General features: G+C 36.4%; 6 protein-coding genes, 2 long non-coding RNA genes and 5 pseudogenes across 12 annotated transcripts; 6 read left to right on the top strand and 7 right to left on the bottom strand.

Annotated features, from left to right (window-relative positions):
- Window positions 1-3,144: 3,144 nt before the first annotated feature.
- On the top strand, window positions 3,145-6,199 carry LOC143627810 (alpha-(1,4)-fucosyltransferase-like). The gene is made up of 3 exons (XM_077097543.1): window positions 3,145-3,749; window positions 4,480-4,653; window positions 5,435-6,199. Exons 1-3 carry the CDS (start codon window positions 3,246-3,248, stop codon window positions 6,002-6,004), a joined length of 1,248 nt encoding a protein of 415 aa, XP_076953658.1. The 5' UTR covers window positions 3,145-3,245; the 3' UTR covers window positions 6,005-6,199.
- Window positions 6,200-6,838: 639 nt separating this feature from the next.
- LOC143627809 (BTB/POZ domain-containing protein At1g21780-like) lies at window positions 6,839-8,266 on the bottom strand (annotated as a pseudogene). The gene is made up of 4 exons (XR_013152650.1): window positions 8,167-8,266; window positions 7,994-8,083; window positions 7,538-7,653; window positions 6,839-7,459 (listed from the first exon to the last, which is right to left on the bottom strand). The product of XR_013152650.1 is annotated as a BTB/POZ domain-containing protein At1g21780-like (transcript).
- Window positions 8,267-12,056: 3,790 nt separating this feature from the next.
- LOC143627807 (chlorophyllide a oxygenase, chloroplastic-like) lies at window positions 12,057-15,433 on the bottom strand. The gene is made up of 8 exons (XM_077097542.1): window positions 15,279-15,433; window positions 15,095-15,199; window positions 14,381-14,656; window positions 13,628-13,775; window positions 13,378-13,562; window positions 12,737-12,849; window positions 12,357-12,651; window positions 12,057-12,267 (listed from the first exon to the last, which is right to left on the bottom strand). Exons 1-8 carry the CDS (start codon window positions 15,294-15,296, stop codon window positions 12,103-12,105), a joined length of 1,305 nt encoding a protein of 434 aa, XP_076953657.1. The 5' UTR covers window positions 15,297-15,433; the 3' UTR covers window positions 12,057-12,102.
- A 1,861-nt stretch (window positions 15,434-17,294) lies between these two features.
- Window positions 17,295-26,279, bottom strand: LOC143627848 (sister chromatid cohesion protein PDS5 homolog B-like; annotated as a pseudogene). Its single transcript, XR_013152655.1, has 23 exons — window positions 26,053-26,279; window positions 25,804-25,982; window positions 25,519-25,654; window positions 25,186-25,407; window positions 24,876-25,092; window positions 24,648-24,793; window positions 24,406-24,560; window positions 24,093-24,318; window positions 23,700-23,891; window positions 23,444-23,623; window positions 23,192-23,334; window positions 22,969-23,095; window positions 21,599-21,748; window positions 21,440-21,508; window positions 21,182-21,318; window positions 20,867-20,984; window positions 19,775-19,912; window positions 19,509-19,702; window positions 18,351-18,498; window positions 18,138-18,275; window positions 17,877-18,063; window positions 17,746-17,805; window positions 17,295-17,618 (listed from the first exon to the last, which is right to left on the bottom strand). The product of XR_013152655.1 is annotated as a sister chromatid cohesion protein PDS5 homolog B-like (transcript).
- Window positions 26,280-45,340: 19,061 nt separating this feature from the next.
- Window positions 45,341-50,724, top strand: LOC143627868 (cycloartenol Synthase-like; annotated as a pseudogene).
- Window positions 50,725-53,735: 3,011 nt separating this feature from the next.
- LOC143627867 (NAD kinase 2, chloroplastic-like) lies at window positions 53,736-59,394 on the bottom strand. The gene is made up of 8 exons (XM_077097586.1): window positions 59,191-59,394; window positions 56,959-58,653; window positions 56,753-56,874; window positions 55,795-55,936; window positions 55,498-55,722; window positions 55,337-55,411; window positions 54,388-54,489; window positions 53,736-54,312 (listed from the first exon to the last, which is right to left on the bottom strand). Exons 1-8 carry the CDS (start codon window positions 59,392-59,394, stop codon window positions 54,109-54,111), a joined length of 2,769 nt encoding a protein of 922 aa, XP_076953701.1. The 3' UTR covers window positions 53,736-54,108.
- Window positions 59,395-62,230: 2,836 nt separating this feature from the next.
- On the top strand, window positions 62,231-62,928 carry LOC143627806 (uncharacterized). Its single transcript, XR_013152649.1, has 3 exons — window positions 62,231-62,380; window positions 62,639-62,797; window positions 62,885-62,928. It is a non-coding gene; the product is annotated as an uncharacterized LOC143627806 (long non-coding RNA).
- A 178-nt stretch (window positions 62,929-63,106) lies between these two features.
- On the top strand, window positions 63,107-63,772 carry LOC143627805 (uncharacterized). Its single transcript, XR_013152648.1, has 3 exons — window positions 63,107-63,171; window positions 63,257-63,343; window positions 63,590-63,772. It is a non-coding gene; the product is annotated as an uncharacterized LOC143627805 (long non-coding RNA).
- A 2,359-nt stretch (window positions 63,773-66,131) lies between these two features.
- On the top strand, window positions 66,132-68,488 carry LOC143627847 (uncharacterized). Its single transcript, XM_077097569.1, has 5 exons — window positions 66,132-66,611; window positions 66,895-67,353; window positions 67,447-67,824; window positions 67,899-67,966; window positions 68,098-68,488. Exons 1-5 carry the CDS (start codon window positions 66,132-66,134, stop codon window positions 68,309-68,311), a joined length of 1,599 nt encoding a protein of 532 aa, XP_076953684.1. The 3' UTR covers window positions 68,312-68,488.
- Window positions 68,489-68,700: 212 nt separating this feature from the next.
- Window positions 68,701-69,845, bottom strand: LOC143627804 (putative membrane protein At4g09580; annotated as a pseudogene). Its single transcript, XR_013152647.1, has 4 exons — window positions 69,581-69,845; window positions 69,166-69,433; window positions 68,901-69,071; window positions 68,701-68,833 (listed from the first exon to the last, which is right to left on the bottom strand). The product of XR_013152647.1 is annotated as a putative membrane protein At4g09580 (transcript).
- Window positions 69,846-80,005: 10,160 nt separating this feature from the next.
- On the top strand, window positions 80,006-97,551 carry LOC143627803 (receptor homology region, transmembrane domain- and RING domain-containing protein 2-like; annotated as a pseudogene). Its single transcript, XR_013152646.1, has 4 exons — window positions 80,006-80,072; window positions 94,820-95,044; window positions 95,815-96,211; window positions 96,982-97,551. The product of XR_013152646.1 is annotated as a receptor homology region, transmembrane domain- and RING domain-containing protein 2-like (transcript).
- A 306-nt stretch (window positions 97,552-97,857) lies between these two features.
- Window positions 97,858-100,942, bottom strand: LOC143627866 (uncharacterized). The gene is made up of 4 exons (XM_077097585.1): window positions 99,420-100,942; window positions 99,144-99,337; window positions 98,831-99,054; window positions 97,858-98,738 (listed from the first exon to the last, which is right to left on the bottom strand). Exons 1-4 carry the CDS (start codon window positions 100,936-100,938, stop codon window positions 98,060-98,062), a joined length of 2,616 nt encoding a protein of 871 aa, XP_076953700.1. The 5' UTR covers window positions 100,939-100,942; the 3' UTR covers window positions 97,858-98,059.
- A 4,342-nt stretch (window positions 100,943-105,284) lies between these two features.
- LOC143627865 (V-type proton ATPase subunit B 2-like) lies at window positions 105,285-108,235 on the bottom strand. Its single transcript, XM_077097584.1, has 14 exons — window positions 108,101-108,235; window positions 107,940-107,995; window positions 107,764-107,862; window positions 107,630-107,689; window positions 107,437-107,548; window positions 107,142-107,350; window positions 106,927-107,058; window positions 106,699-106,836; window positions 106,466-106,616; window positions 106,304-106,386; window positions 106,183-106,230; window positions 106,047-106,100; window positions 105,898-105,981; window positions 105,285-105,756 (listed from the first exon to the last, which is right to left on the bottom strand). Exons 1-14 carry the CDS (start codon window positions 108,156-108,158, stop codon window positions 105,571-105,573), a joined length of 1,470 nt encoding a protein of 489 aa, XP_076953699.1. The 5' UTR covers window positions 108,159-108,235; the 3' UTR covers window positions 105,285-105,570.
- Window positions 108,236-111,359: the final 3,124 nt, after the last annotated feature.

The raw sequence follows: 111,359 nt of genomic DNA, 5'->3' as shown, positions 1-111,359 counted from the left end.
TCGTCCACTGTTAACAATGTGCATTTAGTTTTTAAAAGATGATGAGCATTAGAAAATACACTATTCATTTTTATGTTATATACATCAACAGTCATTTTAAAAGTTAACTACACTTGTAATCGGTACGTAATTATGCAAACCAAAGTCACGTGTTCATTTTGGCTTGTGTATCCAACTTTGTCGAGCGTTGATTTGTATTTAGGTGTTACACTTTAACTTTATATATAATACGCTAGAGAATTGTGTTATACTTACTTTCGATAGTGTAATGAAAAGTTTTGATGCAAAAATGAAGATATATACGTAAAACGAGCATTACAACTTATTCTTTATATCGTAAACAATAAAACATAAATTGTAATACGATGTTTAAGGATATGGTTGGTAGAAACAACAAACACAACATAGCATGTTCTTTAATTCAATCATAAGCTAACTTTCATATAATTATGTCTCCAAGTTATACTACCTTTCTAAGCAAGCATTAACAACAATTTACGTGTAGACACATGTTGTTAAAGGCTAAACATTCTGTGAGTTGATAAAGTCTAAAAGTTGTTCTCGCCTTATTAAATTAGCAACTAGTTTTAACAAGGTAACGCAAGGTTTGGTCAAATTTCATTAGTGTATATATGATCACAAGAAGAAAAGAAATTTAACCTGCATTTCATTGTGCATGTTCATTGTAGTGGCGTAACGTAGCAATCAAAATTGATTGTGGGTGTGGGCTGAATTATTGATGAATTTATGGTTGGCCATTTTTGTTTGTTTTTTGAAGGAGAGTCCATAATAAGGAGGGACCTGCACATTTTTTTTCTCGTGTGTTATTGACTTATTGGGGTAAAAGTAATAAAACGAAAATTATATATTTTATTCTCTTGACGAGAAAGGGTTTGGTATGAATGGCGTAACCATGAATTTCTTTTGGGTATACAAAATATTTATATTCGAATGTGTATCATCTCATTTAATTTTTTTTTTTGTTTGGCTTTTGCCGGATATTCCACTCAGTTTCTTCAGAAATGTTAGAAAATAAAGATTCAAGTTTTATTTAAACCTTATTCACTAAAAATGAACATTTAAACTTAATTCACAAGCAAGTTTTCATCTCAATAAGTAATCAACATTCAACAAAGCTGTGAATCCGAGACTAACTAGCTCACTTGATAGAGATTTTTACCTTTTAGTGGAAAGTCTTAAGTTCTAATAAGATGTTCACTCCTAATAACTAGCAATCAAATATCTTCAAATAAATTATGGATAAGAAAATGGTTAAAAAATTACCTAAAATTGTGGATGTTCGTCTGTCTGGGGCAGTTCTTGGGGACTCAAGAGGGTTGTTTGAGGGTAGTAGTTGCAGTCAAGGCGTGGCAGTCGCAGGAGGAGTGTCCACAGTTACCAAAGACAATATACAGTTAAGCTGGTTGCTATGGGGTACGGAAGGGGGAGGAACGGGGCGCGGAGGGCGCGGAACACCGCTGTGGGGCACTGTCGGTGGGGGCGCGGAGGGAAGAACGGTCGTCTGGACGACGGGCGCGGAAGGGAGGGTGGCGGGCCCTCTCTTTCTTCATCTCTCAAATACACACATACATATATATGCATATATATATATATATATATATATATATATATATATATATATATATATATATATTGGGGGCGTCCAAGAGGCATTAAACCATAGTCGGACAGGCTTCGATGCCCCGTTTTTATGAGAAGATAACGTGGCGTTGACGTGACACAGTAGGGGGGCATCGAAGGGGGAAAGGCCCCACTCAATTCCTAGCTAGTAGTGTATAATTTTCAACAAATACACTAATGTCCCTAATGATTTTAGTGGCGTATAATTTCTAACAAATACACTAATGTCCCTAATAATTTTAGTAACAGGCCAGTAACATTTTTTGTAACAAACAGTTATAATGTTATATAATAGTCCCATAGCCCATGGCAATAGGTTCGATCCAAATTTGAAATTTCCCAGAGTTTCAGTGTTGAGTAGACTCTTTCCCCTAACTCTATGGCAGTCTATGCCTCTATCCTTCCTTGTTTGTCACCTTTATAATTTCAAACGTAATTTAATACCATGTGCCACTAGCTATTTAATGGATTTAGATTTTTATTATAACCATTTAGGTATCATTGAAGTTAAGAGTATATGTTGTTACACTTTATATCTATTTGTTTATAATGTGTATAAGTTATTCAGTGTATTAACTATCTCTCCTACTTTGTTTTTAAAATACAGCTAATGGGTTAGACTAAATATTAATTTTAAGTTTTTAACTCAAGAAAATTATGTAATGTTTAAAATATATGATTAATGATTAAGCCTGAAAAATATATTTTAGTTTAAAGTGAAATTTGTTTTATATAAACTAAAACACAAACGCTAAAGCTTTTTTAGTCATGAGGGAAATATTTTAACAAAAATCTATCTATACTATTAAAACAATTCTTTCGTATGTTATTGAATTAGAGTAGCTAACTAGGATGTCAACTAATACTATTATCATTTATAGAATTACTAATAAAGTTACAAATATAACTTTAAATGTTGGATTAAATGAAGTTTTTACATATTTAAGAATTATAAAATTTTATTTATCATTATTTATATCTTATGAATCCATAAAGTATATTATTACGTACATTATTAAATTTAACTTTTTTATTATATTTTTTAACCACTTGTGTATTACACGGATTATATGGTAATACTTAATCATAACAATACATCAAGTTACATGATTATTTGTTCCCAAACCAACATATATAAATTTTACTGAACCTATATCCAATTTTTATCCCCTACTGACCAAAAATCTTGTATTCTCATCTAAAGGTTATCTTACGGCCATCAAATCTCAACCATCTTAACTATAACCTATTAAAATAATTCCATAGAAAAATAAAAATAATAAATAAATCCCTCGTTTCTTTTCGTAAAGTTTGATATAAATTGAAAAATGAAAATAGTTAATACTTTATACAATAACTAATTTAAAAGTTTGTTACTCATAATATTCAGTTACGCGATGGTTGATGTTACCACTTACCAAATCTTCCTTTCCTGAACTTAGAAATGAAGCTTTACTTATTATCCATTTGCTTCAATCTCTACACTGCAAACTTTAATTCAATTCATCACCGATCTCAGCTACCCTTTTCCACTAAACCCCCAAATTCACCTTTTATTATTCCAATTATTAATCAAATCCAAACATTAAATTTCAAATCTCATAATGCTCGTGAATCTGAAACCCTTGAATTCAATCACCATAGCCACCATGTTAGCTTTCTCACTCCTCATCTTCTTCTGCTACATCCTCTTCAATTTCCCATCTGCAGCCACCACATCTTCCATCCCAATTGCCACTAGTCAACCCAAAAGTCAACTGCAATACACACATCTTCAATCGGACCGAGAACCGTTCCAGAAACTGTCGGCTGCGTTCCAAAAGTGGGATTCGCAAGTGGGTTGTGTTCGGTTTAAGCAAAAACATGTGGGTTTGGTGAAAAAGAGGCTGAATTTGTCGTCTTTGCAAGTGCTTGGTGGTGATGGTGAATGTGGTGAGTTGAAGATGAGTCATGTGGGTGTGTTGATCAAAGGGTGGACTTGGATTCCGGATAATTTGGATAATTTGTATTCGTGTCGATGCGGGTTGAGCTGTCTGTGGACCAAATCTTCGGTGCTTCTTGATAAACCGGATGCGCTGTTCTTCGAGACCACCACGCCGCCGTCTCGGGTATTATACTTAACCTTTCAGTTTTATTGTTTTGAATCAGATTTGGTTATAGATATGATCATTTATGTTCTTGTTGTTATTAGCTATGAGCCTATGTATGATACCTTCTTAGTTTTGGTGTGCAAATCTGAATATCTTGTGGATGCATTGTTTAGTTGATATTAAGTTATGAACTCTAAATTTAGTGGAAAGGCGCGTGAGGCTCTTACGAAAACAAAAAACGGCGCGTCTCATTAGTTCTTAGGTCAAAATTAGGATCTGTAGGAGGTTTACGTGCCAAAGAGATGAAGAAATTATGAAAGTTTACTCGATAAATAAGTGGACGTGCAATACGAATGAGAGGGACACAGTCACACAACTTCTGGTTGTAAATAAAGCTTATTTGGTTGTCCATGGACGTGTGCCTTACGTTTGTGATGCGTGTGCCTCATGCTTTTATAGATCAAGGTTCCAAAGGGTTTTATAATCATGAAATTAGAACACATCTTTCTTATGTATGACTGCTACTCGTTTTTGTTTCTGCCCTTAGACACAAATTTAAGTTCTTTTGATGGATTTCTTGTAGATAAATCTTTTGTTCGGTTTGCCATATGAGTTTGTATAATTGATTCCTTGCAAGAATAGGTTCCTGATATTGTGACAAGGGGATTAAGTTGGGAGTTTAATGATTTTAGACTTTTATTTAATATAACATCACATCATTTACATGTACTTTTATTTAAAATTTTAGAGACGCACTGGAGATCCACTTCGCGTGTACATGGATCTTGAGGCTGGCAGAAAGCGATTCGGTTATGAAGATATTTACATCAGTTATCACGCCAAAGATGATGTTCAGTCAACTTATGCTGGTGGCCTCTTTCATAATAACCGCAATTATCATCTTTCTCCCTTTAAAAACAATGTAAGTCACCCTAGCACATTCTTTAATATGCATAGTTAGATGTAAATGACAGTTTCGACCCAATCGAATATAAATGGATTGATTCGGGTTATGATAATCTCTAATAGGTTAAAGAAAAAACATTAGCTCAAAAGAAATTGGGTCAGTAGGTGAAAAGCCCACATGCAAAAAACCATCTTTTATCTAAAAATTTTACACAAAAGGTGTTTCGGGTTGACCCAATCTGGCCCGTTTAGCCTGTACCATAAACTGCCTGTTTTGACCCAACCCGTAATCCAAAGCTTCCAACTGCTGATTTTATCCAAAACTTTAAACAATTCATACAAAAGGTATTTTGTGTCAGCTCAATCTGGCCCATTTTGGAATTACGATAAATGGCCCGTATTGACCAGACCTGTTATCTAAGCCTTCTAATCTATGCGAAAACTTCAAAAATTTTCATACAAAAGGTGTGTCAGGTCGGCCCATTTTGACCCGACTCGTTATCCAAACCTTCCAGCCTGCCGAGTTTATCCAAAATAATTTAAAAGGTGTTTCGTGCTGACCCAATGTGGCTCGTTTTGACCTGAACCGTGATCCAAACCTTCCAGCCTGTTGATTTTTACAAAAATTTAAAGTTTTGTACAAAAGGTGTTTCAGGTCAACCCAATTCAGCCCATTTTGGAATGTACCATAAATGGCCCGTTATGACCCTACCCACTACCAAACCTTCAAAACCGTTGATTTTACCAACTCTAGTAACTATAATAATCATAAGTGTTTAATGGGTCACATTTACCAGGATACCCTCGTGTATTGGTCTTCATCACGATGCCTGCCTCAAAGAAACCAGCTTGCAAAACGCATACTCAGCTTATTGCCACATCACTCGTTTGGTAAATGTTTAAACAACATGGGCGGTCTAGATATGGCCCTGTCTCTATACCCCAAGTGCACTAAAGACCCGAACGCATCTCCCCAATGGTGGGACCATCTACACTGCGCCATGTCACACTACAAATTTGTTTTAGCAATTGAAAATACATACACCGAGAGTTATGTAACTGAGAAGCTGTTTTACGCCTTGGATTCAGGCGCAGTCCCAATATATTTTGGTGCACCAAATGTAATGGATTTCGTACCGCCACATTCGATTATTGATGGCACAAAATTTAAGTCAATGGAGGAACTGGCTGATTATGTTAAAGCGGTTGCTAATGATCCAGTGGCTTATGCAGAATATCATGCTTGGAGAAGGTGTGGTGTGTTGGGTAACTATGGGTACACACGGGCCGCCAGCCTGGACACGTTGCCATGTCGCCTGTGTGAGGCGGTTAGCAGACGAGGTGGCAGAGATAGTAGAGCTTCTTGATGGTTGTATGTGATTGAGTGGTGAGATGGTTCATATATGGGCTATATTTGGTTCCACAATTTTTTAGGAAGAAAATATCAGGTCATAAGAGTTAGATGGGAGGTAAATCTTGATTTGTGAAGCATTCAGTTTTGAATATATTTGGGATGTTGAAATTTGTGTTATATAGAAGTTTATGTAGATCGTTATACAAAAGTTGAGGATGCCAAAGCATTTCTTGTTCGTGGTCGTGAAGCGACTTTTGGTTTCTTGTTCTTCGAGTTCTTTCAATATTTACCATGTAAACTTAAAAAGGCAAATACTATAAGAAAATCAACCTGATTTGCAAGTCTCTTAACAATTTTTGCACTAAATTCGTTATACATGTTAAATTTGAATAAATTCTGGAATTTTATTTTTTTAGAACAATTTAAACTGGGTCAATTCAAATTGTTTTAAAAAAACAACCAGGTGGGTAAGAAAAACAATTGTAAGTTATTTATTATTATTTTTATTTTTTAAAAACTCAACTTGAAACTACTTCAAATTTCATACTACTGTTTCTCTTTACTCTTTAAAAATTAAAACACTAATATAAAGTTTTATATTATAATTTTTTTATTGGGTAAATATGATATTAGCCTATTAGGTCATGTTTCCAGGAAATGTAAAACCTTGATTATATAGAAATCAGAAGACACTGGTTTATAAGGGGACAAAACAAAATATGCTAAAGTTCACAACAATATAGCATACCAAAGTTTATGTTGTCAAGCTGACAATTTATACACTGCTTCAACTTTAGAAACTAAACACACATATATACATACGCCCATTTCATACCGTAACCTGGAGTAACCGCCAAAACTCTTAAGCCTGTTTCCAAACAGTAAGCACCTCCTGAAACATCTCCTGTATCAACTCTCTCTCAGCACTCCGAAAAAAGTCATTAACTTCATCTCTAATATCATATATCTTCCCGAAGTCAAACAAGTAAGTCAAACACCCCTTCTTCAGCTTCTCAAGCTGGTAAAGCCATGCTTCTTGCAGCCTCTCAAGAACATTGCCCGTGTTTATATCCTCCAACAAACTCTCCTCACATAAATCTTTCAAACCTGAAATTGCATACTTGTTTGCAGCTCCTAACAACACGAGTCGGTGCTTCCAAAAGTCTTCTTGCACAATGGTTCCATATAAATAAGAAAGGAGCAACGTGCATGACTCAAGTGACATGTCTTGAATATTAATGGTGGAGGATTCTTTCTCTTGGAGGTTATGAAGAAACATGCTGTGGAAAACCGGAGAACTTGCAGAGAGAATTGTTTTATGAGCTTTTAGGGTTCCGTCACACGTGTTGATGGTGACATCAGCATCGATTGAGTCGTGGAGCATGCGTGAAAGACAACGAAGAATGCTTTCGTTTGCTGATGACCTCAGCATTCCATCATTTGGCCATACTGAGCTTGCTTCTTCACCCTGCAGGGTCCATTTTCATTACGTTTTTAGGGTTCCGCCAATAACAACCATGAAATGATATCAAATCAAGATGCTTACATTTAGTTGATAAATCTGCAAATCCAGAAACTCGACATCAATGACGAAACGACCATGGAAAGTTGAATCAACGGGCCACACAAAGTCTTCACTCATCCGAAGAAGTCTTTCATGAACTGCAACATTAATAATTAATAATAAACTAAAAACAGGAATCAATCTGCAGTAAAATAAACGAATGTTGGAAATCAGGCCCAAGAACACGAACATCTCAATTAAGATCGACCCTTCTAGTTTATTATTATAATTTTTGGCACACTTACAATGACCCCTAGCCTGTCTACTTATACCAAAATAAGCCAATACTAATCCAGCTCAAACTAAGCATAAGCTTAACATACTCACAGTCAACATTCCCAACTTCTAGACGTTCAAAAACTAGATAAACTTGCAAAACATTTAAAAACTAAACAAATAAATATAAGTAATGAAAATTAGAAGTAAAATATGAATTACTGGGAGAGATATAGGGTCGGCGATTGGTTCCGAGATGGTTCAGGAAACAGACGGATATACAAATACCGATTCTTCTCCACTGATAATTGCCTGAATCAATCCATTATTATTATTATTATTATTATTAGGAATATATATGTTGAGAATTAATTAATACAAATACAAATAAATACCAGTTCCAGATGCCGATTTTGAAAGGTTCGGATCGTTTAAGAGTACAAGGTCCGAAATTGTCGATCCTCTGGATATCGTCTCTACCTTTGTATCCACCATCGCCACCGCTTTCAACGCTTCCTGTTTTGTCTTCCACCACCACCCACTCGCAGTGCTGCTGACTATCAAATGCAATAAAATAACTTTTTTAAACCTTTTTTTTTTGTCTTTATTAAAAGGTTAGTTATATTCAACCACCACCCCTATTTTGTGTTAACAAGTGTATACGTCTCGTATAGGGGCTATATGAGTTGTATAGTCCATGCATAATTGACAAGCGTACTTTATGACAGCTTTTTCAGTCTATACGAGCCGTATAGCCCCTATACAAGTCGTATACGATCCTTGTACACTGAGGCACACTCTAACACATTATGGCATAATTCTGTCATATACGGCTCGTATACCCTTATACAACTCGTATAGAGGCACCTGGTGTTTGAATAACCCTTGTGGTGTCGGAATAATCTAGGAGATTAAAAATTATTATTTACTCTTTTTCTTCTATAATACGTAGATATTTAGGAAGACTTCAATGGTAAGTAAGTTGTAAATTTCTCGTTAAATATTCAAATCACTAGTTTTTTTATATTTTTTTTATTTTCTTTTTTTAAGCCATTTAATTTTAATAGGTGCTCAAAGTGAGACATAATACAATTACCATATTAGGAATATTTTGTGATTATTTTTTTTCAAATTAATTTGAAGTACCTACAGACCGATCATGGATACTTTTTGTTTGGTGCCAGTGTATTTCCGGTGCTCATAGTTTTAGTAACTCATTATTAGAAATTTTCGTCTCAGGTTTGGTTGAATCATATAATAAAGGCAGTCTTTATAAAAGTACATTGTAATTAAGAAATGGCATAAACAAAGGTAATAGGTCTGAGGTCTCTTGCTGATCAGCTTCGATAATTCAGCCAACTATTGTTTGTTCAGCATTTAGGTAAAGAGTTGGGGAATTGTGTTGTTGGGGAAATAACAAAATGGTTTTTTATTTCTAAATTGTTAAAAATATTTGCTTTATTGTTAAAAAAAATTGGCTTGTTTAAATCGGAATTGAGATTATTGATTTGATTGGTTAACTTTAACAATAACTTTTTAATTAGTACAAGTTTTATAATAAAATTTAGTTAGTAAATTTTCATGAGCAACTGTTTAAAAAATTTTATTTTCATAAAACCAATGGGATTAATCCTTAAAAAAGAATGGGTTTGTTCGAAATTATCGTGCATTATACAAAATGAAAAATATAGCAACAACCTATTTTATTAAACCAACTATTAACATGTAAGAAGCCATATTGAAAGTAAGACATGGAAAAAGGACTCAATTTCACAAATATTTGCCTCGAGCCCTAGGATCATCTTAAATCCTATTATATCCAATAATGAAGGTACCAATAAGCTTAACCGAAAGATAGTAGTGTAATAAGAAACGCTCAGTCTCCACAAAGCTACTCGGTTCCAACACACTAAATTAAGGTCTCTTGAAGTTTGGATTAGCTTTCGGATGTTGAAGATGAGTTAAAGTAGGCATCACAATGTATTCTACAACGTATGACTCGCCAAATCCAAGTTACATTTGGACCATTTCGTTTAATATGATTTTCACAAGATGGTGTAAAACAACATGTACAAAAAGTAGGCGTGGTTATGCCATCATAATTCATAACCACAATCACGGTCATGACCCTAAAGTCTAAAACTTTAAATTTTGACCCAAAGACCCAACTTTAATTATACAAAAGGTAGCACCATATCTTAACATGCTCAGATACATTTCTAACAAATTTTTGGATGGCTATAGTTGAGGTCTGTACAAGGATATTCAAAATTAATTTTAAACACTTTAAAATCCCAACCAAAGATCTAAATGCATGAATTTTGAGAAACCATACATAATAGGTTTTAGAAAAAGCAATCTTGAAGCATATGTTCAAGAAGATAAAGAGAAGTATTACATGCAACCTTTTCATGACAAAATAAATAAAATACAAACATGCATATACGGGTCATGATTGCCACCAACGAATGTTTATAGTTTACAAGAACAACATAAAGAGAGAGTATTACACGCGACCTTTTTCATGTAATGTTGGAAGCCACACCTCTTCCAAATTTTCGGCTAGAAAGGGTAATAACAGAACTAATTATATATTATATTGTTCTCAATGAATTTAACTGCTACTATGTTCAATATTCACGTTGGATCAATCTAAGGAGAGATCTGGACCCTTTAAAGTCCAAAAAATCCTTCTAGAAGCAGCAGTTACTTTCAGTTTTGCTTGCCATCGTTCTATCACATACACAGTGACACACCATTGGAATTCATTATTTCCATCGGATCTTCTCCTCAGACTTGAGTTCCATGATGTAGTCGGTGCATTTTTAGGGCTTCGGTGTTCCTGGAAATCACGCATGGCATGAGGCTTATCTGTTTGTTGCTTTGTTGAATTTACTCTACATGCATGTGAATCACATGCTTTAATGCAACTGAACTATTTGTATGCCTATCCCTATTTCTATTTATTTTAAAGTGATTAATTCATTTTTCTTTTAATCTGTGTTTCATTATAACTTTTTTTTGCAGTCAAGGCAAGCAAGCAACAAGTGAAGACTGTTTAATGCAATGCATTTGTTCCTAATGGCAGGAGGTTTAACTTCAACCACTTTATGTGGTATTAACCTTTATCTAATACTAGAACTTCGACCCTCATAATGGCATGTTACAAGCTTCATCTATTCTCTTACAACATCTGGACTGAGTATACTTGACTAATTGTTTAAGAATTGCTAGAACTTACCAACATATGATAATTATTATTTTCTCAGGTAGTCAGGTTCACCAAGTCTGATGTGAAGGGCATTCGGACTAACCTGGCAATATTCTTTTTATTTTTTTCTTACTTGGCTTAACATATATATATATTTTTATCCTGATAGTATAGTTCATTTTACAATGATATTATGACATGCAGAATATATGCAATTTACATTATATTATTTTTAACCTTGCAGCTTCCACCAAAGAAGATACTTACAACACGCTGATGAAAGTATATGCATGCATGTTATTGAAGAGGTATGTCTTTCTTTGTGTAAACATAGCAACTAGATTCATTCATATATGGGATTATGATCAGATTTGGTATTTCGTGTACGGTTCAACAGCTTTTTGAATTTTGGTTCGGACAAAAATGAGTTATAAGCAAATTGAGTTCAGGTCATGACGGGTTACAGGCAAAATGAGTTTTGGTCAAATTTGAAAAAATATCAATTTTGTTTCGGTTCAGAGATCGAAAACTTCAACCGGTCAAAACGTGTTTGGGTCCAAACATGTTATTATATGCAAAATAAGCTTTAAGTCATTTAAAAAGGGTCATTTTTTTTTTACCAATTTTACACATGTTGATGACTAAACATTCTTTAACTGCAATTAATACTTAAATACTTTTATTAAGCCCACGAGAGGTAGAGGACAATGATATTTACAAACTTTTCTCCAATGATATGTGTCTACATCCCCTCCAAAGGTACATATATGTTACAATCTTGATAATAAATTTAATAGATATGCTGTTAACTTTGGATAATATGCTGTTAACTTTAGAGAATTTGATAAACCAATTATGGATTGTTATATCATGAAGTCATAAGTTAAACGAGCTGTGTTTGTATCTTAAATAGATGTTTTGGTTTAGAATGCGAAGACAATTAGTTTTACAATCTTTGGTCCACAAAAATGTTTTTGGTTTAGAATGCGAAGAATCTATCTATACTTACTTTTATTTTACAAGCTTTGGTCCACAAAAATCATCACCCTGTGATGCAGGACCATGAATCCATTAACCAAAACCACATCAAAGGGTTAAATCCACTTCAATAATATGTGGTTCATTTGCTAAAGGGTAATTGCTTAACACCTTTCTCCACAGCATTTCTCCATAACCTGTATCTTACTCCTAACTTGTCATATGATACCGGCCAGTTCCACACATTCGCCCCATTGATCATCCTATCCTGTTGCCCGAGCACAAGCCTTAAATCCTCATTCAGAACCTGTAATATTAAATTCATTAATTGAATCTTCATTTGGATATGTACCAAATGTTATTCGTTTAAGGTTGTCAGTGACTCAGTGATGTTACCTTTTCAGCAAAATGTCTCCATAGGTGATGAATAAAAGGAATGTGTTGCAAAATAGGAGCAAAATCAAGTGACATTCGGTATAATAATCTAGTCTTGTTTCTTGTTGATGGTAAGCACACGTGTAGTTGGTGAAGATGTGTTGAACATTGTTTGGTGCTTTGTCCCTCTAGTTTTCCCGGTTTTGAAATCCCAATGGTTGATAAAACCATACAAGGTGGTCTGAATTCCATATCGATTGGATACGGGTCCCAGTATCCTTGAAGCCCGGATTCAGGGGTCAAAAACTTTACGAAACTATAACACATGGATAAAGTCAGTTAACTGTTAACCGAAGTGTAGAGTGTTGAAGATTGTTATAATGTGAAGGTGGAAATAATACCTTGGAACATTCCAACCCTTTGCAAATGTGGAAGTGTGAGTGAAAGGCGCGTGTGCAAGATCTAAAAGGTTATCAAGAAGCAGTCCGTGCTCCACTGGCAGTTCCATGACAATCTGTATTTCCCAATAAGCATGATGACATTATAAACATTAATATAATCAATAGCATAAGAGTAAATTACAAATTTTGTCCTTAATGTATTATACAAATTACGAGGTGTGTCCTTTAAATGCAAAAATTACACCAAGTGTCCTTTGTTTTAAAAAGTTATCACGTTTTATGTCCTTTCCACTAAATAGAAGTTAACTTTTGAAGTTAGTTTGATTAAAATGACCATTATGTCCTTACCCCTTAAAGGACAATATGGGTAATTCTCACTGAAGTAAATAAAATAATAAAAAACAAAACAAAAAGCATCAGTGAGAGTTGCACGTTTCATTCTTTAAGAGGTAAGTGCAAAATGGCCAGTTTCATCAAACTAACCTAAAAGTTAACTTCTGTTAGTGGAAAGGACAAGTGTGACAACTTTTCAAAACAAAGGACACTCGGTGTAATTTTCGCACTTAAAGGGCACGTTTCTAAATTTGAATAATACATAAAATTTTGTAATTTACTCTTTAGTACAAACATTTGTAACAGACCTCAGCATGTATTTGGAATCCACGAGGTGGTTGTAGTGAAGGAATAATGGGAGAAGAAGGCTCGTTTCCGGGCCATATCCATATCATGCGCTCATGTTCAATGCATGGAAGTGACTTTATCTTCACGTTTACAAATTTTGTAGACGGCATTTTCTCACATGTCCCATCTGTAGAGTACTCCCACCCTGAAGAACAAAAATTATATTAATATACTAAAAGAACATATATTGTATTTTTTTTAAATTCTTACCATGGTAAGGACACTGCACACGACCCTCACTCACTGAGCCCAAGTCAAGAGGGCATGCTCTATGTGCGCATGTGTTCTTTACACATCCCGGTTTTCCATCTTTCCCACGAAATAACACCCACGGTTCTTCAAAGCACTCGATAGGTATCTAAGACAATCAAACGATACTACTCAAATAAGAACGGTTTTGTCTAAAAACAGGTTGGCTCTTTGATTCCTAACAGCCAGTATATGTGAGTATATCTAGACATGTAAACGACAATGAACTGTTCAGTAGACGTGCGTTTATATAAGAAACAAACATGAACAGAAGTTTGTATTAAGTTAAACGAAAGAACATGAACAAATGTCTCGTTCGTTCATTTATGTTCATGAACGTCCGTTCGTTAAGTTCGTTTATGTTTGTTATTTTATGTTTGTTTACGTTCGTTAATATACTCAATTAATTTTCTTTGACCCATTACAATTTAGCCTAGTTTAGTAACTCTTTAGAAACAACACTTTGTTGTTCACATTTACTAATTAGTTTTAACTCAGTTATGTCAATTCATCTATGTTCAGTTATGTTCGTTTGTTTATACTGTTATCGAACAAACATAAATGAACATGTTCATTTTTTAACGATCAAACACGAACAAGAAAACTCTGTTCGTTTAGTCGTACGTGTCTGATTGTTTGTTCGATTAAAGTTAAATGAACACAAACATGCTCCGTTCGGTTCATTACAAGCCTATCTATAACTAACTGGCTTACCAAAGTGTCATCTTTGAGGTCACTGGAGAAAGCAACAGGGTACCTGAAGTTCTTCAAATGAGAATGATAACATTTGACCGGACCCGACACACTTATGCTTTTTCTTTGAGCTTTACTTTCAGCAGTTTCAAACGTTGGAGTATAACTAGCAGGAGGTAGAGTTGTAGTGTCTGGTGTTGTTGACTTTTTGTCCTCCAAAAGTGTGTCATTGACCAAGGTTTCCATGTATGCTATCTTATCTAAAGCTGCACTAACCCTTGCTTCTGATATGTGCACCTACAATTTATGTGGATCCACAACATGAATATATATTTATAATAAAAAAATATGTGTATTCTGTTGGTTAATCATCGATCTCGCTAAAGTTTCGTTAGTTTATTAAAAGAATAGTTAAACTCGGTTAGAAAGTTCAGTTAGTAAAGTTAGGGCGTAAAGTTTAATTAGTAACAGCTAGTATGTTAATACGTAAATGTTGTAAATTATACCAGTACATCGGACAATTTAGGAACAGACGCACCGATTCAACTGTAACTTCCGGTAGGGGTATAAATACCAGCACCAACCACTGTTGTAATTTATCAGTTCATTCAACAAAGTTTAATATTCAATTTCTTTCTTGTTAACTGTTGTTATTTACATATTAATCGTTGCGTTAATCGATCATAAGGCCTTGATATTCATGTCGATTCATATACATATTGCATGTCTGCTCACCTGTTTATGTGCTTGTGCAAGCTCTTGTTGTAACTCTGCTAGATCTTTCTTCAATGTCCCAATGGACTTGTACTCACGGGCAAGAGGATTTAGAACATCTACAACCTGCAAAAGAGATCCAAGTTACAACTGGCAATTTTTTTATAACTTTTAATCAAATTCGATAGGCTGAAACTTCAGTAACCTTATCATGAAGAAGCATGATTGTAAGAAGGTCTTGCCGTCACAATATTGTAGATCATATCTAGCGACTTCAAGTGCTTGATTAACATCCAAAAACTTGTTGTTACTTTGTGGAACTAATTTAGACCTTGGATCTTCAATGTTAAAGACACTATTCCATGAGTTTTTATTGTCATCAAATTCACTCTCTTCCGCGCCGTTTGATGCAGCAGAAAATACCACGAATCTTCCTTTGAAACCCTGGTAAATTTGAAGAGTCAGTCAGTCAGTCATAGTATAGTAATTAAGCCCTAGATATGTATGTAGCAAATAGAAGGTGATAGATTAGTGGATTGATCATAAATAAATTGGTTGTTGAAGCAGAAGGTTGGTTAAATATAATATAAAAAACAAGTGTAAAATGATTGGAAGTGGTACCTTAGTAGTGGTGGTGGTGAATTTGGATAGAGATACAGAGAGCTCCGGCAGCAATGGCGGCCATAGAGTCCGTCCGATTGTGATTGGCATTCTCGTTTCATTTCTAGTGGTTGGAGTTGGAGGAGATATTTGTGGCTGTGGGGACGTACGTTACGCTCATTTCTAGCCACATCCCTCTAAAAGATATTATTTTTTTCACTTTCTTTCTTTTTAAAATTTTCAACAAAGCTTTGGCCTTTCTATACATAATAAAACTTTCATATTCTACACCATAACAACGGTGCAGAAATGACATGAGTTTAGGCAACCGCGGGGTCTTTATGCGTAGAGAATTAATTTCCTGCATGAGGAGAATGAACAAAGAACGAGCGAATATGTGAGTGGATGGAGCGACACTATGAACTGGTGTAGAGGTTCTAGGATTTCGAGACCACCACGCTGGTGGGGTAGGGAGTGAGGATGGATTAGACATATATAGCACATAGCCTTATAATCAACCAAACACATAGGTAAACAATAAATTGAAGATTAAAAAAATGTTAAACTAAAACTTTAAAATAATATTGGTTGGGTGTCCATAAAAAAATATTGATGATGTGTAATATGGCTATTTGGACGTTTAGAACTAGATGTTAAAGCTGTTAGAATTATAATCATGGTTGTAAAAATCGTGCCTAGGCGTCGAGTAATCATTAGTTGGTAGTTGGTACCCAATCGACTAGTTATTGATTAATTGCTATTTTGGTCCAAATTAAAAGTTTTATATATAAAATTTGGTATTATATGTATATTTGAAAATTTACATATAAATTTTAATCTGATTAATTCCTATTAATCTCGATTAGTCGCTAACCCTACTCCATCGCTCATCTAGCGAGTTCTATAACGCTAATTATAACAAGTGGAAGTATGTGTACATACTAAGATTAAAATGTCTACCGGACTGGACCTACTAATCTCAATTAGTCGTTAGTCCTTACTCCATCGCTCATTTAGCAAGTTCTATAACGCTAATTATAGTAAGTGGAAGCATGTGTACATACTAAGATTAAAGTGTCAACCGGAGCAAGATTAAAGTGTCAACCGGACTGGACCGGAGCTCTTACATGTAAGTAACATCTTAGAAATTTCACAAATTAACTCTGTATATAGTAACGGAATAACCAATTCAAAGCTAGATAACTAAATCAATTGAAAATTTTTGATTTTTTTTTAAGATTTATATAATCGTCTATATGTAGTTAGGCATGTGATGAAACCGAATAACCGAATTATGTTTACGTAAAAACCAAATTATAGATTTCTATATCTTTAAATTATAAACCCAAATATTTTAGTCAAAACATATTATAATTATATTTATAATAAAGTAGTTACCATTTACCAAAATGATATTAGTCCAAATTTATTATAATTGGTCAAAAAATTTTTGGCCCAAAAATTTCAAAAACCGAACAGTTTAAGAAAACTAAAATACCAAAATTTGGGTTTTTGATTCGGTTTACTAAAACGGGAAGTCTCATAACAGAAACTATTTAAACAAAATCTAACTAGCTAATGGGATTCGGGAAAGATATCACATGTCATGATAACCTGTAAGTTGCTATGGACATTGAAGTTGACCGGTGAGGGTCAAAGGAAAGTGAGATTCCAAATTGCACATATTATCAACCAGCAAACTAGCAAAGTCTTACGAGATTTCACACGTGTCCATACAAGCATACGCATCTAACATGTAAAACGACTGCCCTAAGAATCTACTCAAAAACATAATTACACAACTCTTAACCTCAACACGAGCCACGTCAGTATACAGTTGACACTGGTTAAAAAGCCTCATTCCTTATAAGATATATGTTAAAAGCATAATCATCTCCTTTCTAAATACATAGCTAGCTTGGCATTTTTCTTTGCAAGATATTCCCTGCATCCCATTCATCAAACCAGAGTTACATCATAATCACATCATAACATGCATGCATTCAAGAAAAGCACATAATATCATATAGCCACATCATTCAAAATAATCAGTCACAAATTAATAATATTACCCTTGTGAAGTAATGATCAAAAATCCCAGTCACCAAGTGAGGAAGATGAAGGTTTTTCAGCTACAAGATTAAACAAATACATGAATCAGAAAGCTACTACACTTGTTCTTGATAATCTTAATGAAACTCACCACCGCATGTAATTGATTCTGGAGAAGTGAAATCCTGATTCTCTTTTTCACCAGATTCAATTTGCTTTGGAATTTCATGTGAGTTTTGTTTGTGTGCATTTGGCGTCTTGCTTCTTTTGTGCAATTGACCATCATCAAATAAATTATCCTCTACACTTTTCCGGGCGTTCTTAGTAGTTCTAGCACACTAACGTGTACAAATATTGTTAAAATAATATTATTTGCACCAACAAAAGATTTGAGAATAAATTTGTAACTTGCCTCTTCTAGCTTCATAGTACTTTTTCTATAAAGCAGTGCAGGAAGTAAGATACTAGTAGGGGTGTGTGGCACGGGCATTCCACTATTTTTGTTTTCAACAAGATACTTGGATCCCAAGTTAGCCAATACATGCAACCTCTGCAAGATACTAGAATCATGAATCCTTATCATGATAAATTAGCAAATAATGCAAAGAAAAAGGCTAAAACTTACAGAGGTTTTGTCAACATCAACTGCATCTTCAGCCATCTTGATAGCATTAAATATATTATGCAAGTCAGAAACAACTGTATTGATTCGACCCGTATCACCGTCTACAAAAGACGGGTTGAGTAGTGCATCGATGGTAAAAGCAATTGGGCTGAAAAACAGAAGGGGTGTGTTAGTTGTGGAAACAAGTGGGTTGGATAACAGGTCAAAACCAGGTCTTGTCAAACAGGTGCTTTTGGTACATTTTGAAAAACTTTTGTTCAAATTCAATTAAAAACTTACATGGATTGTCCATGTGGTATGTTCAAATTTTGGTTTTGGTCCCCAAGTTCGAGAAACTACATGCTTAGACCAAAACTATGCATGAATGTAATATGTTTGGTCCCTGAAGTGGATGCCCGTAATTTTTGTTAAGTGCGTATGAAATGACCAAAATACCCTTGAAATATTAAAAAAAAAAGAAACAATCCTGATCGGCATGTTTGGTCCCCAAGTTCGAGAAACTACATGCTTAGACCAAAACTATGCATGAATGTAATATGTTTGGTCCCTGAAGTGGATGCCCGTAATTTTTGTTAAGTGCGTATGAAATGACCAAAATACCCTTGGAATATTAAAAAAAAAAGAAACAATCCTGATCGGCATGTTTCATTATAAATAATTTGTCATGTGGGGCCCACCACTAATATATATACTTATTATCTTACTAAAAAAAGAGGTGAGCACTGAAACTTGGATTTATTTACTTTTTATTTAAAAAAATTGAAGGGTATTTTGGTCATTTCACACGCACTTAACAGAAAGCGTTGACAGATATCCATTTTAAGGACGAAACACGTCATATTCGTGGATAGATTTGGTCCAATCGTGTAATTTCTCAAACTTTGGGACCAAAACAAAAATTTGGACATACTATAGGGACCATTCTTGTAACTTTTTCTTTAATTAATTTGTGTTATATATTAATACAAAAACGATATTACTTCTATAGCATTCTAACTTTATTTAAATAAAATGATTTAAGAGGTCACACGAGTTAAAAATTCACTTTGACCCTTTTAGCTTAATATTTTTGATTTAGCAATTTGACCCGTTAAAATAAAACATTGCCAAATTTGAACCACTGATTAGTAAATAAAACATATCAACCTGTTAACTTACCTGAAAAAAGAACCAAAATTCTCTTCATTTTCAGAATCTTGTGAAGGAAAACCAGTATCATGGGCAAGAAGGTGAATTAAAAACATCACTGAGCATACTGGATTATCAATTGCATCACGCTTTACAGTTTTAGTCCGGGCCACTTTAGCTTCTACGTGACGACTTTTAATAATTTCCTCCATATAATTTAGTGACTAAAAAGAAAATGGTATTAAAAATAAAACATGAAAAAACAAAAAAACAAATTAATCACAGATTTAACATACATCATCTTTTGGTGAACCCTCCAATGAATCAGAAGCAGCCAATGCAAAAGCGCATGCGTATTTGCAATGAAGAACGTTATTTTTTAAAAGCTTAAATGTTTTCTTAAGAAACGACTTCCGTACCAAAGAAGAATGATCCTGAAAAGAGGCAACTTTGATGATATCATATTTCTTTCATACTGATTATTTATATTTTAATTTGTATATAAAATAAGAAGAGAATTCAGCTACGCCCCTAAAAAATTGCAAAATATTATACACACACACACAAAAAAAATATTATAAAAAACGTTAGTTATTAAGAGTTCCTTAAGTTTCTTAAATAATTTAATAAGAGTTTTGTAATGAGACTCATCCTATATATATACACATATACATATATATATATGTGTGTGTGTGTGTGTGTAAGGGTAGGTTGGCTTTGGATCAAATACAAATTAAATTAGCGTGCTAACTGTGAGAATCAAGTAGTGTAATTATATATACAACATAGTGTAATTGTAGTGTAATTACAATTACACTACTTCGTACGACTCACTAAAGATAGTTTTCTACGAAGAGTAAGAATAGATCTAGGCCCTTGGATCTAGGATCTAGTGGCTGAGACTAGTAGTTTCCAAAATACCAAATAGTTTCCTAGGATCTAAGATTTAGGCTACTTAGTTTCCTAACTTCAAATTTTATGCCCTTCTTACCATTCATAGGAAACTTTGTTTTTTTTATTTTAACCCTTTTCAATGTGTGTGTGTGTGTGTGCGCGCGTGTGTGCGTACCCAAAGCAAACTTAAAATATCATATATGGCCTTAAAAACTAGTTGAAATATCATACCCATATTTAACCTTAATAATGATTTGAATTAAAGCATGTCTGAGTTTTAGAAAATAAGGGTAAAATGGTCATTTCTTAACTTGTTTCTAGTGAAATGGGTAAATTTGAGATTTTAACTAGTTTTTAAGGGGCATATATGATACTTTAAGTTTAGACTGGGTGTGCGTGTGTGTGTGTGTGATATTTTGGAAGATTTAGGGGTTAAATATTTAACCTTGCCGTATAAAATTCTTAAAAAAACAAAACAATAAAAAGATTCCAACCTTGGCTACCAAGACTGTTTGATGGTAAATATCTGCAGGAATATGTGGATCCCATAATTGGGACAGGTGGAGAACAGATGTAGCTGCAGCTAATCTGAGATGATCTTTGTCATTTTTACTGTATTACACAAGCATGGATTAGACAAAAACTGGCATTTTCCATTTATGCACTATTAAATGGTTAGATGCATGTGGTTCATGTTGTATACAAGTAAAAATTTCAGAAATTCCAATAATATGAATATATCTACTAACTAAACTCAAATATATACTCAAAATTAGACCATTTCAACTTTGCTTCAAAAAGACCCATACCTAATGAGTGTGCCTTTGGAAATCTCACCCCTTGAAAGCATTGGTGATATAATGCCAAGTAATTCATCTATTTGACGAGTGACACCTGTGCGCTGATTAGGCAAAAAGCTTTTGACGAGTGTTTTAAGCCCAAATATCTGAAAAAGGAAACATTCAAAAGCCAACTTTATAAAGCTACAAGAATATACCTAAAAATGTATTGCGCAACACATAAATAATTCCCATAACATGGTCAAAAGGTCAAACAATGCTGCACACCTTCAATTTGCAAGAAGTACTGGAATCGGATGCAAGACCGGATGAACCTTGAATGTTTGACCTTCCAACCTAATGATAGAATTCAGGTGATATTTTATACCATGTTTATAGATAAAATGATTAGAAAAAAGGTAATACAACAAACAAAAATAAAAATACCTCTTTCACTAGAAAGATATTGTCAAAAATATAGCGAGTGATCTCAACAGCATGGGTTTCAAATGCAGAAATAGAATGCTGAGCCATGCAACCCAAAGACTGTAAAACCGTAGGGGTATGCTGCCCACTTTCAAGAGCATCCACAAGTGTCTAGAACAATAAGATATTGTAGAGTGTATGAATTTATAATAAAGAATAACATATGCAATAAGTCTTAATTTCACTCGTAATCTAATTGATTGTAGACTGTGACATATAAAAAATAAAGTAGCTAGGGGCGCACTTGATTAAAATGGGGAAAAAAAGAATACTAGAGAATGCGATGAGCATTCCTTTGTTGTTGGTATTATTACCTTTCTTATTAATCTTATTAATGCTATCTGGTTCATACAGCTAATTGTCATATTGTCACATATATAAATACATATACAAACACACATTTTAGATGAAATTATGAATATTTATGAACAAATACTATGCATAATTATTAATAAGTATATATATTAACACAACAAATATGCAAATATTAAAGTTATATATATTAATATAACTTACATACATGCATACAGTGTAATATACTTGGATATTTCTAAACATTAAAACTATATATAAAGATTAATATTAATATTGATGTAAATATAAGAAATATTTACTATTAGGATATTAGATATGTATGTGTGTATGTGCAATTATGTATATGTATATGTATATGTATATGCATATGCATATGCATATGCATATGCATATGCATATGTAACGACATTATTAATAAATACAAATATTATTCAAATTATAGAATATAGATTACATACTAAAATTAAATATATTAAAATAATATATATAGATACATACTAAAATAATATATATATATATATATATATTAATATATTACATATCATAATTACTAAAATATATATTTTTTAATGACAAACTTTTTACCACAATAATTTCACCATACCTTGCACTTGCAAGGATTTGAACCCATCACCACACTTGTGAGAGGACAAACACCATACCACTAGACCAATTGGTCATGGGTAATTATTAAAATATATGTGTATATCATATATGTTATTTGTAAAAAGAAGGGTTTGTTGAGCTCAAAGTCTCCATTGGAAGAGAGAGGCCTCTCTATCTCCCGAGATAAAGTAAGGTTTGCCCTCGCCTCATCCTGCCAAGATCATACCTTACAAAAGATAGATAATAAAAAAGTACAAATGTAAAAAAAAAATGATTTGTTAACAAATAAATTTATAAAGAGTTTTACATTTATACTTTTTTATTTTTATCTACAGATCCTTACACTCAACACGTCCAGCCAAGCACCCCCTTAAAAGAAAAAGAAAAAAATAAGGCTAATATAATTAAACCTTGCTCAGGTATGAGAAAGTGAACTGTTGAGAAGTAGCAATTAATTCAGTGATTGCAGAGATTGCAAGCTTCGCCTGAGCACGAGTTCCATTTAAGCAGATCCTCTCTAAGAACGGGTAGATAACACTACACATAACATATTGCATGTTTAACTTCAAGTCAAGAAAACATAGTGCCACAAAAAGATAACATTAGGATTGGCTAAAGTCAATAGTGGATTACCTGAGGTCAACAGAAATATGAGGTCAAGCTTTAACTAACATTTGAAGCAGCTCATTACAAAATGGTGATTTCTCTTCTAACAACAGTGTGCAGAATTGCTCCTCGGAACCTCTCAGAAGTAGCGGGAAAACGGTAACAATAATCTAAATAAAAAAACATAAAGTTCAGTTAGTTTAAAACATAAGGCAGAGTTTTGCTAGTTTAATTATTTGAATATTAATTGATGCATTTTATACACATTGAATCCCATACCATAAGAAGTGGCACACAAGCCTTCTTTAAATTGCTCTGTCCAAATTTGTCTTCAGAAAGATGATCAAGTATACATCTCACGTGATCTGAACTGAAGATATTTAGCGAACATTTCGTGGCAAGTGATTGTAGAAATTCAAAATCGGTACGCATGTCCTTAATCTTCCTGACAAAAGTATCCTTTATACAGAGAAAAAATATAAAATATATATTTACACTTTTATTAAACAATAATTTATTGAGCAGAAACAAATACTGCTTACGTGATGATTTGTGAACTTTCATACTTCGGTTCATTCATAATATCTTTGATTGTGTTTAAAAGGTCAACATCTTTCACCAAATGTAACTTATTAAAGCACTCTTCTGCTTTGACTTTCACAGGGAAGCATTCTGACATTTTTGCAAACAACTTTTTGATTATTTCTTCCTCTTTCCCAAATACATTCTGCTGAACGAGAGACATTATTAGACACTACATACACTGAACAAGAAAAGAGTTCTCTATGATCATACTAACAGACAAGAAACTATTAAAAGAGTTCTCTATGATCACAATAACAGAAACGAAACTATTAAACTTGACTTTTTGATATATATGTGATGCTATACTGTTTAATAATGCAGCATAAAATAAACATTTTAAAACCTTTGCTTTTGTCTGAATATCCAGGTAATTCTGAATCCCAGATTGCAACCTTCTTTTCTGACACAAAACAGCGGTTAGTGCCTTCTCATGAGCGGGGGTAAAAATGCCATTCTTGTGAGCTGATTCCGAATGTGAAAACAGAAAAATCCAGTGCCTACTTCTCTCCTCAACCGAAAGTGAAACAGGAAACAAATCCTCTTCAAGCACATGTTCTATGTTCTGAACGCTGAGAAACACATTTTACAAAAAGTTACGGTATGTAAACAATAATACTTATGACAAACATTATGTGACAATCATTTAATAAACATACCCAAACTCTGTGTCGCTGTCATAGCAAAGTTACAGAATACCACATAGGATTTCTTCAAAGTCAACACTCAGTTGAAATATGCCTTCAGAACATTTAATGCAATAATCATGATAGACGCCTAATAGCATTTGCATTACTTTCTTTCCAACAAATACCTTCATAAAAAGAAACAAATGAAAATAAGTTGTAAGAAAAACTAATCAGAAATTATTAATTAATATACGTTGGTTATAAATAAAAACCTTTTTATCACGCAATCTTTTAGCAGCTTGAGCTATCATTTCAGACGGTACCGGTCAGAAATTAGACTTTGCAAGATCACACACCACAGCAACTGCTTGTGTTCTCACTTTATCATCAAAGTCCAAAAGGCGATCTTCAAGGGCAGCTAAGAGAAAACATAAAAAAATAAATATTTACATAAATTACCAAAATACAATGTTAAAAAAACAGTTAACTTGCTAACTTACACAGAACCACAGTAGATTCCTCTCCTGGTGGATTGATTAAATAAAATGATTTAGCACATAATACCGCAATAAGCCTAACTGCAGCTGATTTATCAGAAAATCTATTTATAAATTCCATAAAAAGATTGTGGTTTTCTTGTGCAATATGATGTCCGGGAATTGAAAAAAGTTTTCCAACACACTTGATAGCTGCTATTCGAACATCAACCTGATCAGTCTGTAAATTATATAATAAATTTAAAAAAACAAATAAATTGATAAACTCAGACGTAATAATTTGAGTTTGCAAAGCAGAAAGAGAAAGGCTTACCAATAATTCTTGAGTTAAGTTTGGTACAACATCAATAAGCATTTCTGGAGCACACTGAATGATTTCATATATGATAGCATGATATGATCCTTTGAGCTCACTGTTAACACTGTCTCGATCGAAAATACAACGGTTAAGAAAACGACGAATAGACGGTAAAAGGGCCTCTTTGCAATTGTCAATAACAGAAACTGCCAGCTGCAAAGAAGCTGGAGATGTGTCCTGAAAAACGGGAGTAAATGATTGACTATTGAACAAAATTATACCAGCAAAACTTTACAATAATAAGACAATGAGTGAATAAAGCATGTGTATCTAATAGTAGCAAGTTACCTTTTTGTCCTTTAAAAGATTACGCAAAATTACTTCTGTAAGTGCTTGAAAAAGTTTCTCCTCTAAACCTTTCTCCTTTAAAATAGATGACATTATCGATGACATTGCACCAAATACATTTGAAGAATGTTCTTTCCTGCAAAGCAACCCTTACTATGACTTCAACAATATAAATAATGATTAATTTGCGTACTGCAAACTTACAATCAAGCAAAACACACAAATAAAGCATATGAAATATGAATAAAAAGGACTTCAACTCATATATGATAGCACTGTTGATACCTTATCACACCAAAGAATATATTGAACATCTTCGGGACTAAATCTTCACATGTATCCAACATTCGCAACCAAATTTTGAATTTTTCAAAAGCCTCCAATATCTCTACCCTCCTTGAGTAATATGGACTTTTTGCATCAGAAAGCTCCCCAAACGTACCCAATAAGAGTTGAAAGATGCTCTGAAAAACATGATTAAACATCAGATACGTCAATAAAACACTGAAAATGCATTTAAGTCAAACCATTTACCCTGAAATCTGCAACACTAAAACCAGGTTCTGGAGCAAGAATCCTAAGTATTTCACATACACAGATGAAACCAAATGCCTCACATCTATGTCCTTGTGCTGCAGCAAGCCATGTTTGAATATAGAATCGCTCAAGGGCTTTACAACAGGCTTTAGTAGAGCTGTTTGTGCTTTTAACTCTGGCAATGCATTTGCTGCTGGCTGCCAAAAACCAAGATACACGTAACGTTAAAGAATTAAAGAGCCATTTTTCATAACAGAAAAGTAAGTATCATCACAGTTTCTTTCAACTTGCTACTCATGATGTAAGTAACTATTTGCAAACGAGCCAAGCCGAGCCCGACCTCGACTAGGCTCGAGCCCAGCTCCTTTAACTTACACAGAGCTCGAGCTCGACTCATTTCAATCTCTATTTCTAAAGCTCAAGCTCGGTTCATGAGAAGTTTTTCAAACTCGAGTTCGGCTCGTTTACAATATATTAATTAAGTTTTATTTATTAATTAATTATTAATAAATAACTTTGACGGTGCGGTGCGCTCATATAATGTATATATGTGTGAACCCTCAGGTGGGCAAAAGTGAAATTACACTAATTTTGACGTTATTTCACCTCGTGAAAATAACGTTAAAAGTGGTGAAAGGTTAATCAGGCATCATGTGGTGGCATTGATAGCCGAAAGACAAGGGTACATTCACCAATTGGACACCCCGATGTCCAAACTCCAGATGGTTGAGTGTTATGTGCCTTATGTCCAAGGCTTGATGCAAAACTACTATCGAGCCGTGGGTCTCACCGGAAGCAACCTCTCTATTCCTATGAGTAGAGGTAAGGCTGTCTACATCTTACCCTTCTCAGACACTACCATAGTTTTGCTATTGGTGGGATTTACTGAGTACGATGACGATGATAATTAATATATGTAGTGTTATGAAAAAATAGCTAAATAATATATATTGTCATATATGAAGTTATTATAATTGAAAAATATATATATATATATAACAATAATTACAAATGTAATTATTAATTAATATGCATAGTGTTACGAAAAAATAGCTAAATAATATATATTGTTATATATGAAGTTATTATAATTGAAAATATATATATATGTATATGTGTGTGTGTGTGTGTATATAATTACAAATATTTACATATAAGTTAAAAAAATGATAGGCTCGTTTAGGCTCGCGAGAGGTCAATAAGTGAAGCTCGGGCTCATTTAAGCTCAGCTCGATTGAGCTTTTTCACGAGCCGATCTCAAGTAGCTCGCGAGCAGCTCAGCTCGTTTGCACCCCTAAAGTTAACTAAACCAAGCCTAATTCGGTCATGTATCAACAATATCATTCAAAATATGAAAGATTCTCAACATAACTATAACAATTTGTTAAAGGTCAAGGTTTTTCATTATATCATTTCTCACAACAAAAACCACCAATAAAACCAACTGCATGTACAATCCACTGAACCAATTAACACCATAAACCCTAAAACTAACAACAAAACACACTGTCTTAGTTCAACGCGTCTACATTTCATAGCGAAAACTCAAATTAGGGTTTCAGTAAATATACACCTGTAAAAACTCGAATTAGAAGAATATAGACCTAATTATAAGTTAAATTTACAGAAAGAGGCTCTGCATGCAGGTATATACCACAGATTATGTTTATACATTGTGTTACATGTTATGATCATTGTGTTTATTGTGTTTTACAAATTATGTTTAACTAAAAGTGTGTTTTAACATATTTTTATTCTATTGTGTTTCAACATTGTGTCTCTTAAAAATAATATTATGTACAAATCAATTATTCGCATTTAAAAAACACAAATCAATTAATCATATTTGAAAAACACAATAGTCCACAACACAATCAACTTTCTCCATTGTTCATTCACAAATTGTTCTCCTTATATATGTAGCAAACATGCACCCCCATAAGAAATTGTGTTGTTTACAACGTAAAACACAATCTAACTCTTCAAATGTTATCATTTACACCATAAAACACAATCAATTTCTTCCCATCTGTCCACGTAACAAACACATCGAAACCAATTTATAAAGTCGATCTTACCAACTTCTCACTATCTTCACGGATCTGGAAGCTCCGGCTGTCGTCGAGGGTTGCAAATCGGTTGTTTTGAGGACGAGAAAGTGACCTGCGGCGGTGAAGAATGTGAACAGAACCATATCAAGAAAATTAGTGCTGAGGAACGAGAGACTTATTTGAAAGTATTCCGTCGAAGATTAGATCAATGAATTGGTGGTAAGCAACCAGTGGTGTGAGTGGTGGTTATCGGCCTACGGAACCGGAGATAAACGGAGGAAAGTCGGTAGTAAACAATAGTGGACATTGGATAGCTGTGACTAGTCAAGAAAGATTAACGAAAGTGAACACGGCTCTCGTATATCTAAGTTACCCGCATCAAGAGGTAAAATACTTAACCTGGAATATAATTAGGAATTTTATTATACAAGAATGTATCAATATTAATCATATGATGATCGGGATTGTTTGGATATTAATACGGTTAAGTTACCATTTGTATTAGCTATCAATCCTTATGCGTATATTATTAATTATAGGAGGCAGAGAGCAACTGAAAAAGGATTCGCATGCAGGATCCTCTAGATGCCCAGGAGGCAGAGAGCAACTAAAAAAGGATTCGCATGCAGGATCCTCTCGATGCCCCGGTGAGTTCATATGACTCTTCGTATATTTTATATAACTTAATCATAAGATTATATAGGTAATAAAAATTTGCGTAAACATGATTTTAAATGCATGAGTAATAATAAATGATATTATGATAATAAATTGGAAAAATATAATTATTGCCACGGGAGTAACCTGGTGGGGGTTAAATCACAATTATGTGATAAATATGCCACAGATGTAACATGGTGGGAGTCATATCACCATAGTGTGATAATTATTGCTACGGTTGTAACGTGGTGGAGGAATATATCACTATTATGTGATAAAAATAAATTCAAATATTAAATAATAACTTCCCATGGGAAGAATATGGTGGTTGATTGTTGGCTAAAATCGTGATGTGAAAACAACATTATATTTCGATAAATGAACTCACTTAGCTTTACTAATATTATCGTAAATAATGTTTTTCAGGTAAATCACCGGTACATTAATAGAAAAGTTTGTTCAAGCCTTGGCACGTTGAAAGGTCGAACATTATGTTATAACCCATGTTTGAATGTATAAATTATGGGTTCGTTAAATAAGTTTGATGATGTAACTTACTCAACATATCGGATTTATATATAATGTGAATTTTGAATATAATTGTTTTGTTACATTATTTTAATAAAAGGCTTCCGTTGTTTGAAAAAAATAATAAAAATCTGGGGCCGGTTTGGAATATATTATTAAAATATAATATAAAAAAGCCTTTTAAAAATAAGGTGTTACATTATAAAACCCTAAATTATTACCAGCCCCCATATCTATATCCCACGAAATTCTTATTCCCCCATTGTCGGTTTCTTCAATTTCTTCAAGTTCTTCAAGCCTTCGTTGAATTTCAAGCTTCAAGACCCTTTGACCTCGATTATCTCTTGTTCCATTTATCGTTCGGGTAAGTTGTCTTCTGTGTTTTTGTGTATTTTCATCCACTTAACAAAATCCCTCAATCAATTTCAGTGATTGAGGGAGTTTCGGTGGTTAATTGCTTTCTGATCCGTTTTAGGGCATATTGGTCAACAACTTTGACCAATTGATTTCAAACACTTCTGGTCGGAACCGGCTTTCGGTCCAGAAGACTTTTATTTTTGTAACAAGATTTTAAGGCTACTGACCAAAACCTAACTTCCTAATCGCTGTTCGGATTTTGGTCAGTACCAGCTCGCTTAAACGTTTAATTTAACATAACCGGAGTTCTAGACGTCCGTTTGGAACAATTCCAGCGGAAATTAGTTCGGTTTTTCTCATATTTACTTATATCAAAGTTTCAGGTTCATTTGGTTTACTTTGTTCGATGCATTAGTGGAAGATCCGTTTATTTTTAATCGTTTATTATTGTTTTTATTCGCTTACCTACGAATCAAGGTGAGTTTGATCATTCCCCTTTATTTTACTGTTTTAAAACATTTTGGGGACATATGCGTACCTATTCATATTTTCTATCATATATATATATATACACACGCAAACTTGCAAACATAATTATTGTGTATATATCAATTAAATGTTATTTGCTATTTGCTTATGTGTTTACATTCTATCAAGTCTCGGAGAGGTCCATTTGAAGTGTAGCATGTCAGCATGACCATACGCCGTCTTAGTAACCTGAGCCCGATTTGCTTGGCAATGGTAAACCGACAATCACAGTCATTCATTGTAGCCAATGCCCGTTTCGCAAGGCAACGGCTAAATGACACACTATCATGTTTATGGTTTGTTTGTGGCTTGATTGATTATACTCACATATGTTTGTTTGCGCATTTAAAATTTATCACCTATTATATATATACTATTATTATTTATGAAAATTGGTGATCATCTCACTCAACATTTGTTGTTGACAAACTTTATTCCATTTTCTACGCATATGCAGGTTGCCATTTGAATTGAAGTTTGAAGTGATAGACATCTAAAAAAGAACATAGGGAACTTAATGAAGACTTTCTTTATTTAAATCTTGATTGGATTATTTATTTAAATTATTTGTTTGTGTTGTGAATATTCGTGCACTGTAAATTGAAATAATTAATTTAATAGATATTGTCATTTATTTATGATAGTACCTTTGAGCTGTCAACAATCGGCTCGCGCCCCGACATTTCCGCCTCAGGTTGGGTTGTGTCAGTAATGGTGGTAGGAGCTGGGTAAAGGTGATACTCGTTGATAGATGTAACTGGGTTTTTTCAATTCACAGGGTTTTAATTATCTTTTTTAGTAAACTTGGGTTTAATTTTTTATAGACAAAAATGTCATCTTTCCTAGACTTTCTAGGAAAAACAAACTTTTTGTTTGAACTTACCCTTGCTTATTAATTCATAGCCCAAAATTAAATTCCCATGGTCTTACAGTATACAACTTCATAAAAAAATTTAGGAAAAACAGGTGGTTTACATCTCTTGCTTGGGTTGTCTCCACCGTTGGGCCGGCCCTGCTTAGTAGGTTAACAATTTGATCAAGTCTGGTATGACTTTCTATCGTCTTAAACTCACAAGGACCATTAGTTCTATTCTATCAACTCGCAAGCCATTTTATGCTAGTCGCTTTCACACAACTAGTCAAGTTCATTTATTTCGTTAATAGTCTTTTCGTATAGAGTAGTTGTTAGACAACTTGTTGGTGAAAAATGTTTTAGTATCCATAGCTTTTGTCGACTAGTTTAATTTATTACATAGCAATGTTAACACAATAAATACAACCTTTTTTTATTGTTATTTCTTACACCATGGACTCATTTCACTTATATATGATTCTCCATAAATTCTGGTGAGTTATATCATGCCATTTATACAAAATTGGTTGTTCACTTGTTCTAACTATTAGAGAACTAGCAAGAAGTTCTTTTGTACTCATAACCACCTCAAATCATGCGTTAGGCATGATGTATCATAATCTCAAATTTAGTGTGACCTATGAAGTACCCCATTATGTGAGTTGGAGAACTGGTGTGAGTTTTGTTAGTATTACTAGTTTCACAACTACCTTTAAACATATTTCGTATTTAATCACAAGCTAGAGTTATCATTTTCATAACTAGCCAATATTGATTAGCCTAATAATATACAACTACAATTTATAGTTCTATCCTTTGTGATGATCACTTAACACTAAGCAATCATTAACATATTTTTCAAGAAAGTATCAATTATACCTTTTATACAAATACATTACAAGTTCGTATATATTAAGTTGCGTCAAACACTCAAACTAATGAAAAAGTCAAATGCCGAAGAGGATTGAAAAGCATATTGAAAACCACACACACCCTCCACATTATACGAGTGCTAAGAGCTCTAGTCCATGATCATATTTGAAACATCCATTTGATTGAGATTACATATGTGCATGCCAACATCTAAGTACACAGCTCGTGTAAATATGCAACTTATATTGTATGCAACCCGTGTTCATGAAATGAAGACACGCTATCCTCAGGATCAAACCACACATAATCCATGTTCATTGACGTGAGGTCGAAGACTCACTCAAAAATAAACCAATTACAACTAAAGAGATAGCGGTAAATGGGTATCGAACACAAGGAGTTTGTGAAAAATGTGTTAACAAGTAGCTTTAACAGAAAATAGAATTAAACTAAAATTGTATAAAAGTAAATTCAGATTTGATTGTTTGATTTTTAAATTAACTAAAATAAAATAAAACACTTGCAAAACAACTATTGAGATTTGTAAACAAATTAAACGAAAGCGATCATCTTAGATTTCAGGTTTAAATCAACACTAATGTTCATGCTTACTAGAAAGAACCACCTAGACATAGTTCATGTTTGTTTACTTGTTTGTGATAAAAGGGGACCAAGTACTTGGATTAACAAAATGCAAGGTTGTTACCCGATAATCAATTGACTAATGTTTAACCCTAATTCTTCCCAAGATATCTCAATTGCCAATGACACCAAGAACGTATGGTTTAAATTATGATCAAACACAAGCAACAATTTACAAACAATTAATCAAACACTATAACTGTGACATTCGTCAATTTCGGGTCTTGTTTGTATTCGTTTTTGTATTTGTTTATTATGTAAACCGACCCGATTTGTAAACCGAAGCTTATATTATAATCAAAATGATGGATTTATGTTACAATATTGTTTCACACTTGTTGGGTCTTGAAAACATCCTATTTTTATTTTTATTTTTATTTTTATTTTTATTTATTTATTTATTTTTTGTTGTTTTGTGTTTTTGTCTTGATCCATTTTGCATGAAAATTCTTGTGTCTCACACCTATATTTGACCAACAACATTACCCTATATATACACCACATTTCCTCTTCGTTTTCCCTTGCTACAACTCAAAAAAAAAAAACTCTCTCAAACATTAAAGATTCAAGGTTATCTTCTTAAGTGTTCTTGAAGGTTTTTAGTCTTTCATCTTAATTAGTTTATGTAGCCTTATTAATACTTGTTTATGGTTGTGCAACATACATATAATATACACCCCTTGTTTACCTTTGGTAGTTACTTCTCCGATTTCGGTCGGTGAGGTTTCGGACCTCATAAGGCAAGGCTTCATGGAGGACTTCGTGTCCTTGATATATATACATCTATATAACTTGTTCATAAATATTAATCTTGCTTATTTTTGTTTGTTGGTCATCTTTACAAGTTCCATGGTTATGGGTTTTTAAGAGTCTATGCTTCGGTTTAACCGTAAATAGCTTTAAACCGTAAACCGAACTTTGTTACTAGTTTTGTTAAATAATTGTTTAAACATACTTATTGTTATATCTAAGTTTCTAAAATCATTTTTACAAATTCTATGGTTATGGGTTTGTAGAACCTCGGTCTTAACCCGAAACACGATCCGAACCGAAAACCAAACTTTTGTTTAAAGACTTTATTGTTAACTTTTGGTTGTAAAACTTAAAGTATTTTTATTTGTACATTATTATACAAGTTCTTTAGTGTTTGGACATGTGGAAACCATCTATGAACTTGTTGTGAGATGGAAACCGAACCAAACCGATTCTTACTCGCTTAAGACACACAAGTGTGTTTTTTTTAGCCATCAAGACTTGTATATTTCTTTAAAAATAGTTACAAATTTATTTTTAAATATTTTTTTGAGTACTTGGAAATGTTGGATCCAACTTGATCTCATAACAAAGTTTGGACCGACAAAACCGAACACTCGCTTAACGTGCGTGGTTAGTTCTAAAACAATGGAACTACATACTTGGTTAAGTCTTATTAAATTTTATTGAGTTATCTCATAACATTCAATATTTTGGAAAGTTGACTTTGGGTTTGACCAATTATCAAGACCCGAACCGACAACCCGAACACTCGATAAAAAAAACCGTTTTAGTATCTTTATTCCAAAGGGATTTATATTCTTGCATTTTACCCACCTTATTACTTAACATAGGTTGAGTAAATATTAAGGTTAGATACTTTAACCCGGTTTCGAGCAAACTTACATTTTTAAAGGGTTATTATTATAAATTCTTAAATAGTTACATTTTAAAACCTTGAACTTTAATTATTTACATTTCTCAACATTTATTTTGTTTAAAGACCTTCAAGACAACCTTTCTAAATTCAAGACTTCTTTTCTTTTTAGGCATTGTGCGTTAAACTCGTCGTTCCGACAAATCTCCAAATTATCATCTTTCAAGTTTACTACTTGAAGGTGAGTACTTCATACCCCATTTTCCATCTTTTATTTTGGGGGTGACATTTCATACTTATTCAACAAAATGCTTTATATTTGAATTTTAAACCAAAAACGTAGTTGTATACTTTACATAAATAATTGTTCGATTTGGTGTTCTATGCTTATATGCCTATGTGTTTATCGCTTTTGGTTGGTGGAACTATAAAATCCTAGACTATTTGGCATCCCCTTATAGCAAGGTGTCATTAACGTAATGCAATTAACGATAACTATAAAATCTTAGACTATTTGGCATCCCCTTATAGCTAGGTGTCGCTAATGTGTTTAGCGATATCTATTTATCCAAATTACCACTTTTATTTATCGTTTCGTATGCAAGTTTTGTGGCTATCTTTATTATATACTAATATGATTAAACTTATGAATTTCTCACCAACCTTTGTGTTGACAAACTTTATTTTATGAAATGTTGCAGGTTTGCATCTTGGTTGATTTATGATTGTGAAGAAAACGACATCAAAGACCTTAGGATATTAGTAAAAATGAACAATATCAAATTTGCCATATTTTGTGATATCTTGTTTATGGTTATTTTATGGATAATTGTTATGTGACATTTTCGATGTTGTGAAATGAAATAAGTTTATTTAATACTGTCACTTTAATTAGTGTCTTGTGCTTATGGACAATCGTTACACCTCGGCATGTTCCGCCGCCTTTGGTCGGGGTGTGACAATAACAACTCACAAACATTGCAAAGTCATTATTCTAGAAATCAAAGCATAACATAGTGTATCAATTAAACCCTACATCCAAGATGATCACCAAGAGGGATTAGCCACTCATGGTTTGAGAAATCATCATCATATCAATTGTATGAAACATCCAATGAATTAAAAGGCACAAAAACAATGATTACCAATTACCAAATAATGTTCTTCACTCCCAGCAATCCTTCTCTCATGTTTCTTGATCCAAAAGATCATGAAAAGGTCAGCCAAAACGGCCAATTAAAACCAAATCAATCGGCTGTTACGAGCGGACCGTGGGCCACGGTCCCAACCGTGGGCCACGGTCCTGACCTTCTTCCACGGTATGGTGTAATCTGCTAGAATTTCTTCAGGTGGACCGTGGTCCACGGTCTGCACCGTGGGCCATGGTGAAGCTAGTTCAGGTTTCTTGTTTTCTTCATAATTTCCTCGTTCTAGCTCCGTTTCCTTCACCGTATTCACCTATGATCTTGTTGTTTCGTACTTTTCCTCTTTAAACCTACAATCACATGATATAGTGTAGTAATCCAAGTCCTTAAAATTAAACATAAACGCACATGATTTAACTAAAATTACTACATTTAAGGGTGGTTCCATGATCCACCTATCATTCATCCTCCCATACATGACTCATGCTACATATTAAGATTATTTATGGGCTTGTACAGAGCAAGCTGCAAGGCATGCCCAAATAGTCTTGCAGATGCAAGACCCAAGTACATTTTTATCCAACAATATTCTAGCAACATTAAATTTTACCCCCCCCCCCCCCGTTTTTTTTCAATTCATGTGTGTGATTAGATTATCAGTATACAACTAACTAAGGAGATATTACTATGTAAGATATGTATAATTTGAGTTAAGTTTTGTGATTGAGGTAGATGGTAATCAGGTGTGTTGAATACATCTTGTCACACTGTTAAAGACGCTTAACAATATTCAATTATCCTTTAAAATTGCTTTTCTTTTTGTTGGGTTTCAGTGGTGATCAGTCAAAAATTTATTATTAAACCCGGTTCAATAATATGTGACAAATAATAATTAATCTTATTAATTAATAAATGCGCAGCAAAATATAAACGAGTAATCAACACCAAAACAAAACCCGACAGTATCCGGTTACAAACGATACGAGCACAGACTAAATAATATATATATATATATATAACTAGGTTTTGATATGTGTCTACTTTGCTTATTATGATATCTTCTTGTTCCAGTATATCCCATATATAGTGAAACTTACTTAGAATATGCTTGGCCCTGTGATGAGATCTGAGCTCTTTGGCTTGAGCAATGGCTCCTGTGTTATCACAGATTACGTCGATCGGTTTCCGAAAACTTGGAACCAGGTCGAGGTGGGCTATGAATTTCTTCATCCAAGCAAATTTTGAGCGAGAAACATCTCGGTCATTCTAGAAAGCTAGCATCAGTGTAACACCTTACAGTGAGCTCCTCTTACACTCCTCCAAACACTAAGAACATATCCTTTAGACATGGGAACAGCTCTTTTCTTGGAGTTATCCGTTGAGAAGCATTCCATTACCTTGTCTATGTAAGTACTTTGACTCAGCCCTAGAAGCCACTTAGACCTATCTCGGTAGATCTTTATTCCAAGAATATAAGCAGCTTCACTAAGATCTTTCATTGCGAAACAAGATCCCAACCAGTTCTTAACTTCTTTAAGATAGGAATGTTGTTTCCAATTATCATAATATCATCCACATATAGGATGATGAATGATATAGTGCTCCCACTAGCCTTTCTATGACACAAGACTCAATTTCATTCTGACAAAACCAAACTCTTTGATTTTCTAATTAAAACAAAGATTACATCTGCGAGATGCTTGTTTAAGTCCATAAATGGACTTATTCAGTTTGAACACCTTGATCGATTTGATCATAGCAATGGACGAGAAGGTTCCACCAAAGTCAACACCTTGAGTTTGAGTGAAGCTTTTCGTTACTAGCAGTGCTTTATAGGTATATATTCCATGCATGTTGGTTTTCGTTTTGAAAGTACACTTGCTCCCTACTGCCCCACATTCGGGGGGTAGCTCAACCAAGTTCCAGACTTGATTGTCACGCATAGAATCTTCAATCCTAACCCTCACACCCATATACAGTGGTAAGTACAAGAAGGCTTCAGTATACACTGATCCTATCCTTGATAAGATTATTGCATTGGAGGAATCAAATGCCAAGTGGGATGATCGAGAAAAGGTGTTGTGTTTGGATAATGAAGAGAGGCCGACAGATGTAACGCCCGTAAATTTTCGTTCAAAGGATCTATGTGTTGTAGAGTTTGTATTTTTACCGAGACTCGATCTGGCCTTCCTCGGGAACCTCTTTGTCTTTATTGTAAGCCTATTTATTTAACGTTTATTTCAAGACATCATAATTTATAAGTGGAAGGGACTAGATGTAAAATTTTTATAACACAAACCCTAACTTGCTTCCATCCTCCTAATTTTCGATCGACAGCCATAGGGGTGTCTCATCCTCGATTTTCGTGCAGGTTCTAGCCTTTCTCCAGACTCCCGAGTCTAATTCAAGGTTGGTCCTACCTTAATATAAGTCTTTTTCACCATTAAACCTGTCAAACCCCAACCTAAGGCAGAAATGCCGGGGCGCGATCCGATTGCTCACAGCTTGAAGATACTATCATACATAAAAGGTGACAATATCTAATTAATTATTTTATTGAAAGAATACACACAATATCCAAATACAACAAATAATTTAAATACATGAATGTAATATCAAATAATGATTATCTTGTTTATATCCTAAGGTCTTGTCTAAGTGTCCAACTTCAATCTTCAATACAAAGCAATCTGCATATGCGTAGAAAATGGAGTTTGTCAACAACACATGTTGAGTGAGATGATCACCAATTTTGACACAACAAATAGTTATATAATAAATAAATAATAAATAATAAGTGTTAAAAGCGCAAACCAATCTATGCGGTAATAATCAATCAAACTTTAACAAACCATGTATATAACCCAATCGTGCTTGTGTGCCAACAAATTGTTGCCAAGCGAATCGGACATTGATTACAATGACTAAAATTGTCGTTTTACCTTCGCCAAGAGAATCGGGCTTCAGTTACTAAGGCAGTCGTATGATCATACTAATGAGAACCCTATACAAAGGGGATATGTTGGACCTCTCCGAATGTTGTCAAGTAAACAATTAAACATGTAGAAATTAGCAAATAGCATTCAACTGATATTCATACAATGATTATGTTTGTGAGTTTGTGTATATATATAGGATAGAAAATATGAGTAAGTACGCATATGTCCCCAAAATGTTTGAAAACAGTGTATAAAAAGGGGAATGATCAAACTCACCTTAGACCAATGATAAGTGATTAGTAAATGCGATTAAACGAGCTATGGAATAAGAGAATCGTCCACCGAACGATGAACGGAACAAGAGATAATTGAGGTCAAAGGGTCTTGATCATCAAAGTCAAACCGTATATGAAAGAACTTGAACAAAATTTATGAAATTGATAAAGGGGAAGGATAATTTTGTGGGAGAGGATGGTGGCAGATCTTTTCAGTAGTTTTTAGGGTTTAGAGGTTTGTTTTGATTAAGTATTATGGGTTATAACTTGTTTATGAAGTAATTCACCCGATTAGGAAACGAAATAAGCTATTTAATCAGAGAATCTAGTACAATAACTAACAAAATTTGGCTTGGACACCAATAAAACGAAATTGAACCAGCTATAACATTTCTTGGAGTTTAAGTTTCGTTAATTTAATCAAAAATACGAAAGGTTTCTAAGGGCTATTTGGCATAACTGAAAGTTATGAAATTATAAAATAAGTTAAATACCAATGTACAAGTTTTAAATAGTTTGAAAGATCTGAATTGCATTGTTGAATTAGTTTAAACAAATACGAAAAATACGAAATGTTACAAAACCCTTGTTGAACATGTTAGGGTTGACTTTTGATTATAACAGTTTCTGACAGATTCGTACTCGTTTATTGTTCGGTCGGTAATTCGATGAAAATTTATTGTTTTTGATCGATTCTTGTTTACTTAATGTTCTACTTTTAGTGTAGCTTCCATAAATCTATAATTTATAATTTTTGGTCGAGATTTGAATGGTTTTATGATTTTATAAAAACATGTGTCAAAGGTGATGCGGGGTGACGGATTCTGGTGTGTCTTCCCGACATCATAACTCTTCTTTGACAAGTCTAAATTGGTTGATTCCACTTCTGAAAGTTCATATTTTGAGTTAAAATTACAACCCAATTGGAATCGTTTAATTTGGTTTGGTAATTATTTTTAAACAAATAAAACATTTTTGCTGCGCACTGAAATACCTGCACGTACCCTTCTATGTTGGAGGAATTTTTATTATTTTTGTGTCCACTAAAAAAATATAATAAAAATAACTTTATAACCCTAAGACATTTATGAAACTCTAGTAAAAATTTCATAATTTAATTCTATGTTTTTCCTATGTAATAAAATACATCTTTGCATGTTAAAATCTGCATGTTATACTCGTTATTGATCGATACGATCGTTTTAGGCTTAACCGGTGGCTGTCCAATTGTGTTCTTGTCGGGGCTGTTTAAAGTGAGGTTTTGCTCCGTCATCTTCCTAGGTATGTCATATGTGTTATACTTTAGTATCGTGAGCTATGAAGCTCATTTAATTGATCAATTGTCGATAGATTGAAAACTAGGATTTCGGTTGTCTAGATTTTTAAATGTTGCGTCTAGCGCGTTGTTTGAAGGAATTAACAATCAATTCGGATGTTGAAGCCTCGGTATGATTTACGGGCTGTGAAAAACTATATTTTTATGTTAATGGGGCTGAATTGGTTGTCGATTGCTCAAACGGGTCGGTACAACGCAAAATCGCATTTATTTGATAGTTGGTGCGTTGTGCTTGCGAGTTACCAACCCATCCAACTCGTGAAGTTTCGTGTGGACTTGTTGGCTGTAATTTTATTAAATTTGGTCTACACGGGGCTGAGTTGGTTGTTAACAGCATAAACAACTCATAAACGCGCATATTCGTTCAACTAGCAACTCCCGCGGGTATTTTGGGAATCCTTTGCCACCGAGATTAGCTAAGGGAGGTTTTGGTAAATACAAGGCCCCTGGGGCTGTTGTAATTGAACTTGGTAAGGCCGAGGCTTTAGGTAAATCAAACCATGGTAGAACGTCTCATAGGATAAACAAGTCGGTTCGGTTCCGTTAGTAATCTTTGCGTGTAATCCGACAGGCGTTTGAGTCGTGGGAATACTTAGGGACTCTCTAGCTCGTTGTGATTGGGTGCCCCGTATCAGGTGAGTTCATGATGCCCCTTTTTAACTCTTTTTACGTTTTGGGTTGGCATACACACCTTATTACAAGCATTACTCGATTTTATTTGTTTAAAACTATTTGGATGGCGCTTCATAGCCTTATTATTATTTGTGAATTTATGAAACTAGGTATGAACTATATTTTATGCCTTAGTATAGTTTAGACGTGCCTTGGGTCTTAAATTCCTTAAGGTGATATATATACATTACTAGTGGTCTAGGCTCGAGAATCTTATTAGGCCTAGTATTAATTGAATACGAGTAGACCTACTTACTTTGGTTCTTATTTTGTACTGACGTATATACATTACCTTATAGCCTATGATGGTTGATATTATTTAGTTCCTTAAGACTAGATTTATGTGAATAGGCTTATTGATGTGTGTGTGCATGATGATTATAGCCGGGTCTAATATATTACTCAGGTTTTTAAATCCCGCGACGGAGAGGCCCGTGTGGCGTAGTCATCATTTAGGTGGGTCAAATATATTACTCGGGTTTTTAAATCCTGTGGTGGAGAGGCCCGTCGTATGTTAAACCGTGATCGGGTCAAATATATTACTCGGGTTATACTCTTGGTGGAAAGGCTTGTATCACGTGTTTGGATGTGTAAGTCGTGACCGAGTCAAATATATTACTCGGGTTTGACTCGTGGTGGAGAGGCTCGTGTCACGTGCTTATGTCTTACCGCGTCTGGGTCAAATATATTACTCGAGTCTTGACTCGTGGTGGAGAGGCCCGTGTACGTGTGTTCGATCATGAATGTATTATTTGGTGATATTTATTTATTTATTTGCTTATTATTCCCCTACTGTTTTAGATCTATAACCTTTGAAATAAATTATGAATATTGTTTATGAAAACTTAAACTCACTCAGCTCTAGCTGACTTTGTGTGTATGTTAGATTGATTTTCAGGTTGAGAAGTAGGGAACTACCGCTTGGACGTGCTCGAGACTACTCGGACGGTTGAAGGCATATCTAGTCGGAGAATTATAACACAAATTGTTTTCTTTTCATTTGTTACTTTAAACATTTAAATTTTTGGTTTTGGACACTTTTCCTGGTGTTTTTGCGATTTTGACATTTATTATTCCGCTGTTTATTACTCTGAACTGATTTTAATAAGATGAACTTGTTTGGGTTTTTAAATTTTTGAGAATTTTTGGATATTATGACCAACTGTAGGATTCCCGGGTTCGGGGTCTTACAACAGAGCTCTCATTGATAGTCAACAAAGGACAATTGAAGTTCTCTAAAAGCGAGTGGACAGTGAGTAGATGTTATTGACTGATCAATCATTGTCACTCGCTCGACAACATGATGAAGCTATAAGGCTGAAGTCAAGAATCTCCTATCTTGAAAGTGACTTTTCGTCCACATCTTGCATTGAAACAAGATTGAAGAATGACTTAGAGAAGGAGATTGATAGGCTGTTGCTTGAGACTGAACGTCTAGAGGCTAGGATTGCCCTACTTAAGGGTGATCAAGGATCTTCAAGGAAAGCTGGCATTCTTATAGCTGAGAATTCAGAACTTGGGTCTGAGGTCGACAGATTGAAAGCAAGGTTGGCAGAGCAGGATCGTTTGAATGAAGCTCAGGTAAAACTGAATGAAGATTTGGCCAACAAATACCTTGCAGCCTCTGAGATCATGAAGTTGACAGATCAAGATATCAATGATCTGAAGGACTGTTTAAGGTCCGTCTTTGGAGGTTGGGTGAACTCTGATGATGAAGATGAAGGAAATAAAAGAAAGAAAGGACAGTCTGTCACGCCTAGTCCCGGAATTGGTGTTAGCTGTAGTGGTGCTAGTATCAACGTTACTAGTAGTGATGCGTTAGTGGTTGGCACGATTGTTGGTGCCAGTGTTAGTGGTTCAGGAAGTTTTCCTGTTGAAACTCTGACTGTTGGAGTGTCTGAAGCTGGTGGTGATGAGGATGAAGAGGATGTTATGGATAGTTTTGATGAAGATTCGGAAGGTGATGATGATGACTCGGATAATAATGATGGTGGAAATAATGGTAGTGGTGTTGGTGGTGGCAGTGGAGTAGACAAACAAACTACTCCACACGATGATATGCAACGTGATGATCCTATGACTGGTGATGCTGCTCAGAAAACAAGAGAAATGGATGCAGGTTTTGATGATGAGTTCGATCTATTTTTGAGGTTGATGAACTAGCAGGTACCTTTTCTCTAGTTTAAGAAGGCTTTGATGATGATGGAATAAACTAATCTTCGGATCCGGACACGCCAGTTCGTGATGTTAGAGCTTTGGATCAAGAGCCTGCTACAGTTATTGCTCTTCATGCTGCTGAAGCTTCTCAAGTGCCAAAGCCTAGAAAAGGTGGTACAACATCGGCAAAAATGCCAGAATCAGATGCTGAAACTACCCGTACCATGATTCTCTCACATTCTCTACTGATGCTGAAACTACCCGTACCATGATTCTCTCACATTCTCTACTGCAAATGGCATGATGACAGCAAATCATGGGCTATCAGACTTGCGAATGGAGATCTTACCTACATGCACTACTCGAAAATGCATTTATTGTCTCAACTTGACATGAATTATTTTCAAAGAATCATGGGTGAGGGTGCTTATGAAGATGAACTGAAGGGCTGGTTTAAGAGATTTTTGAACAAAGAATGGAAGGATGATTACCCCAATTTCAAGCTTAACAAGGGGAAATCTTGCTTGCATCCAACCAAAGTTGATCCAGTCACCGGGAAGAGAAGAACAACATGGAGGTACAAGATGCCGAAAGATCATGGGCAACCAATCTATCATGGAGAACCGTTTGCGCCCAACATGCTTTATAACTTCATTGACTGGGAAATCGACAACAACACCAGGGAGGTAATCATTCACTGTGAGATCATGCATACGCTCCGCTTCATTGATGAGCATGAGTTAGCGGGTCTCGGCAAGGAGGATTTGTTGAAACTTTACAATTCTCTTTTGTCCACAGTTGAAGACGTTCAAAGGGACAACAATGACAAGATAATTGAGAAGTTCAACAAGTTTGTTCGTTATCTTGTTGGCAATCAACTATTTGATTATGAATCCCCCTTTGAGTACCAGACAAACTGAGAACGAAAGCTAAAGATATTACTAAAGACTAGAGGGAGATTGTTAGGCCTAATGTTGTTGTTTAGACTTTTGTATTATTTCGATTATGTCACGATGTATTTTATTAGCTTTCAGTTCGCGTATGTATGTTTGAGTCCGAGACCATGTACTTTGAGCACATCGGGTTGTAAATAATGAAGTATATGCATGCCATGCTTCTCCTATAAACAGGGAAGCATGGACATGCATCAAAAAACCCCTTTGCAAATCCTATCTATAACTTTCTACCAACTTTCTCTACTCCCTTTCTTTCTTTCCTCTTACGAAAATAAACAAACACTCTCAAGTTCCGAGATCTCGGTTACACCAAAGTTATTTTCGCTAGGTGGGTGTGAGATTGATCCAAGAACATAGTTATTTGATCCGGTTTGAGGACCTACAATCATTTCACATTAACAAAAAATTAGGGGAAAACATTCAAACAAATGATTAATATAGCTTGGTCCTAAAATCGTCATTGCGGTAGGTTATGAGGAGAGAAGAATCCTACGAATCATGCTATAGGTGTTAACCAGTCATGTTAATGGGTTGATGGGTTGAACCTCACAATCCCATAAATTTTACACGAAAGAAATGATTGTGCCAACATACGAATCTAAACATAGCATATGCATTCATGGGTTGACACAAACAAAATCATTCAACATCTAAAATTTCATTGCATATTAATAATTTAAATTTATAACCAAAAATAAAAATGAGTATAAAATATTTCTCTCTTTTAACTTCTGAACTTTGATCCATAAACACGTTAAAAAATACGATAAAAATAAACAAGTCAGCATATGAACCCTCAAGGTTAACCCAAATTTATTTTTGGTTTTAATTTTTATTATGTTACATTTTAGGTTTACTCTGTTTACAATTTAAAACCGATACCAACCGAGTTTGGGTCGGTTCGCCATTGCAATGCTTGAAGTGTGTTTTTTGTTGGCTCACTGCGAGTTTTGTTTTTGCTCTTTAAATATGTTATTTTTTGTTTTTTTAATATGTTATTTTTTGTATTTGGACGTTGGCGAATTCATTTTTTTGTTTAGTTTCATCGTCATAACCCGATACCGACTGAATTTGCGATGGTTTGCTGCGCTACGTCATGGGTGATTTGTTTCTATTTTAAATATGTTAATTTCTTGTATTTGCCGTTGACGAATTTAACTTTCTAATTTAGTTCCAGTGTCAACATGCAGTCGGCTGGCAGCGTTTACTTTTTTGGGTTTAGCGTTGTTAGTATTACGAACCTAACAAATACCAACCGAATTCACATCACTTCGGGTTTATACCTGGTTAATATGTAATACAAATGGTTAATAGTAACAGGGCATAAAGGAGAATCTATTTAAAATTAAGTTAAGTTACTGGGCCATTAAAAAGAAAAGTAAACATAAATTTTAGAAGAAGAAGAAAGACAGTAAGATAGAAATTGAGAAGAACACTAGTTGATCATCAGCTGACAGCGGTGACACCGGTCATGCGCCAACACTCACCAATAAATGTATGGTCTCACACGTAGCCCTTATTAATTTCTCTTCCAACAGTCGGTAATCAAATGCATGCCTGCAAATTATTAATTTGCTACCATACTTCAACAAGTATTTTAATAACTATATATATAGCGATTGAGCTCTCATGGGAATCTTGCAATTTTTTATATAGTTATTAATAGTAGTGAATATAGATATAATGTGGAAACTGAAGATAGCACAAGGAGGGAGTCTGTTGCTTCATTCGGTAAATGATCACCTGGGCCGCCAATATTGGGAGTTTGATCCGACGCTAGGCTCTCCTGAGGAACTCGCCGAAATTGAGAAACACCGAAGGACTTTCCATGACAATCGCTTCGAAAAGAAACACAGTTCCGATCTGCTTATGCGCACTCAGGTGCGTACATTTTAACTTCTAGTTGACTACTAAAGGTGTTTGCTCAATTCAAACATGAAAATTATGGATCTAACCTTATATCAAAATCACTTAAAATAACTTACTTGCATACAATACACTTTAGTATATATTAAACATGCATGTTTTAGATTTGTTATTACACTTTTGTTATATTGTCAGTTATCCTTTTCTTTTATTGACAACCTGTAGTTTACAAAGGGTGTTGTTTTCCCACCAAAAGTGAATATAAAAGATGATGAAGGTGTCACAGAGGATATAGTAACAAATGTCTTAAATAGAGCTATTGGTTTTCATTCAACCCTTCAGGCAGATGATGGGCATTGGCCCGGAGACTTTGGAGGCCCTATGTTTTTACTGCCTGCTTTGGTTAGGCCGCTTATCCTTATAAATCTAGAAACTATTTCATCGATCAACATATTAATAATGACAATGCTTAATGACTCAGGTATTTACTCTAACCATTACTGGCACACTGAATGATGTTTTATCCAAAGAGCATATACGAGAGATACGTCGTTATATTTACAATCATCAGGCATGTATCGATCTCCTATGTTTTTCGTTATATGGTTTCAAGAGTTATTGAGATTGTAATCGTACTCGTGCAGAATGAAGATGGCGGTTGGGGTCTGCACATAGAGGGTCATAGCACCATGTTTGGTAGTGCTTTGAACTATGTTACATTGAGATTGCTTGGTGAAGGAGCCAGTGATGGAGGAGGGGCGATGGAAACGGGGCGGAAGTGGATTTTGGACCATGGTGGTGCCACTTGCATAACCTCATGGGGAAAGTTCTGGCTCTCGGTATAATTAATATTTAACTGTTCTTTGATCTTGTTTATTTGATTAATCTATGTTACCTATATGTTTATTAAATGATCTCTGTTAATAATAGGTACTTGGTGTATTTGAGTGGTCTGGAAATAATCCTATCCCCCCTGAGATGTGGATCCTTCCATATTTTCTTCCGGTGCATCCTGGTGAGTGATTCATATTCATCGTTGTTATTAATATTTAGTAGCTTTACAAAAACTGTAGCACCCCAACCTGACTAGGGTTTGCGTACCACATACACAATATAGGAAAGAACTTACAAAATGATCAACTCTATTACATTTACTAATTCAATTGTTTTCTTAAAATCTCAAGCACTCTTCCATGTTCTCTTCTAAAACATTTCAGGTAGGATGTGGTGTCATTGTAGAATGGTGTATCTTCCCATGTCATACTTATACGGGACGAGGTTTGTTGGACCTATCACTTCCACAGTTCTAGCCTTAAGAAACGAGTTGTTTACCACCCCCTATGATGATATAGATTGGAATGATGCAAGAAACCAAATAACATATTTTATGTTTTTCTCGAAAAAGTCCCTTGACGATTTTTACACACATAAAATCAACATACTTTATGTTTTCAACATAAAAGTCCCTTAACATATTAAATTTAAAAGGAAAAAGAAATAGCTCTCGATTATGATTGGATGTAATCATGAAAACATTATTTAACAAATTACATTATAATAGCGATAAAAGTTCATTTGTTTTATAACTTTTTAACGATTTTAAATTTATGCAAACCATTTTATAAGTTTTTACTTTTTTATTTTATTGCGAGTAACGTCATCAACACTCATTTATTTTATTATAGTGTTTTGTAAAACTATTTGTTATTATTGACTTACTGAATTAAAAAATGAAAAGAAAAGACGAACATTAATATATTCAATTCTTACCTGATGTGGTATTAACAAGTAATAAAAAAAATTACACTTTTGATCAAATTTAGCATGTGGAGGACTTTAATAGTTTAAAGTAAAAAAAAAAGGCATGTTGGTTCTTAATGTGCTTACGCGATAAGCGGTTAATCGCTTATTCAATGTGTGAACAGATTTCTCGATTACCTTATAGATGCCCCTCCCCCCCCCCCCCCCCCGGGAGGGCATTTCGCTGATGTTCTAACATCAGGGATCATGTGTAAGGGATTTTTGTGAGAAAATTAATACAGTAAGTAAAGTATGTTACTATTGGTTTCTTATATGCAGGAAGATCTCTACTACCCACACCCATTCATCCAGGACATACTTTGGGTAACTCTTAATAAGTTTGTGGAGCCTGTACTAATGAGATGGCCCGGGAAGAAGTTGAGAGAGAAGGCTCTTCGCACCGTAATGGAACATATTCATTACGAGGATGATAATACTCGCTATATCTGCTTAGGGCCAGCTAACAAGGTGAGGAACTTCGACATGCATGTATAAAGTCGCGGGTGGGTTCATAATTTATATATATCCAAAGGATTCTCTCTTTAAGCCTTAATCACTTATTCAGGTGCTAATATGCTTTGCTGTTGGGTAGAAGACCCAAACTCAGAGGCTTTCAAGTTGCACCTTCCAAGAATACCTGATTATTTGTGGCTTGCTGAAGATGGCATGAAAATGCAGGTCTTGAGATGACACTTTACCATCTTACATTCGGTTAATATGTTGCGCTTTTGTCACTGATTAACTGTTGACCTCTGCTTGTCTTTACATCATATATACCACATCTGCATAATCATCCTATGCAGGGTTATAATGGTAGTCAACTATGGGATACTTCATTTGCTGTTCAAGCAATTATTTCTACCAATCTCATCGATGAATTTAGTTCGACACTGAAAAAAGCACACATCTTTATAAAGAAGTCACAGGTGAGACTCACAGTTTCACTTATTATAAGCTTTTGTGGTGTTTGCTTCATGTTTAACTATTTTCCTTCTATGCATAAAGGTGTTGGATAACAGCTCTGGCGATCTTGATTATTGGTATCGTCATGTATCAAAAGATGGTTGGCCTTTCTCAACTGCAGACAGTGGATGGGCCATTTCAGATTGTACTGCAGAAGGGCTAAAGGTAAATGCTTATCATAAATTTAAGTTTTGATCAGTTTGTTAACTAAACACAGTTATTTGTTTTTTATTAGGTTGTACTTTTGCTTTCAATGTTGCCGCCAGAAATCGTTGGTCAGCCATTGGAAGCAAAACAGTTGTATGATGCGGTCAATGTTATCCTATCATTGCAGGTAATCCTTGATGGGAATGTTTTTAATATAACAAAGTAAACAAACAAATGAGTATTGTCCTCACCCCCCCCCCCCCCCCAAAAAAAAAAAAAAGAACACTCTTTTCCAAAAATCGAGTTAAAATGTAGTTCATTACTTTTACAGTTTGCAACAGTGTTAAACGTCCGATGTATCATTGCAGAACTCTAATGGTGGTTTTGCAACATATGAACTGACAAGATCTTACAGATGGTTAGAGGTATTGGATGTTTGACTGTAATGACATAGATATCCTCACAACATAATTTAATTTGTCTTTACAATCCCACTTTCAGTTGTTTAATCCTGCTGAAACTTTTGGTAGCATTACTATCGAGTACCCGTAAGACATTAAAACCTCTTTTCTACTTTCTAAAAAAAGTGTGGATGTTGCTTCAAGTTTACCAACACGTATGATATTTTAGAGACGTGGAGTGTACCTCATCTGCAATTCAAGCTCTGGTGGCATTTAAAAGATTGTACCCTGGCCACAGGAGAGAAGAAGTACAACATTGTATCGATAAAGCTGTTGCATTTATTGAATCGATCCAAGCATCAGATGGATCATGGTCTGTTTTCCATCTTATTATTGCAACTGCATATGGTTTGTTTATTGTAACCCCACCACAGACCCTACAAGTAGCGTTGGCGCTGTGAGTGAGGTTTTATTTGGTACGTTTGTTTGTTTGTTTATTAGAGCATTTTGTGATATCTTCATTAGGTATGGCTCATGGGCAATTTGCTTCACCAATGGGACATGGTTTGGAGTCAAAGGGTTGGTGGCTGCTGGAAAGGATTTTTCTAACTGCCCGAGCATTCGCAAGGCTTGTGACTTTTTGTTGTCGAAACAACTTGCTTCGGGTGGATGGGGAGAGAGCTACCTCTCTTGTCAGAACAAGGTCAAAACTGGATTTTAGCATTTATGTTTGACTAGTTTATCATGTGTTGATGTTTTCTATACAGGCGTATACCAATATTGAAGGAAATCGCTCTCATATAGTAAATACAGCGTGGGCTATGATGGCTCTCATTGAAGCTGACCAAGTATGCATCCTAAGTCAAATGCCAATCATTAGCCATCACATGGTCCTCTTAAGGATGATGCTATAGATACACCCCCCCCCCCCCCCCTAATCTACACACCAGCATGATTTTCACATCATATGGGCCATATGCGGTTATACTACCTTTATGACTTTTACAAACCAAAGCAAACCTATACATCATGCAGCCCGTATGACTTCTGACACACCACACCAGTGTCACATAAGTCAGTTTTAATAAAGTTGTGCGAGTCCGTATAATATTATGCATAACACCCTCTACGGGCTTGTATGACCATTTTCGGCATATCATGCGGGTCTCAGTATGATTGTCAATGGTGCACAGGTAGTATGTCAGTGGTGTGAATGTAGCTCCGTCCGTTTCTTAAACAAGTTGACATCATGGCAGCCCGTATAAAGTTAGAATAAAATTAAATATTTTATAAGGTCAACCTGTTTACAACTTAATCACAACCCATGAACCTGTTCACAACCCACCAAATATATATACACGAGTTGTGTTTGGGCTAATACATAATTTTTCTAACAAACTATGTTAACCTGTGCAAGAAGTTATTCAAATCCCAAGAAATAACTTATACTTATCTTGTACTAGTAGACCTTACGTAAAATAAAGCTTTCTAACAAATTACATTAGTAAATTAAGAGAAATTAGTAGAAATTTGCACGCATGAACGTGTCTCATAAGTTGTTCAAATTCCATTTTCCAGGCCAAAAGAGATCCAACGCCGTTGCACTCTGCAGCACGAGTGCTGATTAATTCTCAGATGGAAAATGGAGATTTCCCACAACAGGTAATCAGTCTCATTTTGTTATTTTGCGCGATATTTAAGAGAAGACAGAACACGATATTTATTTTGATTATGTTCAATTCTTATGTATTCGATTCTATTAAAAAAATATATATGCAGGAGATCATGGGGGTCTTCAACAGGAACTGCATGATCATGTATGCTGCATACAGAAACATCTTCCCTATATGGGCATTGGGTGAATACCGCTGCCGTGTACTTCAGGCGTGATCATAGGTTTAAATCTTATAGTAAATAAAAAATGTTTCAAATGCTCTCCTTTAGTGAAACTTTTAAACACTAATGTTTTAAGCAACGGAACTGAACGGATGGTTCTATAAAAAACTAAAAAGGAAATATTTCTGTATCAGATAATTGCTTTATGTAATTGGTATCTTGTTTTTGTTGTCATACAGATGTGAATAACCAAATACACAATCTAAACTGAAATCTAGCTTTCTGCCTTCAGACAAAAACTAACTATCAAAGGGTAAAATAGACATTTCGCATGAAAAATAAGGATAAACATTCGATCTATTAAATATAGTCTGGTCCTAAAGTGACCATTGCTACAGGTTACAAGGAGAGACAAATCCTCTAGTGGTGTTAAACTGGTCGTGTTTGTGGGTTAATGGGTCGAATCTGACACAAACTGGAAAATCTTACACGAACCCAATGATTGTGTCAAACACATGAACCTAAATACAACATTTGTATTTGTGGGTTGACACAAACTAAGTTGTTTAACTTGAATATTAAATTTCGTTTTTGCATATTAACATAGTTATCAAATGCGATACGCGCACTTAAGGCGCATAGGCCTTGCCAAGGGCCTAGACGCAAGGGCAAAAAAGCAAGGACCTGAGAAAAAAAATGAAAAGCACAATAATGGAAAAAAAGTAAATAAAATTATATTACGTATTACAAAAATTGAATAAGATATTTAAATACCCAAAATTATCCAATACCAAAAACTTGAATAGCATTGTTTAAATACCAAAAATTATCCAAGAAATAGTGAGTATAAGATGAAAGAACTTAATTGTTGCTACTGTGACACACTGTCATGTCACAGTAGCGAATCTTAAACAAAATTTCAGGGATATGTCAAAAATTATTTTTACCATGCATTCATGTAAATTCAAGGGGTACCCTAATTTTTGTTAAGGGGTATCCCGATACATAAAACAGTAAAAAAGAGGAAAAAATTACGCTTCGGCAGTGAGGAGTAGCCCAGGCTACCCCTGGGCTCCATGTATGTCTGATTGTCCGCGTGTGATAGAGAAAAAAGCAGTACTGTACCACATTAGAATAAACAAGAAAAAATTATTTCTACTAACCTTTGTTGGGCCCTATTTGTTTCGTAGTCTTTTGTACTATTTCATATTGTTACGATGTAATTTATTAGCTTTTGGTTTCATTTATGTATGTTTGGGCTTGAGACTATGTACTTTGAGCCCATTGGGCCGATATAATGAAAGTATACATGGCATACCTTCACTATAAATAGTGAAGGTATGCACATGCAAAACAACCTATTGTCAATCTTAGCATACTTCCTCACCAACTCTGTCCCTCTTCTACCTTTTTACCATTCTTGGAAATAAACCAAGCATCACAAGATCTGAGATCTCGGTTCTCTACTAGTGATTTCTGCTAGCTAGTAGTTGAGATTGATCCAAGAACATAGCTGTTTGATCCCGTATCAAGGACCTACAATTGGTATCAGAGCTTTCGGCTCTACTAGTTGAGGTTCTTGGGTCACAAGTTTGGAGTTTGCTCTTGTTTGAGTGCTGGTGAAGTGTGCTTTTATACAACAAAGATTATTCAAGTGTTGTATGTGGGTTTTCGGGCTTAAAAGGGTGTTTGTAAGCTTGAAAAGTGTTTAAAAGTTGTGTTTGAAGGTGCTGAGTTGTTTTTCAGGTTTCTCATTGTGTTTGAAGCTGAAAATCTGGATAAAGGTGTGTTTGGATAAGTTTCGTACGTAAAAGGTAGAATTCGAGATTCTGGAAATTCAAATCGAATCAAGTTTCTGGAAATTCAAATCGAATCGAGTTTGTGGAAATTCTAATCGAATCGAAGTTTGAAACAAACTGAATCGAGTTCTGAAACCAATCGAATCGAGTTTCAATAATCAATTCATTTTATAGTAGTAAATTATGTAAAGTTGGTAGAATTTTTACACGTAAGCGTTTCTCATAAGTTATTCAAACTCCAACTTTTTTCAAGCCAAAAGAGATCCAACGCCGTTACACGCTGCAGCACGTGTGCTGATTAACTCTCAAATGGAAAATGGAGATTTCCCGCAACAGGTAAATCAGGCCTATGGCATTTTCATTTTGCTAGACGCTATATTTAAGAGAACACAATCTTACAGTGACTATGTTCGATACTTAAGTATTTAATACTCACAAAAGAATATATATTTGTAGGAGATGATAACAGGAACTGCATGATCGCATTTGCTGCATACAGAAACATTTTCCCTATTTGGGCGTTGGGAGACTACCGTTGTCGAGTAGTTCAGGCGCGATCACAAATTAATCTTAGATTTAAATCTTTTAGAATAAAGGAGGCTTTAAATACTCTCCTTTAGTGAAACCTTTCAACACTAATGTTTTAAGCAACTTTTTTTTTTCTTTTTGACAAACTGTGTTGAGCAACTGAACTGGTGGTTCTGTAAAAAACTAAAACTGAGATTTCTGTATCAAATAACTGCTTCTGTATAATTGGTATTTTGTTTTTGTTTTCTTAAATATAAATAATTAAATACACATTCTAAACTGAAAACTAGCTTTCTGCCTTTAAAGAAATACTAGGTAAAGGTAAAATAGCCATCTCACATTACAGGAAAAATTCAAACAAATGACTAAATATAGCTTGGCCCTAAAAATGGTCACTGGGAAAGGTTATGAGAAGAGAAGAATCATACAAATCATGCTATAGCTGTTGAACGGGTCATGTTCTTGGTTTGACGGGTCGAATGACAAACCCGGAAATTTTATACAAACCTGATGATTGTGTCAGCACATGAATCTAAACACGACATGTGTATTCACAAGTTGACACAAACAAAGTCGTTTAACTTAATTTAATTTGTTAACTTTTTGCAGATTAATACCTTAGATTTATAACCAAAAATACAAATGTGTATGAAACAAATACCATCTCTTTTTTAGCTTTTAAATTTTGGCACAATATAAACACATTTAAAAATGATAAAAATAAACATGTCAACCTGTGAACCCTCTACGTTGAACCGAATTTTGCTTGAAGGTGTTTGTTGGTTTGACTCGAAGTTTACTCCAAGGCCCCGAACCCATTTAGATTAACCAAGACCCGTGAATTTAGTGTTAGATTCGTGGCTACTTTGAAATTCACCCTTATCTTAAACCATTCGCTATCACTCTGTTTTCAGGCACATTTGTGTACATCTACTTAAATGAGCATTATTCTTTCTAAATAAGGCATGCATACGGTAACGGTTATACATTTATAATCACTTACATCTTGTACTGTATAAATTCTAGACTCCATCTATATTTGTGTTGACTGACCTGTATAATATGTACACTACATTTACAAGCAATTTGGTAAAAAATATTCTGAATGGAATCATAGGGCCTTCTGATCTAGCCTTTCATTCCAATTCAGGCAGCGAATCAAACTGCGAAACCAATCACCCGTTTGGTCAAACTTGTTGACCGTTGGAAGCGGATGCTGACTCATGCATATACGCACCGAGTCTCCTCTCGATAGCTGCTGCCTTCTTTTCCCATCAAATGACACCCAAGCATTACTTCGTGCATCCTCCGGTATCTGCCATTAAAACAACCAAAATGTCATATTGCCAATCTTTTATAATAAAGTCAAACCGCGTGCGAGTTGGCTCACCTTTAATTCAAGACGCGCAGAATCAGGAAGTATAACGGGCCTAAATGAGAGCGAATGCGGACAAATCGGTGTAAAAAGCATGCACGGAACATTTGGATGAACCTGCATTCAAACAAAAATAAATAAATAAATAAATAAATAAAGAGTAAATTACGCTTTCGGTCCCTATGGTTTGGCATGTCTAACCCTTTTAAGTCCAAAAAGAAAATCTTTCAGCATATCATGGCCTAAGGTTTTAATTTTATGGGAAAGGTTAAAATACAAAGGGATACAAAAATGAGAAGTGTGAGAAGGATTTGTGACCACACAAAAAACCCCTCAAAAAAAATTCAACAAATAATAATAAAAAAATCATAACTCAAAATATAAATAGAAAACTAAATTTAAAAAACAAAAAAGTTTCCCCCGTCATTCCCGTTCAAAAAAAACGCCGAAAAGACACAATGACAAAAATGAACAAAAGACGCAATTATAACTAAAAAAAGACACAATAGATCGCAAAATATAACATTGATATAACACAATATCAAGAAAAAAGACACAATCAATGAAGACAATAAACACAATACACAATGATAAACAAAAAGACACAAAGATCTTTTTCCCTCAACATTGTTTTTTTAGAACGAGGAAGACGGTGGAAACATTTTTGTGTTTACTTTTTTTGTTTTTAATTAAATTTTGAGTTATGATTTTATCAATTTTTTTAAGGTTTTTTTGTGTGGCTACAAATCCTTCTCATTTTTGCCCCCCTTTGTAGAATAACTTGACCCTAAAATTTATAACCCTTTTTGAAGTGAAAGTTATGAAATTTAAAACTCAAGCCACGATATGTTAAAAGATTCCTTTTTGGACTAAAAGATTTAAACATACCAGACCACACGGACCAAAAGCATAATGTACTCAAAAAAATAAATAAAACGACCAAACAATATCTTTTTTAGCATACCATGGAACCACCTGCGGCTGTAGAGTAAGCTGTACTCCCTGTAGGTGTTGCTACTATGACACCATCACCTTGTACCTATTCGGTCAAATATATTATAGGTCAAACGGATCGGATCTGACGTGGTAGATGACAGATCATCAGACCATGATTCAACAACTCACCTTGGTAATAAGACGGTCATGTTCATAGCACTCAATTTTGGAAAGATACGGGTTGGAACCACGGTCAACCACAACCTCATTCAAAACATCAAACACTTTTCCGGGCATTGCTTTCCCATCTCTAAATATCTCGCAACGAAGACGCATTCTAAGAGTTATATAAACTCCTTCTAATGTGCTGTTTCCATGAATGACCCGTTTCAGATCTTGGTTATAGTCTTCAAACTGTACCACATAAATCTATTAACATATAAAAAATGGTCTTTTTAGTTGCATTAAGTCAAGCAAGATGCTTACAGCATGAGAAGTGAGAAAACCAAGTGATCCAAGATTGAATGATACAACAGGGGGGACTGCACCCCGAAACAAGTTTGAAGCGTGTAGAATAACACCGTCTCCACCCAAACATGCAATCAGATCTACCCTCTCATGAAGATCACTATATAAAGGTGATGAAATGGCAGGTCAGGTTATGGGTTCAGTACAAAACGAGATATTTTATATACAGGTCAAGTCAGGTTAATTGACCCGGAAGGCTGGAACACTTTTTGCCCAAATTTTTAAGTTTTCTACATAAATTTTATAATATAATTGAAAATTTTATGTTATTTTCATGATTTAGAAGGTTTTATGTATTAAAAATACACTTTTGGAAACTTTGACATGTTTTCTTTTTAGCTAACTTTTGTTACATGAGAGTTGTTTAAAAAGCTCACGGCTCTCTTGAATTTCTCTTGTTTGAAATGGCCATCTCTAATTGTATGATGAAAATACCTAGTATCTTGACTGTAGAAGGTCTGTACGAACCCGAAGCCTGGTATTCTTGCAAAAACATGACGGACCTCAGGTTCAAAAGTATAACCCATAATTTACTATATATAAATTATAAATTTTGTAGCTTATTAATTTGCATTGTGTGTATGTTACAATTAATACCTTTTTCTTTGTATGTGTGTGTGCATACACACGTAAAATTATAAAATTAAGTTTTAGGAAAAAAAACAAGCTCGCTTAACAAGCCACGAGCTGAGCCCGAGTTCAACATTTCAGCTAGTTAAGATAAACTATGCGAGCCTGCCAGCCCGGCTCGGTTTGTAAACTAGCTGAGCCCAAGCCTAACCTGGCTCGGCTCGGCTCATTTACAGCCCTGTGTTGCTTTTACCGGTTAGAGAGAAACTTAGCCCAAATCGACCCGTTAGAAGTAAGTGGGTCAAAATTGCAATATCTAATTTATATCATGAAAAAATATAAATACCTAGTATCTTGACTGTAAAAGGTCTGTACAAACCCGAACCCGGGTATTCTTGCAAAAACATCATGAACCTCGGGTTCCACAAGAACATTCATATTCTCTTGGTGATACAAGAAAGAGGCAATCTGTGTTTCAATCGATACATTCTTAGGATTAATATTATAAAGTTTACCTTTCAAAAAAAATATTACGATGGAAATCAAATATACCTCTTTAGCTTGTTCCATTAACTCTTCACCAAGCTTCTTTAACAGTAACACAGTTTTAGGTGATGATTTCCACATCAGCATCTGCTGTTGAGTACTAGGATGAGTGAAAGCCAATGAAGATTCAGTTACTTTCTCTCTAGTACAAGAAAATCCATCTGTTCTCACTAAAAACATCTCTGCTTTCTTTCTTGATTGCACTCTCACAACACCAGTTGTTGAAGCACACATGTTTCCCTCAACCGAGTCCCCATCTTCATTGGTTAACCCCTGTAAACTATCCGTTTGTGTGACACCTACCACGTGCTTGTCTGCATCATTAAATTCCGTCAAACTGGAATTTGCATGATCACGATTAGCATTGTGTACATTGATATTAGATAAGCTTAAACTTCCATTGCTTGCTGAACCATTTGTTGAATAACTTGACTCATGATTGTTGATGTTGAAAACCGACCCGTTGTAATTAAGTGTCTTGCTTGATTTCATTTGTTTCTCCAATCTTTTGCGTTCGAAAGTGAAATATGTCGAAGGGGAACATGTTTTATTATTAAAAAACATGGACATTTCTTTTCTGGAGAAAACATTGCAGGGTGGTAACTGGGATTTAATAGGATTAACATTGAAATCTTGATCATCATCAATATTATTCAACGTTTCAGTATAAGCCCCGTTACTGCTTTTATAATCGTTACTTGTGGTTAAAGATTCTTCATTATCTTCTTCCGTCACTACTGATGAAATTTGTGGCTTCTTTTCTGAAAATTTATTGTTATTTGGAGAACTGAACCGAGACATGTATTGTCTCCATCTAGAAACCATTGCAGACGTTCTCCAAACGCCTTCTTTACTATGAAGATAAACCGGTTTCTTCATTGAGTCGGTAACCAAGTTTGAAAATATCTCAACCTGCTCGGTTGACGGTGCAGTCCCCACCTCAACCGGAAGCTTGATCAGGTCAATCTTCCCAGACGATACTGCATCTTGCAATGCAGTTTCATAAAAGACATCATTCACGGTTTCTGCTCGAAGGTCAACAATCGTTTTAAACCCATTATCAACCAACCACTTTAAACTTTCCTCAGTCAACTGACTACCTCTCCAAAATGCAACTTCAGAATCACTCGGTTCAATATCTTCTTTTGAAGTAGATAAATAAACCGGATTCCAGTTAGCAAACAACGATTGAGGCGGGTAGTCATCTCCACGAGGAAGACCCGAGTCATAACAAACGTTTTTCAAACGTTGAAGCTTCCTCCAGACGACTCGGCTTCTAGAATCATCCGGAGTCAAAAAGATTTCAAGAGCAATGTGTAAACTTTCACAATACCGTTTCATTTCACGTCTGAAAATAGCTAGTGGTGGAAGGTTATCTTCCATCCTATCTACATCTGTGACATTAAATGATTTCATGACCGATGATCTGCCGGATAACAGATCTTCACGTCCTTTATTCAACAGGCAGATCATGCAACCAAGAACCGAGACTATCTTGTCTTCAAGTAATGGTTTATCTTCTGAAGGGAAAGCATACGAAACACTGCATTCGCCCGTAAGCGGATTGCATAACGTGTCCATTAACGCATTGTGCAGGCTTTCGGCGGCTCTGAAAATTCTACAGTATGCTTCGACTTCAGCTATGTCACCCGGAAGCGGGCCCACCCAAGGTAGTTGTGTCAAATTGTGAGATTGGTATGTCTAGAAAATTACAAACAAAGTGTTAAGAGCTTAATATTAGTTGAGGGTCGTTTAGTCATCTTTGGTGCAGATTGAAATGGGTCGGGTTGGATTGACATGACACGGTTTTTATAAATAATTCGTGTGCCAAATATGACTGTAATAATCATATCATTCCATGAGAATAATTTGTGTATCCTTTTATTAAATATTATTTAAATCCGTCCGATCTAAGAGATATAACACATAACCTAAATCGGCCCTTCGAATGACCTAAAGTCTAAACAGCAAATAGCTGGGTTCTTTTTTTTTTTTTTTTTTGAAAGTTAGGAATTCAAAAATCATAAAATAAAAGCATCCAATTCCAATTATAATAAAGAGGTAGTGGGCAGCTAAATAGCAAAACCAATCCTACTGTATTATTGTGTGTCTTTTAAAGCAATATTATTTTAATCCGTTTGACCTAAGAGATATAACACAAAAATCATATTATTTCAACAATTATTGTTATTATAATTATTATGTTTAATGATTAATAAAATTAGGTAAAAGTGACACCTGAGAATCCAAGCCAATATTGACGGATAACGGATTAGAAAGCTCGGCACCGGCAGCAGCGACGACACTGATACGACGTCGTACAGGCAAGCGCCACCTGGCAATGAAACTAGTGGATGGCTGAAGGTGATGGGGGCTGCGTAGAATGGAAGCAGCTGTTCGATTCATGTCTACGATGAGAGAGTGGCAGGAACATGACGCCATGCCACACCAAAGAAATGGGAGGTGTGTGTGGATTGAGAAAATTAGCAAGTGTGGATAATAACAAGATGGTACGTGTTTTGTTGTGATATTTTGACATTTTGGTTCGTGGATTTTTCAGTTATCTCCATTTCTAATCTAGTGTTCTCCTGTTTTGATGCTGACAAGTGGACAAGGGTTAGCCTGCCAGACAAGTTTCAACATATCTCCTATGGCACAACGCTCTATAACTTAGTTACTATATTATTTAACCCATGTTATCGGACACCGAACCGGATAGGTTATCGGTCGGACCGTTCACGCTCAAAAATTCTGGAAAAAAATGTTAAGTGAAAATATATATAAAAATTCCATTATAAACCGGTTGAATCGGTCCGGTTCTACGGCTTGACCGGTGAACCAGTTTGGATTGTCCGGTTTTTTGAGAAATGAGTGAACTAAATCGAACCGGACCGGTCGGGTGACTGAATCCTAGTCCGACCGGTCCGGTTTTAAAAACAATTTTTAACGGCAATTTGGATCATCGACATTGACTCATCTGATGGTCTTCATTCTCTGAGTATGGAACCTTCAGGTACTAGGCTGGCATGCTTCTAGATGAAAGCTCGTACGACAGTCTTGACTCGAAGACCCTTTCAGAGGGAAACCAAAAATCACATAACTAAACCTGGAGCCTTTATTTTTAAATGTATATACACAAGGTGCTAAAAATATTTATATATTCTAAAATGTGTGTTTATATTGAAAACGTATAGATATAGATGTTTTTTAAGTGGTGCTTTAAAGATATAATAAGTGAAAGAAAAGGAGATTACTACGTAGCTATGTGCCTGTTTTAAGTATCTTTATCAAAGCAATATGTGTTTAATTTTTTAAGGCGGGATAACTATAGTTCTCTATTTCAAATTTGTTTTTTTATTGAATGGTTGTTTCCACAATTCGAACAATTATGGTAATTTTGTTTTGTTTATTCTCACAATTATCAACGATTTATGAGGAAAAATATTATATATAAGGGCCCATGTTTTAGTTCTCGCTCGGGACACCTGAGTCTTGGAGATGACCAATAACACATAAAGTCTCATATGATCCAGTAACTAGTCAAACATACTGAAATCACAAAACCCAACATGGGATTCAATAATATGCGAATATCAAGTAAACTCTCATGTGATCTAGTAAACACCAACATGCTAAAATCACATTAAAAACTATGTAATTTAATCATACCATAGCTATGTACGCACCCATATAGTTAAGTCATAAAATTATTTCAGAGGACATGTAACATTCATATGAAAAGATGTATGGTGATAACCAAGCTTTCCACAGGTCTACTCCAAACTCCATAGATGTTCACATAACAAGATTATAATGGTGATCAGTGAAAAGTATTTTCTTAGTTAAGTGGTGAAGAGTGAACAACAATATAGCATTAAGATGGCATCAACATAAGATCGCTGAGTGAAAAGTACGGCCGAGAATCTTATTTAAGACCATCACATTCTCGTCCTCACTACAACCAAATACCAAACAATGGTTTTTTTTTATTTCGAAGTGTGTAATGGTTTTCTTTTAAGCCCGTCCATATATGTTTATATAATTTCCAAACATTTCTATTAAAGAAATATAAAAAGAAAAAAAGGCAACGAAAGAAGAAGGTTGTTAACTTCGTCTATGGTAAGGATTTACACTTGTTTTAAAACTACTTTATTTATTTTAAGACTTTAAAGAAGCTTCTTATGGAAATATTCAATTCGTTTTAAGTCTTTAAACCAAATGAAATTTACCCACAAGGCCACCAGTCTCCATCGAAAAGATTTTATTACTTTAAATTTTTTGAATTGGTCCTCACTTCCAGAAGATGTTCATTTTATTCTTGAGTGAAAGGATGTTTTATAACATATAAAAAGTTAAATTAAATTAAACTATATGTTAAATTTCCACTCCCATAATTTCACCAATCTATAAGTTAAATTTCAAAATTTTAAAATGAAAAAGTAAACCTTCTTGAATCCGGGCAACGCTTTAAGTAATATTAAACAATATAAAAATCATACAACGAAATGTTAAAACCTTTTGCTTTTTAAAATTCGAATGTTAAAACCTTTTTAAAAGCTTTATTCCCTTTTAACACAATGACTAAATAAAGTCAATTATAAAAGTATTGTGTATAACAAATCATTATATACGCCATCAAATTAGTCGCAAAGTATTAAACTTTAGGCAATGAACAAGTCAAATGATAATACAAAATGATACCTAAACAACTGACTTTTATTGGGTAATAAAAGAATTTGTTGACTATTTCTGGAATACATAACTTCTTTCAATTTAAATAAGTAAAAAGAAAATTGGTGACTACAATCAAAATTACAAATGCATCGTTTTTACTTTTATATAGTATATTTGATATAGAGATGAAATCGGAACTATACTGGACCACCGGTACCGAACCAGTAATGGAAAATCCCGAAACTGAAAATGAGTGGAAATGTAAACTGAATACTGTACCGAATGTGTTGCTTCGGTACCAGTCTTTATCGCTATCATCGAAAATACTATAACCGAAAACATGAAACAACGAATACTGGTATCAATACCCATGGTGTACGCACGGTATCAGTTTGGTTCTTGTACATGTACTTGGCTAAAATCCTCATCCCTAATTTGATATTTGCTTTTTATGTGTTACACTGTTACATGTGCATTTTTAAAGTCTTTTGAGGTTTTCCCTGTTATCAACAGAAAGATATTGTTATAAGTATTTGGTTAGGTGGTGGTTTAGTTATGGGAACATATATATAAAGCATACAAAGTCCCTGCTAATTAGCAAACTTATCCTCCTTCCATCAAGTGAATACAATGGCTTCTTCCACATCTTCATTTGCTTCCATCTCTACCATACTAATTGTTGTTGTGTTCATGTTTTCGATGGCTAAATCAGACTTCGATTTCAATATGCCACCTATCAACTCTCCTTTCTTAGGTAAATCATCCCTCTTGTGGTAAAATTAATTCAACCATTGTTTGTATACATATTAACAAACAAATAAACAAGCGTACCCTGTATGATCCCACTAATACAGAGTATCGGTAGGACCCAAAGAATATGTCATGAGCGCAAACCTTACCTCTATCTCAGCGGATAGATAGACTGGTCCAAACACCTTTTTATTTGTCGTTTTTACCTGTAGAGTATATTTTGTATACATACTAATCAAGATATATGCATATGTTTGAATAGATGATTTTTGTGGCAAAGTCAACTGTGGAAAAGGAAACTGCTCAGCAGATGGCACTAAACCGTTCGGTTTTGTCTGCAAGTGTGATCCAGGATGGCGCAGAACTCGGTCCAAAGATGATGACGATGACCATGACTTCCTTCCATGTGTCATTCCCAACTGTAAGATCAACCGTTAAATGCAACTAAATAGGTGCTGACATCATAAGTTCATAACTGACCTTAATATATATGTTGTTGGTTTATTAGGTACTCTTGACTACTCGTGCATGCCAGCTCCTCCCCCGAGCCCTAATAATAATTCTCTCTTTGATCGTAATCCACTTACTCGCTGATTTCGTGAATTACAGCAGAGTTTATGTTTTTTAGGCTGTTTTTATTGATGCTTATACGTTTATATGGCTTAATTTAGCTTGTACTGGACATACTGTGGAGAAGGTAAATGCAACCAGGATAATACATATAAGCATAATGTGACTGCAACCCAGGATACACGAATCTCATGAACGTCTCCCATTTTCCGTGCTTCAGCAGTTGTACGATTAACCAACCGTTAATTCTTTACAAATATATAACCCATATTTGTTAGATCTTTGAATAAACGTTTGAATCTTGAAACAGGTGCAATTGGAAACGATTGCAATAAACTTGGAGTACGGTTGGCAGACACGTCGTCGCCAAGTGGCTCGTCTGGTGATCACAATCAAGGTGAGACAACTGGCTATGTTTTCATAACTGAACGAGTTCTTTTTACTGGTCCACTAGTGGGACCGGTTTTAAAAACTGTATGAAGTCATAAATAATATATAAATATAAAGATAAATCTGAAAACATTAGGAACTAGTCAAGGATTGGCTAATTCTTCAACCTCTATGAAAATTACATGTGAACTGGAAACTATATATTATATAAAAAGTCAAACATTTTTGTTGACTTTGACTTTTGGTTTTGCAGGCAACAGATTTCTTCCTGGAGGGTTTCATTGGGTTGGAATAATAGCGATGTCTGTAGTCATGGCTCTATGGAAATAGGAAACGTGTTTGGTTTGCTGATTGTTTCGTTTGAGAGGTCTTGTTGGTATTTGTTTTGATTTATATATGTACATGTAGATGTATCTATTATTGTTTGTGTACAAAAATAAAATCTTTTGTATGTAGAAATCTTGGTAAATGTTTCTTAGAATCAATAAATGATAAGTGATCAACCCAGAAGAATATAACCAAACTAATTCACTAAGGGAGGCCGTACCCTTGCACAGTTGCACGGGTAGCATAACCGCTTGGGTACACCGCCACCACCCTTGCGAATACTAATTTCGGGTTTAAGACATGGGTTGTGTTCACTAAATGGTTTGAAGAATGTAGCCGGTATCCAATGGATTTATCATCGTTTAATAATTAAGAAAAAAATAGTTATTGTTACCTATCTAATATATACCTCATTTAAACCATTTTACTTCAACAATTCAAATGTTTTTATCAAATTTACATACACACAAACAACATGGATGATTTTTGAAAATTATTATTTCCATCTGACAATTACGATGGTGTATTCTTCACTGATAGTAGCCTTTCATTTCACTGTGATATTGTCAAACAAATCGAAGATTATAATGAGGATTTTGTGTGTGTGTGTGTTTTCATATTTTGATGTTTTTTATTTAATTATGCTATGTTTAATTTAATGAAAGTTTTTCTTTATTTATGTTTATAGATGCATATTAGTTTTAGTTAAAAAAATGTTCATGAACCATCCATTTACGTTTGATTAAATCTTAACGGATGACAAGGTCTCGTTCAGTTTGATTTGTTTACAACCCTAACAATGCAATTATTATTTAATGTTTTTCTAATATAAAAAAATAAATGGATAAATGTGATTGGCTAAAGAAACATATGACCTCACCTCTCCTTTCCCAACACTCGCTATTGCGCTAACGCTGCACCTTTGGCACCCTCTTTGTTAGACTATGCATTATGGGCGCCTTCAAGGGGGGAGAAAAGGCGCCGTTGGAGTTGGAACACCGTTAGGGGGCGCGGTGGAGGCGGGCACGGAGGGGGGCCGGGCATGAGGACGACCGGCGCCATTGGTAAAGCTCTCTCTCTCCTCTCTCTCACATACACACATACATATATATTGGGGCGCCCAAAGGGTATTAAACCATAGCGGGACGGGCTTCGATGCCCCGGCTTTTTACGAGGCGATGATGTGGCGCTGTGGAGGGCCTTCGATGCCCCTCACCATAGCATACAGCCTTAAGGCTCTATGCTATGATGGTGAGGGGCTTCGAAGCCCCTCCACAGCGCCACTTGCGCACTGGGGGCATCGAAGCCCATAATGCCCCTCTATGGTGGGGGGCTTCAAAGCCCGACCTTTTTTTTTCATAAAACAAAAAAACCAATAGAATCATATATAATACAATAATTAAAAAAATACAATAATACTAAAATACAAAATAAAAATCCTACAAATAAAAATATAACTAATGCTCGTAGTCCTCGTCCTCGCCCACCACATACAACTCGGATCCCACGGGTTTTGGTTTGGGTTCGGTGTTGAGCTTGAGCTTGTGTTCGGGTTTGGGTTTGGGTTCGAGCTAGGATTCATGATTTTGTGTGAAGATGAAAGTTATGAAGATTGTTAAATTTGGTGTGAAGATGAAAGTTGTTTGAGTAAAATTGAGAAAAAAGTTTGAATTTATATAGAAATGTTAATTACTCCCTCCATAGAAATGTCATGGTTTGAAAAACACACAAGTTTAAGATGGATTGAATGATTACTTTTTTTGCATACCAAATGACAATAATGCATTTGAAAATTGGGTCCATCAATATTGTTTATTAATACTAGTTTTGTTTGATTATGGGTAAATTTGGAAATTAGCTAATAAAGTTTGAAAATGGACATTTGTAATGAGACAAATAAAAAAAGAAGTATGGACACTTCTAATGAGACGGAGTGAGTATAATTTTTTTTTAAACGGCTCTATTTTTAACCATTAGGGTGAGCCCCCCGCCCTTTCCGCGCCCGCCTTGAAGGTGCCCCCGGCGGTGTTCCCCCGTTCCTTCCTCGCCCCGTTCCTCCCCTTCCGCCATAGCACGCAGCCTAAGGGATGTAATGGTGTGTGGCGGCGCTCTCTTTACTGAACTTGCAGGTAAAAGAACCAATACTCCAGGGACTTAACCCGTAACCCAGAAAATATAAAGGGACGATTGATCTAATTAAATTCTGAAAACCCTAACAAGCTAAAACCCTTTGGCTCTTCTACACGCCAGTTGCAGAGAGAGATAATTATCACAGTGAAAACAAAGCTACAAGACAACACACAAATGGCATAACACAACACAATGGTTTGTTTAATATGCAGAAGTTTTTATCCCACATTTTAACACCACCTCGACCTGTCCTTATCCCTTCAAGGTTTTATTTTAATCCAAACACCACCAATTCCACATTTTGCTCTCTAGGGTTTACCAAACAGAATACACTTACAATGCCGTCAGCCGCCGCCACCACCGCCGGTATGGCTACTGCTGTAGGCTGTAGAGGCCCTAAAACTTTTAATAGTAGTAGTAATAGTAATACATGTCCGAATTCGACTCGGTTTGTGTCTAGTTCTACTTACACGTGTCGTAGTTGCCGGTGTGTTATGGCTCCGTCTAGGGCTTGGGCTGTGTTAAAGGAGAATAGAATTGGGGGTAAGGTAGCTTGGTTACATACCTCTGCTTTTCCTGATAATGAGGTTTCGGCTTCGGCGACGAGGTCTGAGGATAATAGTAGTGGTGATGATGGTAATGATAAGTCTGTGAAACTGAATAGGAGACATAGGGGTTTTGGTGGCAGCGGTGGTGCTCCGCAGTTCGGAAACCCGGATTTGCTGACGATTCCGGGCGTGGGCCTGAGAAATTTGAGGAAATTGGTCGAGAATGGTATAGGAGGTGTAGCTGAGCTCAAGCAAATCTATAAGGACAAGGTACTTTTTTATTCTTTTAGATAATGTAATTTATGGGTATGTTTGCTGCAGTGTATTGTAATTTATATGAAAAAGATGCCTGCTACTTGATGAATATTCTATGGGTTGCTTATAGGAGATGGTTGATGTTGTTTGGAAAACAAGGGTATTTAAGTAATTCTACAGTTGGCTTATGCTTCAAAATCATGTTACATATATGGTCATTGACTTATTCAAGTAGAGTCACAGCAGAATATCTTTTCAAGATTATTAATATGTTGGTTTTCTTTTTCCTTGTCTTTAGTTTTTTGGGGAATCAAGTCAGAAGATGGTGGAGTTTTTGAGAGGCTCAGTTGGCATCATACACAGAAACCATGCTGAAAGTATAACCACATTTATCAAAGAGAGTGTGGATGAAGAACTTAAAGATGACCGTGTCACCACTGCACCACAAAAGAAACGACTTACATTCTGTGTTGAAGGGAATATTAGTGTGGGAAAGACGACTTTCTTGCAGAGAATTGCCAATGAAACTCTTGAACTTCAAGATCTTGTTGAGATTGTTCCTGAACCCATTGGCAAGTGGCAAGATATTGGGCCTGATCACTTTAACATATTAAATGCTTTTTATGCCGAGCCAGAAAGGTATGCATACACGTTTCAAAACTATGTGTTTGTTACACGAGTTATGCAGGAGAAGGAGTCGTCTAGTGGAATTAAGCCTCTCAGATTAATGGAGAGAAGTGTTTTTAGTGATAGGATGGTATGCATTAAGTTTTAAGCTTTTAAAGCATTATTGAAGTTTGTTATAACTATGAAATCTATAAATTGACTTTTTTTTTTGTGTTCAATAAAGGTTTTTGTGAGAGCGGTACATGAAGCCAAGTGGATGAACGAAATGGAAATTAGCATCTACGATTCGTGGTTTGATCCGGTTGTTTCATCTCTTCCGGGTCTTATTCCAGATGCTTTTATATATCTCCGGGCCAGCCCGGATACATGCCATAAACGAATGATGCTTCGTAAGAGATCAGAGGAAGGTGGGGTCAGCCTTGATTATCTTCGTGATCTGCATGAAAAGCATGAAAGTTGGCTTTTTCCGTCTCAAAGTGGAGATCATGGAACTCTATCTGTTAGCAGCGCTCTTGGTCACATGGATGGTTCTTTACATCCTGATATTAGAGACCGTGTGCTTTATCTGGAAGGCAATCATATGCATTCAAGCATACAGAAGGTAGTTTTTATTTTCTCAATGCTACCCTTTTAACGGTTATCCTATATGTCTTATCGTCTCTATATCCTACACAGGTACCTGCATTGGTTCTAGACTGTGAGCTCACGATTGATTTCAGCAAGGATGTTGAAGCCAAAAAACAGTACGCTTTTCTAATCATAATTAACTTAATGATTATAAAGAAAAAGGACTAAAACGAGTTAATTTTCAGCATTCATGTCTTTTCTTTTAGATTGATATGAACATATTTCTCTATTTTATATGCATGTTAAGGTATGCACGCCAAATTGCCGAATTTTTTGAATACGTAAAGAAGGTTAAAGAAGTTCCTACTAAAGGCATTGAAGCAGGCAACAGCAGGAACGACCAATCACAGATACTGCTTCCAAATGGAGGTTTGTGGGTCCCACCAAAGCGGGAAGATTTATCTAAATCCCTGAAGTCACTGGAGTTCACGCCCTTCATGCCTGGATCAGGCTCTGTGTAGTGCAGATACTCGTTTTGCTTGTAAAGAGAAGTTTAACCTCCCCATCATATTTTGTGCTCGTTTGTAGAACAGAACTTGACTTGACTTCATGTAGAATGATTGTAGTTTTTTTTTGTCAAATCTTTAATGAAGGGGTTGTTTTTTTCTTGTCACATCTTGATAAGTTTGTTGGTTAAGCCATGCTTTTAAAGTTTTACCAGTCTTAGACCATTTGTTTTGTTTTGCCATGAAAAAGTATGATAATTTAGAAATGTTTATACCCATGTTTATCCATATACAATGTTTGGCACTCAGCATCAATATCTTAAAAGATGAGTTTTAGGTAAAATGAGAACATACAGAAGAACAACGGCCTGTTTTTACCTATTCATATATCCGTTTTCTTTTTACCTATTCATATATCCGTTTTCTCTTCAGCACCGTTGGTACTATGGAGATGAATCCAATGAGAAAAAGTACAGTTAACGTCTTCAAATTGTATAGATCTTTAACCGAGTTCAAATCTCCAAGAGCAAGCCCAGCCTGACAGAAAAGAAACCAAAAAATTAAAAATGTTTTAAATGATTATAAGGAAAAACAAGCAGCTTACCCTAACAGTAATATAAGAGGCTGGAATGAGGCCAACAACAGTAGCCAAAAAGAACACATGGAATGGTATATCCACAATTGGAGACGCCAAATTAATGAAAAGATTTGGTAAGGTCGGAGTTATCCTCAAAAAGAGCATATAGTTTAGCAATTTGTCACCGCGTTTTGCAATCTAAAACACATGCCAAACATTCAAAGGTGAGCACACTAGACACCAAAACCGAAATAAATGTAGTCAAATTGAAGACTTAAGGTTACACACATACCTCTGCCTGAAACAATTTCAACTTTTCCGGCCACAGCCACAAAACTAACGGCCTTCCAATCAACTTTGACAGAAAAAAACAAGACGAGGCACCCACAGTGGCATTGAAAACCACCAAGAAGATACCTTTTACACCAAAAAGAGCCCCAGCAAGCAATGACATGAAAATGGTTCCAGGTATCATAAACGTTTGCATAAATATGTAAGTCGAACAGTAACCAAGAATGAACTTTGTTGGGTAGATGCTTGCATACGTTCCGAGATCATCTCTAACAATATCAATTTAAACAAATCAGATTCTATCAATTCTTAATCCATTAATTCAATTCTAAACCCTAGTCCCTAAATAACATGTTACTACACCACATAATAGTATAATACTCAAATAGTCAGGCTTTTAGCATTCAGATACCTACTTGATCATTCTTAAATCGGATATCGACCGAGGCAGCTTAAGCTTTCCGTACTCAGCAGCCGGCATAGTAAGGTAAATACAAAACAATCCGGTCGTAAACACGAGGAAGACGCTCAAGGCCACGGGGAATTCCCAGCCGGTCAGCGGATACCTGGCGTCCAATTTGGCACCAACAGGCTTCTTACTGGTAGGTGAATCTTCAGCAGCAGTCTCTTCATCCTTGATCAACGTCCAGTATCTACCACCAGATTCCTCGGGGCCGCCATTAATAACAAAAGCAATTAGCTTCAAATTGTGTTACTAGATGCTGATCTGGAGGTAATTGATGCCGTGTACTGTCTCGCATTGATTAGAGAAAGCTAGGGTTTGAATTGGTGGCTAGAATGAATGAAGTGTGAATTGGATTTGGGGGTGAATGGTGGGCCGTAACGTAGCCGAACGAGATGACTGCAAAGTACGCGTCGGCGGCTGGAAACCTGGAAATGCATTTGTAGGTTTTTGTTTCCCAGGGTATTTTCGGGATTTTAATATTACTTTTTCTTTCAAATCTCTCTTTCAACTCTTTATATTTACTGTCTTTCATTTATATTTTCACTATGTTAGAAACACGTGTCATACACGGGCTGAAAAATGAACACTTTTAATTTTAAGTCGAAAATAAAATTTTATAATTCACAACGTTTAAAAAACAAGATGTGACACCTGTATTTTGTAGAATATTCATTTGATAACATACAAAAGATATTAGAATTGTTTACTTAAATAATGTTAGAAAAGTGTTAATGAAGTTAAGTTTTTATGAGATGACTAAGATTATGGTGTAAATTGATAGCATATCAAAATTATATTATCTATTTATTATTTTATTATATTTGGTAAATATAATAAATGAAAGTTAACATGTTTTGAATTCGATATTATTTATATATTTTTTTTATTGTTAATCTCACTTTGGCGAGATGATAAGACAGTTATGGCGTGAAATAGAAGGTATAGTTCAATCTTTGTAGTCCATATAGTGTAACATTTAGTCGTTCAAATATAAAACTTATATATTTGTTAAATATATAAATTGAAAGTCATATATCTAATTAAAACCAAATGTATTGAAAAAAAAAAGTAAGCGCAATTTTAAGCAGTTAAAAACATCTATTGTAGAGAGAAAGATAATATATAAAAAACATAATAATAACAATTACGTTAAGTGTCAATACAAATATTAAACCCATAAGCATTGTATTAAAAACATAGGAGCAAAAACAGTTTGTAGCATCACATGGCCACAAAACATAGAAAAAATAGTTCAAGTTAAATAATAACATAGAAGTTAAAAAAAAAATGCATAAAGCAATTTTCGTTTAATCTAAATTTTTAAGTTCATTAATGATCAGCATTTTTAATATTAAAACAGAAAGAACCATAAAAATAATAATAATAACACACAATTAAATTATCATATTTTTATTAGAATTGTATTCTACATTACATTTACAAAAGTTATATTCGAAACGCTGCAACAATAAGTCACAAATAAGTAAGACTTCTTTGCATACTCATCCTTGTTTCAAAACAGGTAAATAGCTCACGTATGATAATAACCACCAAGTTCGCCTCCATAACCATTTTCTGGATAGACAACTACAATCTATGATGTTATCATCATCCACCAAGTTTGATCCCTCTTTGTCATTTTGCACCAGTCAAGCAAAGCTTCATCAAAGAATTACAATGTTATTAACATAACATAACAATCTAAATGGCTAATTGTTTGACAGATATACCGAAACAGACATGCACCACGGATAGACAACATTTTAGAGAGAACATTTGGTTAATTATTCAGGTAAACATGTATAAAAAGTAATGAAATCATACTATAACCACTAAAAAAAGAACATATCAAAAATACAAACATAACAGATCAACTCACTCAATGATCAACTCACCCATTGAAATTACCTTGTGGTAGACTACCAAAGCACAAAACATAAATAACTAAACAAACATATTGTAAAATTTTCAACACAGATCATATAGAATCAAAGGCCCTTGTTTCTTTAGATAGTAGTACATTTATCAGCTCCAAATTGTTAGTCTTGCTGAACAAGGTACCCGCTGCTTTAAAATCAACTTCGGATGGGCCCCTGTCCTATCAACTTGAACATTATATTTTCACAAAATTATATATTAAATTAGTTCAAGGTTCGGCTTTAACGGTTTTTAGGTCAAACTGTAGTAACGGTTTTAACTTTTGATAACTTAAACTGAACCATTTAAATTTAAAACCAAACCGAACTTAACCGTTACTGACAATTTGGTTCTGGTTTGGTTTTACGGTTTAAGTTCGTTATATCTTAATGCAATTATACAAGACGTCTAAAATGAAAAATGATATATAAAGCTAAAATCAAAGCTTTCAAAAATTCATAATAGAAGCAGTGTCTCTACATAGCAACTGCATGTCTGCATCTACTTCTTCAGCTTCGGGTTAGTTGGTATAAATGAAATATATTCAATATTAATAAGAAAACAAAGAATTTAACATGAAGAAACTAAAATAATGTATAAGGTTATCCAAATTCTTAGCTTAGACTATAATGGATTATTTATTAAGTGTAACATAAATATAAAAAATACATGCATACACATATTTATGAATGTCTAAAATAAAACGTATTGTAAAATTTTACGTCTGGTCTAGGTCAAACATATTGTTATTTTTGAAACACCATCATAGCAAACTGGAAATTTAAGGTGTTAAGTTTGACCTTCACAAGTCAAATTGCAGTTTATTTTATAAGTGATCGAGACGGTTGACTTTTAAGGTCAAACATATTGATTTTTAACTTCAACATTAACGGGTCGATACAAATTTAAAAAATAAAATATTCGACAACAGAAGTACGCAAGCAGTAAGACTTGCCTTTTAAAACCAATTATTTATAATATTCGAATCATACTTGTTTTGATTCTCCATTCTTGCCACCAATATTGGTTGATATAATGTTTGTACATTTTAGAGCATATCGTCTTCGTTCTTCAAACATGAGATTGGATCACCTATATCAGCCTTTAACATGTCTATTCCTGAAACGTTTATAAACAGTGCATAGATTTAAGACAAATCTGTGAAAAACTTGAGCCTTGAACCTACAACATTAAAACTCAAAAGTCAAAACGGTACAGAAATGTGACGACAACACTGCGGAATTTTGACCATATCACTTGGCAGGTCAAGGAAACGGGCCAAGTCTTGTTTGTATGATCTTTATAAAAATTCATTTTTTATATACCACACATCTCAATATCAAGTATTATATTTCAAACATACTTCATCAATCATGCATTCCATCTCTATCACACCTCACTGTGATTAAAAGATTATTTCAAAATCATCGGTCATTGTGAATATAAATCTTTCTTTTATTATCACAATTCATTGTGAATATCACTCTTACTGTGCGACAACTCACTGTGCTTATTACTCTTTTTTTCATAATCACACCTCACTGTAATATAAAATTAAATCCCTCTTTAGCAACAATAAGGTGAACAACATCAGGGTTGGAGCAAAATGGCCTGTTTGCATTCTTTGCTTAGCAGCCTTTATAAAACATATAAATAATAGACAAAATTTCAATAAAAAGGAAAAAAAGTCCTTAACGTTATTATAAAACTGTGGGTTTCAAACTTTAAATTCAAAAATCACACTGAACATCCTTATGTTAACTTTACACTAATGGGCATTATAAACTTCAGATTTTTATATTCTCTTGGAATCAGTCACTAAAAGAAAACTAAAAGGAGGCAAATTTCAACTCCGCTAATATATATAAGCTTCAGTTGTTTGCATTCAATCTCAAAAACTTCGTAGTTGTAGTATTCATTATTAAATTGAATCTGGTTATCATTTGTTTTAAAAATTTCAAAAGTGTAAAAATAGTTTTAAAGAAGTTACAGTTCGTCAATCATTCCATATTGTGAGTCTTTCCCTGGTTATCATTCGTTACCACTAACATATTACTATGGATTAGGGTTCGTTCTCAGATTGGTGAATTAGGAAACATAAAATTGCAAATAAAATAGCTAGCATACCTTCCTGATTCGTGAATCCCTAGATGATGGGAGGCTGCTCATCGATTGAACATGGTAGCCAGATTCAAGTCTGAACCCAATTTTATATCCAGATTCAATTTGTTACACGTACCCTTTATTCTTGAACATCGATTGAATCCGGCTTTTAAGAATAGGGGCAGGCTATCAGGAATCTGGGATGAAGAGAATCCTGAGCAAAGATGAAGCGTAATTGTTAAACAGCTTTGCTGGAGATATAATATTAATAATCGTAAACCTAAAGAATAAATAACCCGTAATAAATAATTAGGCATTATTGCTATGAGTGAGAAAATAAAAAATTGGGTGATTGAGAAGGTGACGGCTGATTCCTTTATTACATAGGGTAGATTTCATATCCAGGGTAAAGTTAAAATACAAAGGACATCCTTTATTATATAGGGTAGATTTCATGTACAGGGTAAAGTTAAAATACAAAGGACAACAAAAATGAAAAGAGTGAGAAGGAATCTAATCCATTGATCTTAGATTTGAATGGCGGAAATTAATTTAAAAAAATAAATTGATGAAAAAGACATAAAGTTTATAACCCACTTTTATTATCTTTTTCTTTCCACATGCAAGATACATGTTAATTCCCCACCATTTTAAAACTTCCATAACTTTTTCATGCAACATTATTTAAAAAAAAAAATTCACCATAATAATAAGCGTTTTTTATCTTTAATATGAGTATCATACTGCTATATAAAAATAAAAAAAATAGTGAGTTTTTTTATATTGTGTTATTGATTGTTTATTATGATTTTTAATTGGATTTTTCTATGCAGTGTGTTATAGATTTTGGTCATTGTGTTATCAATTGATACTCATATTAAAGATAGCAATTAAAACAAAGATTACGTCATTGTGTCTTTTTGTTTGTCATTGTGTCTTTGTGCTAATCATTTGTCTTACTACTTATCATTGTGTTTTAGTCATTGTGTATTATGTTCATGTCATTGTGTAATATGTAGTTTTCATTGTGTTTTATGTTTCAGGTTATTGTGTTATATGTATTCACCATTGTGTTTTACGTTTCTGGTCATTGTGTTATATGTATTCATCATTCTGTATTACGTTTCATGTAATTGTGTAATATGTATTCATTATTGTGTTTTATGTATTAGATAATTTGTTATTATTTTATCATTACATTTACGTATTATTATTATATAACCATATTATTAGCATTTAAAAAAAACATAATGATGATTTGAAAAACACAATGACGAAAAAAACACAACAACAAACAGAAAGACACAACGACGAAAAGACACAATGACGTAATTTTTTTTTATTTTATATAACAAAGTGATACTCATATTAAAGATAAAAAATGCTTGTTATTATGGTGAAATTTTTCTAAAAAAATAATTTTGCATGAAAAAGTTATAGACGTGTTAAAATGATGGGGGAATTGGCATGTGACTTGCATGTAGAGAGAGAAAATATGTAGTATTACTTTTATACCCTTTTACCGACATATGTCAATCAATTATGGCTTCTCAGACTTCTCATTTTTGTTGGTCTTTATATAGTAACTCAACCCTCCATATATATTTTCCAATTTCAAATTTACTATTATTATTTTATTTGAATACATATAAGATTTTGATGTATATAAATTAATTAGTTATTTACCTACACGTTGCGTGGTAAAATCATTTGGTAAAACCTAGGCGTTACAGTTGGTAAAACCCGAGTGTTACGACGGCAAATCGACGTAACATTGGTTGGAATCAGCTACTTTGGTTACGATATAAACAATGTTGGTTAAACTCGAGCGTTAAAATCTAAATAGTAAGTTCGTCAAATTAACTTATAAAACAAATAAAAATTTAATACGACGTTTATTTGGTCGGTAAAACCCAAGCGTTGTCATTCCGTGAGTCGATGCGAATTCACTCAAGTTCGTTATGGTTTCGGAACTAAAACAAAGAATGGACCAATGGGGTAGCCTTGGTTGATGAAATTGAGGTGTTGGTAAAATCCAAGGGTTATCGTTACCGGACGTTGAGGCGGTGAGTCTATGCTACTTTGGTCGGTTTCAGTTACATTGGTTATAATACCCGAATTAAAAAAAACAATTTAGCGTGGCCTAACGAAGGGCCACCACTTGGCCCAATAGAAGGTTTGCGGCACCAAGCTTTTAAAAGAGAGTTAGATTTTACCAATAAATTAAGATTTTTTTATCAACATAAAACTCGTAGTTAATATATTTTTTTTAATTAATTGTTTGAGATTTTAAACCGTTTTAGCAATATTTTAAGAAGGTAAGAAGAAAACATAGGAATAACTATGTTGTCCTCAAAATCAAGTGCATTTCATATTCATAACATGTAACCTTGTTAACTACTCACAAACATGTATCTTGCTTGATAAACTACTAAGATATCACACGACTCATGTCTCTGACACATGACCCACCAGTGGCCATCGTTCATAACATGGCTCTTAGTATGTCATGCTCATGCAAAGTTTATTCTTTTGTATAATACCCACAAATATATATAATCATTCCATTTGACTTAGGAAACAATGTTTCTTCTTTACAGGCTACATCCATAAACTCCCCTATAATGTCATGAGTATCATGCATTAAACTTTTCTAACCCTAACAATGCTCGCTTACTGTCATGACTAGCATCAGTTAATGTTACGAATTAACACCAAGAAACGATGGAATTGAAAGAATCGAACGATAGTTATTATCATCAACAACAAATTATCTAATATATATAATTTGAAAGTTTGGCGAAGCTAGCATCTTATTGGTCCAAATGGCAGTCTGATATGGGACAAAGGCTTTTTTTTTGTATTTTTATTTTGTTTTGTAGTTCCAGTATCGTAACGAGCATAATTGAAACAAAATTTGTGTCGATTTACCACCACAGATCTCGAGACCAACAACGCTCAGGTTTTACCGACTCACCACCGCAACGCTCGAGTTTTACCGACCCTTTTGTTTTAATTCCGATACCTTAAGTTGGTATTGACTGAATTCGTGTCAACTCATCGTCGTAATGCTCGGGTTTTACCAACACCCAGGTTTCAATGTTACGGTTTTGCCAACTGCCCCGGCGCAACGCGCCGGATAGAAAATCTAGTTGAAAAATGATTACAAAAGGAATTGAAAACGAAACAATAAAAACTAAACAATTGAATCCACAAGCGTACATAAACCCTAAAACCCCAAATTGATTGTCAATTAGGTGTTAACAAACAACTTTTGAAACATATATGGTCCCTCAACTTTCGTATCTTCATCACTAGTTAACTGAACTTTCCAAACTGACAACTAACACCCCTGCACTTTTGTTAACCACTTTAACTAACACAATTTTGGCATTATTTAATAATTCTCCACATAAAGTCATATATATATATATCAATGATCATAATCTTATACGTTGTCTTGGGTACTTAGTTCCAATAGTTATAGCTAAGAATCTTGAAACTTCATTTGATCAAGGATCGGATGCTATTCTAGTTAAATTTTGTACCATATTAAGCCTTAGAGATGATGATTATGCATAAAGTTACAACTTAAGACTCTTAAAAACATCATATGACCTTTTTTCGGGCTAAAACTTGTAGCGTATTAGGTCACCAAGATGATGAATGATGTATAAAGTTACAAGTAAGAGTCTTTAGTGCATGTTTGGAATTGAGTTTGAAAACAACTTATTGACTTATTGGCTTTTTCAAAAATCATTTTAAAAGGACATGATTTGTGGCTTTCAGAAAACAGCTTTGTAACCTTATAAAGAAACTTAAATAAGAATATATGACCTTAATGGTTCATTTAATTAAAAATATATGACCGTATTTTGGCTAAATTTATATCAGCCACAAAACCGACGACGACAATGATACATAAAGTTATAGATAAGTGTCTTAAAAGGTTCATCGGATCAAGAATATGACCATAAATTGACTGAGTTTCACACCATATCATGCTTCAATGAGGGTTATGATGCATAAATTTACCTTTAAGAATCTAAAATAAAAAAAAAATTATATATGATCTTATTTTGCCTAAATTTTGCATCATATCAAACCTCAAAGGCGGTGATACATGAAGTTGCTGGTTGCAACTAAGAGCACCTCCATCGGATGGTTTTTGGTTGGTTCAAACCAACTTAACCATTGGAGGATGTGGTTTATATCAAAAACTAAGAAGCCAAGTTTGAATTTCCAAACCAACAAAAACCAATCAATTGTGGGCCCCACCATCTCTTTCACCCCATATATATATTTTTATTTACATTTATAAAATACATTAAAATATTATACATATGTACATATTTTTTTATATTTATTTCAAAAATTATGTATTTTTTTGTTTGTCTATTTTTACGTAACGACAAGTTTAACGATTAAATTTTTTAATTGCTAGTTTTTTAACGATTATTTTTTATTTTACAACCTTAATTCGAATAAAAAAATACTACAAAAAAGTCCTAGAAAAAAAACATTACTAAATTTTTATTATATTGCTATTTATTTAAATAAAAATTAAATATTTTATAGTATTGTGAAATTCTTATTTAAAATAATTGTAAAAGTAAGTGATTATGTGGAAATTTAAAGATGGTTTGAGAAGGTGTATTGTTGGAGTAAAAATATGGTTTTTAGAAAAGTAATATCACAGTGATGTGGCTGCTTTGAACCAGAAATTGTTAGAGATGGTCCAAGAGTTACAAATAGAGTATGAACATATTCTGCTTAAATTATTGTACCATATCAAACGTCAAAGATAGTCAACAAGAGTCTTGAAAACATCATTTCTTGTTGATTAACTAATAGTGTGCTGTGACATTACAAAAATTATTCGACGACTTAGAAGACATGAATTACATGTATCGTCGAGCAGGAATCAGTTTACACGGTTCTAGTTCAAAAGAGCATGGTTTCTCATAGTAGGTAGACATTGTTGTCAAAACTGAGACATGAGTTACACACATAGTATTGTTGTTGCCTTGCTGGAATAGAGAGAAACATTTTTGAAAAGTTTAGATTACATTGAAATAGAAGGTAAAGGAATCTAAATCTAATACATGATTATTTATTTTTCAAAGGAGTAGGCTTTGAAAACAAAACAAAATAAATATAGTGTGTTGTCGGTATCTGACTAGAGTCGTAATGGGTTTTAGGTGTTTCTCTATCTGAGATGGTAGAATCGAGGTTCTCTTTTCTAGTGGCATGCCAAATCAGCTATGACGAGTTAATTTCAGATGGCTGGATTCGTCATTTAAGATGGCTGGATACAAGTTTCCCCTGTGGTAGCTTAACATGAAAACCTACATTTGAGATGGAGCGATTGACCTTTATATTTTAATTTTTGACAAACTTAGGATAGACTGAAAAAGATTTGAAATGACATAAGGTTACACTTGGCGAACTCGTGTGTGTGATCATGTTGTATACTCTTTTGAAGAATTCAAATATAAGAAATTCTATAAAAGTATGGCATGAGCTTTAAAATCATATCATGCGGATGTGTAAGATCTTAATTGATGTTATATGAACCTTATATTCATAAATTTTTAATCATACACTCAAATACATATACACATATATTCCCACAATTTAATTTATATTTATGAAATGTCAACAATAATAATATTTATTCTCATATTATAAAAGATAAATGATGACATTTTTTGGTATTATGTTGACATGTACGTACTCCAAGGTGAAGATGTATCCTTTGATGTATCAAACAACTCATATATGCCACTGAACAATAGAATAACAATTTATATAAGAGTATGTGCATGTATAATAATGAATTAATGTAGATGAATTATTTAAGTAATACTAATAAAGTAAGTTATTAAAATATTTAGGATGATGAGATGATACTACAGTATACTATGATAGAATAAAATTGATGTATTGAGGGCAAGTTGGGGGAAAGAAACAAAGAAAGCTAGAAGGCTCTTACTGGTTCCAGTGGACCCTCCATCCACCCCGGATTCAACCAAACCAAGCAAAACAATAATAATATTATTATCTGATTATTATTTGATAATATTATATTTTCACCAGGCAGACAGATAATTCAATCTCGCCAATCATCATCACTCTTTATTTGGAAAAGAAAGCCTTAAATTAAAGGTCAAAGATGGTTGACTAGTGTAATCAGAGGATGGAAGCTGATGTTTCCATCCCACTTTAACCCCTACCTTTCCCACAACCCAATCGGATCTTTATATTACTAGTTACTGTTTCTTGATTCCTATACCATACCATGTTGCTGAAACTTTGGATCTTTTGCTGCTGCTTTCTATGCTTGAAGGCTTCGATGGCTAATGTTGTCTTGATGGGGAATAATTTCACTTTATCTTTCGATGACATCGAAGCTAGTTTTGGTCAGTTTCTTTTATTTTATTTGCTTGCTTACTTAAAAACACCAGCTTTATACACTTAGATAGATAGATAGATAGATAGATAGATGCTTGCTGTCTTTGTTTGAATCTTTAAACCTGTTACAGTACACACAGGTTCATACGGCCCGTTTTACTTCATAGTTCATACGGGTCGTATGGGGTCTAATATGTCACATCCAACGGGCGATATGATAGGCCGAAAAATTTGTACTGTTAGTGGTTACATTAGTTATTTCTTTGTCAGTCAAACACATAATTCATTTCTTTATTAGTCAAACGCGTCTTTCCTACCGTATGATGTGGCTCCCATATGATCATTTTCGCCCTATCATAAGGCCCATATGACTATCAAAACGGCCCGTTTGACCATTTTTTGCTTTATCGTACAGCCATATGGCCCTGAAGAGGTAGGTCCCAGCAGAGCCCAGTTGGACCCGCAAGACTCACCTTGAAGAGGGACGTCTGCGCAAGGACCAACTGGTTCCGCAGGACCAACCATGCTCAGAGATGAAGACCTTACGCGTAGTACGCCAGCTGTTCCCGCAGGAAAAGCCTCCCAATGGTGAAGTACCCCGCCTGTTCCCGCAGTTGCGGATACAAGCCATCAGGAAGGCTACCCGCACTAATAGCAAGGCTACACGCACAAGGCACTACTCTCAATAATTCAGTGTCACCTGAAGGAATGAGCAAGGCGGGAATACTCCCGTCCAAATGAGCCAGTCCGTACGCTTCTGGAAGATCTTTTGTACTATACCTGCCAAGGTATGGACAAAATAGACAAGATCTGACCAAAGCAGCCCATGAACCAATCACAGGGTGACAGCTCACCGACAACAGTACGAGGAGCACGCTCTAGTACAAAATGTCACTATCAGCCGCTGCCTACTCACCAACCCTTGTCGTGGCACGTACATAGCCTGCAGTTGGTGGAAAAGGAATAGTACACAGCCGGCGGAAAAGGAATAGTACACAGCCGGCGGAAAAGGAATAGTACACAGCCGGCCATGTCACTATCAGCCGCTGCCTACCCACCAACTACCAGCATGGCACGTGCGTAGCCCACAGTTGGTAGAAAAGGAATATTATACAGCTGGCTGTACCTGCTTGGAAACCTACATTCGGCTATAAATACTCCAACACCTTGGAACGGTATCATTATCTTGTATCTTATCTTCACTAGCTATTTCTCTTAATATACACTTATATTCAGAGCAATCTAGTCTGATTCTCACGCCGGAGGGTGGTCACAAGGAGGAACCCCCCCTTTCTCAGTGACGAGCTCACGGTGTCTGTTTTGCAGGTCATCTGAAGAATAACCATCTTTGCCGGAACTAACCCTCGTGGGAAACATCTATTTAACCCCCAGATTATCCGTAATCTGCCCGGGGTCACTTAGTGTTTCTTCATTGGCGCCATCCGTGCATAAAAGCTAGAACTAATTTTCTCAGTTTTTTCAAAACCTCTGGAAAGATAGTTAAGGTTACTCCGGTGCCAAGGCTAGCGAGTGACCAAGAAGCCCCGGTAACCACAACCCCAGCTACTGGGGGGAACACCGGCGAGTACACAAATTTTACGAAAACTACCCCGGTTACCCAAGCCGGGGCAAGTGCAGTAAATAATCATCCCCTGGGATTCATTGATACCCAGGTGGAAAGACAACAAACGAGGCTCCCCCGCCAAACACTTGATCAAGTTAAAGCGTGGGCGGAAGCACGTCAGAAGGAATTCCAAGCTGAGTTGGATGAACGCTTACGTTCACTCCAGCAGGCTGACGAATTCGGAAGCACTCGACAACAGCTCAACATGAGCAATGAGTGGTGGACGATGATTGGGAGGAGTCCGACAGTGACGCAAACCCTCGCCATAGGGCGAAAGGGAAGCGCAAGGAAACGGACTTCCAACCAAGAAGGAATTTTGGAGAAACCTTTAAACAAAGGAACGCGGGGGGAAACCCACGTGACTTCTCCAAAACCTTTAGACCAACTGTTGCAAATGCGGGAACGTCCAAATTTGCAAGGGACATTGCGGAAGCAATCGCCCCGAAGAGTGCCAAACAGATGTCCAACATCGGCACTTATGATGGTATATCCGACCCAGACGATCACTTGAACAGATTCATAGCGGGGGCAACCGTCAGCAACTGGACGGAACCCACGTGGTGTTATATGTTCCAGATGACGCTGGTTGGAGCGGCCAGGGCATGGTTTGATCGTTTACCGGTCCATCACATCTATGATTGGACGGACTTTCAACACAAGTTCAGCCAACACTTCAGTCAACAGAGGAAATATACTGAAGAGCAGTGGACGATCCTCAACTGCGTTAGAGAGGAGGATGAATCCTTACTAGACTTCATCACTCGCTTCAACTCGAAAAAGCTGAGTCTGGGCACAATAAGCGAAGATCTTGTTCGCGCCGCTTTCATTTAGGGCGCCGAATACCCAGAGCTTATCCGCACGTTGACGGGTAAGGACGGCATGCCATCCACATGGGATGCCATCATGACGGCGGCCAAGCGCTTTGCCGAAACGGAGAAGCAACTGGGTAGGGATGTTCCCCAGAATACACACCTCTACACGCAGAGGACTAGAGAAAACAACGTTCGGACCGCCCGGCAAAACGAAAAGAGGAAGCTAGGTATTTGGCAGTCAAGGGTAAACTTTGACACCTCATCCAGCTCTCGCCCTCTAGTAGGCGGAAGGGATAACACGCACCCATCAAGCCGAAAACACCGGTGGACGCCACTCACCAAAAGCGTCACGGAGATATTTGCCACCGAAAAACTCCCATGGCCAAAAGCTCCAATGATCCGGCAGCGACCTAATGCGGATCAGAGCAAATCCTGTGACTTCCACGGGACAAAGGGTCACAACACTGAGGAGTGTACATTCTTGAAGGATATTGTTGAAACATTCGTCAAGGATGGAAGACTTACACACCTTGTGGCATCAATCAAGAATGGAGAGAGGAATGATGACCGATACAAAGGCAACGGACGAAAACCTATTGACATCAGCATCCACATGGTTCATAGTAACATCAGAGGAAGAAAAAGACGAATGACAGAACCATGCGCGTGGAAGGAAGCTGAGGTGCGCTTCCCGCGAGTGCCAGGAGGACCCAGCAAAGAAGGCCCAATCGTCATCAAAAGCCAGCTGGGGCACTACATCACTTCCCACACTCTTGCTGACAACGGCGCCTCGTCAACGGTTATGTACAGGCAGTTCTTCGACAAGCTAGACGACGAAGACAAGGAACGCCTGGAAACGGTCTACGCCTCGATGGAAGGGTTCGACGGCAGCACGAACACCCCCCTGGGTATCCTATCTTTCCCCGTCATTCTCACGGACGGGAAACACTCCCGCACAAAAGACGTGGACTTCGTCGTGATGAGGAAGCCACACCACACATACGACATTCTATTCGGGAGAGACGGGATGGCACCCAAAGATTGTTATCCGTTACCCGAAATTGATCTTAAGGTAGATTCGTTAGCACCGTTTCGCCTTAAATGCTTCCTTGATGCGTATAAGGGGTACCATCAAATCCACATGGCCATAGACGACCAGGACAAAACCGCATTTCGGACGCCCGATGGCACATTTTGTTATCAAATGATGCCATTCGGACTTAAGAATGCAGGGTCCACATACAAACGCCTGATGGACAAAGAGTTTCATGCCCAAATTGGGAGGAACTTGGAAGTCTACATGGATGACTTGGTCGTCAAAAGCCCTAAGCCAGAAGCGATGTTGAAAGACATCGAAGAAACTTTCAACACACTCAGAAAGATAAACATGAAGCTCAATCCGAGCAAGTGTTCCTTTGGGATGGAAGAAGGGAAGTTCTTAGGAGTCATCGTTACTAAAGATGGCTTCAGAGCGAACCCTGAAAAGGTCGAAGCCATTATCAAAATGGAATCACCTACTACCATCAAGCAAGCTCAGACACTGAATGGACGACTAGTTGCACTTAACCGCTTTTTGGCAAACCATGCGGATAGGTCGTTCCCATTCGTGTCCACATTGAGAAACTGTTTAAAGAAAACGCACTTCCGCTGGACACCAGAAGCGGAAGCAGCTTTTCAGGAAATTCGGTCACGCTTGATCGAACTCCCAACGCTCACAGCACCAGAAGCGGGGGAGGAATTAATCTTATACCTCTCCGCCACAGATAGAGCAACCGGGGCAGTCCTGCTAGTAGAGCGAAAAGGCATCCAGATGCCAATCTACTATGTTAGCCGCGTCCTAACAGACGTAGAAACCCGGTACTCTACCCTGGAAAAATTAGTCCTAACACTTGTACTGGCTTCACGCAGGCTAAGACGATATTTCCGAGGTCACCCAATCACCGTTCTCACCAACTTCAAACTTGCAAACGTTCTGGGCAAACCCGAATTGTCGGGACGCCTAGCCAAATGGGCAATAGAATTGGGAGAATACGCGATAAAGTACAAGCCGAGACCAGCCATAAAAGGCCAGGTCTTGGCCGACTTATTGCGGAAGTCCCCGCTTCGCGGGAGAAAGAGTGCCAGGAGGAGGCTCAACCCTCCCCAGCACAGGACATCGATGATGTCTGGCGACTCTACACTGATGGAGCAACCAGCAACGAGGGTTCAGGCGCAGGGTTGAAACTAACCAACCCAGCAGGCCAAGAATACACTTACGCTATTCGACTGGATTTTCCAAGTACGAATAACGAAGCGGAGTATGAAGCATTCTTGGCCGGGCTGAGAATTGCGCGTAAGATGGGAGTGAAGAACTTGGAAGCCCACGTGGATTCCATGTTAGTAGCCAACCAAATAAACAGGACGTACACGACCGTGAACGACACAATGGCCCTGTACCTCGCACAAGCAAAAACCCTTATGCGCGATTTTAACGATTGTAAAGTCATACACGTCAAGCGTAGCGAAAACAAATCTGCGGATGCGTTAAGCAAGCTTGCGTCATTAGCCTTCACCCACTTGGGAAAGGACATCCGCATTGAACTCCTTGGAGCACCATCAGTCCCGCACAAGGAAATCTGTGTCATCCAAACCGGCACAGAAACATGGATGACACCAATAATAAATTACCTTGCGGCGGGTATACTACCAGAGTAAAAAACACAGGCAAGAAAAATACGTTGTAAAGCACTGAACTATCAACTCATCGATGACATCCTTTACAGACGTAACTTTCTTGGCTCACTCCTAAGATGCGTAGACAACCAAGATGCTGGTAACCTCCTAAGGGAAGTGCACGAGGGCATCTGTGGATTACACGCAGGTCCACGCGCTGTTGTAGCTAAGCTAAACAACGCGGGATACTTTTGGCCGGGGATGCATACGGATGCGCTGGCATACATCAGAAAGTGTAGGGCTTGCCAACTCTACGCACCCAACACGCATCGCCCGAAGAATGAACTTGTTCCAGTCACCTCTTCATGGCCATTTCAGAAGTGGGCCATCGACGTGACAGGCCCATTTCCCACAGCAGCAGGAAACGTTCAGTTTCTAGTGGTAGCCATCGACTACTTCACCAAGTGGATAGAAGCAAAACCCTTAGCCCAAACAACCGCAAAACATATTAAAAAATTTATTTGGGAATTTATTATTTGTCGTTTTGGACTTCCACAGACTTTGGTGAGTGATAACGGCACCAACTTTGCTGACAAGAAGCTACAAAAGTGGCTGGAAGAACTACCCACACCTTTACCTCAGTGGCGCACCCGCAGGGTAATGGTGAGGTGGAAAGAGCAAATAAGAGCATCGTCGACGGCATAAAGAAAAGACTCTTGGAACACAGATCCGGCTGGGTGGACGAAGTTCCACACGTCCTTTGGGCAAACAGAACGCTGAAAAAGGTCAGTACGGGAGAAACCCCGTTCAGCCTCACTTATGGTACTGAAGCCATGGTCCCGGTCGAAATTGGTTTACCCTCACCAAGGGTCTTGATTCAGCCAGAAGACAATGATGCGGAAAGACGGTTAGACCTTATGTTAACCGAGGAACGCAGAGACTTAGCCGGAGCGCGTGAAGAAAACTACAAGCGACAAATGCAAAAATACTACAACACGCGGGTAAAACTCTTCAACTTCAATGTAGGAGACTACATATTGCGTAACAACGAGGCTTCGAACCAAGAGCGCCCAGGAAAGCTGGCCCCGGTCTGGAAAGGACCATACATTATCAAAGAAGTTTTGGGAAAGGGCGCATACCGGCTCGAAAGGCTCTATGGCACTCCCATCCCAAGAACATGGAATGGAGCTCAATTACGCAAATGTTACATGTAGATCAATTCCAAACTTGTAAAGAAAAGGCCTAGAGCCACTTCTAATGGAAATGATTCTCCTTTATCACATTGTGTTAATAGCCTTACCTTTATACTTATGAACTTCCAACACTGATATGCCGGTATTCACCGCATAAATATGGGAAGAAGTAAGTCGTTGCGTGTGGAAGGTGGCAAAACCCGCATAAACACAAAAAACGGAAAAAAATTCTACGGAAAAGATGAGGAAAACCTTCACGCAGGTCAGTTATAGGTGAAGTTTGGTCATCCCACTAAATGAAAGTGACGGTCTTACCCGCACAATCATGATAGAGGAAACTGAACATTAACCTATTGACAACCGCGCGTTGAAAGGTTAACTTATTCAAAACACTTAGAAAATTTCTAAGGAAAAGATGAGGAAAACCTCCACACAGGTCAGATATAGGTAAAGTTTAGCCATCCTACTAAGTGAAAGTGACGATCTTACCCGCACAATCACGAAAGAGGAAGCAAAACTTTAACCTATCTGCCACGTTGAAAGGTTAACTTATCCAAAGTACTTAAGAAATTCCTAAGTTAAACTAGAATATGCATGAGCAAAACATATAAGGTTTACATAGCAAGGCATTAACAAAAGATTTATATTCCATAAAAATTTAAGTATTACTAGAATGGCCGGGCACATACCCGCATACAAGAATATAAATCTATACAAAAATAAAAATCTATTCCAACGGTGGAGAGGGATCTAAAGGCTCAAGCTTCAGGACCACTCCCACTTGAACCCGCACCATCAGTAGAGTGTGGCGGTTCAAGGAAAGCCTTGAGAATAGCTAGCCCATCATCAGCAGCAGTAATCTCGTTCACCTTCTCCACCACCGGATGCGGGAAAGCAGCATACTGGTTCACTGCTTGGTCATAAGCAGCTTCAGTATCTACGTCATATAGAGGGAAGTTGGAAGGCGGGATGCCCTTCTCAACAAACCCTAGACCAAGCATGAAGCCAGCTTTTTCCCCATCCTCATGAGAAGCGTTGAGGGCTGCGCTCATGGCATCGTCATAAGATGTGTTCGTAAGAACCCGATGCACAACCTACAAAACAGAAGTATATCAAAAACTCTTCTAAGTGTAAGGAAAAGCGTAAAGAAGTTATGAAACTGCACATACCTGCGACAACGCTTCTCGTAGAAGCCATTCCTTGGTAACCAGAGCCTCCCGGAGGGCAGCTTGAGCTTCATCACGGGCGCGTTCGGCTTCGTTTTTAGTAAGGTTGGCAAGCAACACATCTTTAGCTGCAGCCTCTTCAACGCCCTTCAGCTTACGCTCAGTGTGGTCAAGCATGCCCCTCTGGTCCAAGATCTCTTGGAGCTTCTTGGCGTCTTCCATGGCCAAGGCATCATGAGCCTGCTGGAGCCTCTCGAGTTTGGCTTTAAGTTCCTCATTCTCGGTGCGTAGAGGCTCAGCAACAGCTTCAGCCTTGGTGGCCCTCTCAGTTGCGTTCCGTGCAGTTTCCTTAGCCAACCGAAGCTGTTCGTTAACAGCTTGGGTAGCCTTGGGACGGGCCTCCAGCCGGGCCTGAACTTCAACCTCGAGGGCCTTGAAGGCCTTCTCCTTTTCCGCAGCAACGACGGCGAGCCTCTTATTCTCCTCCCGGATAGCCCGCGCCTGAGCCACTTCCAGGCTACGCGCCGTCTTTAACTTGTCGTTTTCACGACAAAGCAGCTCGACGCGCGGCTGCATCCGGGCAAGGAGAATTCTAAGCTCATTGGTTAGCCTACCCTCCTGGTAGCTAGCCATTGCCTCCCCCAACGCACCACTTGGGGCGGCGTGACGCGCCCATTCGACGCAATCCGCAGCAGTCCGGAGGGTCGTTCCCCGGCGGATACTCCACCGAGGAGCGTACACCTCGTTGGAATCACGAACTGCAATAAAACAAAAAACAGTTAGAGAAGAAAAAATGATAAAAGGGATATTGTAACATCCCGAAATTTCCAAAATGATATTAATTATATTACTTAATAATAGAGGGAAAGTTTACTCGGGTTATCGGGAAATAAATAAATAGAGTAGGAGTTGGTATGGGTCGGGCTAGTGTTGGGTAATGGATATGGGTTATGGACTTGGGTTATGAAAGAAGGAAGGAGAGTCCATGGGCTTAAGCCCATGATCCCTAAATATAAATACCATTAACCACCATTTAATCCTCATTCTCACATATTCCATACACACACACCCAAAACACACACGACCCGAACCAAGATCCGAAGGCGAAAACCCGAGCTTGTTGGTGCTGGAACGTTGTGACGGACCAAAACAACATCAAGGCTTCCGTGTTCGTAGTTCGACTCGTTCAAGGTACGTTTATAGTTAGAAATCGTTCGTGTAGGTTCGGGTTGATTTGAGAAATGATAGATCTGAGTTTGTATGGTAAAAACGAATCCAACAAAGCTAATCTTACTGAAAATGGTTATGATTTGATGGGTTAATCGATTGATAAAAAGAACCCGTAACCTATATGCCTAAATCGCACCCTTTAAACATCGATGTTAGGTCGATTTGATGGTTGGGGTTTGTAGGCGCTGGTCAGACGATCCCGTGGGTACCTAAATCGAGTTATTTGGTTAAGAAACGAAAGTGATTAAGGGATTTAAGAACGAACAGTAGCTGCAGACGACAACTTCGCCTGCAAGCTAAGTTCGCCTGATGAACTTCGCCTGCAAGCTAAGTTCGCCTGATGACAACTTCGCCTAAAGCCAAGTTCGCCTGATGACAACTTCGCCTAAAGCCAAGTTCGCCTGATGACAACTTCGCCTAAAGCCAAGTTCGCCTGATGACAACTTCGCCTAAAGCTAAGTTCGCCTAAGGTTTAACTTCGCCTAAAGTCAAGTTCGATTAGAGAATAGATTAAAACGATAAGCAAAAGTAAGCTAATACTAGGCCACCAGATTAGATCAGGCGAGTATTGATACGTGTAACTTATACAATCAGCCGAGCACAGTTAAAGAAGGGATTTACAACTATCAGAGGAAGAAGCAGAGTTCAGGTGAGTTTCTAGCCCCATTCCTTGTTATGTTTTCGGGGCTGTGTGCATACTCGATGTGTTGTTAATACATTTATCCTAAGTGATAAGTGTATGCCATTGTGATATATGTGATGGATATGAATGATTGCTTGCCGGTACGCGAACGATCTTCGGATATTGCGCGTACTGTCAGGTTAAAAATAAAGGTACGAATATTATATATCGAAGATGTATGAATATTACAAATGAATACTTGTCGGGGCGTGAACGATCTTCGGATATTGCACGTAACGACAAGGGGTATGGTTGTTAAATGAAGGATGCAAAGAACGCCTAGAGTGTTCTTATGCTATAATGTAATTATTGTATATGTGAAGTATGTGTATACAGGTACACGAATGGTATGTGAGTTCTACGTTCGACATAGTAAGTTAGGATGGCAAATCCCTCTAACTTCTGTTGGACATAGACTTGGCAGGTGATGGCGTAGTTAAGGACTGCGAGCCTTATACGTGATGTAGATGATAGATGTAAACGTAGATAGGGACGGTGGGCCTTATACGTGTTATAGGAGGTAGACGCCAACGTAGATAAGGACTGCGGACCTTATACGTAACGTAGATAAGGACTGCGGACCTTACGTAATATAGATAGGCGTCAGCACAGGAAAGGACTGTGGACCTTATACGTGCTTTAGCATAGGGGAGGACTGCGGACCTCGTACGTGCTATGAATTAGGTTGCAACATAGGGAAGGACCGTGGACCTTGTACGTGATGTGGATGTATGATGGTATAGGGAAGGACCGCGGACCTTGTACGTACCATGAATGGTGAACATAGGTAAGGACTGCGGACCTTTTACGTGTTCACGATTGTGAGTACAGGTATAGACGGCGGACTATGAACGTACTCTCGGTAGACTGAGGTTAGTGATTGTAGATATGTATGTATGTATGGTAGTAAGTATGTATGTAGAACAGAAGGGTAATTAGTTAAGTATGGATATGTATCTTCGGATATGTATGTATGTGTATGTATTGTGTGGCGTCCGATTAACTAGAACTCACTCAGCGTAGCTGACTTTTAGTATGCACGCAGGTGAGTAGGATGAGGCAGCTCGCTTGAGGAGACACGTGGCACTGAATAAGAGGCTGGCATCGGAAGACTCAAGACGTTTAAGTTAAATGTTTCAATTATTTTGAAAGACAAAATGATGTTTTAAGACAAGACGTATTTTGTTATGAAATGTTTTATGAAAGTTTTTATATTCCGCGAAAGTTTTAATGAACTCTGATTTGTACGAACTGCGTTTATGAGTAAATCCGACGCTAAAGTAGGGCTACCGGTAACGGGGCCTTACAGATATAAGGCCAAGATAACCCCACGCACCTGTAGGGTCGACAACAGGCCGATAGCCACCAAACCCATCACCTAACCTAAGGGATATCCATCCAAAAGGTCAAGGAGACGGGAAGGAGGCAAAGATTGGCTAGACGCCCCAACCCCGAACATACCTGAAGGACCGGCCGCGGTCGCCGGCGCCGGAGGAGGCATGGTGGAGGCCGCCGCGGTAGAAACCAACGGAGGTGAACTCACAACCGTGGCAGTCGCCGCGGAAGAACCCGCAGAAGAAACCACCGCCGGCTCAGTGACGGATTCCGTGAAGATGGCACTGACAGCCGGCGGGGATGATGTTACAGTTGGAACAGTTGCCTCAACGGGATGAGCAACTGAACCAATACTGCAAACAGGCGTAGCCGCCTGGGTCATCGCCTCGGGTAGGTTGACCAAACCTACCGTCATGAGTCCAGAAACGCTCCTCCCCGCTCCACTCTGGAATGCGGTAGCATCCACGCCTGCACGAAGACAAGATATATAAGTATAATGGCGGAAAGATATGCAGTTAAGGTAAATGAAGTTTATACTTACGAGTCCTCTTGAGCTTGAAGGTGCGAACAGGCGGGGACGAACCCGATAGAACTGGCCTCTTCACGCCAGTCACCGTCGTAGAACTTGGTCGCGCGGAGGTGGCAGCTGTCTCAACCTCCGAGACAGTTGTCTCACCACTACCAGGGTTCCCCGCCGCCTCCTCACTTTCGGTTTCCGAGTCAGACCGGTTCCCCTGATCGGCAGTGGAGGCAACCTTCGCCTTGCCCTTCACGCCGGCAGCTTTCTTCTTCCTCACGAAGAAAGGACCGTCTGCGGATTCCTCATCAGCAGAGGTTTGAGCATGAAGAGGGCGAGTGTTAATGAAACCCTTACCTGGCCGCGTGGCGCTCAGAATTTCGTGGCCTGGCGGGTAGACCTCCACAAACCGATCCGCCGTTTGCTCCAAGATGGGCAACTCGTTCTCGTCGAGAGCACGAGTACCCAACCGAGCGGGACCAGCGCTCTCACGCGGTTGCAGAAGCGACTGCAAATTGTTCCCCTCTGTAAATAAACAGAAGCAGTTAGAAGAAAAACCCTAAATCAGCAAAAAGAGATGGAGCATACCATAGGGAATAGAATTCGAACCGTATTCAAGAATGATGGGAATTTGTGGCGCCTCTGCCCCAGCATCCTTCCATACCCGGCTCATCCCAAGCATCACCATCCCAGACTCCGCAAAGCGATAAACCGGAGTCTGGATCCGGGAGATCTTGGAAAACCATTCCGCCTCCTGGTAGTTGGAGGCGTGAAGGCTGGGGAGTGCTCTCCCGTTCTTGAATGTCATCGCAATAGGGACGACACGGGCAGAGATGTAGAAGAACTCCCGCTTCCAAGACCGAAGACTGCGCTCGGTAGCACAGATCTTCAAACCCTTGATCCGGGTGACCAAGGTGTACCAGCCTTGGATGCACCTCAAGGAATATAAGGTCATCAGGCGGTCGACATGGGGCTCCACACCAAGAATGAGGCACACCCATTCAAAATGGCGGATCTTGGCGATCGCCATTGGGTGTACCTCCGTCAGGTGCACACCGTGTCTCTCCAAAACACGGTATACAAACTTCGTCAATGGGAACCTGAGATTCCCATAGACGAAGAATGCAGCATATACCCCTATCTTGCCTTTGGGGGCATCGTACACCGTCTGATGAGACGCAGGAAACTCAGGCTCGAAAGGCTCGAGCATGAACTTCCTGACGATGTACTGATAGAGGTCGACGGGAAGAGCACACTGGCACTCGCCAGCAGTACTCTTATCGTCCTTGTCAGAAGTGGACGATGGGTTCTCGATATACACGTCGGACTCTTCGGCGGTGACTTCTGGATCATGAGTAGAAGACATGTTTTAGATGTAAAGAACGATTTCAGGAGAATGCTCGACGGAAAAGTTAGAGTATTCGCCGGAAATCGTTTAGAAGAAGAGTGAAGTAAAGGTGTGGATTAAGATGCACCCTCTCCCCCTTTATATACTCATCGCAATGAATGCGATGAATTTAATGCGGAGGAAAGAGAGAGCGCAGGTGCAATGAAACTATGACACGTGGAAAGAGCAAGCTGGCAACAGCTGTTGAAAGGACGCGTGCCGTAAAATTCGCGCCCACGCGCCTAAAAAAGCGTCTGGAATGACCATATACCGTCACGTCACCATAACTTCCTGCACGTCCTGAAACTGTAAGAAGAAACCGTCGGACGACGCTAACGTCCCTTCAACAGTTTGGACTGTTCTTATCCTTTCACCAACTCTTCGAATTTCAAAAAGATTCAAAAATAAGAGGGAATACACCCCCCTTACCTTGGCAACCAAGTAACTATAAGACGGGTGCGGGTACAGTGTCAAGGCAAAACCCTTCACATACTTAGCACCCGCAAGGAATTGAAGCCAAGAATACCTTGGAAGTAAAGTAACTATAAGACGAGTGCGGGTACAGTGTCAAGGCGAAACCCTTCACATACTTAGCACTCGCAGGGAATTGAAACCAAGAAGGATCTTCTGGGCCATGCTTGTGGAAAGGGATATAACATCCCCGCATAGCGGGAACATTGAGAACTAGATTGTTTGATGCTCCAAGATGGAATTGGTTGTTTAAACATAATTGATCACTATGTCAAACTACCAAAACCTCGTGGAGAACCTATACAACTGAACCTCAACGCTCCTGACTTGCGAGGAGGTTACACACCTACCCGCATCATACCCAAAGATCAAGCAGAAAAGTGGGAAATTCTGCGTGACATTAGGAAAACCGCGGGAAGAATCCCCACGGAAAACCATAAAACTAAAAACCCTTTTCAAAACCCCTTGCTTAAGTCCAAAAGTTCACCTCACTTATTAACAATTCATGAGAAGAACATTGGACTAGGGGGACTTGAAGAGGTAGGTCCCAGCAGAGCCCAGTTGGACCCGCAAGACTCACCTTGAAGAGGGACGTCTGCGCAAGGACCAACTGGTTCCGCAGGACCAACCATGCTCAGAGATGAAGACCTTACGCGCAGTACGCCAGCTGTTCCCGCAAGAAAAGCCTCCCAATGGTGAAGTACCCCGCCTGTTCCCGCAGTTGCGGATACAAGCCATCAGGGAAGGCTACCCGCACTAATAGCAAGGCTACACGCACAAGGCACTAACTCTCAATAATTCAGTGTCACCTGAAGGAATGAGCAAGGCGGGAATACTCCCGCCCAAATGAGCCAGTCCGTACGCTTCTGGAAGATCTTTTGTACTATACCTGCCAAGGTATGGACAAAATAGACAAGATCTGACCAAAGCAGCCCATGAACCAATCACAGGGTGACAGCTCACAGACAACAGTACGAGGAGCACGCTCTAGTACAAAATGTCACTATCAGCCGCTGCCTACTCACCAACCCTTGTCGTGGCACGTACATAGCCTGCAGTTGGTGGAAAAGGAATAGTACACAGCCGGCGGAAAAGGAATAGTACACAGCCGGCCATGTCACTATCAGCCGCTGCCTGCCCACCAACTACCAGCATGGCACGTGCGTAGCCCACAGTTGGTAGAAAAGGAATATTATACAGCTGGCTGTACCTGCTTGGAAACCTACCTTCGGCTATAAATACTCCAACACCTTGTAACGGTATCATTATCTTGTATCTTATCTTCACTAGCTATTTCTCTTAATATACACTTATATTCAGAGCAATCTAGTCTGATTCTCACGCCGGAGGGTGGTCACAAGGAGGAACCCCCCCTTTCTCAGTGACGAGCTCACGGTGTCTGTTTTGCAGGTCATCTGAAGAATAACCATCTTTGCCGGAACTAACTCTCGTGGGAAACATCTATTTAACCCCCAGATTATCCGTAATCTGCCCGGGGTCACTTAGTGTTTCTTCAGGCCCGTATGACACGTAGCTGGTTATCAGTGGTGTTTGTATAGTGGTGGCCAAGTCTTTTTGGTTTGACCACTTTTCACTCTACCATACAACGCGTGTGAGACGTCAGTGGTGTTTGTATAGTGGCGGCAATGTTCTTTTTTGGGTTGTAATTTGTCGACATTTTTGCAGCTCCACCTGTGAAAGGGTCCGGGGAATGCGGAACATTGTTTCAAGCTGAGCCATTGGATGCGTGTGAACCGTTGACTAATGAGTTGAGCGAAGAAACCATAAACCCACCCTTTGTGTTAATAGTTAGAGGAGGATGTAGCTTTGAGGATAAAGTTAAAAGAGCACAATCTGCAGGGTTTAAAGCAGCCATTGTTTATAACAATGATGATAGTGATCTTGTTGCAAGTATGACCCTTTATATATTTGCCTTTATTATTACTGTTATGACGTGTATCGGTTTATACTTTATGCAATTAGTTTTAGGGATAATGTAAACAGAATTGCAGACCAACCAAGGATCAATTTTGTTTCACTTAAGCTATCTCTGGCCAAAATCACCCCTAACTGTTGCCATTTTGGGTTGTAAAATGACAAATGTGTCCTTGAATTCACTCAAAAGTTTTTTATGGAAGTCCACTTTAATTGATTCTTTTTAGGGGTGTGCATTGGTCAGTTTTGGGCCCGAACCAAACCAAAAACTAAAATCTTGGTTTTTGAGTTTTTGAAAACTGTTTGGTTTCAGTTATAGGTTTTCAGTTGGTCTATCCGGTTTGTCATTTGGGACTGAAATTTTTAAGCCATATGAAAAGATTTTTTGGACCTAAATCTTTTTGTTACTTCAATAATTAATTGATTATTATACATTTGGGATAAAGTATATGAGTTACAATATTTATTAAATTCTTGTAAGTTATTTACTCGAAACTAATAATGAAAAGTAATAAATTCGGTTCGGTTATGTTTTTTTTCCGATTTTAGTTACATGCAAAACTGAGACCGAACTTTTTTTTTTGCCAAAACACAAAACCAGACTGTCGTTTTTTTTGGGGTGTTCGGTTTTTTCGGTTTCATGGACACCTCTAACTTTTTTGAGTATCAAATTCATATAAGACATAAGATGTATATTTGAATCAATATTCAAATGGTCTAACAATCTACACTTTCTAAATTTGCAGTGGCGGGGACTTCAACAGGCGTAGTGATACATGCGGTATTTATTTCAAAGTCATCAGGCTTGAAACTCAGTAAGTACGCTGGCATACCTTCGATGGAGTTATGGATCATCCCGAGCTTTGAAAACTCAGCATGGTCAATCATGGCCATATCTTTTATATCCTTGCTGGCAATGTCTGCTGTGTTGGCAACTTGTTTCTTTGTTCGTAGACATAGAATAAGGCCCTCAGTCTTCCCATGTTCGTGAGTTTCACGGGATGAGTAGTCGGTTAGTCAAAGCCATGCCAAGCCTCGAATTCACCGCGGTTTTAGAAGACAATTCCACTTCCGCCACGTGTGCGATTTGCCTCGAAGATTATAATGTCGGCGATAAACTTAGAATTCTTCCATGCCGACATAGTAAGTCGTTTTTTCATCGTTTTTTATTTGGATTATTATTATTATTATTATTTTTATTGTAAAATAGATTTGAATAGTAATATATCTTAAAGTTGTAATTACAATGGAGGGGATTCCTGAATATATAAGAAACCAGAAACCCTAAACAAACCTCTAATGAGCCCACAGGCTAAAGACAACTAAACCCTAATATATAGTAGTGACTAATAAAAATCTACATATTTAATATACCTGTATACGACCAAACGAACACAAATGGGACATGCTCCTGTTCGTTCGTTTAATTTTAACTGAACAAACGATCGAACATTAACAATTAAATGAATGGGGTTTTCTTGTTTGTGTCCGTTTATGTTCGGTTGTTTATGGTATAAACAAACGGACATAACTGAACATAGATGAACAACCATAACCGAGGAATTACCAATTAAAAGTAAACGAAAACATCAGACTAAATTGTAACGGGTGATATTTTAATTTCATAAAGCTAGACTAAATTGTAGTGCGCCAAAAAAGTTAACATAAACTGATGAACATAAGTGTAAATGAACGAGCGTTCTCGAACATGAATGAACGACGAGACATGTGCTCATGTTCGTTTGTTTAGCTAAATGAACAAAAAATCTGCACATACTTACATTTATTTTAAATAAACAAACATAAACGAAGTCGAACGGTTCACTGAATGTTTGGTGTGTTTACATGTATAATATTTAGCGATTATTATTATAATTTGGTGTTTCATGTCACTAACATTTGAATATCGACAGAATTTCACTCAATCTGTGTGGATGCGTGGTTGACTTCTTGGAGAACATTTTGCCCTGTTTGTAAACGTGATGCGAAGACCGCTAATGGTGAGCCACCAGCCTCGGAACGGACACCATTACTTTCATCCGTGGCTTCATCAACAATATTATCTTCAACATATTCATCATCATACGCGGCATCATCTTCGGCAATACAAATAGGTCAACCATTGCGTACACCTTCTAACGTTAATTCTGTTTCAAGTACTGCATATACTCTTCAAAGCCGACACCAATCGCCTTATAATATTACTCCATCGAGAAGCTCGTTAGATGTTAGGAACATGGCATCTTCGTCGCATAGATCTCGGGGCTCTCCTTTGATTTTATCAAATTCTTTGGGATATCCTTCTTTGTCACCTCGGAATTCGCGACACTTGTCTTCGTATTACCCAAGTCCCAGAATTGGGTCGTTCGGTTATATGGGGTCGTCTAGTCAGCAGCGGCCAAACGCATTGCGGTATAGTGATTCTGCTGCTACTTTTTCTCCATATGCTTCAGCTCATTCCCTTCCAGAATGTTGATTATGATGGGTTATACTGTATATTTTTTAATATTGTGGTTTTTATTTTATTTTTTTATAACAATTAAAGATTTTTTTTTTAAATATTCTTTGCGTTAGGGTAAGAATTTTATAAGAAAATTAGTAAAAGATTAGACTGCGGGATTATCTTTGACGTATCACGTACAAGGGTCTATACAGTTCGCTCTTGTTTCACGCCAGAAAAGAAAAAATAATCAGCGACCAATGGCTCAAAACCCCTAGTTCATCTTGCTTGATCGCTGATGTCTGTTCGGTCTCCAAACATTACTTTTAACAAACATATTATAAACTAAAGACTAGAACAAAGATGAAAAATATTTAGAAGAAAAGAATATGAATAATAGCAAACGTTGTATGTACAAAATACCCTCTCAGTAGTGCAGGCCTGAAAAGAAATGGCTAACAATTGCTATTATATGACACAGTTGATCACTAATCTCTCATATCAAAATTCACAGATACCATCTGGTCGCACCCGTCTGGTAAACTGATATGCTACCCTAATTGTCCCAATCTTACCCGCTCATGGGCTTTCAAAGCATCACGAGTAAAAACCTCTAAAGCCTTGAATATTGGAGTCACACCACCTTGTAAACTACTTGAACCGCCGTTCTGAACTAACTTCATAGCTTCATTATAATCCGGACCCACTCGGTCTTCAGACTGAACCATTGACCCGTGCGTGTCATCTGACCCATGGTTTTGACTCTTTCTCACAAAATCCTCTTTTTTGACCATAAGTCGTTGCATCTCGTCTTGTCTCTCCACCAATTGCCTCAAACTTAAAGCAAAACTATGCATCGCTTTTAATACCTTTTCTTGCGAAACACCTTTAATTTCCCGGTGCCAGTCGTTGCATACTATGAAAATTGGTGGAGCTCCTAAACGACCCGGGGAATAAGGAATCTCACCGTAAATGGTTACTTCCAGTTCTTCATCAATGCATTGCTGTAACCACCCGTTTAAGGAACTAACATACGATTTCTGTGCGTTAATCCAGCTATTAAAATGTCGAGCCCACGTTAAAAGCCCAGTTTCAAGCTCGAGAGTGGTTCTCAAGCTTGAATCTCTTTCAAGACTCGTGTTTGCCCTTGACGTCCGACGCCTGCTCTCCACTATAGCTTCAAACTGCCTGTGGTGGCATTTTATCATCGATTGCCACATTCTTATTAATCTGTAAACACAATAAAGCAAACATTCATTTATGCATGAACTCATGTTGCAACTACAAGTATAAAAAATGAACATAATAAAAGGTTTTCGTACCCATTGATCAACTCACGGAGCTGAGGCTGCAGTTCATTGTCCCTCACTTTTTGTATCTCACAAGATATGGCATCAATAGCTTTGATGGATACATTAAGTTTAGTCTCCAGTCTTCTTCTAGAAGCTTCTGCAGCATCAATCTTACTAGATTCTGCTCCTTTAGCATCCATTTCATACAGTTTCTTTACCATTTTCTCATAAATCATCCTCACTTTCTCTTCACCCTAAAACCAGACCAATCACCTGATGTATCAATTGTTAAGTACACATCTAAAACATTAACGAAGACGTATTAAGATGATGATGATCTTACCTTTACTTCCTTGTATAATTTCTTCTCCCATACGCATAGCTTCTCCAAAGTTGAAGAAAGGTTAATACGCCTAACATCCAGATTTGCATCCTCATTATACGACCCTGCTAGTTTTGTTACTCGAGAAGATGATCTTACAGATTGTATTGAGTGGTCTGAAGGCGCTAATGGATAGATAATCTTGGATAAAATCACTGCAAAGTGACATATATAAGTGGCCAACGATAAATTATAAAACTTATTATGGTGAAAAAAAAATTAATTTTTAATTTTTACCCTTGAGAACTGCAAACTTAGATTGATAAGGCAACTTCCCTGCTTCAAGCATCAAGGCGACTTCTTTCCCGTGAATAAATGCACTCTCAAATTCATCTTTAATCTCGTTTACCACCTCATGAAGATCCTGAGAACCATGAGGCGATATTGTGGTCAAACTACTCATAACTGAAGATTCTAACTCATGTATAGACCCTTCATCCATATCAAAACTTACCCCCTTTTTACCCTCATGGCCCTCCGAAACAATTGTTTCGGAGCTATGCTTATCTACTTCAGTGTAAACCGAATGTATCGAATTTGAAGTGGATTCAACATGTTCTGCATTTGCAGTCCCTTCACTTTTCCCTGATGGTACTTTCCCCAAACTACCCTCGGTACCACTCAAACTTTCCTTCCTTGAACTACCTTCAATATATTCTTTTCCTTTATCTAAATTTCTTTTTTTACTAAAAGTTTTCATCTTTTCAACGTCTTCATAGCGAGACTCGGTTTCTGTTTCTTCTTCCAAATCAGGAATCCCCTCTCTTTCCCTCACTTCAACTGTATCCGGACTACTACCCGTTGTTTCATACCCGTACCCATATCCATACCCAGGGTACTCATTATCATACGCGTTAAAAAAGTTAAAATAATCAGATTCCATTGGTGGAGGAGGCGGCGGTGGACTTTTAGGTTTCTCCGGTTCTTGTGGACCTGACGATGACCCACCATAAGAAAACCCGTAGCCATATGCACTCACATACGGATCATAATGCGGTGGACCTGTTTCTTGATAACCCTTTGCTTCCTCCGGTTGAATCACAGTTTGGCTAACTGGAGCCGATTTTTTCATATAAAAAGCATACCGATTTGAATTTGAACTTGAATTCCCATTATATCCAGGATCAAAATTCGACTGATATGGAACCCAAGGAGGCGGATATTGTGACGCAGATGGGTTCATCACATACGGGTCACCCTCACCCCAACCCCAACTAGTCTGGTTTGGTCCCCAAGGTGGCTGATACGGGAATGCAGACGGGTTGATCATATACGGGTCACCCCAGGGAGGCAGATAAGGCGGCTGTCCCCATGGCGGCCCTCGGTTCATTACATAAGGTTCATTCAAATCATAGTCATTCGGTCGATTATTATCATTTCGAAAACCACTATTATCTTTATCATTATCATTATCATGTATATGAATATGACCATCTAAAGACACACTCAACTCGGATTCCGAATCATCCTGATTCCCAGCACCGCCAATCGAATGAATATCCGATGATCCCGAGCCCGACCCACTAATCTTAACATTAACATCAGGGGGCAATGTGAGTACAGGGGAAGGTATTACAAGCTGTTCATCAACAAACCTAGACAGTACATACCCAAAATCTTTCATAGAATGAAAATAAGCGAGATGTGAAGCACACAAATCGTACCGGTAACCCACAGCCGAGCTAATCAATCTCTTTCTTTCTTTACAACGTATCACCAATGGCAGATCATCCACTTTAGAAACTCTACAGCCCATTGAAGTAAGTTGTTATTATTATTACTATTATTAACGGTTAATCCCCACAAAACCCTAATCCTAATTCTCGTATCAACATCTGTACTGATAATAATAATAATACTAAACGGCAAAAGAATATGGTATTGAAATGTGTGAGGGTGCCATGTGTTTCCGACAGAGAATTGTAGAATATGATGACGTGGGTGTGTGTTTGAATTTGAAAAAATGGGTGTGTTTTGGAATGAAGGGTATGGACAGGATCTAAGGCTGAGGGGTGTGGAGCGCTAGGAAGGGCGCAAGAGGCCAGACGATCGCGCCCCGGGGCGCGAGCACCACACCACCGAGGCGCGATAGGGGCGCGAGAGGGGCGCGAGAGCGGAAAACGATGCAGGCGCCAGGGGGCTCGCGGGAGCTGTTGCGCGTGAGGGTGCTTGGGGAATGGTGAAAGAGCCGTTGGCTTAAATGTGAATAAAAAAAAAAAAAAATTTTTCCTCTATATATATCACAATATATATCACATATATCCACACCCAAAACCATTCTCACATGCCACACCCAAAACCAATATCACATACCACACCCAAAACCCGAAATCACCCCATATTCCAAACCTTTTTTTAAAAACATGGCTGGAAATTGGTACCCAAACCTAGAATCAGATTACAGTTACGACGATTTATGGTCGGCACCGGACCAACCGATGTTTTATTCGGGGTCGCAACAACCATCCGGCTTTCAACCATCCAACATACAACCGTCTCCTAACTTTGTAGTTCCGGAGACACAAGAACCAGAACCAGAACCAGAAGGTGAAGCTGCGGAACAAAGAAGACGCGTCCACCGTAGAAACAATATTGTCAGAGAAAAGGTGGAGTCTGGCATTGCTGAGGTAACATGTCAAACAAATTGAATTATTATTATTATTATTATTATTATTATTATTATTATCATTCAAGGTGTAATAACTAATAATAATGGGAACGCATGCCTTCTTCGACTTCTGGGTTGGTTACAGTTATACGACTATTAAATGTATCAACTATGAACACTTCGATATGGGACTATAGGACATGAAGAAGTTGTTCTATTAGTTAATAACCAAACTCCAAATATTTGACAATTCACGATTTGATACACACGTGACATGTCGTCCTCATTCTAATTTCATTAAAACGACCACGGTCGTTTGAGGATGAGTCAAATAGCCGGGTTAAGATGTTAAATTATAATGACTCCCTGTTTGAAGTGTAGAATGTCAAGTCGTTGAATTCATTTGGCATTTGAGGATTCGTTAAACGGTTGTTTGCGTTTGAAGGTGTAAATCCTGAGTTTAGGGATCGACTCTCCATTCTCCAGGGATTCAGGATAGAATGTTAAATTGTAGTTTCTTCTTACGAATGACCGTCTTCCCTCTTTCCTCAAATGATCGACTACCATTTCACATAGGTGTATGAACTCATGATATGCTCTATTGTTGGTTATAGCTATGTGTTGTTACGATAGTTGATTTTAGAAGATAATGGCATTTAGTTGTTTATTTTTATATTTTATACTTTGTTTTAAGCTCATGAGTTTTTATTTTTTTTTTATATTAATGAAAGCATTAATAGGAATAGAGTGATGTTTTTATTTCTGCCTTTTGTTACCTTTGTAAATAATGACGTATGTAAGCAACTATTGGTATCGTGTTTTAATTTGAAATCTTTTACGTTACTAGTTACTAACCTAAAACGATATTAGGGTATTTGGTGAGATCTTCTGTTTAGGATTCATACTGAGAAGATATAAACATACATATGTGCATACATATGATACACCCATACAAAAAACACACTTTCTTTATGTATCATAATTCATAAATGCGTGTTCTCTTTTATGTTAAACCAAAGATGATATAACCAAATAACTCTAGGTTTTATTCTCGCCTTCTATTATCACACATACTCTAGACACCTTAACGATAACGACTTATCTTATTCTTTGAATGCTAATAATTTAGTTGAGTTTCTTGTTTCGGACTATTTATTTTACAATGATTGTGGATTCTGACTTGTCAAGTTTATGTCCTTAACGTGTTATTGTCTTTTTGAATGCTTTAATTGTGTAATCATTGATAATTAAAATTTTCTGTTATAAGCGTTTGCTTAGTGCTGGTGTTTCTACGCATGATAAAACTAGCATAAATCATATATGTTTTTTTTACGAATAATGGTATATAGAGTCCATCCATTTTTGCATTGCAAATAGTTTTCAATGTGTGTATATAATGATTTGTTTATCAAAATGACCGGTTAACTACATATTAAACAAAAATTATCAGTGTTATATATGCACATCACTATCTCATACTAAACATCAACATAAAGAAATATATGTGCTATTATAGAATACTAAGATTGAAAGGGTCATCGAAAACTAAATAATTAATCGATAAAATGATTTGCGGCTTTGAATTTTATTAATTAATAATGACATAGATCTTATTTTATTATGTTTGGAGATGGGCTAGATAGATAATAAAAATAAAATAAAATAAAAAAAGATAATAAGATAAGCATGAAATAGACGCGTATTCAATTGGTCAAACGAGTTTTTTAGAATGTTATTTATTGCTTATCGATTAAGTTTTACTATTTAGGATCAACAATTCAACAGTACATAAAAACATGTATATTTAACTAAAGCAGTGATAAAGACAAAATAATTTTTTAACAACTATAATGTTTAAATTAAAATATACAAATAATTTAATAGTGCTCGTTTATAGTAAACAAAAAAAAAATACTTGGGCACTTACGGAATAAGTATTCTGGTTTAAGTGGATATGTGATCACCAAACACTCAATCCGGTTACCTAAAACCATATATATACCCGTTTATTCATATTATAAACTTGAAATTTTGAATTTTTAACTTTTTTTTTCTTACTTTGTCTAATAATGTTCAATTCTAGCAGTGGTGGGACCATAAGTTCTAGACTTGGACATGTAACAGAAATTTATAAGCTTAGACGAGTTTGTAATTATTTTTTTTAGTTAAAAATACTTTTTCAATCTTGATTAACTATTTGTTGCTAAACTTGGGTCAATAAATTCTATTTACTGTTTTTAAAATTTCAGCTTATTATGAGGTTGCAAAAGAATCAGTTTGCAATCAAAGTATACATTTCTTTCCTTGGTGTGCGAAAAAACTTATGGTGGTGGTAAAGCAGATATTGCAATTGCTAAAAGTCATAACAATTTCGGTAATCAGTATGTATAGATAAATAGTTTTTATAAAACCATGTATTATAAATACGATTTGAATTTGCAGTCCGATAATGAAAAAGCGCATGCAATATACCATTGAGATTTGAGCACGTTGATGAGATTGAAACATTATTTAAATGAAAAGTTTCAAAAGTTAATGTTTTAGTAAGTCACTAGTCGAGTGAGTTACTGTGCCAACTTGGATTGTTTGTTGTTTTAGTTTTAATGATCTACTAATATTTGCTTTCGTTTGCCGTTTAAAGAAAATATACATGTAATATGCCTCATACATGGCAATATGGCATCACCCGTGTCCCATTATATTATTATTTTATAAAATGACATTAACCCAAATGGTTTTTGTCAGAACTCATTTGACTCATACTTATTAAAGTGATCAAAGCGCATGCCTAGGCACAATTTTTAGACGAAGTGTTTTTCTGCTTTTTAATGATGAAGGCGCATATCCAGAAGATGTTCTGATTTTTTTGATTTGTTTTTTTATTTTCTGATTTCTTTTACAAAAGAAATAACCGATTAATATGAATCACCAAAAAAAGGTCAAATAATGTAATTTACTCCAACATTATCGATAACTTTTGATTCTGTATATTATTTGTTTGGTATATTCTAGTTAAGCTATATTTATTTATACATTATTACTTTAGTAGGTCTTAGTTTTTTTTTTTTTTTTTTTTTTTTGTACTGGTTAGAGGTTTTAATTGCTAAATGTATTAAATCGTTACTATATATGGGGAGTGATACTAGTTTTATTTACCTATTATATATATTTTTTATTGTTCTTATTATTTCGTCTTTTTTTTAGGCCCTCGCTTTTTTTTTTGCGCCTAGGCCCCAAGCGAGGCTTATGCATCTTGAATGAGCCTAACGGCTTTGATAACTATGATTTGAACAAAAAACATCCTGCCTTCTATCCAAACACATTTGCCTCAAAACATGTTTGACCTGTAACCCGACCCATTTTTTACTAGAATTAGACATTTATGATGTCATTGGAATATCATTATATATAATCAACAAAAGAACTCACTACTCAACTTAGGGTTAAAAATGATCATTATAATATGATGCTCAAAATATTTCAGACTAATATAAAAACAAGGAACGACCATCACCTCATATTATACTTCAACCATAAATATGCATACAGAGGATCAAAGTCTTTAACATCCCAAATTCTAAAAGCCACTTGGTTCACAAAACACAAAATCTCGAGCCAAAACGTCTTGCCAGTCAGGCTGGTTATATACCAAATAAATACCCTAACCGCCTCTTATAAAAAAGAACACTTGGGCTTCAACAAATTCAAACAGAAACATAGCAAACCCTTATTACAATAGAAGCATAAACCGGATTATGATACAAAACCTTTCTTCTTGTTTTAATTGGTTGCCTCGCGACTGTAGAATGCATCTAGGGTTTTGGCAGGAATACGGTGAAGAAGCTCACGTGGGAATATCCTCAGAAGTGTCCATGCTAAATCAAGTGACTGGAAGATGTTTCGCGTGTCATATGCACCTTGTGCCACAAATTTCCTCTCAAACTTGTCCAGAAACTCCAAATATAGCTGTCATATTTATACAATAAGATATCACTAACATATGTTTCTTGATTATATAATTAAATGCATAGTATGTGTGTACGCGGGTGTGTGTGTCAGTATGTGTGTGTGTGTGTGTGTGTGTGAGAGAGAGAGAGAGAGAGAGACCAAATCCTCAGAAGACAGAGCCTCTTCTCCAACCACTGCTTTCATGGCCTGAACATCTTTTCCAATGGCATAATTTGCATACAGCTGAAAATATAAAAGTATAGATATCATAAGTGCATAGACATGTTGGGGCAATTAGGTAATTTTACCTGGTTGGACACATCAGAATGATCTCTGCGAGTCATCCCCTCGCCAATAGCACTCTACAATAATAAACATTCATGATTAACAACTCAATGCCATAACATGAAGCCATGTAAACTTCAAGCAGAGATTTAGGTTTACCTTCATCAATCGCGATAGTGACGGAAGCACATTGATCGGAGGGTAAATCTGTAAATTTCCATAACACAAACAGGTAAATCCACTATTAAACTAGCTAAAATTGTGGATTATGATATCTCACCTGTCTGTTATGGAGCTGTCTGTCAATGTATATCTGTCCCTCCGTAATGTAACCTGTGAGATCCGGAGTAGGATGTGTAATATCTGTAATGATCATAAAGTTTAGAGAAACTAATAAAACTAAAAAGAAAACAAGGGTAAAAGCAATTAGAGCGATGTTGACCATCATTAGGCATAGTCAGAATTGGGATCTGTGTGATGGACCCTTTTCGGCCCTCAATTCGCCCTGCCCGCTCATATATTGTTGCCAGATCTGTATACATGTACCCAGGATATCCACGCCTCCCTGGCACTTCCTCTCTAGCAGCAGATACCTGAAATTTGTTTCATATGGGTACACGTCAAAATGGACTTTTAACAGGTCGAACACTAATGGGTCAAAGTTTTATATTTTACCTCTCTTAGAGCATCAGCATAGGAACTCATATCAGTTAAGATTACAAGAACATGTTTCCCGCATTCATATGCCAAATATTCAGCTGTGGTCAAAGCAATACGAGGAGTAATGATACGCTCAATTGTAGGATCATTGGCCTATAAAACAAGTAGTAATATCTTTAAAAGGTAATCCAACATTCCAGCAAATAACTATAAAACAATAATTAACAAACACGAGGGACTTACAAGGTTGAGAAAAAGAGTCACTCTCTCCATCGACCCATTTTCCTCAAAATCACGTTTGAAAAACTGAGCAGTTTCCATGTTCACTCCCATAGCTGCAAACACAATGGCGAAATTGTCCTCTTCACTCCCACCCTGCAAAACAAGTAATTAAGGATGTCTAAATTATAATTATAATATCATGTAATAAACACTGTATAATATTGTTCAATAACTACCTCAAGTAAGTTATCTGTTTTCTCCAACCGTTTAACCAAACCCGCTTGGCGACAGATCTGTGCAGCTATTTCATTATGGGGAAGACCAGCAGCAGAAAACAGAGGAATCTTTTGTCCTCTAGCGATAGAGTTCATGACATCAATTGTTGAGATACCAGTTTGTATCATTTCTTCAGGATATGTTCTTTCACTAGGGTTAATAGAACTTCCTGAAACAATAACAGACCAGTGATATATGCATACACACATACAGTATACCATGTAAAGTTCACATTTTTAAATGTTAAAAAGCTACCAGAAATATCCAGGTAAGCCTCTGGCAAAATAGGAGGACCGTTATCAATTGGCTTCCCAGAACCGTTAAATATGCGTCCAAGCATATCCATAGAAACAGGAGTTTTCAAAACCTGAAACAACATAATAAGCATCCAAATGAACTATGAAGCGTAAAGAACATATAAAAAGACACCATAACGAAGCTCACGTACCTCCCCCGTGAACTGAACAGTGGTGAACTTATTGTCAATTCCTGACGTTCCTTCGAAAACCTGATCAAAAGTTACATGTATAAGCCATGTAGATACAAAATGTATGCGTATTATATTGTATATAACATCATTACCTGAACAACCGCTTTCTCTCCATCAACCTCCAAGACTTGACCACGTCTCGTCGTTCCGTCACCTAACCGAATGTTAACAATTTCTTGATACTTTGGTCCCTGTCATGACAGAAAGAAGATTACTTGATGAGGTGTCATGTTTAACGATTCTAACAACCGTAATAAGAGAAACTAACCTTGACTTTATCAAGGATGACCAGAGGTCCAGCCACTCCAGAAACAGTTCTATACTCTGTGCAGACATCAAATAAATAGAAAATCAAATGATTAATAATTTCAGACATAATATAATAAAAATAATAATTAATAATAATAATAATGTAAAAGGGTGGGTTACCCATTCCAATCTCAAGTGATCCTTCGTCCATGCTGTTATTGTTCTGTTCAACTCCCATATTCAATTATGAAATCAACCAACCTAAAACAATGATTCATGAAATTAGGGCTCACAACTTGAAAAAATGAAACAATTAACGATGTGCAGAAAGAGTGGGATCTATGTACATATATGTTACTTTCAACATCATATATATATATATATATATAAAATAAACAAAATAGAAGGATTAATTTGAAGTTTTACGATGATAGATTGATGTAAATCGTCAAAGGCCTACCTCAGCACGGATCAATTGGATTTGATGGTCACGAAATGAAAGACGAATAAGAAAAGAAAGATAGGAAATTGGAGCAGCAGACTCACCTCCTCCCGATTGATTGATTGATTGTTGGATCAAAGAGTGATGGATTCTAATGAATTGAATTGAATTGAATTGAATTGAATTGGAATTGAATAGATAATAGTCCAGTTGTTTGGATGTGTTCAAGAAACACGTGATTGATAAATCTATTATTATTTTTTTTTGTTTGATTTTGATTTTGATTTTGATTTTGGTTTTGGATCCAAAGAAAAAAAAAATACTTATTTTTGTTGTTGTTGACACGTAGTAGTCATTGTAGGGCCGTGTAAACAAACCGAACCAAATCATGCATAGTCTTTTTTTATATTCGTTTTTTAAGTTTTTATCGGATAAATAAGCGGGTTACAAACACCTAACCAAACAAATGAGCTCAAAAATTGACTTATTTGATTTGGCTAACCTAGAACGATTAGCGTCAACAGTTGGGACCAGCTACCAAGTCTCCGATGATGTTTTTTTGACATTCATATTTGAATATGTTAATTTTACATATAAATTCATCACATAATACTCATGTGTATTTTTCTTTTACAATTAAAAATTTTTTTGCAAGCAAATAACCATTAACGAATATAAACGGACGGAAATGAACACATTATTGAACACTCATGAACACAATTAAACGAATATGAACTGTGTCCGTGTTTGCTCATTTAGTTAATCAAACAAAATTTGTTGTTCTTATTCGTTCATCACAATGCTACCACAAGCTTTGCTAATATGAGAAATATAATAACCTAACTTTGGCCATTAAGAAACTTATTATACAACTTAAGCACCCCTGAAGCGGTGAAACCTATTTCCTACAAGCAACTTGATGTAGCTACTTACGCTTTTCACCCATTAACTCACGGGTTGGAACTTTTTTTTATCAAACCAAACAACAATTGAATTGACTCTCAAAACAATTAAAACAAGATCTAGGCATGTTAAAAGCTACACTCGAGTTGAATTTAAATAAAAACTAGTATTCGGAATTCGTTGCGTTACGGCGGGGCATAAAGCCATGAAAAAAGAGTCCAATTCGAGCTCGCGATAGTCAGCATCCTATGACTCTTAACAAATCAAGCAAGTTACTAATACAATTTACAAAAAGGATTTGCATATATATCTTAGCAGTAGTGGTTTTATAATATACAAAAGCTTTTGCTTTGAGCATTTGCATTGTCAAAAAGAAGTAATTGTAGTTGTTATTTTAACATGAGGTTGTTAAAAGGCGGTTACTTCATGTCCTCATTTTCCTTTATCGATTTGCTACCCAAGCCCACAGTGAATCTGACCCGTTTCAAATCAAACCCAATTTTTACCCGTTATCCAACCCGACTATCTATATTCATAAAGTTATTGTTTTCTTATCTCAAATCAAACCCAATTCTAACCCGTTACCCAACCCAACCTTCTACCTTCATGAAAAATACTATTTTTTGCCCGTTATCCAGCCCTTAGTGAATATATCTGATCTCAGACTGGTCGGTAAACTCAATTTATAATGATTCAAGAGTGATGTTGTATACACAGACACACTTGCGTCTATGTGACTTTCATAAATCAAATCATAATAACCACACCTAAATATTTCAATAGATAAAAATAGCAATTGTGTCATGTGTATACAATTTTATTACCTCAAAACTTCTATCATGAAAGTATGCGAATTGCTAGTGGTGGAGATGAACTAACAGTGGCAACATATTTTCAGTAGTCAACCTAAACAAATTATCGTTCACCTTATCCCTAAAGACACCTACAATGATTTAAAAAAATGCATTAAGCCACAAACCAAGTTACATAGCTGATTGCAAAAAAAACATAAACTGATGAAAAATAAAAGTCAATTAAACAAACCTCTAGCTAGCTTAAGTTGAGATAAATATCAAATCCATCATTGACATTTATGCAAAATCAAACCATTTTTAAGGGCTCATTCACCAAAATCAAACCACGAAAGTTTGAGAGGAGTGTAATGGGTTTGGAAATGGATGGAAGCGTGGTACATAGGTATGGAAGTGTTGCGGGTTTAGAGGTCAATCTGAACAATGTACAAAATAAACTTCATATAGCACAACTAAAGTTTGCATAAAACTATTCTAAAGCATAGCGTACAACTACATGAAACACAAATCCTCCTGAAATTGTAATTATATAAACTAGACTAGATTGCAACTCATTTAATAACAAACTCAATTACCTTTAAACTTGTCTAAGTTTATCTCAACCCACTTGACTAAATAGAATTAAATCCTCTGTGTCTAACTTAAGCCACTCATTTATTATATGTTATAAGTACTGTACAAGGCTAGGAATATGTGTATTACACTAGTTGATTAAATAAAATATTAAACAAATATTTTTTAATTGCCACATTCCATTAAAATAAGCCGAAAACCCTACTATCTAAAAACTAGTAAGGGCCGACAACAAGAAGAAGTTATATAGTCAACATCTTTCATTTAGCCCAACCTAAATCCATACTTCTAGGCCTGTTTTTAATCCATAGAAAGCTTAACACTTAAATGTCTTCAAAATTTTTTTTAATCTTCACTGGAATATTTGAGAAAACAAAGTTGTGTCGAGCCCTCAAAATGCACCAGCACGCCACCATAATAAAAGCTTGCACCATCTTTCTTTTATGTTAGCTCCGGGAACGTATTTGTGGATTTCAAACACATCCTTAACTGAAAAAACAAAGATATGAGGAATATCACACCACTTGCTAATACCATGCCAACCCACCGAAGCGACATAACAAGAAGTAAACACATCACACATGCTCTTTCTCTTAATAAAGTTATCTATCGTTTGAAGTGGTTAAGGAGGGAACGTCACACCGTCACATTCACTTTTAAAACATCCAATAGTCTCATTCCAAAATGTTACTTTGAGGTAACGGATAAA

This window comes from Bidens hawaiensis, unplaced genomic scaffold (genome assembly GCF_021521415.1).
Source record: "Bidens hawaiensis isolate Kalapana, Puna unplaced genomic scaffold, B.hawaiensis_p1.1 tig00004743_1, whole genome shotgun sequence".
Taxonomy (NCBI): Eukaryota; Viridiplantae; Streptophyta; class Magnoliopsida; order Asterales; family Asteraceae; genus Bidens; species Bidens hawaiensis.
Note: the sequence above shows the minus strand (reverse complement) of the source record. Positions and strands in the feature narration are given on the sequence as shown.

What these genes read in the sequence shown, in the direction of transcription:
- LOC143627867 (XM_077097586.1), bottom strand. Translation starts at nt 59,394, where the DNA reads ATGGCGTCATGTTCCTGCCACTCTCTCATCGTAGACATGAATCGAACA. An exon ending in TTTTACAGTCAAGATACTAG is followed by an intron (nt 55,937 to 56,752) that starts GTATTTATATTT and finishes ACCTTTATATAG; the next exon opens with TGATCTTCATGAGAGGGTAG. An exon ending in ATGACCGTCTTATTACCAAG is followed by an intron (nt 55,412 to 55,497) that starts GTGAGTTGTTGA and finishes TTGACCGAATAG; the next exon opens with GTACAAGGTGATGGTGTCAT.
- LOC143627865 (XM_077097584.1), bottom strand. Translation starts at nt 108,158, where the DNA reads ATGGGAGTTGAACAGAACAATAACAGCATGGACGAAGGATCACTTGAG. An exon ending in CTGTTCAGTTCACGGGGGAG is followed by an intron (nt 107,549 to 107,629) that starts GTACGTGAGCTT and finishes ATGTTGTTTCAG; the next exon opens with GTTTTGAAAACTCCTGTTTC. An exon ending in CTCTGTCTTCTGAGGATTTG is followed by an intron (nt 105,757 to 105,897) that starts GTCTCTCTCTCT and finishes TAAATATGACAG; the next exon opens with CTATATTTGGAGTTTCTGGA.
- LOC143627810 (XM_077097543.1), top strand. Translation starts at nt 3,246, where the DNA reads ATGCTCGTGAATCTGAAACCCTTGAATTCAATCACCATAGCCACCATG. An exon ending in CCACCACGCCGCCGTCTCGG is followed by an intron (nt 3,750 to 4,479) that starts GTATTATACTTA and finishes TTAAAATTTTAG; the next exon opens with AGACGCACTGGAGATCCACT. An exon ending in TTTCTCCCTTTAAAAACAAT is followed by an intron (nt 4,654 to 5,434) that starts GTAAGTCACCCT and finishes CACATTTACCAG; the next exon opens with GATACCCTCGTGTATTGGTC.
- LOC143627847 (XM_077097569.1), top strand. Translation starts at nt 66,132, where the DNA reads ATGCCGTCAGCCGCCGCCACCACCGCCGGTATGGCTACTGCTGTAGGC. An exon ending in AGCAAATCTATAAGGACAAG is followed by an intron (nt 66,612 to 66,894) that starts GTACTTTTTTAT and finishes CCTTGTCTTTAG; the next exon opens with TTTTTTGGGGAATCAAGTCA. An exon ending in GTGTTTTTAGTGATAGGATG is followed by an intron (nt 67,354 to 67,446) that starts GTATGCATTAAG and finishes TGTTCAATAAAG; the next exon opens with GTTTTTGTGAGAGCGGTACA.
- LOC143627807 (XM_077097542.1), bottom strand. An exon ending in TTGCACAAGCACATAAACAG is followed by an intron (nt 14,657 to 15,094) that starts GTGAGCAGACAT and finishes CATAAATTGTAG; the next exon opens with GTGCACATATCAGAAGCAAG. An exon ending in GGAGACATTTTGCTGAAAAG is followed by an intron (nt 12,268 to 12,356) that starts GTAACATCACTG and finishes TTAATATTACAG; the next exon opens with GTTCTGAATGAGGATTTAAG.
- LOC143627866 (XM_077097585.1), bottom strand. Translation starts at nt 100,938, where the DNA reads ATGGGCTGTAGAGTTTCTAAAGTGGATGATCTGCCATTGGTGATACGT. An exon ending in TAAGTTTGCAGTTCTCAAGG is followed by an intron (nt 99,338 to 99,419) that starts GTAAAAATTAAA and finishes GTCACTTTGCAG; the next exon opens with TGATTTTATCCAAGATTATC. An exon ending in CTCCGTGAGTTGATCAATGG is followed by an intron (nt 98,739 to 98,830) that starts GTACGAAAACCT and finishes TTGTGTTTACAG; the next exon opens with ATTAATAAGAATGTGGCAAT.